The sequence below is a fragment of the Coccinella septempunctata genome, chromosome 4 (assembly GCF_907165205.1).
Source record: "Coccinella septempunctata chromosome 4, icCocSept1.1, whole genome shotgun sequence".
Lineage (NCBI taxonomy): Eukaryota > Metazoa > Arthropoda > Insecta > Coleoptera > Coccinellidae > Coccinella > Coccinella septempunctata.
In genome coordinates, this window is record NC_058192.1 from 26,646,713 (window position 1) to 26,790,891 (window position 144,179).

At 34.6% G+C, this 144,179-nt stretch overlaps 1 protein-coding gene across 4 annotated transcripts; it reads right to left on the minus strand.

Annotated features, from left to right (window-relative positions):
* Positions 1–310: 310 nt before the first annotated feature.
* On the minus strand, positions 311–91,097 carry LOC123311459. Of its 4 annotated transcripts, none has more exons than XM_044895455.1 (13): positions 90,818–91,097; positions 54,078–54,579; positions 43,590–44,596; positions 19,319–19,404; positions 17,858–18,220; positions 17,181–17,253; positions 6,968–7,056; positions 6,262–6,397; positions 2,424–2,588; positions 2,214–2,366; positions 1,985–2,137; positions 895–1,066; positions 311–660 (listed from the first exon to the last, which is right to left on the minus strand). In XM_044895455.1, exons 2-13 carry the CDS (start codon positions 54,514–54,516, stop codon positions 413–415), a joined length of 3,084 nt encoding a protein of 1,027 aa, XP_044751390.1. In that variant the 5' UTR covers positions 54,517–54,579; positions 90,818–91,097; the 3' UTR covers positions 311–412. The 4 variants fall into 4 exon arrangements, with proteins under 4 accessions (XP_044751390.1, XP_044751388.1, XP_044751387.1 ...); XM_044895453.1 differs by lacking the exon at positions 90,818–91,097 and adding an exon at positions 55,086–55,121 and having other exon boundaries at positions 43,590–44,587; XM_044895452.1 differs by lacking the exon at positions 90,818–91,097 and adding an exon at positions 55,086–55,121.
* Between the last annotated feature and the right edge of the window lie 53,082 nt (positions 91,098–144,179).

A 144,179-nucleotide genomic window follows, 5' to 3' on the forward strand; every position in this document is an offset into this window, starting at 1 on the left:
GTATGAAGGTGTTATGAAATTTATTCACGAAGACATTGGCACATCGCGAACTATTGGTACATTGATAGACACCTTTGAGTTGAGGCAACTCCTTACATGTTTGAAGAATTTCTTTTGGATTCCTGAGGATACCATTTGATCCTCGAATCTGTTTTTTGCTTCGGCAATCCTGGAGGAAAGTTGAATAGAGAACCCTTGATGAATATAATATTTTAGTTGGGATTTATTCCTCAAGTGTTGATTGCTAAACTTATTTTCAGCCATATCAACTATTATATATTGAAAAAACTTATAAAAATAAAGACGAATGGTCGTTACTAAACAATTTATTAATACGGAAAAATAATATTTTCATGTTTTATTTTCATAATATATTAAGATCTAAATATATGTCAGTCCAATAGTCCTCATTCTACGTCGGTACAACTTCCACGTATGTAGCGGGAAATATTCCAACATTCCCGTTACACTCTCCCAACCACCAGCCATCCTCCTGTTTTCTGTACACGGATAGCATATCCCCGGGATTTAATTCTAGTTCGTCAGTGAAATTTGGAGTATAATGATAGAGTGCCTTACACTGAGCTACTGGTTGAACTATGCCATCTTCTGAAGCATATTTGGCATCTCCCGAACTGCTACATTGGGAAGAGAACTCATCTGCAAAGAAAGGTTAGGAATACATACCAGAAATATAATGACACATACACCTATATGTAGTGCTTGAAAACCACTATTTATATTTTTGTTAGACTAAATTTAAAAATAATCCTTTGAATCCAACATTTCAAAAAAATGAAACAATTCAGTTTTACTTTTACAATTCGACATTTAATGGAACAGGGACTTCTTTATATTTGCCCTTTCCAAAATTCAATTGAATCAGAAGCTTACCGAAATCAGAATCGTGTTGATTAGAGTTTCCATCCGCGGCTCCTCTGTCAGACCAGTCGGCGCGATCTTCAATCTCATGTATCTGCAAATCTGATTTCGCAGAATTCAGAGACTTCTCACTGACTGGGCTCCTATTACAATCTATCAGCTCTTCTCGCAACCATTGTGGCACCTTAAAAATTATTCGACGATGTTATTAAATAGGGAAAGTATGATTATCATCCATTATGGGTTTTTATAATGCATAGTTCAATCGAGAGAAGGATCGTTACTTGTTGAGATAATATAAATGTGATGTTTGAATGAAACAGAAAAAATATGGGCTGCTATTTGAAAAAAATTAAGATTTTGATAATGGAATTTCTCTTTTGATAATGGATCTACGTTTTCGTGGACCCTGTATATAATGTGGTTATTTCCAAAGGAAATGTTTCATTCATTAACTAGACACAGTCCAAATTTGAATCAATTAAAATTATTAATAATTTTTAATCAATAGCCCATAAAATTTGATCTAAATCAGACCTTGTATTACAGAGCTATAGCTTTCGCAAATTTAGGTCAATATTCATGAATCACCCCGTATCTCCGAAACTAATAGCCTTAGGATACAAAACAAGCAAGTTTTCTGAAAGGCCTGGATGACCTGCATTCAGCATTAGGCTATGGCCAACGACTCATGAAACACCCTGTATAACTGGACTGGAACGTCACCCATCGGGCTATTTGACGAAAATTGTATAACTCAATGATCTTGAATTGAAACCATCCGAGGCTTAACCAAACAGACGAACAAAATTTCAACAAAATCGGTCCAGCTGTTTGAAAAAAGACTTAGAGCACAACGCCCACTGCGCAAATTTCTTATTTTTTTCTTTTCGTGAGAACCTGTTACAGAGTGTTAGAAAAAAATTAATGAAATGACTCAGGGAAATGTGTATTAATTTTTATATTATAACAGTTATTTGATATTTTTTCTATCACTACCCAAATGTTGCATTTTTTCGTGAAACTTTTTTTTTGATTAATACAAGTTTCTGAAATAAGTTCTAACACTTCTTACAGTCTACCTAACGATCTGTTTACTTACTTTCAACACACTCTGTTGCAATCCTGATTTATCTCTGGTAATAGTAATATGAGAAGCCAACGGATGTCCAGTTCTGGGATTACTATCTAGCTCAGCCAATGCATTCTGAACCTTATACCTAGTCGCCTCGAAGTAAATTAACATAGATTTGAACTGAAACAAATAAATTTCACTGGGTCAGTAAATGGACGACATTTTAGAATTCCACAAATTCTTCATTGGTACCCACATGATACAGCTTTTCGCTAAATGTATTCTGAGAATCTTTAGCTCCGAATGTTGGATTTTGTTTGATAGCCTTAGACATGTTTTCTACACCGTTCTTCTGTTTCCGTTCACATTCAATATCCTTTCTTATGATATTCAGCAGCTCAACAAGGGCCTGGAAATGAAGGATAGCATGAGGAGGCTTCAAGTATAGAATTGAAGTATCACTTACCTTTTTACGCCTTTCACGATTCATGGCCAACGTGATATGCTCGCAGTAAAAATCAGGCAGGAGTTGTTCCGAGACTTGTTGTGAGGTTTGCCTCAAATTCAAGAATGTGGTTAAATCTTTGGTTGGTTCACTTTGTGCTACTGGCAGCCTTAAACGCTCAGTAACCTGAAATATGACAATACAAAATGATCTTTTTATGTTTTTCTTAATACATTCACTAAATGCATAATTATTCAAAACAATCCAGACATTGAGAAAAAAAAAATAGGTAGTACCTAATAGATATTTGCTCGATGGGGCAAACAACGTAATACTGGCAATTTTGAATTATTGAGTCGAAGAGTATTGTAGTTTTTTTTTCAACACAGTGAATAGTTCAAGAAAAAATTTTACGCAAATGTATGATTCGCGTTTAAAGATGGATTGTAGTCATACACGTCCTGTTGCAGGAAAGTTCTTTAAAATTTAATACTTCTCAAATGCTTCAGAACCACCTCCTAGATATTCAAAAATGGTCCAACAAGTGGAGAATAAAAATCAATGAGACAAAATCAGTACAAGTTAGTTTCTCTCCTCGCAAGGAACAATGTCCTAGGATAAAATTCAATAATACCCAGCTTCCGGAATCCACATCTACAAAATACCTGGGCATGCATCTTGACAAACGACTCACCTGGAAAGAACATATAACCAAGAAAAGAAAACAAGTCGACTTAAAAGTCAAGGAGCTTTATTGGCTAATTGGTAAAAAATCAAAATTATCTCTGGAAAACAAACTCCTCATATACAAAACCATCATTAAACTCATTTGGACCTATGGAATTGAGCTCTGGGGATGTTCAAGTAAATCCAATGTCTCCATAATACAGAGAAGCCAATCAAAAATTCTAAGAATGTTAACAAACGCACCCTGGTACGTTACGAACCAAACGCTCCATACAGATCTAAAGATCCCATACGTGAAAGAAGTCATCCAGGACAGAAGTTGCTGACATCACGCAAAACTCGAAAGCCATCCTAACGCCCTAATCCGACCACTGACCGAACCCCCAGATACCAGTCGACTGAAGAGAAACTGGCCAGCAGATGTGAAGGATGCCTCAGGACTTATCTGGATAAGACCTCATTACGCCACTTAGGAGCCTACTGATCTGAACCAGCAAACAGAAACAGGCCCATAGAATGAATACATTCTGATTGCTTGTATACGTATCATAATAAAAAAAAATTTAATACTTCATTTTAATGCTAATACCCCATTTTTTCCATAAAAAGGGCGGTTTTAAATTCTGATGAGGCATCAAATCTTAATGGACTTTCCTGCAACTGGGCAATAGTGTGTCAATTTGGAAAGATACCACCTTTAACATCTTCGCCCCATGCCCTACGAATTTGTGTTCATAGGGGAAGATTTTATATGGTTGGTTTCAATCAATTTGTATCAACCATGTGTGATGTGTGATGACAGCAATCCCTAAAATATTAAATGGGAAGAGCGGTTGAGTTTAGAAAGCATTCGATTGCCTTTTCAAAGATTCCATATACATGATCTTTTTTGTAAGAGTAGAATAGTTACGATAGGAAGAATTGCAATGGAACATAAAATAATGAGACATTTTTTTACTCTAATAGGTTTTTAAAATGTTTTCCATTATGTATTTTATAGACAAAATAAAACCCTTTTTTCAAAAACGGCCCTTACGTTTTGAAAAACTTCCACTTGAATTTCTCGGCAAGCTGTGCCTATATTCTTACTTTCAATTCTTCTACATCTGGGGGCTGTAGACAACCGGGAAAAAAATCTGAAGGTGGCATATTCGGGGAGCTTGGTGGCCATTCAATTGGCCCTTTTCTACCAATCCATTTCTCTTGGAAATTATCAGTGAACTATTGTCACACTGGATGAAAGTAATGAGGTGGTGCACCATCTAGTTGGAAGGGAATGAGGTCTTTTTGTGAAAGCATCAAGATGGAAATACGATTTTAAATTGAGTGGGGCACAGATCATTTCCAAGAGAAATAGATCGGTATAAGTGGGCTGATTGAATGGCCACCACGCTTCCCAGACTTGACATCTTTAGATTATTTCCTCTGCAGAATTTTGAAGAAAGAAATGATTGCTTTTAATTCGGAATCTTGAAAACTTCTTTTTTATCGGCGTTTATCTTACAATATTCAGTATTTCAATGGTGAACTAATTTTTATCAAAGAATATTATAATATTACTGCTCAAGTCTTAACAGGGTCGTTCGAAGTCGGTTGTCGGTTGTATATAAAACACAGCCCCGAGATGTAGAAGAACTGGAACTAAAGGCGGCTACAGACGGCATGGCAAGCCACGGCCTTCTAAAGAAAGGGTTTCGAAGGCCGTGGGCAAGCCTTGGAAAACGTCCGCTCGTTCCACCGTTTGCGCATCGTGTGTATGCGAAACATCTGTCAAGGAAAAGCCAACGCTGGCGCTGGCCAGGGTTCGCTTAGAAGGCGGTATTTTAAACACACATCAAAGGGACTTGTCGAGACTCGCCAGTAGACTTGATCACCGTACAAGCGAGACATATTTGAAATTATAGGTGATTTAACGATTTCTATTTGGCTTGAATGGTTTGTGGTAAGTATCCCTTATTAAGGAAGTTCGTAATTTTCGGAGTTTTGTGAAGTACATAAGTCGTGTTGTCCTGCATGGCTAATACTGCAGGGGATTTAATCAAGAAGATATAGATATATCTTCTTGGATTCAATGATGTCTCTTGTTGCCAATTGTCAATTTTTATTTTTTGTTTTTAAGCAAAAATGACTGAAAACTGGAGCAATGACACCATATCATAAAGTTCCTCAATTTGTATGGAAAGTACCCCATTATTTGGGATTCACAAAACGTGAATCATTTTGGCAGATATATAGTTTGTCTCTGATTTCGGTTTCAGATGTATGGGATGCTATATGTAGTGAAATGTCCGTTACAAGTACAATTGAACCATTTAAAGAAGCACGCTTTGTTCAACGTTCGCCTTCTCACTTGCCTCGAAAAGACTGGCAAGGTAATCATGTCTTGTGAATGGTCGTCGGTGCACAAATTAAGAGAATATACCAACGTTTCTACAAACATTCGTTCAAACGCTGGCCAAGGCTTGCCGTGACGTCTGTAGCCGCCTCAAGAATACGCACAGCATGCCAAAAAATTCAAGTTTAAGTTTTTCAAAACGTCAAGGCCAATCTTGAAAATAGGTTATATTTTGTATACAAAATAATGGACAACATTTTGAAAATACCTTAGAAAAATTTTTTTTTCATTATTTTCATGTGTCATTGCAACTCTTGCTATCGTAACTATTCTACTTTTTTTTTTATTTTTCGGTGGAACTAACAGAAGAGGTCAAGCGTATGGCATTTTTGAAGAGGCCCTCGAATTATCTTTGAAACCAGGTGTCACTCAACTCTTTTCCATTTAAGATTGCAGGGGTTGATAAAAATTGATTGGAACTAACCATATGAAATGTTCCCATACGAACCAAAGTTTACTTCTTTTTGCATTTTTTCTGATTTGCTTGGGGGGAGGGGTACAACCTTTGAAATTGACGCATAGTATGATTGCTTCTTTTCACGGTTGAGAAAGTGTGCTACTGAAAAATAAATTTTTTTCCATAGGACCGTTATATCTACATATATCTGAACTTATATCCGTTAACGTTTCTTTGAACTAATGGTTTTGTTTGTGCTTTGGCTTGAGCTCCAGGAACTTTTTGATGGTGTTAGTTCATGCCAACAAATCAAAAGAATCCTCCAGGAAATCATAAAACTCAACCTCTAATGCACTTATTCGAACAAAGTGAAATCTTACTTCAGTGAGTCTTGGAGTGAGCTCAGTGCTATGGTGTATGTAAGATTCCAGAGCATTCTTTAAACAGTTCAGCCTTTCTTCTTCCAAAGATTGAAATGTGTCGACACCTCTAAGCACCGCTGATTCCCATTCAAGTCTGTAAAGAGAAAGCTATTATTATCGCACTATTATGAGAACTCTTTTTATAGAAGTAATATACAGGGTGTTTCAAAATAACGTTAGGTAAATTAGGCATCTTATTCTTCAGATGATTTATGATACAAAGATTCTATGTACTATGGGTCTCTGACGCATTGTTTCTGAGATTCAGGGTGTTAAAATTAAAAAAAACATGTAAAATCGGCAGTTAATTTCAATGTCGTAGTAAACGAACTGATTGAATAATTAAACGTCAAATATGAAGTCCGACTGAGCAGCCGTAATCTGTGTCAAAAGTTTCGGAAGTAATCATAGAATATATCGTAGCTCTCTTAGATGGAATTGCAATCAATTTTTTATCTCAAAAAGTATTTATCGCAGGTAAAAACTCAAGATACAATTCTCACTGTGAATTATATGGTTATTACGAAAATAATTTTGAATTTGGAAAAAAAAAGAATTGACGTATCATTTTTTTCACAATTTTTTTTGGACTGAAGTCTGTAAGGACGCCACTGGTCAAAATAAAGAATAATTTTCAACTTGAAAAACTGATAATTTTTCTCACCTTGTTCTCTCTGCTTTAACACATGTCTCGTAATATTCAATATCAGCTTTCTTAGTATTTTCTTCTGCTTTACGCCTTTTGAGTTCCAACTAGAAAAATAAATACCTGATTCATTAAAAGTTTAGTATAAACTTATATTGAAAAAAAGAGTTAATATTTTTTTGTTATGTATGTTAGCATCACCATACCTATTACATGGCTGAGTTCATTAATGGAACATTTATCGAAAATCACCCAAAAAACAGATCCGATGGATCAAGTTTACAACCAGTACCTACTTGGTTTTACAATAATTTTTTGAAGGTTCGTGCAAAATTTGACTAGTAATTCCACTTCATCGAATAACAACAGAGTTTGAAATGATAAATGCAGTAAAAATTAAATGAAAAACTCAAGTTTATAACTGTGAACGTGAAATTCTTGATGAAACTCATATAGCTGGAAATTTATCTAAGCATCAGAAATGCGTGCCGAAAACTTGGAAAAACCTCAGTATCCAGCTAATACTCCAGTCATTATGACGCATGAAGATATACCTACTGAAGAAGAGTATTCATAAAATATTAATATCTTGAAAAATATGTATGTTTTATTCAATATAAAAAACACTCATTGAGGAAATATTTCCTGAGAAATGTTGGGTTGGTTTGGTTTGGACTAGTGCTTATGCACTAGTCCAACTTTCTTATGAAAGTGTCCCTATTGATAACCTATAGAAATCTAGAGGTCCATAAGGGGAACCAAATCTCTAACCGACTTCTCAATTTTGCCAACAGAAAATCATTAGCAAACATCAACATGAGGCAATCATAGAGTGTTATTTGGGTCGACAAATTCTTGTGCCTTCGATTGAAAAATGTAATACCTCCTTGTCCTATTCTTGGATCTTTATTTAGAGCTCAAGCATGAACATAGAAAGTGAAATAGAAATCCGAATTAAGTCCGGATAAGATACGATTAGTTTTTCAACCATATCTACAAATTAATTTTTGTGTTATCTTTTTTTTTACAAACAATAAAAGTACGCATGATTTTCAGATACAATTCGAATTTCTTCGTCGTATAATATGTTATGAAGCCTTTTGGCTCAACGGACCGCTTCACATCCACAAGGTCGATTGCGGACCAATGGTATGGACCTGGGCGTCCAATTATAATGCAAACTGTTTATAGCCTGATCAGAAGTTTTGGTCCTACCCTTCACTCTAAGGCACCAAAGTGATCGAGTGGCTTGATGAAGAGAAGAGCAGCACTGGGACTTTGAATGGAATAACATTATCTTTAGTTCGGAATGCATGACTGCCGAGCAAATGTGAGAAGATAAGATTCTCAATTTTTGTGGAAAGGCTTGTGAACCACTCTGTAGGAATTATGGAAGTGGGGGCCCTTGTTTGTGGATGTTGGTCACCTTTGGTACTGATCAAAGGTAAGATGACCACAGTGCGTTACTTTCAGGAGATGGTGGAACTACCCGATTTGCCTTATGCCAACCTTTCCAAACAGATGCCCAACCACATGCAGACAGAATTACGTTGGCTTATTTTGAAGACAATCAAGTCGAATTATTGCCGTGGTCACCATATCTTCGATCTTTTACCTATAGAACACGTTTGGAGCATTATGGGAAGATAACTCCGTTCACAATATCCCCCACAGAGTCTAGCGGCACTTCGACATGATCTAAAAGTTGCCTGGGATGAGCTACCTCATGAGAAAATCGACCATTTCATTAAGAGTATGCCCCGACGTATTTCTGAGTTCATAATAAGACATCGTGGAGGCCCAACAAATTATTAGTTCTTCCTACGGATGTTTACGAAAATTGTTGTTGTAAATAATGGAGAGTGTAGAGAGAAGGAGAACGATCGCCCTACTAGAAATGTGTCCCCGAAAACGGGGAACGTAGGCTAGGAGTCGCCGCGATCGCTACATTTATCGATAAGCGTCAATTTTAAATGAACAGCCTTCATTTCATTTTAGGTTATGTGTCATCGTGATTTTTCTGATGATTATTCAAGTACCTTCCTCAAATCTGTATTAAATATGAGTTCTTTTCACAGGTGACGAATGAGTACACATGTTAGAAGATATTGCGGAGTTTATTTACCGTTTAAAGTGTTGAAAAGGATATTTAAAATTTCTGAAACAGACTTACATACAGTGTATAAAACGATTAAAATTCAAAATAAGAAAGGAAAGAGCTTCTTTCCAATTATTTCCGCTCCGCGGAAAATCGGATTATTAATAAATAATTTCAATTGAAAATTTCATACAACATACGACGATCTGCGATAACAACAAAAAGGAGATAAGATCGAAACGTGTTACCAGCTGGGAATTCCTCCGAAAATAAAATGAGTCAACAAAACGAAGAAGTACGTGAGAACCCACGAAATAACTACACTAGAATGTCGTCTACCAGTGACGAAGAATTTCATGGATTCAGTAGTGGCCCTAACACAAACATTGAAATTACTTGGCAGAGTATGAAGCGCACAACCAAGAAAAGGAAGATTAGTACCACAAACAATGTGGAAATACCTACAAGCAACAGATTTAGCCAATTAAATGAAGAAAACGAAGGAAGTGCTAGCCAATCACAAAACCAGACGATTAAAATCCAAAAACCTCCTCCAATCTTCGTATACGGAGTGACAAACTATAATGAAATGATGAACAATTTGAGCCGAGTATTGCAAATGAAAAATTTTACAACAAAAACTCTAGCCGACAACACCATAAAAGTAAACTGCCAAACCCCAGACGATTATCGCAAAATGGTACACCACATGAGGCAAACCAACATAATACATCACACCTACCAAGCAAAAGAAAACAGAGCTTTCAGGGTAGTTATTAAAAATCTTCATTTCTCAACAAACATAGAAGAAATAAAAGAAGAACTCACTAAACAGGGACACAAAGTGAGAAACATCCACAATGGAAAAAGCAGAGTGACAAAGGAGCCATTGAATCTATTTTTTGTAGACTTAGAGCCATCAGCTAATAATAGAGAAATATACAAAATATGTGGAATCCAGAATAGATTAGTGCAGATTGAACCGCCAAAAAAAGTCAAAGGCCTACCACAATGTATGAGATGCCAGCAATATGGGCACACGAAAACGTACTGCAACAGGCCATATGTTTGTGTAAAATGTGGAGGAGCACATAACACTGAGAACTGCAAGAAAAGCAGCAACACACCGGCTAAATGTGCCCTATGTAACGGACCTCATCCAGCGAACTATAGAGGGGATGCGAATTTTATCATGCGATACTGAAAAGACCCAACAACCAGAACAACAGACTGAACATGCAGCAGCCAGTTATAAAAACTAATATAACAAATAACAATTATCCAGTGCCTAAAAATACAACAATAGAACAACACCAAAAACCAAGCTATGCAGACACTCTAAAAGGATTGAACAATTCACAAAGCACTGATAACGATTCCTCCATCTTGACTTCCTTCTTGGCAGAGTTCAAAAATATGTTCCAGCAATTGGTCCAACAAAACAGCATGATACTAAACATGCTCACAACGCTTATCACAAAAATTCGCTAGAATGATCAGAATAGCCCAATGGAATGCCAACGGGTTACTACAGCACAAGAACGAAATCCAAACATTTTTACAATTGAACTCTATAGATATCCTTTTGATAAGCGAAACGCACTTCACGGACAGATCGTACTTCCGAATACCCCACTATATAACCTACTACACAAACCATCCAGACAACACAGCCCACGCGGGAACTGCAGTAATAATAAAAGAGACGATTACTCACTATGAATTGCCAAAATATGAACTCGACTATCTTCAAGCCACATCAGTGAATGTTAAAATGGCCACCTACGATCTAACAGTTTCGTCAGTATACTGTCCGCCCAAGCACAATATAAAGTTTGATCAATTCAAAGAATTTTTCGATACATTATTGGGATCAAGATTCATAGTAGGAGGAGACTTCAATAGCAAACACACCCTCTGGGGTTCTCGGCTAATAACGCCCAAAGGTAGAGAGCTGGCTAAACTGATACAGGACAAAAATTACACGTTCTTGTCGACTGGAAGTCCAACATATTGGCCCAGTGATCCAAAGAAAATACCAGATCTCCTAGACTTCTTCATTGTCAATGGTATATCGTCAACGTATATGGAAGTGAAATCGAGCTACGATTTGACATCTGATCATTCACCAATAATTGCATCACTAGGAACGTTTGCTCTGGTCAGAAAGACCAAGTCAAAATTACATAACAACAGAACTAATTGGGATGACTACCGAAGCAAAGTGGAGCAACAAGTAAATCTATCACTGAGCCTCAAATATCCATCTGAAGTTGAAGAAGCACTAGAAATGTTAACGAACATCCTAAAACAGGCAGCTATTGACAGCACTCCAAAAGTGAAAGAATGTGGGTCGACAGAATCAATACCTGTCGAAATTAAAAGATTGATTGCCGTGAAGAGAAAAGCAAGATCAAGATGGCAAAAAACACATGCTCCAGATGACAAAAGAATATTCAATCAGGCAAGCCAAGTTCTTAGAAATAAACTGAGGGACCTACAAGAAAAATCATTTGCTGAATATGTGGCCAGCTTGAACAGGTATGACAACACGATCTGGAAGCCAATCAAAACAAAAAATAAACCAAAAGAACAAGTCCCTCCACTAAAAATTCTCACCAATACAAACAGTAAATGGGCCAGAAGCGAGAAAGAGAAGGCAGATCTTTTTGCAGAACATCTTGCTAAAGTATTCACACCAAACGACCAAAGAACTGATCAAGAAATAGAAAAAGTTATTTCCAATAATCTTCCTGATATACCCAAAATAGAACCATTCAAAGTCAGAGAAGTTCCAAAAGAAATCAGTCATCTGAATACCCGAAAAGCTCCTGGCTTAGACATGGTAACACCAAAAATGATTAAAGAACTTCCTAAAAAAGCAGTACAATTATTAACATATATATTCAATGCAATAATAAGACTGAATTACTGGCCAAAAATGCTAAAGACAGCGGAAATAATCATGGTATTAAAACCAGGTAAAACACCAAATGAAGTTTCCTCGTACAGACCAATAAGCCTACTACCAACGATCTCAAAAGTGCTTGAAAGACTCTTACTACACAGGATTGAAACAGACATTCCCAATGACGACTGGATTCCCTCCCACCAGTTTGGATTCAGACAAGGACACTCAACGGTTCAACAAACTCACCGAATAACCAGAGTCATCAATGAAGCTTTTGAAAAAAAGCAGTACTGCACCTCAGTATTTTTAGATGTGAGTCAAGCTTTTGACAAAGTCTGGCATGCTGGGTTACTATATAAAATCAAAACTATTCTCCCTATAAAGTACTTCAGCATCTTGAAATCATATCTCACCGATCGAGAATTCAGAACAAAAGTAGGGGAGGAAACATCTAAAAATTATCCAATTGAAGCAGGGGTTCCTCAAGGAAGTGTATTGGGTCCAATCCTATATGTGCTGTACACTTCTGATCTGCCAACATGTAATAACACAACAACTGGAACTTTTGCAGACGATACAACCATAATAGCAAGCCACGAAGATCCCATAATAGCAACCAAACTTGAACAAGAACATCTGAAACTAGTAGAATCTTGGGTCAACAAATGGAAAATAAAAATAAATGAAACAAAATCAAAAAAAGTAGATTTCACCCTGAGGAGAGAACGATGTCCTCCAATCCATCTCAATGGTAAAGCAATACCACAAGCTGAAACAGTAAAGTATCTGGGATTCCACTTAGATACCAGACTTACTTGGAAAGAACATATTAAAAAGAAGAGAAAACAAGTAGATTTTAAAACCAAGGAAATCTATTGGCTAATTGGAAGAAAGTCAAAACTATCATTAGAAAATAAAATTCTTTTGTACAAAACAATTATAATTCCAATTTGGGCGTATGGACTTGAAATTTGGGGATGCGCAAGCAAGTCAAATATAGCCATCATTCAAAGATGCCAGTCCAAGATATTGCGCATGATAGCCAATGCACCATGGTATGTCACCAATCAAACACTCCATGATGATCTGAAAATACCCTTTGTCCAGGATGTCATAAAAACAAGAAGTAGAAACCACCACTCTAGATTGGAAGCACACACAAATATCCTTCTACAACCCTTAACACGTGACAACGAAGTGAGAAGACTGCAAAGGAAATGGCCAACTGACCTAATGGAATATTAAGAGATTCTCCCAATGGGGAGAACCTCTTCATGTTATGTTTTCGATGTCTATAATTGTTAAAAAATTAGCTCATAGAATTGTATTCTGATTGCTGATCAATAAATGCTTGAAAAAAAAAAAAAAAATATGAGTTCTCTGATTTATATGCAATAAAATACAAGTCATATTATAAAGGGGACTATGTTATGAGCTTTATACACTCATAATAAATGACGAAATCAATGAAATTCAAAAGAAATCACTGATCAAAAAAATTTTACCTACGTTTGTTAATCATTGTTTATTGTAAACAGGTATGTTAGTTGGTTTACTGTAATTTTCAAAATTATATAAATTCGCTGTGAGGAATAGTACACATCAAGACAACAAAAGGTATCAATCTCAAATTTAAAACTTAGGTATTAGAGTAGATTCTGTTTCCAATACTCAGCTGTGAACCGTTATGAACGATATGTTATGCCAACAAAATTCTTCAAGAATATCTACTTCTGAACCATGTAGTTTTAGTGGTTAGAAATTCTCATTCAGAAGAGTCCACTTCTCACGAGGGATGACATTTTCGATTTCTTTCATAATGAATCTATCATCGTTTTGATATCTTCATCGCAATATTCCTCTTGACACACAAATTGATTCTTGAGTTAAGGTTTTTTCCAATTTTCTCTCAAAAATGCACTCGGAAATGTATTCTCCTTTTCTTTCCGATGCCAAAACACTCTTACACTAGCGCACTCTTCAACATTTCACCATGGTTGTTCTCTTATCAAAAATTTATTTATTTATTTATTTATTCATTTATTTTTCACTGTATTAAGCAGGAATGACGGGAAACCCCCAATATTACAATAAAAAATAGAACAAATGTATAGACACTCAGAGTAACAAAAATCAGAACACACAGCCAGAGTACAGACAAGCAACTCATGACAAGGATGACACACAGAAGATCTCTCTCAACCAAGAAACAGTTTTAGTCCTGAACGACCGCAGTGAAATGGAAAAAACTCCAGATCACCGTATCCAGCGCTGATATCGAGAATGCGCGAAGGAAACAAATGTTTGCTATAATTGGTTCTATGTAGTCGGTTACGAAACAATTGAAATTTTCTAGTGGGTCTATGCGGAATCCTGAAACCAATGAGCCCGAGAACATCAGAACAGTCCACAAGCAGCCGGAACAAAAGACAAAAGTCCACCAACCACCGACGCACCTCCAGGGTATCCAAACCAAAGCAGGCCCGACCGGTTCAACATTACCATCGAAGACATCCCAAGCCTAAAATTAAGACAGCGTAAGAACTTCCTCTGAATCCTCTCAACAAATCCTATGGGTCAGACGTAAAAAGGAGACCATAAGGGCGATGCATACTCAAGGATTGGTCTTACTAGTGAAATATATAAAGTTTTCAGCGTTTGTGGAGAGAACTCTCTGGAATTCCGCAAAATGAAGCCCAGGGTACGGTATGCTTTATTGGTCATATTAATGATGTGATCTGTAAAATCGAGCCTGCGATCCAACCTCACTCCCAAATCCTCAATAACCTCAACTCTAGACAGTGGACTGCCGACAATATTATACTGATAATTGAAAGCTTTATTATTCCGGTGAAAACTAATGAATTTGCACTTGGCAATATTCAAGTATAAGCAATTACGGACAGTCCAGATCTAACTCACGCTGCAACCTTAACGCATCCAATGAACAATTGACAACAGTGTACATTTTGAGATCATCCGCGAACAACAAAAACTCCACGCTGAGAACAGTACCAAGATCGTTAACGAACACGAGAAACAAGACTGGTCCAAAGTGTGACCCCTGAGGAACGCCGGAAGAGGCAGTAAACTCTCTTAATATGAAGTCCTTGTATTTAACAGAAAAGATCTGAACCATTTCAGAAGAGAACCCGACACACCCACAGCCTCCAGCTTAGTGATCAAGATGTTATGGTTGACCCTGTCGAAGGCTTCACAAAAGTCTGTGTAAATCGCATCAACCTGAGAACCAGACTCGAAACACTCAACGATATCTTTCACATAGAGAATCAAATTCGACACCGTTGATCTGCCCCTTCGGAAGCCGCGTTGCTCATTAATTAAAATAGTGCTGAGGTTCCATGACATAAAGCTACACAACAGACTATCCAGGAGCTTGGGAATATCGGACTGAATGGAAATACCGCGATAGTTCTCAGAATTGGACTGGTTCAAGAACCAGACTCGAAACACTCAACGATATCTTTCACATAGAGAATCAAATTCGACACCGTTGATCTGCCCCTTCGGAAGCCGCGTTGCTCATTAATTAAAATAGTGCTGAGGTTCCATGACATAAAGCTACACAACAGACTATCCAGGAGCTTGGGAATATCGGACTGAATGGAAATACCGCGATAGTTCTCAGAATTGGACTTCAAACTGGACTTGTATATCGGCACCAAGAAACTCCTCTTACAGAAATCAGGGAACACGACGCGCTCAAGGGAGATATTGAACAAGGTACAGAGGGGTATCGACAGGGTATTCACGCATTTTTTCAAAACGAAGGTAGGTACCCCATCCGGGCAGCTTGAAAGTTTAGATTTTATTTTTATTATAACCTCGTATAACTCGCCAGGGGTGAAACGACAGGAACTGAAATTAACGCTATTAACAGACTCGATCTCAGGTGGAACAATTACTTCCTCACCATATACTTGAGAAAAGAAGTCTGAAAAAGATCAACCACACCATCGCCACCAGAAACCGACCTCCCGCGAAAGGTCATACGCTCAGGAAGATCAGAAGTCCCCCTTCTGGAATTCAGGTAAGACCAAAAATGAACATAACTCCTCAGATAAGAACTAAAGAGAGATCTACTGAGTGTCTTACAACAATCGCGCAGCCTGGAGAGCTCGGCATAATCACCGGGATCCCGGGATCTTAAGAATCTTCTATGGGCTCTCCTCTTCGCTCTAACCATTCTAATGAGTTCATAGTTAAACCAGGCCGGGAACTTAGTGCATCCCTTATGATTCACTGGTATGAAGCGATATAGTACATCATAAAATTTGCACACTGATCCACCAATGTCATTCACCTCAAAATCCCAATTCACAGAAGCCAAAAAACTATTCAGGCCGGCGTAGTCACCCCTGTTGAAGTCGAACCGATAGCTGTCGGCTGCAGATGCCGCACCAAGACCAGCACTCGTCGGGATTGAAAACTGCAAACCAGTATGGTGCAGACTAGCTTATTTTAATGGGTCAGAAGGCTATCAACACCTCTGTTGACAACGCGTTGGTAAAGACCAGGTCAAGATATGTTCCGCGACTATTTGGTATCTCGCATACCTGGGTCAAATCAGCAATGTTCAAGGAGTTCCACATGAGCAAATATCTGTCACTGTCAATTGAAAACAATAATATTCTAATCATATGTCACCAGGAAGACAATTCACTCAGCCAACTACAATTAGTTAAATCAAAATTTCGCCATCCCGTGATGGCCAGCGCGCCTGTTGGCAAAAGCATGAACTACCCTATTGGTACATATTTTAGTGACAAAAAATCTATGGTCTCAAAGCAGCGATCGTTCTCCTCATATATCTATTATACCATTATCTATTATTATATAATAGATATATGGTACTCCTTCTCTCTACTCTCCATATTGTAAATTCATTTTTGCTGTGCGTTCGGTTTTCTATGTCACTGCTGCTGCATGATGCACTTCTATGTTGAATGGTGATGTGTCATTTTTCAAACATTTCAAAAAGCTATTCATTTTTATTGGTTTTATTCTCCCATGAGAAGAAAGTTAGGCAAAGAGAATCAGTTAAAGGAAGAAAGAATTTTAGAACAATTTCTAACTTTCTAATTTTCGACAATTCAAGAATATCTAACAGTCATAAAATTATTGTGTAGTACTGGTTTATGATTTGTAGTTTTCAATTCAACGGAAAGAATAAAAGTAGCTTTATTCTCAGAGAACCTTACCTTTGCATTATCTCTTTCCGAAGGAATTTTTTGAATGTTTCCTAGATGAATCAAACTAGTACTTCTCGATAACCTGTAAAAATTTTAACATTTCAGTAACAAGAATTCATGATTGGAGAATTATTTGAATATCGCACATTGATTCCTTATAATTTTGTCGTCTACAATAAATGAACCTTTGAAAGCAAGAGTCATTAGATTAGCATATACTGGCTACTACAATGAAGTCATTGTAGTTGCCGATCTTAAAATGTATGACATAGAAAACAATACAGCATTAAGGTTTTTTTCAATTTGGTTCTAAAGAAATTAGTTAGCTTAACGATGATGACTTTCATCTTTTCATGTATGTAACAAGTGTAAGTAATTGTTTAGCTCGCACTATAGGTTAATTTCGTGGAAAATGATTAAGTATAATTTCTTGCCTGCTGAACGAAATATTATTTTCGCATTTTATGGGTTGAAAATCATCCTACTTGTAATTATCTTTTATAATCAGTTTGCAACTGTGAATTCGAGATTGAAAAATGTACCTTAATCTCATCGCTTTTCTTCTGCGGCTTTAATTTGATAACTTTGCATTAATCATAATGCGTATACGAAGACTTATTCGCATAATCTCATTATCACATTATTTTTTACAAATTATGAAATATCATTAGGAGAAATGTACATACCTTGTATTGTCTATTAGAGCAGCGTCTTGCAGTTTCTCATTTTCCCTCGCGCAAATATGGCTATTTTTCTTGTATTTTCCTTCGCTTTGTCTCAAATCACCCAGAGATTTCGCAGCCCTATCTACAGCACTTTCCGCTTGTTTTCTGCATTTCTGTTGGCCCTCCGACATCGATTTTAAAGGCTTTGCCGATTCCTCCAAAAGAGCCGAGCTCAAAACACGGTGGCTCTCAGCACGTGCTTCCAATTCTTGAGCAACTGCTTTCCAGCCCTCGTTTAATGTTCCAACACCATCTCGGCACACCCTTGTGAGTTTCACGCTTAATTTTGAAAGGCTCTTCGCATAAGCCGTTTCAGCTTCCGCCCTAGAAGAGTTGTATTTTCAAAACTAGCAGAGAAAATGCTGGTAATTCCATAATATTTATTTCATATTCATATTTTTGTGTTAGTCAAATAGCTTATTTACCCTCATTCAAATGCACTCAAATATTTATATCCTATCGGGGTGAGTCTTTGACTTGTAGGTACATATACTTTAACAGTAGATTCTTGAGGACAAAAGAAACACTTCTTTCCTTTATCATTCTTTTCGATTCGTTCAGAATAAAATATGATGCCATTTTTGGGTTTTCATAATGAGCGAATAATAATTTTATGTCTCTCGCTTTAATAATTGCACCACATGTTTTAAAATGTATCAGATACATATTCACACTTTCTAGACGACATTTTAACCATTTTGTGTCTATTTCAAAACAGTTGATTGTTTTGTTCATCACATAGGTGACATTTGTAGATGTTGTGAGACAGTTACAACCGTAAGTTATTTTACTAAGAATTTTAAGAAATATCATAACTGTTTAATTTTAGGCTTTTCAAAAAAATCATAAAATGAATGTTGGGACAATGAAAGAAATTTTTTTGTAGAATTTTATATCAGATTGCGTCAAGGATAAAAAATTAGGAAGCAAAACATAAAAAATCATGGATATCTAAGGTATGGGCATTAAATTACATCTATTTATGAAAAAGTTACATTTCGAAAATCATTGCAATCTCATTGCACACAATGTAAGACCCTTTGTAACTCCAATGAAAGACAAAGATTGTCATGACTATCCATCATACCTATGCGAGAAGCTTGTGAAAATTGCATGCTTATTACATGAACTATTAGGTAAAAAAGAAAAGGTTGCATGATTTACGTCAAACAAGGCTAAAAGATATATCTTGATGTTTATACAACTCCAAGTGAAAAAATGTGACTCAGAGACAAGGTACCACTCTGATTGCACAGAATATAATTATTGCATTAATTAATTGATTATTCTCGACGAGCAAAAACTTCTGTTTATGAGGTAATGCAAAACTTATCAGATAATAGTTAATGTTAAACCTTAGTAGTTTTGCACTTTGTGCTCTGATAAAATGAAGTAGCCGTTTGATGAATTTATTTCAATTACCTGTCTTGAAGTATTGTTGCCAACTCTTTGCAGAAGTCACTTCCATTTTTGACGTATCTCCGTAAATCCTCGAATCCATTTTGTCCCTGAAAATAAATTGATATTTACTTTCAAATATCTACATATAAACTTAGGAATGAGTAAATTATATTATAAGTATAATTGAATGTTAATATTTAGGGCGATTATAGTTTATGCATGATTATAAAATGAAAAAATTCATATATGGTTCGTCACAGTTGGCTTTGAAAATCTATGGTTTTGCAAAATAATAGACAACGAACGTCCTGTATATAGAAGCAAAAATCAGCATAGGAAAATCTAACCATTTCAGACGAATTTTCTGTTTCACTGGTATCAAATAATCACAGAAAAATATTTTCCATGAATAGTGTTTGAATTTCAAGTATTATGATTATGATAAACTTATCACGTATGAATTCTGATTGGACGCTTAGTATATAATAAAAAACGCTCACTATTGATGATGGTGTCCCAGCTAAACTCAATTGAAAGGTCATCGAGTTTTATATGTTAACTGAGGAGAAATTATATTCCCAGGTAGTATCTTTACTCAGAGATGCAAAGATGCATTTCAGGGATATACATACATTCGACATACTTCAACCGAACAAAATCACTCTTAAATTGTCTACCTCCACATACAACAATAGCTTAGTGAATCATTCCCGATTAGAATTATTTTCACCAAATTTGTTCACACGATGCGGCTATTAATCTCTAGACCTTTCACCTTTCATTCAACCCAATTAACCTAGAGCCATTTCGCGGATTTTCAATTGGAAAAAATTGGGCCAATTATGGAGCTTAGTACACATATAATACCCTCGGGTCAGGTATGCTGTTGAAAATATATCCGAGCTATTTCGGAAATTATGAAAAAATCTTATTTTCCTTTAGAAAATTAACTTCAAACATATAAACAGGAAGATTCGCCTTCATATAGTCTATTAAAAACGGTTAATACAAAACTAATCGCAATTTTGTGCTGAACATTTGCATGTTAGGGTTTTCGACAATGAACTTCCTTCTTAAAATATTTGCAGATCTCTTCAACATCACTGGAAACACTCTACCACTTTCCTATTTCAAATAACACACCCATTATATCTTTGCATTGTTAGATAGCTGATTTGATGGAAAAGCGAACAGTATGATACCCGACAACTGTTTGGAAATAAAATGTACACAAGGTATTTTAACTCATGATTCTCAAATCATAACCTATATTGGTTATTGTTTCAGTGGATTGACTACATAGCAAAATAGGGCGAGTTTCCTAAATATCGGGATGTATTGATATCTAGTTAGCCTAGACCAGTTCCATGCATAAAAAAAATATTGCGTTACAATAGCAACGAACAATAAGTCATTAGAAGTGTCAAGTGTCAGTGTGAAGTTTGAGGTCAAAAAAAGTAAACCAGAGTTACGCAATAAATTAAAAGAAAGGAGATGTCCACCGAAATTGTGAAAATCGAGCCATCATCGAATACATGTATTTAAAAGGGTTAAGAGGTAAGCAGATTTATGAAGATATGCTTAATACCACTGGTGATCAATGTCCTTCGTATGCGACCATGAAAAATTGAACTGCGGGCTTTAAAAGCGGCAAATTTTCCATTGAAGGTGATGACCGATCGGGAAGTTCATGACATGATTTTATCAGACCGTCGAATTGGGCTAAAACGGATATCTGAAGCACTGAATATTTCATACGAACGCATTCATAATAAAGTTCACGGACATGAGAAAATCCTCAATGTTGACCAAAAGCGTGCAAGGGTAGAAGCATCGCGTTCGATCTGTGCTCGAATTGAAAACGATGTTAAACCGAATTGTTACCATGGATAAGAGATGAGACTTGGGTACATCTACGATCCAGACAATGGTTCTCCAAGTCCTAAGAAGTTTCGTGTCCAAAAATCAGCTGGAAAAGTTCTTGCTTCAGTTTCTTGGGATTGCCATGGAGTACCTAATCATGATTGATTTTTTTGGTAAGGGTAGAACAATAACCGGAGATTACGATTCGACATTACTGACCACTCTACGAGAAAAAATTGAAGAGAAATGACGCGGAGAGCTATCCAAAGGTGTTTTGTTTCTGCAGGACAACGCCCCTGCACACAAATATCATGTTGCCATGCAAAAAATTCGTGATTTAGGGTTTGTATTACTAGAACACCCCCCTTATTCACCAGATTTGGCACCATTCGACTATGATCCCTTTCCTCAACTGAAAAAAAGTTTAAAAGGTCGTAAATTTTCTTCCATCGAGGAGGTTATAAGATCCGTGGAGGTCTGGTTTCCAGAGCAAGAAGAAACATTTTTTTGAAAGGTCTAGAGACGTTGCAGGTTTGCTGTAATAAATGTATCCAATTAAGGGGAGAATTTTTTTTTTATTAATCTCAATAATTATTAACAATCAGAATAATATTCTATAAGTTAATGTGTTAACAAGTAGTGTTTGCCAGTAAGGGTTGAAGTAAAATATTTGAGTGGTTTTCCATTCTTGCGTGGTGATGTTTGCTTCTATGCTTGATGACTTCTTCAACGTATGGTATATTTAGGTCTTCATGTCTGGTTGGATACATACCATGGGGCGTTGGCCATCATGCGAAGTATTTTCGATTGCGTTCTTTGGATCGGAGCTATGCTGGATTTGCTTGCGCATCCCCAGATTTCTATCCCGTATGTCCATATTGGGGTGATGATAGTTTTATACAACAATATTTTGTTTGTAAGTGGTAACTTGGATTTTCTTCCGATGAGCCAATTAATTTCCCTGACTTTCAGGTCAATTTTTTTCTTTTTTTGATAATATGTTCCCTCCAGGTTAGTCTAGTGTCTAGATGAAAGCCTAGGTATTTTGCTGATGTAGCTTGTGGAATTATTATGTTGTTCAATTTGATTGGAGGACAATGTTGCTTTCTCAGTGTAAAGTCTACTTGTTGTGATTTGGTTTCATTTATTTTTATTTTCCACTTTTTCATCCAGATTTGTAATTTGTCTAGGTGTTCTTGTACTAGTTTAGTCGCTGTTGCTGGGTCTTCATGTGCTGCCATTATTGTTGTGTCATCAGCAAATGTTCCTGTTGTAGTGTGAGCTGTTATTGGTAGATCCGAGGTATAAAGTAGGTAAAGGAACGGGCCCAGCACGCTTCCTTGTGGGACTCCAGCTTGAATGGGACAATAATCTGATACTTCATGCCCTACTCTAGTTCTAAACTGTCTGTTTGTAAGGTACGAATTCAGTAAATTGAAGAATTTTAGAGGAAGAATATTTCTTATCTTGAATAGGAGTCCTGAATGCCATACTTTATCGAACGCTTGACTCACATCCAGAAAGACTGAAGTACAGTATAGCTTCTTTTCAAACGCTTGGTTTATGGTTTGCGTTATTCGATGCGTTTGTTGGACAGTTGCTGAGTGACCTTGTCTGAATCCGAATTGATGTGAAGGAATCCAATGATCTATGGGAAATTCGGCGTTTATTCTCTGAAGTAATAATCTTTCCAATATTTTCGAGATTATTGGCAGAAGGCTTATGGGTCGATATGATGTCACTTCGTGTGGATTCTTGCCTGGTTTCAGTATCATGAGTACTTCTGCTGTTTTCAGTGATCTGGGCCAGTGCCCGAGTCTCAATATAGCATTAAAGATGTAGGTTACCATGACAGTCCCTTTTCTAGGCAGTTCTTTGATCATCTTTGCAGTTATTCCATCAATACCTGGTGCCTTTTTAAGGTTCAGATGAGTGATTTCTTTGTATACTTCTTTAGGTGTTAAGAACTTTATATTTTGAGTTTCTGTAGGGATGTTAGAAATATTTTCCTCAACAATTTCAGCAATGACCTGGTCATTTGGTTTGAATACCTCTGTCAGGTAATGTGCAAACAATTTCGCCTTTTCTTTTTCGCTTCTAGCCCATCTAGCATTGGTTTCAGTTGAGTTTTTCACTGGGACATTTTGTTTTGTTGGCTTTACCTTGGATTTTATAGGTCTCCATATTGAGTTGTCGTATCGGTTCAATCCGGTGATATATATATATATATTGAATGATTCTTCCTTCAATTCTCTTAGCCTATTTTTAAGTTTATTGCTTATATTATTGAATGCTGTCTTGTCTGCAGGAGCATGTGTGTTTTGCCATCTAGATCTTATTTTGCGTTTTTCAGCAATGAGCTTTTTAATTTCTAATGGTATTGGTTCTGGTTTGTTGTCATTGCAACTTCTTGGAGTACTTTGGATGGCTGCATCCTTAAGAATAGTTGTAAATGAATCAAGTGCTTCTTCGATTTCTTTTTTTTCCTTCAGTCTCAAGGAAAGAGAGACCCGCTCATGAATTAATTTGCGGTATTCAACCCAGTTGGTTTTTCGATTATGTAGTTTTGGTGGAGACTTTTTATTGATTATCAAGGTGCTCAGTGACGCTATTACTGGAGTATGATCTGATGATAGGTCATAGCTTGAACATACATCCATATATGATGAAGCTATTCCATTTGTTATAAAAAAATCTAGTAGATCAGGGGTTTTATTCGGATCACTGGGCCAGTATGTAGGACTTCCAGTAGACAAGAAGGAGTAGTTTTTTTCATGCAACAATTTGGCCAGCTCTCGTCCCTTGGTGGTGGTTAATCGTGAGCCCCAGAGAGTATTCTTACTGTTAAAATCTCCTCCGACAAAGAATTTTGTGCCTAATGTGGTAAAGAAATCTCTATAGTGGTTAATTTTCAGATTGTGTTTAGGGGGACAATAGACAGCTGATATTGTCAATTCATAGGAGAACATTCTTACTTTGACCGAAGTAGCTTGAAGGTGATCAACTTTGTATTCTGGCATTACATAGTGGCTTATTGTGTTTTTAATTAGAATTGCTGTTCCGCCGTGTGCTGTGTTGTCTGGGTGGTTGGTAGAGTAGGTGATGTAATTTGGTATGTTGAAGTATGACCTATCAGTGAAATGTGACTCACTTATGAGGAGGATGTCGATAAAGTTGTGTTGTAAAAAAGTTTCAACTTCATTCTTGTGTTGCAAGAGTCCGTTGGCATTCCATTGTGCTATTCTAATTAGTTTAATGAATTTTGTTGATCAGCGTTGAGAGCATGCTCAAGATCATGCTATTTTGTTGCATTAATTGCTGAAACATGCCTTTAAATTCTGTTAAAAAGGTACTTAGTATTGTTGAACTGTTTTCTTCATTTTGTGTTGTAGTTTTGTTATTTTTGCGTAGAGCTTCAGCATAATTCATTTTCTGCGGCTGTTGTGTTGGTAATTGATTATCCATATGTTTGTTGTTGAATGATGTTTTTTGTATGTTCAACCTATTATTATCGTTGTCAGGTTTCTTGACTAGGTCATGATAAAATTGACATCCTCTATAGTTCGCTGGATGCGGACCATTACATAATACACATTTTGCTGGGGTATTGTTGCTTTTTTTGCAATGTGCCGTATTGTGCTCCCCACCACACTTCACACATGCATATGGCCTATTGCAATAGGTTTTAGTATGTCCATATTGTTGACATCTCATGCACTGAATTAGTCCTTTCACTTTTTTTGGTGGTTCGATTGTCACTAACCTGTTCTGTATGCCATGTATCTTGTAAATTTCTTTGTTGTTCAGGGCTGGTTCAAGATCAACGAAAAATAAATTCAGAGGTTCTCTTATTATCCTACTTTTTCCATTGTGAATATTTCTTACTGTGTGTCCTTCTTTGGAGAGTTCCAGCTTGATATCCTCTACATTTGTTGTGTGATGGACATTTTTTATAACAACTCTAAATGCTCTTTCCTGCTTTGGTTGATACGTGTGGTGTATTATATTATTATTCCTCATGTGGTGAATAAGTTTTCTATAACCTTCAACAGTTAGACAATTCACTTTCACAGTATTGTCAGCTAGGCTTTTTGTGGTGAATTGATCCATTTGAAGGATTTCACTCATGATGGAGATCATCTCATTGTAATTATTAACTCCGTAAACAAAAATGGGCGGAGGGCGAGGAACCTTGGTGATTGGTTTATCTGCTTTATTACTCTCTTCTTTATCTTCATTCAGACTGCTGAATCTATTATGTGTTGGGATTTCATAATTTTTTGAATTATTAATTTTCCTTTTCTTCGTTGTACGTCCTATACTTTGCCAACTTTGTTGATTTTTGTTTGTTTGATTTATTTCACTAGCGCTGAATCCAACGAATTCTTCCTCACTTGTTGAGGACATTCTGTAGTAACTATAGTCTATCCAAATCCGAGAGGCCAGCGTAAACAAACTGACCAGCGCGTGATCTTATTTAAGGTACTCCTCTTATTGGTCAAAGCTTCAGGAACGCCATGTTTGCAGGTGGGAGTAATGCAGTACCGCATTACGTTTGATTCATTGATTGTATGCGAATTGTTGTGCAGAACTGCAGAGATCATTCATTGCTTTTTCTTTCGTAAATTGGTTTATAGTTGTAGCAAGTTATTCAAGTTACAAGCATTTAAGATAATGTCAAGTACTGATACTGCTGAGGAATCGCGTGTTGACTTAAGTCCTCCAAAAAAGAGACGTCTGAAACGACACTTCAGTGCCGAGATAAAAGATATGATTTTGAATACTTATAGAATTGAGATTATTCAAAATGCAGGAATGTGTTCAAAGGACGTAGAACTCCGAGTTGCTGAGAGACTTGGCATTGGAGCTCGAAGTGTTAGGAGAATTATTTCCGAATACATAAATTCCGGTGTTCTATCACAGCCGGCAACAAATCAAAATCGGACCACCAAATGGGAGTCCTTATCAGATTTCGATAAAAATGTAATACGGCGAAAAGTTCACGAGTTTTTCTTCAGAAATGAACACCCGACTATAGAGAAAGTATTAAAAATAGTTAATGAAGACTCGAACTTGCCAAATTTTAAGAAGAGTACCTTCTCTATAATATTGAAAAAACTTAATTTCAAATATGGACGTCGCCAACGCAACAGTTTTTTAATGAACCGTGACGACATTAAATGTTGGAGAAGAAACTATCTCACGAAAATTAGGACCTTCCGTGATGATAACAGGAAGATTTACTGCTTGGATGAAACTTGGGTAAATACCGGTCATACTAAATCCAAAGTGTGGACCGATGAAACAGTTACATCTTCTCGGCAAGCGTTACTTGCTGGATTATCTACTGGATTAAAAATCCGTCTGGGAAGGTCTTGAATTTTGAGTTTAACCCTTTGGTTTCATAAAGCTTGATCAGAGAATCAACGATCGAGTGACGGATGAACGTCAATTAGTTTTCAGTCGATAAGTTGGTCATAAGCATTCGGAATATCATTCTTTCACCAAATAATTATCTATACACGCCCATTTGATGATTCTCAACTGCTACTCCTCCAATATATTCGGGAATATGAAAGTTTCAATGATTTCCTTCGGGAAATCGAATGCCAAATCGTTGATCGAGCAATCAAAGTTTTCTGAAACTTGATGTAAGTACCTTTTTGGTGGAAAACAATTTCAACATTCTTTTTCAAATGAAGTGAATATATTTTTCCAGGCAAAGGGCAAAGAATTATAGTGTGTCATATTGGCAGTGACACTGGTTTTTTAACTGGAGGACTCTGGACTTTCCAATCCAAAAAAACTGGTGACTACCATGAAGAAATGGATGGTCAGTCCTTCGAAAAGTGGTCGAGGGTATAGTTCCTAAATTGGAGGAAAATTCTATAGTAGTTTTAGATAATGCTCCTTACCATTCAAGGAAAATGGAAAAAATTCCTAATTCACAATTCAGAAAGAGTGATATCCAACAATGGTTGAGGGAGAAAAATATTGATTTCACCCCTGACCTCATAAAAGCGCAATAGTTGCAGATAGTCAGGCAGAACAAAGAAAACTTTGAAAAATACATTGTGGATGAAACCGCAAAGGCCCAAAATATTACTGTACTTAGATTACCGCCCTACCACTGCGAACTGAACCCTATTGAATTGATTTGGGCCGATGTCAAGAATTTTGTGGCAGATAAAAACACCACATTTAAAATGGCTGACGTCCAAAATCTTTTTCAAGAGGCTCTCTCACGGGTTACTTCCGAAAGATGGAGAAAGTGCGTGAAACATGTCAAACAAAAAGTTGAGGTAGACATGTGGAAACTGGATAATATTATGGATGATATAACACCAGTCATCGTCAACTTAGAGGAAAGTTCTGCATCTTCTGACGACACTACGGGGTAGTCACTTTTAAAAAAAAAATATTGTTACACATTTATATACATAGTATTTATTAAAGTGGGAACTTTAGATTAATTGTTCATTACTCAGACTCGTAGATAAGCATACACATTTTTCACTGGAACTGGAACACTCACAAAGTTTTAAAATATAACGCTCTCGGAATTCAATTTATTAGTACACCTCTGCGTTATCACGTTCTTGACGCGTGATCACTTCATGCTGCAATGTTTACCGTTGGCCTCTTGGATTTGGATATACTATAGATGAATGTGTACCTTCCTGTATATCCATATTTATTTCAGTTGACGGGGTATTTACGGCATCTGGTGTCAAATTCATATTTTTATTTTATCTCACGCTATCTGTGGTTATCAGATCCATCCACCATCTGGACTGATAAGGAATCACTTTATTTCTCGATTTCAATTGAATTCTGGTCAACAAATTAGCGGAAATATTTAAATTGTCGAAATTATATTTCCTTTTCTGGAGCGATTTTCGAATTTTACTTAGTAATAGCTCGATCAATCCGGGTTTTTATGCCCGGAGTCGGTGGCTGATTACTAATAACACTTTTTTTGCGTAGGTATAGGATTTTATCAGCGGCTGTTGTTTACGCGACGGCTGCCTGATGTGAACTTAGAGGTGGAGAATATGTTGAGTAATCAAATATTTTGAATTTGAAATTTTGTTTGGTTCTATACTAGGCTCCTAAATGGTTTTCGGACCACGCTTACTCTTAATGATGTTGTGAACCTATCTCGTAAGATGCAGAACAGTGCTCACTGAAGAAGCTGTAGAATGTAAAAGCTGTACAGGAAAGCATTGAAGAAGATCCAAATCAATCAATTCGTCGCCAGTCTCAACAACTGGGGTTGTGTCCTTCCATTTCATGGAAGATTTTAGGAAAGGATCTTGGCTTAAAAGCTTTCAAGATTCCACTTGTGCAGCCAATGGTGCGAAAATTTTCTGGAAATTAAGACTGCGCCTTGTACACACCCAGCCTCGCGGCCACATAGCTCAAATCGTATTCAACGTCACAACATTTTCTATCTGAAAAAGCCTGTTTGATTAACATTAAATTTATAATGAGGATAAAACAATGAGGATTCATTATTAAATTTATATTTCTTTGTTCTACTTCAATGTAAACTTATGTAACTATAAAAAACACCCATAACAAGAACCGAGGGCTCCATACTATCGTAAAATTTTATTATTAGCGCGAAAAACAAAATTATCAAGAGAATATTTACTTGCCAAGATCAGTTTGGCATGATACCATATCGAAATCGAAATATCGCATTTACTTCCAAAACTCTTATTGTTACGAGGTCTGAAGACTGCGCCAATTGTTTCATTTCAGAACTTGAACCTGCACAGAAAATTATTTCCATATATCAAACGGTTGGAAACAAAAAATGAAAGCACTGTGGTTTGTTCACATCCATAACCCGACGTCACCCATTTAAATGAAAGTACTGAACTCGACCAATGTTGTTCAGATCCCAGAAATTAATTCATTTTATCAATATTTCCAAAAACGCAGATCCGATAGGTACGAAAGTAACTACTCGTACCTTACTCTTGCTCTGAAAAAATTTGTGAGTCATTCAGAGAAGAATTTCTGAGGTACAGGATTATTTAGAAGAAATGTTCTGGTTATACAAACAGTAACTTGGTGATTGGGTCATGTATACATACAAATGTTTAAAACACGTCGAATATAAAAGAGTAGGGTAAAATGTTCTGAAAAATTGCTTCAAAATCTGAAATAGGAAAATTTGTAGCATCAAACTTCATGAGAAAGCAACTTTTCCAGCTATAAATTTGGGAAAATTTGACTTCCTTCACTATGAAAACAAAAAACATGAGAACTTTGAATGTAAGTAGGTACTATAAGAATTTTTCATTGATTTCCATCGTATTACTCGCTGTCCAAACAATGAAATAGGCAATAATTGATAGATATAATAAATTGAATTTTTTCTTTATTTCTTTCGAATACTGCATAGAAATATGGAAATTGAATACTTTCTCAAGGTTTTCACCCTCCTTTCCGGAATCAACATTCTGAATTCTGATTGGAAAGTTGAAAATTAAAATCGAGTCGGTAATGTAAAAGAAGCTACCACAAAAAGTCACTAACAGCAGTCGTTGAGATTTATACAAGATAAACCAAAAAGCTTGATAAGTTAGTTAAACATAAAAAACTCTCGAAAAAAGGAAGTGGCACTACAGTGCGAAACCAGACAGACAACCTAGGATATTTATGAGTTTGAGGTTGGGTTTACGGGCTTGTTGACCGAATTGAATTTTCATTCGGTACTTTGAATTTCTACATGTTACATGTTACGTTGATTTTTGTTCTTGACCGCTACCTTGCCTATTCCCTAGCCAGGGCCCTGTCTGTATTCAAATTAAGAGATTTGAACAATTATTAGACTTCATTCCTCAACTTGTTAAAAATTTTTTGCCTGACTAAAATCTTCCCTTTAAACGCCTAGTTCAATCATTTTTTCTAAGGGACATTCAGGTTTTGAAATATTTTTCATAGACCAAACGAATCATAAATAAATAAATTATTGTATTTCAAGAAATGACTGAAATCCTTCAGCCCTACGAAACATATTATTATTTCGTTAAAAATAAGGATCGTTAGTTGGATTCAATAAGATAGTACTGCGCTGCACAAAGAATAAAATAAATTATAATCCATTCTCAGTATGTAGTACATGTGCCTGCATTGACGAATTACTGTTCAACTTCCGCATATCAGACACAAAAAATCACAAGTGACATCCGGCCATGCATCAGTAGGTACTGTTAAATCCACAATGCATTTTGTTCAAGCGGAATGACGTAAAGAAAATTAAACTTTTATATTATGAGTTCATGGATCATAATTTATTTGTAGATTCAGGTAGCTTATATCTCAATCTTTCAAATTCTGACCGTATGAATGACGTACGAATGAATGCGTTTCCTTATCCAATATAATGTCCTTTAAGAGCTTACTCTTGGTATGGAACGGTGCATACGGCCTTAAGTGATGTGACAAATACAGGGTGTGGCGTTATGAATGAATAATATGGTATCTGACAGTAGAGAATGTTATGGTGGTTCAGAAAAATATGTTTTATATCTAGTAAAATTCCCTCAGGTTTTCGATATATTCGACATTTTCTAATATTCAAAAAAAGTAAGGAAACTCTTTGCCGCTATTTCTGATGATAATAATTTTTGGCGCTCATGCATAGTTTTTCTTTAACAAAGATTCAACTCAAATTTCATGTTTTGCTAATTTTTTTTTAACCCAACGCGGTACCTGTAAAAAAGAACATGATCAGCTGGTGACAAATAGTGTCATTGGTTTGAATTTTCGAAAATCTCGAAAACAGAGGGACTTTTACCGAACATATTTTAAGATTTTCTGAATTCATATCGTACGTAGAGTTAACTTAATGAAATCTGCTTCATATTAATAATCGATGTAGGTATTGTCATGAAGACATATGATCCCAATAATTCACAAGTGACAAATATAATAATCTTATCTAAAATTTTTGTTTTATTCAGGAAAATTGCGTTTTTTTTTTCAAATACGTAAGTGAATTGAGAAAAGAGTCCGACACTTGCGAATTATTGGAAAAATTTATCTTCTATGACCATAGATTATTGATACCAAACCGATTTTATGAATTGTACTCTACGTAAGACATAAATTCAAAATATCCTAAACAACTCAGGAGTTATGCATTTTAAAGCCCGTTTGCAACAGCCGAGAATTCTCTAGAGAATTTACTCGAAAATTCATGCGCCGTGAATTCTTTACCGTTACATACGCACTTTCGGTAGAATTCACTGTTCAGTTATCGTACAAAATAATCTCTGCCGTTTTCTTACCAAAATTTGGTAGACAATTCTCCAGAGAATTCTCGGCTGTTGCAAACGGGCTTAAGATCATTGACATATTAGAACACTAGTTATCATTATTTTTCTTCGAAAATACAACGTAATGATAAAAAAATTAGGATTCTAATTTGAAAAACGAAAGTTATGGGCAAATCTTGATCCCAATTTTTGACACAACATTCGGAACACCCTGTGGCAAGTTTTTCAAAACTCAGGAAATGTACAATATTCCCCATTCTTCGACTTGAAAAATGAGGAAACGGTTTGTGCTTAAGATATTTTGAATAGAAATAACAAACATAATGGTGAATACACATAATATATCTCTTTATTTTCAGATTTTTTTCGATATTTTGAAAACCAATTGGACGAATGCAACGATTGGAACAGAAATATATTCAGAATTAAATACTCTAGTATATCAGGAACGAAAAAATAGAAAAATTTCATTTTCATTTCCTGTATAATTGAATGCTCTCAAGCTTCAAGAATATTTTAGCTCAATAGAATATGCCTAACAGTATCATAATCCCAATTTTCATTTCAAATAGGTCCAGTTCTCCAGAAACGTCTAATAGGCCCTCGAACTTGGTGTATCCTGTATTATCGCCATACCCTGTATATATGTGAGCAAAAGCTACTTTCAAATTAGACTCTCTATTCAAAAATAAGAATACGAATAAATTGTTTATGTTGATATTGTTGATAAGGAGAAATCAAGGATTTAATATATTCAGTTAGGCGCTATATATGTAGATCGACATATTGGGTTAAAAATGAAAAATGAACAACTGAATGAACTGAATCGCATCTCCTTTGCTATCTTCTCAGGAGCCATTCTAATCATGATATCACGTTCAATAGTTATATTTCGAACGAACCACCTTTTTGCATTTCACACTTTCTGGGAAAGAGATTTGGAAGTAGAACTTACGCTTATTTCTATACGGGATGATCGAAAACTAAGAGAACGTTTCACTCTGTTGGTGGCATTTTCCACTGGCAAGCAAGACATTCTTTTTTCCGGATTGAATTTCATCTAGACATCATATTATGATGTTAACACTTAAACACACAAAAGTATCAAACTGGTGCCGGGAACAAAATGAACGCTGTTATCTCATAATTGCAGCGATAATCAAGATAATTTATCAGCAAATTTCCGCGATCGGATAATTGAGTAAGTAATAGGTCATTTTCAGGCTTTGATTGCGAACAGGTGAAACGTCTTAGATTCGAAATCATTGCAACAAATCGTTCATTCAAAATGTGCTCAAAATTTGGCATACTATAGCCAGTGAAATCTGGAAGACTTTTACGTCCAGTTTCATAATCGAATTTAACGTCACTTTAAGCTTAAAGCTTCCTTTACTGTCATTTTTAGTAGGGTTAAAGGAAGCTTTAAAATTAAAGCGACTTTAGGTTTGATTATGAAACCGGCCGTTAGTCTTTTAGAAATCTTTAAGAGTTCCCTGACTATAGCTTGCGCTTCTTAAACAAACGATAATTTATATGAACTTCACAATTTTTTCCAAGAATTCTAATTTTTTGCATTACCGAGTCATTACGAAATAGTTAATTTTCTAATTTTATTATTATTATTACAAAAATGTTTAGAGTTTAGGTTAAGCCTGTATTATCTCAGAACAATGGAAAATATTCAGAATTATGCAAAACAAAACTTAAACAAGGATGAAACAGTGGAAAAGAAATAAAAACCCAGAACAAAAATCAGTTAGGTAACGTCCGTTTGTCTTCTATGTCGATCTAGTCTAAGATGTCTAAAAACATGGTGTATGCACTCGTCAATTTCCGAATGAAATGACCTTAAGCGATTTTTAGCGTCTTACCGGTTATGTTACTAGCGGTATCTTGCGGTTACCCCCCACTCTTCCGCGGGAAGAATGATTTGAAAAACCAGTATGAATCGCAAAAATAAGATCGGTTATGTAAAATGATTGATCGTACCTACATGTCAAAACAAAAATAACCTCAACTCAGTACTTGAGTTGAGTTGAGACTGTTTCTCTTATATTATGAAACGGAATCGCAACAAGTTTGCTTCATCATGGATGCTATGTCCGATATTACGATCGAATGTATTTTAAAATAACTAATAGTAAATTGAATATAAGTATAAGCCCTCATTTTGAGATACGAAAAGAATATTACAGACCATCCATTCCTAAGAACTTTGGATACAATACCATGAATCCATGATATTCTTTCAACGTTTCTGCTTAAAAGGGGAAACCTTCGTGAAATTCTGAATATTTTGGTTCTGAACGATAGATATTTGAATAATTTATTCATACTTATGTACAATGGTATTCGCACAAGTAATGTGGAAGAAAGAACTCTTCAGCACATGCATTATAATATGAACATTTTCTGGGTCGTTCTGTTATACTGGTGAAACTTGGTATAAGCTCTATTTCTGGAATGGTGTTCAAGAAAACTGCAATGGGTTCTATAGCAGCTGATGTTTTTTCTACCAAGAAACTACACTGGCGGAGATCAATATTCTTCTCTTTGATGAACGAATGGTATGTTTTGGTGGCCAACATCCAGTTCCTCCAAGAAAGCATTGCTTGCATTCTGCTGGTTAATGGTTTATTTCTTTCCACATTCCGTAAAGTCCATGGACTCGTTCTCAAAAGTATTTTACGGCAGGAATAGAACTATACAGAATAGCACTTTGAACACAATATAATAAATGAAAAATACTATTTTTTCCTCGATAACGTTTTTCATTCAATCGTGTCATACATTTGACAAATAAACAATCCCTTGTCACCGCTTATAACTCTGATCGCGAGCTGGGTTATTTGCGGTAAATACTAATGACGTAGGATATGACGTCATATCACTTCCCCTCCATAACCGGTTTTACGCTAAAATACAACGGTAACTTCAGATGACATAACCACAAGTAACCGGTAACACGCTAAAAATCGCCTCTTATTAGACTAAATCGAAAATAAGAGATTTGTTTCGTGGTGGCGCCACCATGTTCTATCCTTGTTCTATCAAAGAAAGTCTAATGATACTCTCTCATTTTATTTTGTTCTGCGTTGATATCGATCACAAATTACAGTAATCTGTGATCCCGATCGATCAACGAATCCAAAAAAAATGAACTAGACTATTTCGTCAAATGTTAAGGAATATTTGAGATTTACACTTAAGTTTTCCTTGTAAAAACGAATCTGCAGATATTTCAACACTATCGAAGGATTCGAAGGAGTACTTACCATTCTTCTTCAAGATAATTTCTGTTCGACAAATTGTATTCATGAGGAGGATAATTCAACATGATTTAAATAAAACACATGGCGAAATATCCAATATATTCAATTGACGCAAACGTAATTTTCACTATTCTCGTGAAGAATATTTGAAGAGCAGATGAATAACAATAACAATAACAATACCTTTATAGATTCAATAGATTCATGTCTTTCTGTTTCTTAATGCATGCTCACAATTCACATTAAGTATTTTCAAATACAGTTCCTTTGATAAAATATCGTTGAAGTTGCCATAAAACAAACTCTTAGCTGTATCTGTCCCGAATGTTCGTTCATCTGATTTGGTTCTGTCTCAAATTCCAACAACAAAGGGTGATAGTCCAACAACACCGAATTCTTAGCTGTAGTTCTTGATTATCCAGACAGAAAACTGAACGACATGTTGTACACCCTTTCTCGAAACTAATACATTTTCACACACCCATAATCGCTTATAAATACAACACATTCGCAAGTCGTAGGAATATATTCAAATTATTTTCAAATATCAATTGACAACTGTCAATTTCTAAATAGTGCTACCTGCAGTGGGAAAAACGAAACTTATCTCTTATTTCCAAAGATGGAAAAACAAAATCTAATCAGTGCATACTGCATACACCATGTTTTTAGACATCTTAGTCTAGTCTATATATTGATATATAAAGTGACTAGCTGACCCGGCAAACGTTGTTTTGCCATATAAATAATTTCCTAGGGTTGATCGAAGAAGGGTGAAAATTGAGGATTGTATGTATTTTTGTATGTTGTATCATAAAAAAATAGAAATTAAAAATTTTGTCTAAAAAATAAAAAAAAAACTTAGGGGTGGACTACCCCTAACATTTAGGGGGATGAAAAATAGATGTTGGCCGATTCTCATAGATACCGGATAAGCACAAAAAATTTCATCAAAATCGGTCAAGCCGTTTCGGAGGAGTATGGCAACGAAAACTGTGACACGAGAATTTTATATATTAGATGACACTTTTTAAAACTCATTGACGTTTTGAAACGTTTTACTTTTCTCAACCAGTTACGCAAAGTTAAATATTTCGCAACTGATACGAAACGATACTTGCTTTCATAGTTACGGAGTGAAAAATTGAATAATTTCCGTCACTAGACGATTTTAAAGGAATCTCCGAGAGAAGTTTTAGAGACTTTTTTGGTACTTTTGATCTGAATTCATAGCAATATCATATTCAAAATTAGAAAAAATATTGTGTGAAACACGTTGGGAAACACTATTTTTCGTATTTTGCGTTCTTTTGCGCCAACGAGCGAATCGTGCAATCAGTTGGAAAAAGCAATATTTTTCGTAATGAGCATATTTCTGCGCAACTCGCTTCACTTATTGCGCAAATGAACGCGAATCACGAAAATAGTGTTTCCCAACGTGTTTCACACAATTCTTGTTTTTCCTACTCAGTAACTATTTTTTTTCCATTTCGTTTTTGCTCGGGTGTATTCCCCACCCAGTTAGGTACTGATCTCGTCCAATACTGATGAGAATCAAGAATTTTTTTCTTCGGAATAGTACTCAGAAATGTACATCTGATCGTTGACTGTTGAATACTAGTTTTAATTGAGTTTTGAATCAATATAAACGTTATCCGAAAAATAGTTTCTTGGTTTTTTGAAATTTTTTTAGTAAGGGGATCTCTATGAAATTTTTTAAAGAGAATTTACTTTTTGTAAGATTTTAACATGTTTAACATGTGTTGGAAAGCAGTTCGACAATTAGTGTGTTGGTTAAACTAAGGTTTAACTCAACAAGAAGTTACTAACCGTCTACGGTTTTGCAAAGTGTTGTAAGTAGAGCGTGGTTAACGTAGTAGTAGAAGTGCTGCATATACTCAAGGCAGTGGAAGAGCAAGAGCTAGAACCATAACCCATATTGATAGCGTTTTTTGGCAAGCTACCGGTGGGACAATCCCGAATGGGTTTCATGGCTTTAACCTGAGGCAGAAAGATCTGCTAAGAACCCACAATCGTGACAGAGTGTAAGATCTCGTAATGTGTGGAAAATACAGAAAACACTGCTAAAAAATACTAAAAAGTGTTACTGGTTCTACCAAGGAAGAATCTTTGGTTTCACTCAGGGCTCATCCGGAGGCTTTAACAGCACCCATACTCGTCCTCCCGAACATCAGAAACGGGACCTGCGTTACTCAGATACATAGCCGTACATAAAGTGTCAACACCTCTGCTAAATAATTCGCTCAAATTCGACAATGTTTGAAAATAGATTTGCAAGCGGTTCGTATACAGCATAGACATAGAGCTATTTATAGAAAGAGAGAAATGATGGTCTGGCCAATACCTGTCTCTTTTCTGTTGACATAGGCACAGTCCATGTCTCTATGTCTATGATATACAGGATTTCAGTACAATGGTTTGCATTGCAGTAAGAGGGAAATCTGGCCAGCAAATGCTGCGTTTTGAAGAAACACCGGAATTGCTGGAAGAACTCATCTGGCTGATGTAGAAACAAGAATTTACAACAAGGAAAAGTAGAAATCTCATGCTGAATGTGTTTTTGAGTATAAGGGCCTTGGCACTAATTAATCTAAAAAAACAAAGATATAGGTTATTCATGTATTCAATCGCGCCTGTATTTCTTATAAAAATAATTGTTTAGGTTGAATACAGCAGCACACACTCAATAACATTCAGACTGTATACGAAATTCTTATATGTATTTCATTGATGTTCCCTGTTCCCTATTTAACTCGGATTATTGAACTGATGTAGGGGAGACTGGGGAGGGTTGATACGTTTTTTGGAATTTTTATTCTGGAAACTGAATTATATGAAGAAGCAGGACTTTTCTTATATTATATAATTCTTCAATTAATCGTTCAACAAAATAAATATAGAAGTCGCAAAACATAAACATCTTATTCTGTACAGAACGTTGAACACAAAAACATGCAAACTGTCTCAAGCCTCCCCACATATGGGAGGATTGATACGATGTACTGGGAGAGTAATCGAGAGGATTATTCAGCTCAGTAGGTAGGTCAGCAATGATACTGGCTTGCTTTGGTCCTATAGGTGTAGAAAAATCAGGAAATTGTCAGTTAGTCACTTCCACACAAGAAAAGTCGGCCTCGTTAAATACATGGGGATTGTACGGTTTTTAAAAATCCCTTTGATATGTTGGATGGTGAAGACGCCTTCATGTAGGCCTATCCAACTAGCTACGGAATATTTTTTGAAGATTATACATGTATCAGGCCTCCCCACGACAAATGTCTCAAACCTCCCTGAAAGCAATTTTTAAAGTGATTTATGTTTTCATCTTATACCCATATATTTTGAAAAGCGAATAAAACTGTAAATTGAGTAGTTTTATGCATATTTCCCAGTGAAATGTTTGTTTATGCCGAAGAATTAATGCATGATCATAAAACCCTTAGGTAACTTGAGTAAAAACTTACAATTTCTCACCTCGAAACACTCTTCGTTGAATATTTCACAAACAAACTACTGTTAGCCTTACATATTAACGTCACGCAATGCCCTCTGCCAAAGAATAGTGTTCACTAGTATAATACTTTTGAAAACGGCTACAGATCGCGGATATAAGCCTGTATCAAGCCTCCCCATGTATCAATGCTCCCTAGTCTCCCCTACATCGAATATCCTTTTATTCAAAATAAAAGCTAGCTTTCAGATATATCGATCTGAAGTAGAAAGTAGAAATTTATTGCACTGGTTGGCATCAGTAAATTGGGGCAGTAAATCTGTTGTTGGTGTTGTAGTGAAAAAATAGAACTTTTAGGAGAGAGGCTATAACTATACACTACTCTTAGCGCTTCCCGGAAGCATTGATTGTTGCGTTGAGTGCTACTTTGAAGCAGACTTAAAAGAAGAAGATATTCGTTTCACTAAGTGCGGGTGAGGAATTAACCGGAACTTTCTGCTAGAATAGGCTGACCAGATTATCCCCAGATCAATGACGGACGGACCTGGGGAATGTTTATATGTATATTTATATATACAGGGCGAGTCTTTGAATCGTAAAAATATTTCAACAGTAGATTCTTGAGGTCAAATGAAACACTTTTTTCCTGTACTTTTTTTTCCGATGCAGCCCTGATAAAAAGATAGTGCCATTTCAAGTTTTCATAATGAGCTGTGCCACCCCTGGAAAAGCAAAATTACCCTTATAACTAAATGAATCTGTGACACTACACATCTGTGGATCTTTTAAAAAGAGTTGCATTCGGTATCCAATTTTTCACAGATAATTTTTTATTTTTGGAAGTCAAATTACTCGACAACTATATTCCGACATTCATTGCATTCGATAAAACCGTTTGTGAGAACTAAAAATAAAAATTAAGGACCATGGTTGTCTTACCAAATTTACCTTGAAATTTGGCAAGGAATTAAAAAATGCAATAATATACAGGGTGTTCCATTTGAAATAAGAAAGTTGATACTAATAGGGAAAAAAGGAGCATCCTGCATTAAGTTGGGTTATAAAAAATTAAAGTTCAATCGATTTCAGACAAGTTTTGTATTTATCTTCTTCTTCTATTTATTTATTTATTTATTTATTTATTTATTAACGGTACATGACCTTTTAGTTAAGAAAAAAAAATACAAATCAATCCATCAAAACACAAAAGAGAGTAGACGTAGAGTAAATTCAAGTATACATACATATAAATATATACATCAAAACAGAAAGAAGACAATAGAGCAACAACTCAAATGTATCCAAAATATCACAGTCTTATCAGGTACTTCAAATCTCTCCTCAACCTCGAAATGGAATCATGAAATATATCAACTCCTAAGGAGTCCACGACATTAGCGTTTCTCATCATCCTCGAAACCGGAGAATTTAAACAATAATTAGTCCTCGACTGTGCAAGTCGAAACAAATCAAACCTTCGGATGGGTCTAGGAGGAACATACAGACTGAATTGCGATAACAAGTCAGGGGAGTACAAAAGACCTTGAAAGAGCTTAGCAATTAATATCACATCCGCATGAAACCTCCTCGTTCTCAAAGAGGACAGACCAAGACGGTCGCGCATTCGACTAGCTGAGAAAGTATAGATCGAGAAAGTACCCATTCTAACAGCAGCACACCTGAGAAACCTGTTCTGAACCCTCTCCAGCAAAGAAACATCGATCGATAAGTATGGAGACCACACGACAGATGAGAACTCCAACATAGGTCTAACTAAAGATATATAAAGATGTTGCAGAGTCTCGACGTTGAAGTCCCTAGCATTTCTAATAACGAATCCCAAAGTCCTGAGAGATGACGCAGAAATGGCCTGAATATGTGCCCTAAAAGACAATGTGCTATCATATGAAACACCCAGATCCTTGAAAACAAACACTCTATCTATATTCTTACCACCTATACAATAATCGACCATGATGGGGCGCTCCAGACGGGATATCGTCATGAACTTACATTTATCAACGTTGATAGCCAGACAATTGGCAGCACACCAATCCTCAACTGCCTTTAGGTCCGATCTCAATCTCTCAACGTCGGATAACGATTTTACTGAAAAGAAAAGCTTCAAATCCTCCGCAAAGAGCAAGAACTTAACAAATCGGATGACAAGACTTAGGTCATTGATAAAAATCAAAAATAACAAAGGGCCTAGGTGACTACCCTGGGGGACTCCCGAAGTTACCGGTATCGAAAACGATAATGTTCCGCCTACTTTAACGGTTTGGTATCTGTCTGAGACATAAGACATCAACCACCGACATAAGTTATCATGGAGACCAAACATCCTAAGCTTTCTACCAAGAATTTTATGGGACACACTATCGAACGCCTTCGCTAGATCAGTGTAAACAACCTCGACCTGTCTGTGATCCTCCAAAGCCTCAAGAACAAACTGAGTGAAAACCAGAAGATTTGTCTCAACGCTTCTACCCCGGAAAAAACCATGCTGTTCAGGAATAATTTTATCATATATTCTCGATTTTATTTGCTCATGAATTATTGATTCAAATAACTTAGGGATCACGCTGAGTATCGTTATTGGTCTATAATTGGAAACATCCTCCTTGGATCCCGATTTAAAAATAGGCTTGATGAATCCAGTCTTCCAAATATCCGGAAAAACGCCATCATTTAAGGACTTATTGAACAATATTTGAAGTGGGAGAGCAATGAATTCCTTGCACTTCTTTAAAAACAAAACCGGAATGTTATCAGGTCCGGGACCCTTGTTCACGTCAAGAGATTCGATACCTTGCAACACCTGTTCAACATGAATCATCGTGAAAGAAATGGTGTTATCGTTATCACGAAATGCATCAGTGGCGTTGCAGGAGATGATGTCGTTATGCTGCTTATAAGTAGATTGGAAAAATCTTGCGAAAGCATCAACTATCTCGCTCTCGTTACGACATTCGTCGCCCTCGTACAACATAACATTGGGTTCTAGCTCCTTTAGTTTCCACAATAAGGTATAGGGACACTTAATCTCGGAGACCCTGTACTGTTCTGTTCTCGCAGAAAAATCCGGTCAATTCATATCGAATAGAAAATAATTAAGATGATAGTTTTAATCTTTGAAAATTTTCACTTTAATGGGAAATTAACGGCATACAGACAAGAATTGAGTTCTGAAAAAAGTAGGTACTTGGAAATAATTATTTCTTTCACAAGTACAAAAAATTTCTTTGTTGTCAAACACCCAATTTCTGTACTTATACGAATGACAATATTTTTTTGGGCGTTCGAACAATTATGAGGTCTTATTTCCGAAAACAAAGAAATTTTTTGTCCAGTGAATGAAATAAATATTTCCTCATGAGTCGTTCAGTCTCAACATTAGGAAAAAAGGTGATATGAGCTTTGTTGTTGAGAATGTTAATACGAATCGAAATGCATGATAAAATATTGGGTGTTCCATTTGAAAAAATACCATTTTATGAAATATTTTGAAATAGACTTACAATTTTTTGTTTTTTTTCGGCATCGAGAAGGCCAATGCTACTAGTTAGCCCATTTATCCGAATTCGTAACATCAATAATAGTGGAGTTGGCAATGGTGCCGACTCTTACCTTTTATACTTAAATAATACACAATCATTATTCAGAGGTGTATCCTTGCACGTTTCGAAGCAGAGGGCTCAGATGTGCAGGGACAAGAAGAAGATCCATCAAAAATTCTCTTCCAGAATATCAAATGCTTTGTTATTTGAAACCTTTTGGTCTCCGAGAATAGAATAGGAGCAGAAATGGCCCTTACAATATGAACATATCGCTAAGCATTTTATGGCAGGAGCATGCTGCTGAACAACTCTTCCTGCAGGTGTAGAAAATGTTGCTCAGTAGATTTTCTGGGACTGTAAACAGGTCAGTAGTGACTGGATTGAGACCAGTTTCGATTGTACCTATACCATCTTAGTTTTTTGGATCTGATATTTTGGATTTATACATCTGCACATATAGAGAAGTAGCATCAATAATTGTTAATTAATTGTCGTATGAGCTTTATCATATTCATGTATTCATATGATATAATATACTTCAATATTGAATCTAGAAAGTAGAAAGGATTGGAGATAATAAGTGATCATCCTGCAAGAATGCCCGTAGGAAGTGCTATTCTGCAGCTGCTGCTGTGGGTGGCATACTTGCTAGGTTGAAGTTGTCTTTGGAGTTTCTGGCACGTACAAAGCCTTAGTAACTTTATCAGCTGTGACGTTGGGGTAAATCAAAATAAAGAGAGTGTTCTGGAGTTCTGAGCTTTTGTCAAATGTCAAAATAAACTTCATACTTCATTTTTACCTTCCTGAAAGAGGCCGACGAATCACTGAAGTCGGGACCGAATAATATTTGTTTTCTAGCGCTTTTGAAAACTTACAGAGTCGTTCGGCCTGTAAACAATTCTGCTTTTCTTTTCCTTGCTTCTTTTGAAATTCATTTTGAAATTGACTCGGCCATAGAACTACCATAGCGGAAAAAATATTTATTTTTCGATGAAAACAGATGACATGGTCGTGGCAAGTCATTTTTAAACTGAATAGGAAGAAATTACCAAATTTTGGCGATCGATTGTGACTGAACAACTTTTATGATTCGATCGATTTTAATCTCATTAGAAGGGCTAAGTCCTCTTTCACAATAAAAGCAAGTACAGTTTATTTGTCCGATCCACACTCCCCACTGAATGAGGGCTACCGTTTTTTTGCTCACCAGTTGGCGCCTTTGTAGAGTGAGGTCCTGAACATAGAGAAAATAATACAAGATTTGTTTGTCTACGATGATGGGGACTTGTCATTTCACAGATTATAATGTTGGAGAAATTGAATATAGAAATATTTGGTTACTAATCAATATCTTGTTCGTTATTTTTGTAAGTCCCTTTCTGACAATTATTTGGCTTCACTTCTTTTAAAGCATAAAACACGTAATATCAATAAAAGTATTAAAGATATATGGAGACCATAAACCTATGATTAATCATATAGTTGAGTCTATGGGGTGGACCTCACGCTACACTAGCGCATCTAGCGGCGAATTCACACGCGGTAGCCCTCATTGAATTGAATTGCGAAAAAACAAAAAAGGTGCGAAAATTCCCTTCTACCAGGCCAATGATTGATGTCTTTTGAAATCATTCTCAGCTTATTAGCAATTTTCAGACGGCACGGCTCTTTTTCGACCTAATTTGCTTCGGCTGATGGTTACTTTTCGCGATCAATTTAGATAAAATACTAATAATAGTTATGATAGGAATCAAGCTCGAAAGCTGAAAAAAATTCATTCTTGTGATGCTCGAGGACTAGTCACTGCTTCTTTCATTGCATCATTCTTACCTTCACTGAAACTGGGCTACATATTTTTCCAAACTTCGATCTAATCAAACCATGATCAGCTGCGCCTTCCGTTGAGGTATTAGGTTCATCGTTTTCCTTATCACTACATCGATTTTCACTATGGTCACTTGTGTTCAATTTATACTCGATATCACTAGCTTTCAGTTCTGTCCTTACCGGAGTGCACGAAATTTTTGTCAGATCCTCCACGGAATTCATCGTAGAGCTGTTTGTGGAACTCCTTCTTTTATGGAAAAATTTACCGGTGCTTTTGATCATATCTTTACACTTCATCCTGGAATTTTTTAGCACTCCGTCGAAATTAATCGTCAGTTTGGGCTTATCTTCAAAAGCTCCAACCCTCTGAAGAGCTGCTTGGTCGTTCATCATATTATTGAATCTGGTTTTCAAAACTTGCAGTCTATCGCGTGGTTTTCTTAGGAAACTCTTCAGATTTTTCCTTTTTCTATGGATGGTTTCCTCACTGGCATAACCCTTACTTGGTTCAGACGAGCACTCAGTTCGATTAGGAATGGGACATGTACGGGAGATTGAGAGGCAATCAACACTGGAAGCACTTGAAATTCTCGTCGCCAAATCATTGTCCTCGGCTTCGAAATCTTTGAGCGATTGTGACAATCTGTTCCTTTTGAGACATCTAGGGACTTTGTAAAAATTCTCCTCGTCGTCTTCGTCATCCCTAATATTCCTAAGAACGCTTGGGAAGCTCTCGCATTTCTTCAAAGAGAATTGTGGCTTGACAAGAGATTTGCTGAACTCTATTGATGTTGTGCTCACAAATTCCTGGGAGACGCTTCTTGACTTACTCTGTTCCAGTTTTTCCACTCCCTTCAGCTCCTCTACGTGACATTCTGCGGTGTCTCCTTCGCCAATATCTATATCTACGGCTGTCATTATGATCTTGACTTCGCTCCTCAAACGAGGTACTGGAGTGGATGGCTTATCTTTCGAAACTGCAGACTCATCGGCCGAAGTTACTGAAATAACTACTTTATAATGATACATTCGGAACGAAAAAAACTAAATTTAAATGACATGAGTGACGTGAAAAGTTGGCAGAAAAATTTGCAGCTGAAATCGAGCAGAATTCACTCACCATTATTTATGGCTCAAGAAATTTAATATTTCGTAAGAAAATGAGCGAGAACTGTTGAATGAGCAAATTTTGAAGAATTCCCCCTTTATTTTGCTACTACTGCTAAGCATGATTCATGAAACTTTGCCTAAGAACCGTTTAAAGAGAACGATTTCAAAAATTCGGATGCTCACGTTCTTTGATCATTTATAAGTTAGTGAATATCAGATAGTTATTCACACATTCTTGTTTTTTTTTTCACTGAAGTAAGAGAAGGCAACACTTATTGCATAGATATTGTCCTTCGAATTCCCAATATTCAAATTTCAATTTTTTGATAATGATTTCCAAGGTTTCAACCATCTTCTTCAAATATATGTTCTTATTAATGTGGCAAAGGCCCATCGAACAAGGAATGAAGATCGTAGAATTAAATCGGATTCAGCTTCAATCATATCCAAGGAAGAAATTGAGAGAAGACCAAATCTAAAAAAAAACTTTAGGACTTCATGGTGAACTACACCAGCCGTGCACAATTCGCGAACTGAGAAACGTTTAAACCTGTAATGATTTTAGTGAACCAAAGACAGTATTTTCGGTAAATACCTATACTAAGACAGGTCGATTAGTATATTTATTTTAAATTGAGCTCCTTTTGATGTGAGGAAATATTATACGGCGTGTCCCAAATGGCATCCAATTTTTTATTACCATTCTTAATGGGTCTATCAAGTCACATGTTACCAAATATCAAATTCTCCTTGACATTGAAACAATATAAACAATATTCAATAAACAAAATGGGGGAATCTGATTCAAATCAATTCAGAGAGGAACCATTCAATAGAAAGTTGTTTCTCACAAAAAGACACTTTTAAAAATTCAAAAATCTTCGTTCGATACGATGCTACACTCCTCACTTATTTTTATAATGGCCTTTCCTGACAAAAAAGATAAACAAATACATTCATTGAGTTGAATCAGATTCCTTCATTTTCGAATTACCTTGTTGATGTTTGTTAAAAATCTTTTTAACGACACGGACCAGGAATAAGAATTCGTTATTATCTACGCATGTGTCACTTTATATGGCCTTGAAGAAAAGTCGTTTACAAATCAAAATTGCCATTGAAAAAATATCGATGACGTTAAATCTTAAATTTGCCACAAGTAAAAAAATATTGAGTTAATGCAAAAAAATCGCAATTTATAAAATACTAATCTACCTATCAGGGCACTTTCCGAAGAAAAAACTATCTTTGACCAAATTTATTCATACTTAGTGAATCGCACTGTATAAAAACATATTCGAAGAAGTTGAATGAAAATCATATTTAAATATTCATCTTTCACTAGATCCAAATCAAGACAGCTCAAAATAGAAATTTACATTATCAAAACTATAGAAAGAGAAGACATTCATTGATTGATAATTAAAACTACAATGTTCACGTACATAATTTTTTCGAAGGATCGCTACCATCAACATCTAGCAAATCGACTTTCATCAATAAGCATAATTAAATCTCCAAAACTACTGATGTCTTATTCAAATACATTTTATAAGACATTGAGACAAGTCTGTAAAGGAATAAAGACCGCCTAATTAATTTGTTTGGAAGAAAAACTGGAAAAACAGCAGAGGGAAAAAAATATAATAAAAAAATAAATAATTAAAAAAAATCAGAGGGTGACACGAAAAATACAAAGTGTGTTTATTGCCAAGGCTTGCATTCTCAGTACCTAAAGGGCGGATAAATTGCCAAGGTTGTGGACGCTAGGACAATCTAGGTGCGCCATAAAAGAGATTAGCACTACCTGTCAATACATATTTCTCCATTTTGCAAAGATGATTAATACCTACGAGTAGGTAAGAATACGCTAACGATAATTTCCAACATGCTGTTGTCATATTGAGATGTTTAATTGAATCCTGATGGCTAAGAAAGTTTTATATTCATGCACATCTCAAAGAATAAGTACTGAGGAAATTCCGGATTTCTGATAAATTCAATACATTTTCACAATCTTTATTTAGTTTCTTCGAGAAAAATGTTTCACCAATAACTATCTAACCTGTGGAATACGAGGAAAATTTCGATTAACTTTGAGCTGCATCCACATTATGCGACTGTGTGCCGAGCGGCAAACAGCGGCAGAGACATACAAAAATCATGTACGTTTGATTAATCTATATTTGGATCATTCCATTTTATGAGAGTGTACATTAAGAGATTACAAGGATAAAAATATGAAAATGGAAGCTGTATTGGAAATATCAGTGAGTTAAGTGAATATTGAAGTTGAAAAAGAAAATTAAAAACCTTGTACCTATCTATGTCATTTTGCGAGGGAAGTATAGAATAAATTCATGCCGACCGAGAAGCCGATCCATATATAGATGCATCTTCTCTCGTTGACTTTTTCGATGAGATTTTGCCGATCGGCGAGGCAGCTCGGCACACAGCGGCATAATGTGGATGCAGTTTTAGTGATTACCTACTCATATACAGGGTGATTTTTTTGAGTGTTTCATTAGAAGTTTTCGAGGAAGGAATTGTAATACAGATTCAAGATTTTGGATTTTCGTTTTAGAGAACATGAACTTCAATTGCAAAATATTTTCAAGCGGAATCTTCTTCTAGTACCCGTATTTGAAAGGTTTAAGAGGTAAGTAGATTTACAACAGTGGCGGCCCGTCAGGAAATTTTGGGTCGGCAGTGCCGACCCAAAATTTCGCGAGCAGCAAAAATGTGAATTCTCACTTGTGTAAAATAATAATGTATTAGAAATTCTCCAAACATTACAAAGCTCTCAATAAATTTCATAAAAATATTAGGTATATGATATCCTCGATGATATCTGATATCAATGGAATATGGAACTCTTTGAAATACGCTGTTTCAATTTAAATCCTACTCGGTCCGTAGACAAAATACGCTCATCTCCAATCGAGCTATGAAGACAGCGCCGCAGATCTTCGCCTTCTCTAGCGACCGAGTGACCGACCGTTCGTTCTGTTCATTCTAGTACGGCATGCCGGATCTAGATTGTAAACATATCGAAGGAGCGCTAATATCAATGAGTCAAATTGCTTCAAACTTGAATAATTTTTGTTGGAATTTCATTCGGATAACAATCAAAATTAGATAAGCCTCTTATTTAATGTTTTTTCCGTCAATATCCGATAGTTTCAGTTTCACATAACAAATTACAAGAGATCGCTGTTATTTAAAACGAATTTTTAATGTATTTGTTAATTTTTATAAACGTGAGTGCTGAATATATAATACTAATGAAATTCCGACAATTTTTTAAGACCTTTTCAAAGAATAAAGACCAAAACTATGATGAAAGTTGATATTGTTGGCTCAATACTTCGCACGGTGTAGGACATATAGGTCCGGCAGGCAGCGACCCTGCCGACCCTAGAATGCCTCTCTTCGGTAACTCGAAGAATGATGGTTCGGGATATCTCGATTCTATCGTTTGCGCTCGAGGTGATGTTAATTTCTCGCAAATCTCAATTTCGTTAGAATGCACATTTGTTCGTTTTTCCAATTTTATTTTATGGATAAGCATTTTTTGAGTATTTTTATTTGTTATATATATTTTCGGTTCTTATTTTCATATTTGTTCCGAAATTATGTTTATTTTTCAAGTCGTATGCAGGGCTAAAATAGTTATTTCTCAATCATTTTTTATTTTCCGGATAATCTTCAGAGATTTGATTTAACAAAATCAAAGTTCAGGAGGTATCAAAACAATTTTCTCCGTAGTGGAAGCATTAACCCAAAACGGAATCGTGTGAAAACAGTAACAGGTAATGAAGAGCTTTGATTTTGTTAAAGGTGGTAAATGTGGGTTTCTTTCGTTGAAAGTTCTGACTGCCCTTTCTAATATTTTGTTACATTCATCGTAAATGAAGAACATATTTAATACATCACTGTTACTGTAATTCTGATTTTGTATAGTGCCTGATTAATCAAACAAGTATAAATGACAGTTCTCAAAAATGCATTATAAATGAACAGACATAGCCTTCTTGAAAATTTCTATCCTAATAAACCTATGGTTAGACTAAGAAACCTTGATTTATTCCCGAAATTCGAATTTTATTCAATTACGGCAAAATTACTGATTTTAGAGGCATGGAATGTTGGGGACACTCTAAGTAGTTTTTGACGGGCAATCGATTGGAATTACAAAATTATAGGGTTGCCATTTGAAGAAAGTGAGATTTCATAGTTTTATCGAGGCTCAGTTTGGGGCCCTTTTTCAGACACCCTGTATAATATTTCCTCATAAGTTATACAAGAAACAGTATCAGCGTACTTTCTTTTGTTCTACTTTCGCAAAAAGAAATTCTTATAATGAGGGATTTTGAAGATATGGACACTAATCTGTGACAACCTTTTTTTCAAAAAATTTGATAATCAGGTTATAATTCAAAAACCGCTTGAGTGGTTGCACATATCATACATCAAATCAGTGTAAAATTAAACGAAGAATTCGAATAGGTATGTAAAAATATACAGGGTGTTGCATTTGAAATAACGAAGTTACATTCGTTTCCGGTGAAACCGGAAGTAGATTCCGCTTGAAAATATTTTGCAATTAAAGTTCATGTTCTCTAAAACGAAAATCCAAAATCTTGAATCTTTATTACAATTCCTTCCTCGAAAAATTCTAATGAAACACTTAAAAAAATCACCCTGTATATGTTAGTAAAATTTCAGAACAAATTTGTGCTCCTCACAGCCACGTGGTCCTGCTAAATTTAAGCTTCTTATTGGGTGAAACATATATTTTGAATGAAAATTTCGCTTATAATCTTTCTAGAGAATGAAATGACTTTGGGGATTTCTGTAAATTTCAGCTGCGTGTATTTTTCCCAAAAACAATTCGGATTATGACTGTAGGCCTTAGGTTATCCTGCATGAATTTTTTTCCCAATCTTAATGCCTTTTTTCAATTCGTGAATACATATGTGCAGGATGTGCAAAATTCGTTGTCTACTGAGGGGATCTCGAAAACTATAGCAGCTAGAAGAAAACGGATGGCACATTCTTGAGTAATCAAAATCTGAAAACTGGCCTTACATTTCTAGATTTGAGTTACGAGCAAAAGTTGAAAAACTGCCAATTTCAATAACGGTGGACTAGAAGTAGATGCATAAAGCTACTCCATTAACTTTTATAAGAGCACTCAACCATAGAAATTTGACACATTCCACACTGTATAGAAGAAAATGTGAGGTTATGACGCTTGTCAAAACATTTTTGGGTTTTAAATCAGCGTTATGTTGTACGTTCTATGTGAAACTCTAAATAAATACGTGTTTTATCACAATGTGAATTTACTTGGCAAATATGTGATGAACATAATTGACGTTAATACAAACTGATTGAAGGGATTCCAAATCTAGATATTTGCATGAAAAGACAAGTAATCAGTTAAACATAATATGCAGCTGCCTGAGAAGAGTTAATGTTGGTGAACATCTTTGGCTAAAGGTTCGAGACGTTACCCCAGTTGTTGAATTTAAAAAAAATCAACCCAAAAATGAAATTCATCTGATGCAGTGGTAGGGAATGGCTATCTCTCAAAGAAATAAATGGATAATTGCAGGAAAATTGAATTCTTCAACAAAAATCATCCTGCATTAATAGAAGTCACAATAGTTGAAATGAGTTCTAAGAGAAGAGGACAAAAAATTCACTTATAAACAATTGGCAGGACAACTGGCGAACTGGCTCTTATTTATGGCTGTTGCAGGTCTTTTCTAAAAATAAAGTCCTCAAATGACATTATTTAAATTGAATATGTTCGCTGGAGTCTGATATATTTTAGATTTTAGAATGTCAGGGTTATTATTTGAATGAGCGGCGTTCAATTCTAATTAGCACTTCCTGATACTTAGTTGTGGCAAAGTCTTTATGACATCAACGAAATTTCATTAGTGCCAACTAAGATGTCTAAAAACATCTTAGTGCCAACCTTACTCCTATCTATTTTGTAACAACAAAAACTTGAGAAAATTATTTCATGGCCAACCGAGAGAATGGAGAATAGAAAAAGTGAGAGAAATTGGTAATTCCGATCACAGAGTATTGACAATTGAGTACACGAAAAATAAACGCATATTTAACAGTCACTATGGTAACGCCTATCTACTTTTTGTGTTATTATTCAATAGTGAAATAGAAAGCACAAAAAAGTTGATATTTTTTTCTCATGAACTATTTGTGTGAATATGATATGATTTTGAAATCAGCAAAAAATTTGCTGTAAGATAGAAGGATTTTGAACTTGAACTATAAGTAATTCACATTTGAAAAGTCAAAATAGAAAAATTTTGTAATGTCAAATACTCACAAAAGTGCCTTTAGAATATCATAATGGTTTTTGAGTAAGAGTTAAAACAAGCGAGTAATTCAGCATTAATGAAAAAGGCAATTTCTCAATTTTTGTTCATAACTCAAATTATAGAAAAGATAAGCCGATTCTGTTTTCAGATTTGGATCACTCTGGAGAAAATAGAGAATATGTCATCCATTTTTTTCTAGCTCTCATAGCTCTAGTAGACAACGAATTTTGCCAACCCTGTACATTATGTTTCACGTTAGCGGGTCACTGGATGTTGAGACCTATTTGTCGAGCAAGTAAACTATCAATATGACAGTATTTTTCATGGCCTCTCCAAATATGTTATCAGAAAAACTATTAAACACATGAAGGGTATTTTTTAGAGGTATACGAGTTCAAAATGAAATAAAACACCTAAAAATAAATTCAATAATCGTGGTATTGGTTTTATTTAAAATATATTTTTATGCCATTAGTGCTTGAAAATGATTTCGGGCAATAACGAGGCAAATGTTATAATGTCCAACGTCTGTGGTTTATCTGCGTAGACGTTTGACTTCACATATCTCCTAATCCTTAGGTTAGGCATTCCATCACACGCTCGTTGAGGCCAACTCAACGGGTCCATTACGCGAAATTATGAACTCTTCGAATGTTTCCCGCAATAAATTTATGGTGTCGCGCTGTGTGGCATGTTGCACCATCTTGTTGAAACCACAGCTCTTCCACATCAATACCATTCAACTGCGGGGAACAAAAAAGTCGGCAATCATGGCTCAATAGCGCTCTCCATTGACGGAAACATTCTGGCCGGTATTATCGTTAAAAAAATATGGACCAATGAGTCCACCTGCCCATAAAGCGCATAAAACTGTGGCTTTTAATGGATGTAAGAGCGTCTCAATAAAGGCTTCTGGGTTTTCTTCACTCCAAATTCGGAAATTTTGTTTATTGACTTGGCCGTTTAAACAAAGATGAACGTTTGGCACTGTAAGATTGGTGAACTGAACCATTTTTTTAAAACAAATTTGCATAATTTGCAAGCGTTGTTCTGAAATAAGTCTATACATTGTGAAACCACCACACATATACCACCATATACACCATATATACCACCAACTGTCAAATTAACAATCACTAGAAGCAGTGTTGGAAATTTAAAAACCAAACCTCTAAAAAGAACACCCTTTTACATGGAAAGTTATTGCGACGGAAACCGTTTTTCAAATTGAAAAAATGCGAATTCTGCAAATTGGACTGCTCTCTAAATAAAATGGTAGGGGAAATTTTTTTCCCATATTTTCTTAATGCTCAAGAATTCACAATTCCGCTTGCAATTTAGATTTTCCCATTTCGAGCAATTTTATCTAAAATTACATTAAGGGAATTCGAAATCGATATTGCATGGGAAAATATAACTTATGCAGCACTTCCTGTGACTTACTACTTACTCATAAGATAAACAAAGTTTTCGCACAAAATTGATAGGTATTTTGAATTATCTTCTTTCTATATTTTTACCCCACTGTCTATGATACACCACTGCTAATGAACCGAGTACCTTCAGTGAACTTGACATTGCACCTTCTACGTCATCACCTGTCCACTCGGTTCTGAACTGAATCGCACTTTGTCCGCTATATCTCCTTGGTTTGATCAATGTTGAGATCAAGTTTTCAATGAACCATAGACATATTTTCCTAATGTTGAGTGATTTCGAATAGAATTATTTGAAATAAATATACAGGGTGTTTTCAAAGGTGAGGCTTTTTTCGACAGAATGTAGAACTCATCAGAATAAGTCGTTTGACCAAAAATTGTCTCTATAAAATGTCCAAGATGGCTAAGATACAACCCCTAGAAGTTCGACAACATTTAATTGAATTTCACAGGGACTGTGGAAGGTGACTTCGGCATCGCAAAAACGAAACTAAACTTAAATATATGGCTGAACAATGAATGGTTCAGTACCAAGTTCATCAGATTAGATGCATCAGGTCACTTTTGAGGGAATCATAATTGTTGTATCGTGCAATTTAGGCTGAAAAAAAATGTTGAAAATCGAGGCAGTTTCTTGAAACTGCTTATGTTAGTTATGTTGAAAAAGTGGTATGATGTTTCTTAATTTCATCCCATTTTTACGACGATTGTTGGAATGTTCGAACATGAAGATTGTGATGCCATTTGTGAAAAAATTCGTGAATTTTATTAGTGAGATTTTGAAGTACCTATTATTCTATTTTTTACACTTGTGTCCTAAGTCTCTTCTGTCAGTTGGTATTGAAATGAGCCATTTCATAAAATCGTGTAAGTTACTAAAAAATAATGAGAACAATTCAGCAATTATTAGTTTCCATTTTCATTACCACGTAAATATCGAACGAGCCAATATCCTAAACGAAATCACACGGTCGAATCAGGAGATAAGTTTTTTTCCACTGCTTTGCGATTATTCAGCTAACGAACGGTCTTGGGTGTATTAGGATCTATTTCAGAAATCATTTTCAATTTTTCTTTCAACTTTTACATTTTTAAAGTTTTGTATAGGTGATTTTTGGTGAAACGCTTCATTTTGACCAGTTCTACCTTCTGTTGAAAAAAGCCTCACCTTCAAATAAACTTTGTTTAACTACCATCCTACTAACTTTCCGTTGGATGGTTCTTAGCGTAGCACATTTGGATAGCCGTGTAAAATAGGAACTCATTATCATTAATGAATAAATTACAAATTACAATATCCAGTGACCGCTTATATAAAAACACACTGTACCTAAGTACCTACCTACTTGCCATTATACACAAGGCATTTTCATTTATCTCGTGGGATTACTCAGGAGTACCTAATAATGAATTAGTGAAAAAGTGGTACAATAATAATAATAATGGTATTGTGTGATTGAAACTGATTGGCATAACTAATCATTTGAATTCTGCAAGTCTCACAGATTGCTTGCTTTTCGTTCAGAAAAAATCTTTTCAATCGATAATACTTAGTGTTAAACCTTACATGAATTATAATTTACCTGGAATAGGGGTAGAGTGTCTAGGATGTTCGCCTGTTTCTCCAGCAACATTTTCATAGGTATTGTCTTGATCCTGCTGCTTATGTCGCACATGTTTTTCGAAAAACTTGAAGCTTATACGAGGTACATCATATTCTGATGTTTCCATCTCAAACGGTTCATCATCCTTCTTCTTTAAATCGATATCGACGTAAACTCGATCATCGTCATCCTCACCCTCTTCAGTCACAGAGTCAACCATTGAAGTTCTAGCATCCTCAAATTTTGAGTCGTCCTCACTGAAGCTATCGTTCATGAAAACACCGTTCGGAATACTCCTGCTAATTTCATACTCTTTCTCGGCTTCCTGAACATCATAGAATCCCGATTTTCTGGGATTGTTTGGGCTCTTTTGACGCGACGTGAGTTTATTATTGATTTTTGCGTACAACTTCTTCATCACCACTCTCAACAAAACTGATAAGATTCCGAAGAAATCCACCAATACACTGTACCATGAAATCTGTGCGAGCAAAGTACAAATAAATTTTAGAAATTGAGCACAATGAAATGTAGGACCATGTGATGACTTCTGAGTATACAACTATTTTTTTTTCGTGCCATTATAATTTACTGCGTGAAATGATCGTTGTTGATTTATGAATGGTACTTTGGCTGATAAGATGCGAAAGGCTACGAAATCTGAGAAGACAGCGTGATACACAATTTTACCTACTTTTGATATTGTCATTCTTCTACCACAACGAACTATTCCATATTTGGGGAGAACAATGAAAACGGGATTTTGACTATGACGACGATCGAAAGAGCTCAATGAATCGATTGCAACTATTCGTATACCAATGTATTGGTACGCATTTTCGATAATTACCTTTTTCTGACGTTTATTTATAAAACACGTGAGTATAGAGCTTATTCCCCTCAAATTATTCCAACTAGAATGAATATGAGTGAAATAGAGTGATATGACTCTGAATAGCAGAACAGAGAGATGCTTGGATGACTTACGGATGAATTCATCTGGTCCATGTGTACGGTAGTTTTGTACCAATTTAATCTAGACATACAACAAACAGAAGGTCGATACAGAATAACGATTATGTAATGTGTAATTAGATTATCTACCTATTCACTACTGGGAGAGGAAACTCAATGATGTGAACAAGTCCTCATAAACGTGTTTTATGCCGTTTATTAATCTAAAAAAAAACTTCGGTAATTATTTTCTGAAGCTCCTTCGTCAAAGAGGTGATCTTGATATAGACGGTAACACTTTTCGAAAGATCCACTGAAATACATAACACCTCGGATAAGCCTGGATCCAAAAATTTTTTCAATGATACTGTCCTAGTTTTCAGGGAAATATTGAATTAGGAAATTTAATCTGACCTTGAAGTTTAATTACAAGGTTATTTCAGCATCGAGTAGTTTTTTGGAATCTTCTTCTTCGTGAAAAACTAGGAACCTTCTGTATTCTTCATGTTTGTCATAATATGAATCGTTGAGGAGATATGAAGTGTTTCATGCATTTTTTATGAGAATGGTTATGATGAAAATCTTCTACACACAAACTAGTGAGCATACCTAAAGGTGAATATTTATGGAAAGACGAATAAAAAAATCAAATATAAATTTCAATTAAAAAATTCAACCAAAAATTGAATAAATTTTCACCTACATTATTAAATGTTCAAAAATTTCCCCATTTTTAGAAATGCACAGTTTTTTCCCCTGTTCAAAGCCTCGGCCGGTTGATAAAAGGACATCCTTCATCAATGAAATTGGGAAAAATTTCCCAATTACGTACCAATACATCTGTCTGTAGTGGTATCAATTTCAAAATTCTGCTTGCGGTGGAAAAATTCAGAGAAAAATTTGGTTTTTACTTTTGAATATGTACATACCATACGCAATACAAAAACAAATGATTCTATGAGGAATAACTGAGTACTGTACCATGACATCTGCATGAAACACTCCATATCACCAGATAAATTCATTTAATCGAAAAAACAAAAATGACAAAATGTTTTTAATTTTTCACGAATATTGATATTCTGAGAAGAAAAATGCATATTTGCTATTCATGGTAGATTAAATGCCTGCTTTCAATGTCTCCCTGAACACTATGAAACTTTCATTTGAAATATTTTTTGATTCAGGATCTACTTATTAGGTTACAACCCTCAGAAAGGGCCAATTGATAATCGTTTTTCCAACATGACTTCCGAAAGAAGTAGATAGCATTCAAATTCACGATATTATTTGGGGGTGCTTTCTGCATATGCTATTTCCATTATTTAATTTCACTAGTTGTAGTTTTTTTTTTAATTTTCTCAGAATTTTTCAAAATATAGATACGTCTTGGAGTTATATTCTTTGAAGCTTGAATTCTCAAGGATTCAAACTTCGAAGTGTCAAGTTTCCTCTTTTTCAGTTGAATTTTTAACAATTTTACATGGTGATTTCATTATTCATTACCTTAAAGCAATTTTCTAGCTCTTAGTCATAAGTGATAATTGATAATTATTTCTCCTGGCAATACTGACAATATCAGAAGAGAATAAGGTATTTTCAGTATGAATTCCATAATTTGGATAAATATTTGTAGCGCCTTTAACCATTTAATTCGTTAATTTATTTCATGACTTAATTTCACACGAATGCACAGTATTTCTAAAAAGAATTTTTGAAATTCACAATCAAGTTCTGTAAAACTAATTTGATCATTAAAACAAAATTGAAGTAATTGTTAGAGCTCTCCATCGTGACAGAGTATCAAAATATACAACTGCCTGTCTAAAACTTTCAAGTCTCTCAGTTTTAAATTATTCAAAAAAAAAAGTCAAGGTCAAGGATATCCAAATGTATTATTCTATTACAGAATTTTATCAGGATCGTCCCCTGATTGTCAATGAAGGTTGAATAATTTGTACCATAGATTGTCCTATACACTCAGTTGTGTAAAGGATCAGTAAATTACCATTAATTATTATATAATTATTATAAAATTTCATGGCTATTTCACAAGGTATATTTGACAAGGTGCGAAGTATTTCTACAATGAATTCTGTAATTTCAACAAATTCTCGAAATTCACCATTTAGTTCTGTAAAACTACTCTGATCATCAACAAAATTATCCACAAATTTTCATATTCATTTCACGAACTAATTTTAAACAATTGCGAAGTACCTATGTATTTCTACATTGAATTCTGCGATTTCAACAAATTCTCGAAATTTGCAATCAAGTTTTGTAAAACTGCTTTGCATAATATTATTATTATTATTAAATTCATTTAACGGTCCAATTAATGCAAATTTCACTACGTATTTTCAATGAATCCTGTAATTTTTCTAACTCTTTTAATTTTGCAATGTTTCTGTAATACTCCTTTGCGTTTGTAATTTCCTAATCGAATCCAAAAAGTTCTATTGGATTTGACAATGAGTATTCACAGATTCAGTTTGTAGAAAAATCAATCGAAAAAAATATCATTTGATAACACAAGTAACTTGTAATACATGTTTGCTGTCATTTCACAAGGTTTTCCTGTGAAATTCCCATGGTTATCCTTTTGGTCACAAATAACCCAAGTTATTATCAGTAGTAATACCCCTAGGGCCTTGATAATACCGAGATAATTTTGTCATAGAGAATGCTGGTCGAGGGCTATTATCCTTAAGCAACATGCTTAAAGGATTCTCTATGACAAAATTTTGAGGATTTATCAAGGCCCGAGGGGTATTCGATGGGATAATTTTTTACTTTGTAGATTTCAAAAAATTTATTGTCAATCTGACGTTCAATATTTATTCATTTTTATTTAACAAAACTATACTCCATTCACTTTTATTTTAGCCATGGTTGGCCATGGAAATTTGACACATTTCACTCTGTATACATAGACATATAGACATGGACTGTGCCTTCCCTTTCTATCTATGCATGAAATACGGTCAAAAAAAGTGACAGAAAAACGCACGTCGGGAATGCAGTTGTCTCTTTCTAGAATTTTGATTGGTCTACACTCACCTCTATGTGAACAAAAAAGAGACAGGTAAATTCCCGACGATAGTTTCTCTCTTTCTATAAAAAAAGCCAATTTCATGCTGACATTGCTCAGTCCATGTCTCTATGTTTATGTCTGTATAATACGAAAATGTGGGGTTATGAAGCTTGTCAAAACATTTTTGGGTTTTAAATCAATGCTATGTTGCCCGTTCTACTTAAAAGTTTCTGATATTACGTATTTTATCACAATGTCGAATCTCTTCGGAAAATATGAAGTCGAAAATATGTGAAGAACATAATTGAAGTTTATACAAACTGATTGAAGGCATACCTAATCCAGTTATTTGAATGGAAAATACAAGAGATCAGTATGATATCACAATATGCACAAGCTTGAGGAGAGTTAATGTTCATTATCTTCTTTGGCTAAAGTTTGAATACGTTACATCAGTTGTAGATTTCAAAAATATTAACCCGAAGATGAAATGCATATGATGCAGTGGTTGAGAATGTGTAAAAGGAATTGAAGGAAGTTTCAAGTCAAGATGAACCTTCGAACGAAAATTTCACATGAATAAACAATTAACAGGACAACTGGCGCATATTTGTGGCTGTTCATCTTAATACATTGATATAATAATAATAATTAGGTATATATTGGTAGGGGAGAGTTCCTTTGAATTGGACAGCCCATGAACCGGACGCTACAGTTCTCTACTACACACGATAGTAATTTAACATCCTTTACGTAAATCCCATTTTCGCAACAAGGCGCGAGCCACAGGGTCAGCCATTTTCCAAGAAATCTCGATCGATATTGCGAAAATGGGATTTACGTAAAGGATGCTAAGGGTGGTATTCTGCTTTCATCTGTAAGCCAATCTGTAACTTTTCATAAGCTTACAGGAAAATTGCAATTCTGGACGGTTTTTAGTGGTCTGTAGCTTACAGGAATCCGTAACTATTTACGATAAATTGTTCAAAAGTGACACTGTCATTGAGATAGAGACTGAGGCCCGTTTGCACCAATCCCCCTTAAAAGGAGTACTTAACTAAGCCTCGTTTAAAGTTAATGGACGCTTAATTTTATTCCTAGTTGCACGACTGTGGCTTAACAGAATCTTAAGTGAGGGGCCCTTAAGTTTTTAAATCTAGTGATATTTCAGTTTTTTATTTTGGTGCAACTTGATTCTAGTCCAATAAAGCCATTTCATTGGTTGGCCGGTTGCCGATGATCGTTGTCATTTCATTAACCTAACTTTATTGTCCTGTCAGTCAGTGTCAAGGATATTATTATAATATTATCAACGAGTAACAACTTTTTGTTTTTGAATTAGCATTAATATTGATAATGATAATGATTGTCAAAAAAAGGTACCTAAGTTTATGTAAGTACAACACTTTCTTTGTAAGGTCTTGTGAGAATTTGTTTTACTAATGTTGAAGAGGAACGTGAAGAAAATGTCCTTATTGCCCTTGTTAGTACGAATACGGTGAATGATTGCCAAGCAAGTGGTGGTAATTTACGAAGGGCACTCAACTTCCCAACAGCAGAAAAGAGTTTGTTGCTAACTATAGTATGATTGAAAATTAAAAAAGACTGCATTACAATAAAGGCAAAAGAAAAGGCTTGGTATTCAGTAATGAATTCATTCCATTTTCGAAACCCGTCAAAAATAGGAAGTTCTGCAGCCAGTTCAACAAATTATTTTAGGTTAGGATCCCGCCCTTAAATACCTAAGTGGTCATTACAGGAGCGCTTAAATTTAAGGCTAGCTTTAGTCATTTAAATGTCACTTAACATTTGATGCAACGTAATTTAAGTTAAGCGTTCATTTTATGGGACACTCAACACTAAGTGCTTTTGGTGCAAACTGGTCTGAAACATTTTCAGAATTGCATTTATTTACGAATCTGCCAATCTGATATTAGTGTTCTGTGATCTGAAACTTACAGATCGATCGTACGCTAGAGATTCGTAACTTACGAATGAAAAGCAGAATACAACCATAAATTACTATCGAGTGTAGTAGAAAACTGTAGCGTCCGGTTCATGGGCTGTCCAATTCAAAGGAACTCTCCCCTACATTTACGGTGTATCTATAGGACAAGTCAAATGAAAAATAGAAAAATCAATTTTCGGGAACTTATTTTACGATGACATTAATCGAAAATCCTGTAGTAAACTTTTCGCATTAATTCACTCAAACATAAAATTCTCAGTGCCACCACTTTTTGGGTCTCGCAATAGAAGGAAATTCTTTGTCATCCTCTTTATTCACAATCTTTCTGATTGTGGAAATATCCAGCTGAAATATATGTCGTTTAGATTCAGATGAAATATTATATTAATTCTCTTACATTGAATATGTTCGCTACCATCTGATGTATTGTAGATTTTAGAATATCAGGGAATATCTATTTAAATGAGCGGACCTGAATTCTAAATAGCACTTCCTGAAACCCTGTCTCTTTTTCACTTTCGGTATTTTCGTAATACAAATTGATAATAAACCGCGCAACTTCGAAAACCGACAGAATTTTAATGGGTGCAACCGAATTGAAAATTTTTAATGGATTTAATCAAGTCATAAATTAACTAGCTAGTTAGTCACCGGCCAGTTTTCCGTTTTCTATAATAAAGCGCCGATTCCCCTACTACAATAACTGGAAATTTCATCCATGCAAGCTGACTGCTCTTGGGTCCTTTTCGCGATCGGTTGCCGAGCCCTTAGCTCCACTAAGCTCAGTTCAGCTGAGCATTGTTCAGCTTTTTTACATTATACTGCGGCCTTATAACTTCAATTGTGTCCCCGTCAGAGCTATTCTCACAACTGCGCCATCTAAAGCTCGCCCTCCAGCTTCAGAGTTGCAATGAAATCCAGTATCTGAGATAGCATCAAGGAGGCTAAGTCATTATTTCTCCTATAACTTTCTTGTTCAAGACATTCCTTTGCTCAAGCTTGCTATGGCGACGCATTCTGTAACCAGAGTAATAAGAGTTTCCGCCTCAACCCCACAGAATCTACACTATGATTTCCAACTTCATTTTGTTTAATGAATTATATTATAAAGCTCATCTATCCAGGAATACGGTCCAAAAAAAGAGAGATTTTTTTTGTGGAATTAATTCCCACAAAATGAACGAGAAGAAAATATCGATTTTTCGAGAACAATTTCTGAATTGACACCCGTTCGTTTCAGGCTTTCATATCCGATACTAAGTGGACTATAAGAGATGAAAAAACATTATCAACAACAATTTTGTTAAGCTCGAGAAGTTCTATGAAAAGTATCCGATGCCATACACATACCTACCTATCCAACGTTTTTACGCGATAATAATGTTTTTACATTGACATACATGGAAAAAAAAAACAAATTAATGAGGCTTTCAACTTGAGTCTTCATTCCTGATGAAAAATATTCCTTAAGAAATATTGTTCGACCAAATAATTCGCAAGATATGGCAGGCTTGAAGGCATGCAATATTTGAGCACTTACTACCTAGTAATATGTATAACTGTGCTCAGCTACTAAATAGCGTTAGAGACAGGGCCTCATTTAGGCCCAGTTGCATGAAAGTCCATTAAGATTTGACGAGCTATCAAAATTTAAAACTGTCATTTTTGAAGGGGAAAATGGAGGATTAAGATTTTAATGAAGTATTAAATTTTAATGGACTTTCCTGCAACTGGACGTTAGAAACACAAATCACCAATACACGCGCTACTAGATAGCAAGTACTCGAAAATAGCAAGCTTTCGTAATACTTCTGAGCATTCTGGGCATTTTTTAGTGTACTATTGAGTGATTATACACTAAATGGCTGTAGACACTTGTTCGAAAGTCTCACGTCCACTGCCATAAAAATACAATGATTTTTCCTGCTCAACAATAAGCGAGACTGTCTCACTTGCGCATAACGCTATCCCTCTTACTTGCACCTCAGGTAACATGCGTCAAAATCGAGGAACGATCGATTTTGTCGCATGCGAGTAAATATCGTACTATTCAGTAGCAAAAATCACCAATCCACGCTACTAGGTAGCAAGTACTTGAAAATAGCATGCTTTCGTGGGACTTTTGATCATGTATGTAACATTATCTTGAAAGGAGCATTTTTTTTAGTACCATTGAGTTTATTTACACTAAACGGCTGTACACACTTGCTCAAAAGTCGCACGTCCACTGCCCTAAAACTACAATGATTTTTTCCTGCTCAACAAAAAGCGAGACTGTCTCACTTGCGCATAACGCTATCTCTCTTACTTGCACCTCAGGTAACATGCGTCAAAATCGAGGGACGGTCGATTTTATCGCATGCGAGTAAATATCGTACTATTCAGTAGCAAAAATCACCAATCCACGCTACTAGGTAGCAAGTACTTGAAAATAGCATGCTTTCGTTGGACTTTTGAGCACGTATGTAACATAATCTTGAAAGGAGCATTTTTTTAGTGTACCATTGAGTTAATATACACTAAACTGCTGTACACACTTGCTCAAGAGTCGCACGTCCACTGCCCTAAAACTACAATGATTTTTGCTGCTCAACAATAAGCGAGACTGTCTCACTTGCGCATAACGCTATCTCTCTTACTTGCACCTTAGGTAACATGCGTCAAAATCGAGGGACGGTCGATTTTGTCGCATGCGAGTAAATATCGTACTATTTAGTAGAAAAATCACCAATACACGCTACTAGGAAGCAAGTAATTGAAAACAGAATGCTTTCGTGGGACTTTTGAGCATGTATGTAACATTATCTTGAAAGGAGCATATACACTAAACGGCTGTACACACTTGCTCAAAAGTTGCACGTCCACTGCCCTAAAACTACAATGATTTTTGCTGCTCAACAATAAGCGAGACTGTCTCACTTGCGCATAACGCTATCCCTCTTACTTGCACCTCAGGTAACATGCGTCAAAATCGAGGGACGGTCGATTTTGTCGCAAGCGAGTAAATATCGTACTATTCAGTAGCAAAAATCACCAATCCACGCTACTAGGTAGCAAGTACTTGAAAATAGCATGCTTTCGTGGGACTTTTGATCATGTATGTTACATTATCTTGAAAGGAGCATTTTTTTTAGTACCATTGAGTTAATTTACACTAAACGGCTGTACACACTTGCTCAAAAGTCGCACGTCCACTGCCCTAAAACTACAATGATTTTTTCCTGCTCAACAAAAAGCGAGACTGTCTCACTTGCGCATAACGCTATCTTTCTTACTTGCACCTCAGGTAACATGCGTCAAAATCGAGGGACGGTCGATTTTGTCGCATGCGAGTAAATATCGTACTATTCAGTAGCAAAAATCACCAATACACGCTACTAGGTAGCAAGTACTTGAAAATAGCATGCTTTCGTGGGACTTTTGATCATGTATGTAACATTATCTTGAAAGGAGCATTTTTTTTAGTACCATTGAGTTAATTTACACTAAACGGCTGTACACACTTGCTCAAAAGTCGCACGTCCACTGCCCTAAAACTACAATGATTTTTTCCTGCTCAACAAAAAGCGAGACTGTCTCACTTGCGCATAACGCTATCTCTCTTACTTGCACCTCAGGTAACATGCGTCAAAATCGAGGGACGGTCGATTTTGTCGCATGCGAGTAAATATCGTACTATTCAGTAGCAAAAATCACCAATCCACGCTACTAGGTAGCAAGTACTTGAAAATAGCATGCTTTCGTGGGACTTTTGATCATGTATGTAACATTATCTTGAAAGGAGCATTTTTTTTAGTACCATTGAGTTAATTTACACTAAACGGCTGTACACACTTGCTCAAAAGTCGCACGTCCACTGCCCTAAAACTACAATGATTTTTTCCTGCTCAACAAAAAGCGAGACTGTCTCACTTGCGCATAACGCTATCTCTCTTACTTGCACCTCAGGTAACATGCGTCAAAATCGAGGGACGGTCGATTTTGTCGCATGCGAGTAAATATCGTACTATTCAGTAGCAAAAATCACCAATCCACGCTACTAGGTAGCAAGTACTTGAAAATAGCATGCTTTCGTGGGACTTTTGATCATGTATGTAACATTATCTTGAAAGGAGCATTTTTTTTAGTACCATTGAGTTAATTTACACTAAACGGCTGTACACACTTGCTCAAAAGTCGCACGTCCACTGCCCTAAAACTACAATGATTTTTTCCTGCTCAACAAAAAGCGAGACTGTCTCACTTGCGCATAACGCTATCTCTCTTACTTGCACCTCAGGTAACATGCGTCAAAATCGAGGGACGGTCTATTTTGTCGCATGCGAGTAAATATCGTACTATTCAGTAGCAAAAATCACCAATACACGCTGCTAGGTAGCAAGTACTTGAAAATAGCATGCTTTCGTGGGACTTTTGAGCACGTATGTAACATAACCTTGAAAGGAGCATTTCTTAAGTGTACCATTGAGTTAATATACACTAAACTGCTGTACACACTTGCTCAAAAGTCGCACGTCCACTGCCCTAAAACTACAATGATTTTTGCTGCTCAACAATAAGCGAGACTGTCTCACTTGCGCATAACGCTATCCCTATTACTTGCACCTCAGGTAACATGCGTCAAAATCGAGGGACGGTCGATTTTGTCGCATGCGAGTAAATATCGTACTATTCAGTAGCAAAAATCACCAATACACGCTACTAGGTAGCAAGTATTTGAAAATAGCATGCTTTCGTGGGACTTTTGATCATGTATGTAACATTATCTTGAAAGGAGCATTTTTTTTAGTACCATTGAGTTAATTTACACTAAACGGCTGTACACACTTGCTCAAAAGTCGCACGTCCACTGCCCTAAAACTACAATGATTTTTTCCTGCTCAACAAAAAGCGAGACTGTCTCACTTGCGCATAACGCTATCCCTCTTACTTGCACCTCAGGTAACATGCGTCAAAATCGAGGGACGGTCGATTTTGTCGCATGCGAGTAAATATCGTACTATTTAGTAGGAAAAATCACCAATACACGCTACTAGGAAGCAAGTACTTGAAAATAGCATGCTTTCGTGGGACTTTTGAGCACGTATGTAACATAATCTTGAAAGGAGCATTTTTTTGGTGGACCATTGAGTTAATACCTATACACTTAATGGCTGTACACACTTGCTCGAAAGTCGCACGTTCACTGACCTAAAACTACAATGATTTTTTCCTGCTCAACATAAAAGCGAGACTGTCTCACTTGAGCATAACGCTATCTCTCTTACTTGCACCTCAGGTAACATGCGTCAAAATCGAGGGACGGTCGATTTTGTCGCATGCGAGTAAATATCGTACTATTCAGTAGCAAAAATCACCAATACACGCTACTAGGTAGCGAGTACTTGAAAATAGCATGCTTTCGTGGGACTTTTGAGCACGTATGTAACATAATCTTGAAAGGAGCATTTTTTTTAGTGTACCATTGAGTTAATATACACTAAACTGCTGTACACACTTGCTCAAAAGTCGCACGTCCACTGCCCTAAAACTACAATGATTTTTGCTGCTCAACAATAAGCGAGACTGTCTCACTTGCGCATAACGCTATCCCTCTTACTTGCACCTCAGGTAACATGCGTCAAAATCGAGGGACGGTCGATTTGTCGCATGCGAGTGAATATCGTACTATTTAGTAGCAAAAATCACCAATACACACTACTAGGAAGCAAGTAATTGAAAACAGAATGCTTTCGTGGGACTTTTGAGCATGTATGTAACATTATCTTGAAAGGAGCATATACACTAAACGGCTGTACACACTTGCTCAAAAGTCGCACGTCCACTGACCTAAAACTACAATGATTTTTTCCTGCTCAACATAAAGCGAGACTGTCTCACTTGCGCATAACGCTATCCTTCTTACTAGCACCTCGGGTAACATGCGTCAAAATCGAGGGACGGTTGTGTCGATTTTGTCGCATGCGAGTAAATATCGTGCTTTTTAGTAGCAAAAATCACCAATACACGCTACTAGGTAGCAAGTACTTGAAAATAGCATGCTTTCGTGGGACTTTTGAGCACGTATGTGACATAATCTTGAAAGGAGCATTTTTTTGGTGGACCATTGAGTTAATACCTATACACTTAATGGCTGTACACACTTGCTCGAAAGTCGCACGTTCACTGACCTAAAACTACAATGATTTTTTCCTGCTCAACATAAAAGCGAGACTGTCTCACTTGAGCATAACGCTATCTCTCTTACTTGCACCTCAGGTAACATGCGTCAAAATCGAGGGACGGTCGATTTTGTCGCATGCGAGTAAATATCGTACTATTAAGTAGCAAAAATCACCAATCCACGCTACTAGGAAGCAAGTTCTTGAAAATAGCATGCTTTCGTGGGACTTTTGAGCATGTATGTAACATTATCTTGAAAGGAGCATTTTTTTTAGTACCATTGAGTTAATTTACACTAAACGGCTGTACACACTTGCTCAAAAGTAGCACGCCCACTGCCCTAGAATTACAATGATTTTTTTCTGCTCAACAATAAGCGAGACTGTCTCACTTGCGCATAACGCTATCCTTCTTACTTGCACCTCAGGGGGCATACGTCAAAATCGCATGCTATTTAGTAGCAAAAATAACCAATACACGCTACTAGGTAGCAAGTACTCGAGAATAGCATGCTTCCGTGCGACTTTTGAGCAAATACGTTATGACATTTCATGAGTGCCAACCTTACTCTGTTCTAGTTACAAAAACATGGAGAACCGACTGCTAAAGTAAATGAATGAAGTATACTCCTCTTTCTTCGAGTTTTTCTCTATCTCACTCACATTACTTTGCATCGGCCGTAAAAGTCTGAAAAGAACAGGTTCATTTAAGATTTATTTCCGAAAAATCGATGTTTTTTCCATCTCTCCATTGAATAGAAATAGGTTCGTTCGTAGAGTGGTTCACAACGGTCGTGAACTGTACAGAGCAAGCGCAATTCGATTTTAGGGTAGCGAAAATCCATTTGCGCTTGATCGGTACAGTTCACAACCGTTGTGAACCACTCTACGAACAAGCCTAATGAATTCTACACGAAAACCTCCTGGAGTTTGAGTAAATTTTCTACAATCACACTATGGTGAAATCCCCATCAAAATGGAACATCTAGTTTGCGAGTTATATAGAAGAGTATTAATTCTTTGGTTATATTTGGACAAACAAAAATGAGACTTTTATATTTCTAATAGCTTCATGGAAACTTTCATCCTATCTCATTCATCTCTGGCGAATATTAGAAAATCGTATGCTGAAATCAATGAAAAGGCAATATTCAATCATATCCGAAAATAAATGTCTCCGATCAACTGAATTCAACTTCTATAACTAGACAAAATTAGGATGGGGAGAGAGAAGCAAAAAAAGTTATAATAAATAGGGTGCCCCATCTGAAATAACGAAGTTTGTATTATATATTCGTATGAGCGGCAACATCGCAACATTGAAAATAGTCAGATAGATCAGAAAAGAAACGTAAACCCTAGTAGGTACCTAAATTTTCAGAACAAGTATGATCGGTTCTCCGTAAACGTCTTATAGGCCAACCTGTATATAAAAACAATGAAAGCATATAAAAATTACAGAAATAGTATGAAAATGCGTGAAGTGAACGCATAAAATTATAATGGTGTAATAAGAAAAAGAATGAATAAAATGTTTTTTTTTCGTGATTGAAAAACAATCCTAAATGAAAATAGAACATTATTCGAAATAAAAGCTTTTTTAAGTTACTTTGAAAAAATCGCAGAAACGGAATAATCTATAATCACCGAATTAACACTAAATTATTGAATTGAAACACCCGATTTATTCACGATATCCATATATAAACCATATTTCGACTTTTCACACAATTTTCCCGCACGATTTATTGTTTTAATATCACTATTCATCACAAAGGACCTCGTTTTCGATCGATTTATTCCGTTTCGAAAATCCGAAGACGACGGAGTTCCAACCACGCGCGCTGTTTCCACTAAACTGATTTATTCACACGCCGAACGATTGGAGTGAATCATTCCCGTCGTTACATAAGAGCGTGAATCAACGATCTCGACGTGCGTTCGAATTATAAACGACCGTTTATTTTGCTATCAAATCAACTAAAATGCTCCCTTATTTTGAAAAATAATAGGAAGAGGGGTATAAGCGAATTCCAAAAAAAAGTTGTTTTATTAAAAATTCAATCTCGAGTACCTAATAGTCGTACACGTTTGTATTTTTCACCTCTTCGGATAGACATTTTCATGTGAGATGTACCGGGTTTTTCACTATAATTTGACCCCCCTTTGTCTTTGTTACCAACAGAGATACAAAAAATTGTTCTCTGCAAAAATTGAACGAAATCAACCAATTGTTTTCAAAATGATATAACCAGAGGAAAATATACAGGCTGGACACTGAATTGAAAGCCACTTCATTCTTCCAAATGGAACACCCTGTATATTTGTCTATTGTTTGATAGTTTTTTTTTAGAAATGTAATCACTTTATCTCCTGACCTCGAATATACAGGCAGTATAAGGTAATTCTTTTTTCAATAGAAGGTAGAATTAATGCGTTTTACCAAAAATCACTTATACAAAACTTTCAAAATCATAAAGATTAAAAAAAAATTGAAATGATTACTGAAATAGATCCTAATACGACCCTAGATCATTTGTTATCTGAAGTATCCCAAGTCAATGGGAAAAAACTCATCTCGTGATGACTGACTCAACTTCACGGTTACGTTTAGGATATTGGCCTGTTCGATTTTTACGTGAGAATGAAAATGGAAACAAGATTCCCGAATTTTTCTCATTATTTAGTAACAATTTTATGAAATGGTAGAAAAATACTTAAGACCAAGTGGAGAAAAATATAATATTCACCATGTAAATTCGTCTAAATTATTCACACATATATCCATAATGGTCATCATATCTAGTTCTTGTTCAAACCCTCCAACAATTGTCGTAAAAATGGGGTGAAATAGAGAAACAATAATAGCACTTTGTCAACATAAGCACTTTCAATAAACACTCAAATTTTTTACATTGTTTTCATTCCAAATCTCACGAAACAACAATTTTTGACATGATGCGAATAATCAGATAGACTAGGATATATTGAACCATTCATTGTTCAGCGAAATGTTACTATGTTTTTCCGATGCCGGGGTAAACTTCAACAGTCCCATACTTGCAATTTATTGAAATATTATCGAAATTCTATGGGTTGTAACTCAGCCATCTTGAATATTTTACAAAGACAATTTTTGGTGAAATGATTTATTTTGATAAATTCATTTCGAGCAAGTTCTTTAGTTGATACGGTTTTTATCACACCACTATACATTATTACTTTTTTGGTCATTTTTATTAGTTTTTGTTCTATTTATTGAAACTATGTTGATTGTTCGAATATAAAGAATTTTAGTATAATTTCAAATATTTTTTGTATTCTGTATTTTCATTTTGAAATTGTAAAATTATGAAACCCTGTTCTCGAAATAAAAGGGACAGACCTGTATGCGCATATACAGGGTGTATTTAAAGGTGAGGCTTTTTTTTAACAGAAGGTAGAACTGGTAAAAATAAACAGTTTCACCAAAAATCACCTATATAAAACTTTCAGAATGAGAAATTTAAGAAAATATCGAAAATGATGAGTGAAATAGAACCTGATACGACCCCAGATCATTTGGTATCTGAATTAAAACATCTCGTGATGACTGACTCAACCTTATGGTTTCGTTTCGGATATTGGCTCTTTCGATTTTTACTTGGAAATGAAAATGGAAACTTAGGATTGCAGAACATTTTTTCATTATTTAGTAACTTAAACGATCTTATGAAATGGAACATTCCGATACCAACTGACAAAAAAATACTTAGGTTCGGAGCAAGAGTAGAAAAATAGAATATTCGTTCAGAATCTCATCAATAAAATTCGTCTTCATTACTCACAATTTTTTTCACAGTGGTGATCACAATCTTCTTCTTGTTCGAACCCTCCAACAATAGCAACTAACAATAATTGCACATTGTCAAAATGAGCACTTCCAATGAATCGTCTCAATTTTCTACACTTTTTTCATCAATCTCACGATACAACAATTTTTTCAAGTATCCAGATGTGAGATGTGACTACTCAGATCGACTCGCAAGTATTGAACCATTTATTGTCCAGCCATATGTTTATGTTTTGTTTCGTTTTTCCGATGCCGGGCTACCTTCCACAGTCCCGTACTTGATATTCAATTAAATTTTGTCGAAATTCTTAGGGTTGTAGCTCAGCCATCTTGAATACTTAATATAGACAATTTTTGGTGAAATGAATTATTTTGATGACTTCTAACTTCTGTCAAAAAAAACCTTTGAAAACACCCTGTATGTTTGAGATCAAGAACTACCGAAAAATAAAAAAAATATACAGAGGGTTCCTTTTGAAAAAAGTTGCATTCAATATGTTTTCCAGCCTGTATATATTTCAAGTGGCATAATCATTTTGAAACAAAATTCATTCGATTTCGTACAAATTTTTGTTTGAAATATTCTTATGTTTAGTGAAGAACCCAGTAAACGGTGTCCCCATAAAATTCAGAAACTAGAGTAAAACGCATGTTGTTTTTCCTTTTTCGAGAAACAAAGAAAGAAACAAACTTGACCTCCTATGATGGCTAAAATTTATATTTGAGATTTTGAAATATTCTGATAACGTTTTATCTTGGAGATCTGAAACAAAAACACTCTAGAATATACAGAGTGATTTTTTTAAGTGTTTCATTAGACGTTTTCAAAGAAGGAATTGTAATACAGATTCAAGATTTTGGATTTTTGTCTTAGAGTACATGATCTTGAATTGTAATATATTTTCAAGCGGGATCTACTTCCGGTTTTACCGGAAGCGAATGTAACTTTGTTATTTCAAATGCAACACCCTGTATATTTATATATACAATTAGAATTCCTCGTTCAATTCTACATTCATTTGATATATGATATGCGCAACCACTCAGACGATTTTTGAATTTCAGCCTGATTATCAAATTTCTTGGAAAAAAGATTGTTTCAAATAAGTGTCCAAATCTTCAAAATCCCTCATTCTAAGAATTTCTTTTTGCGGAAGTGGAACTAGAGAAAGTGCGCTGATACTATTTCTTATGAGTAAATATTATACAGGGTGTCTGAAACAGGGCTCTAAAGTGAGCCTCAAGAAAATTATAATATCTCATTTTTTTCAAATGGCAACCTTATAATTTTGAAATTCCAATCGATAGCTTGGTCAAAACTAGTTAGGGGGTCCCAAACATTTCATGCCTTTAAAATCAGTAGTTTTGCCGCTGTTGAATTATTAAATAAAATTCGAATTTCTCGATCAAAGCCAGGTTTGCACAGTCAGATTCATTTGTATGCTTGTATTTTTTGAAGTAGGCTATGTTAGGAACTGTCATTCTTTTTTTTTCAAAGCACTATCATGTAAAACATGCAATGATAATTGCACTAGAATAATATATCAAAAGTATGTTCTTCATTTGTGGCAAATAAAAAGAAAATATAATTAGAACTCGAAAGAAATTCACATTTACGAACTTCAACAAAATCAAGGTTCAGGAAGTATCAAAACAATTTTCTCCATAGAGATAAGGTCCTTTCGTTTGCATAAAAAGTGTAGCACTTTTCTACACTTGTTTTGATTTACACCAGTTTAGAGAAAGTGTAGTTTATCTACACATAGTCAAAAGGAGATGTAGATAAACTACACCTCCTCTACACTAGTGTAAATTCTATCAGCAAACGAATTGCTGCACTTTTTATGCAAACGAAAGGACCTATAATGAATGATATCATTATCTGTTACTGTATTCACTCGAGTCCGTTTAGGGTTAATGCTTCCACTACGGAGAAAATTGTTAGTTTAAAACTATCACAAAAATTTTCTTAAGAACAGGAGCAAATTTTCTAAATGTTGGCCCTACCAACATACATTTATCAATTCTTCTCCTAACTCCGTACTTTTGATATATCATTCTGGTGTAATTATCAGTGCATTTTTTGCATAGTGCTTGATCAGTAAAAAAAGTGAGAATGACAGTTCCTAACATAGCCTACTTCAAAAAATACAAGCATACAAATGAATCTGACTGTGCGAAACCTGGCTTTAGTCGAGAAATTCGAATTTTATTCAATGATAGCAAAACTACTGATTTAAAAGGCATAAAATGTTTGGGACACCCCAACTATTTTTTGGAGAGCAATCGATTGGAATTATAAAATTAGAGGGATGCCATTTGAAAAAAACTAAGATATGATAGTTTTCTTGAGGCTCATCATGGAGATGGAGCCCTTTTTCAGACACCCTGTATAATATTCCCTCATAAGTTACAAGTTACCCTCTTACACTGAGGGATTCTGAAAATATGAACACTAATTTGTGATAATCTTTTTTAGAAAAATTTGATAATCAGGCTCTAATTCAAAAATCGCGAGTGGTTGCGCATATCATTCATCAAATCAGTGTTGAATTGAGCAAATAATTCGAATTTGTATAAATATACAGGGTCACAAAGTGAAGCATTTGGTATTTGACATAACGAAGTTACATTCGTGTCCGGTAAAACCGGAAGTTGATTCCGCTTGAAAATATTTTACATGTACTCTCCTCGAATACGTCTAATGAAACATTTAAAAAAATCACCCTGTATACCGACAGTGAGTCCAAATTTAACGTTCATAATTCTAGAAGTCAAAATATGAAGAAAACTTTATATCAATTTAGAACCTAAAACTGCATCCCACCTCCACATGTCTCTTCAACATGTCCTACAAAAGTGTCCGTGAACTTAGCACCCACTTTTTCGAAAATGAAAAAAATTTTTTTTGCATTCGTTAGTAACTCGTTAGTTACTATTTGTAACACCAAAATTTTCGTTTGTAACTTAAAGATACTGGTAGAAAAACACCGCATTCCGCTGGGTGCTAACTTCACGGGCACCCACTGTTCGATTTTTCGCGAAAAATAAAATACACATGGGAAGTCCATCGTTAGTAACTATTTGTAACACAAAAATTTTCGTTTGTAACCTAACCTATGATGGGAAAATGACACCCCCAAAATGCGAAGTTAGCACCCACATTTTCGAAAATGAAGATAATTATTTTTGCATTCGTTTGTAAATCGTTAGTAACTATTTGTAACACAAAAATTTTCGTTTGTAACCTAACCTATGATGGGAAAATGACACCCCCAAAATGCGAAGTTAGCTCCCACATTTTTGAAAATGAAGATAATTTTTTTTTGCATTTGTTTGTAACTCGCTAGTAACTATTTGTAACACGAAAATTTTAGTTTGTAACCTAACCTATGATGAAAAAATTACACCCCCAAAATGCGAAGTTAGCACCCACATTTTCGAAAATTAAGACAATTTTTTGCTTTCCGTAGCTCGTTAGTAACTATTTGTAACACGAAAATTTTCATTTATACCTCAAAGATAATACCAGAAAAACACCGCATTCCACTGGGTGCTTACTTATTTATTAGAATATAGTTGGAAGTGCATCATTAGTAACTATTTGTAAGAAGGTTTGTAACCTAACATATATTGGTAAAATGACACCCTCAAAATGCGAAGTTAGTGAATACACATTTTTAGGAAAATCTCCATTTGCTCTTGTACTATTGAGTGATTATACACTAAATGGCTGTACACACTTGCTCGAAAGTCGCACGTTCACTGACCTAAAACTACAATGATTTTTTCCTGCTCAACATAAAAGCGAGACTGTCTCACTTGAGCATAACGCTATCTCTCTTACTTGCACCTCAGGTAACATGCGTCAAAATCGAGGGACGGTCGATTTTGTCGCATGCGAGTAAATATCGTACTATTCAGTAGCAAAAATCACCAATACACGCTACTAGGAAGCAAGTAATTGAAAACAGAATGCTTTCGTGGGACTTTTGAGCATGTATGTAACATTATCTTGAAAGGAGCATATACACTAAACGGCTGTACACACTTGCTCAAAAGTCGCACGTCCACTGCCCTAAAACTACAATGATTTTTGCTGCTCAACAATAAGCGAGACTGTCTCACTTGCGCATAACGCTATCCCTATTACTTGCACCTCAGGTAACATGCGTCAAAATCGAGGGACGGTCGATTTTGTCGCATGCGAGTAAATATCGTACTATTCAGTAGCAAAAATCACCAATACACGCTACTAGGTAGCAAGTATTTGAAAATAGCATGCTTTCGTGGGACTTTTGATCATGTATGTAACATTATCTTGAAAGGAGCATTTTTTTTAGTACCATTGAGTTAATTTACACTAAACGGCTGTACACACTTGCTCAAAAGTCGCACGTCCACTGCCCTAAAACTACAATGATTTTTTCCTGCTCAACAAAAAGCGAGACTGTCTCACTTGCGCATAACGCTATCTCTCTTACTTGCACCTCAGGTAACATGCGTCAAAATCGAGGGACGGTCGATTTTGTCGCATGCGAGTAAATATCGTACTATTCAGTAGCAAAAATCACCAATACACGCTACTAGGTAGCAAGTACTTGAAAATAGCATGCTTTCGTTGGACTTTTGAGCACGTATGTAACATAATCTTGAAAGGAGCATTTTTTTAGTGTACCATTGAGTCAATATACACTAAACTGCTGTACACACTTGCTCAAAAGTCGCACGTCCACTGCCCTAAAACTACAATGATTTTTGCTGCTCAACAATAAGCGAGACTGTCTCACTTGCGCATAACGCTATCCCTCTTACTTGCACCTCAGGTAACATGCGTCAAAATCGAGGGACGGTCGATTTTGTCGCATGCGAGTAAATATCGTACTATTTAGTAGGAAAAATCACCAATACACGCTACTAGGAAGCAAGTACTTGAAAATAGCATGCTTTCGTGGGACTTTTGAGCACGTATGTAACATAATCTTGAAAGGAGCATTTTTTTGGTGGACCATTGAGTTAATACCTATACACTTAATGGCTGTACACACTTGCTCGAAAGTCGCACGTTCACTGACCTAAAACTACAATGATTTTTTCCTGCTCAACATAAAAGCGAGACTGTCTCACTTGAGCATAACGCTATCTCTCTTACTTGCACCTCAGGTAACATGCGTCAAAATCGAGGGACGGTCGATTTTGTCGCATGCGAGTAAATATCGTACTATTAAGTAGCAAAAATCACCAATACACGCTACTAGGAAGCAAGTTCTTGAAAATAGCATGCTTTCGTGGGACTTTTGAGCACGTATGTAACATAATCTTGAAAGGAGCATTTTTTTTAGTGTACCATTGAGTTAATATACACTAAACTGCTGTACACACTTGCTCAAAAGTCGCACGTCCACTGCCCTAAAACTACAATGATTTTTGCTGCTCAACAATAAGCGAGACTGTCTCACTTGCGCATAACGCTATCCCTCTTACTTGCACCTCAGGTAACATGCGTCAAAATCGAGGGACGGTCGATTTGTCGCATGCGAGTGAATATCGTACTATTTAGTAGCAAAAATCACCAATACACACTACTAGGAAGCAAGTAATTGAAAACAGAATGCTTTCGTGGGACTTTTGAGCATGTATGTAACATTATCTTGAAAGGAGCATATACACTAAACGGCTGTACACACTTGCTCAAAAGTCGCACGTCCACTGACCTAAAACTACAATGATTTTTTCCTGCTCAACATAAAGCGAGACTGTCTCACTTGCGCATAACGCTATCCTTCTTACTAGCACCTCGGGTAACATGCGTCAAAATCGAGGGACGGTTTTGTCGATTTTGTCGCATGCGAGTAAATATCGTGCTTTTTAGTAGCAAAAATCACCAATACACGCTACTAGGTAGCAAGTACTTGAAAATAGCATGCTTTCGTGGGACTTTTGAGCACGTATGTGACATAATCTTGAAAGGAGCATTTTTTTGGTGGACCATTGAGTTAATACCTATACACTTAATGGCTGTACACACTTGCTCGAAAGTCGCACGTTCACTGACCTAAAACTACAATGATTTTTTCCTGCTCAACATAAAAGCGAGACTGTCTCACTTGAGCATAACGCTATCTCTCTTACTTGCACCTCAGGTAACATGCGTCAAAATCGAGGGACGGTCGATTTTGTCGCATGCGAGTAAATATCGTACTATTAAGTAGCAAAAATCACCAATCCACGCTACTAGGAAGCAAGTTCTTGAAAATAGCATGCTTTCGTGGGACTTTTGAGCATGTATGTAACATTATCTTGAAAGGAGCATTTTTTTTAGTACCATTGAGTTAATTTACACTAAACGGCTGTACACACTTGCTCAAAAGTAGCACGCCCACTGCCCTAGAATTACAATGATTTTTTTCTGCTCAACAATAAGCGAGACTGTCTCACTTGCGCATAACGCTATCCTTCTTACTTGCACCTCAGGGGGCATACGTCAAAATCGCATGCTATTTAGTAGCAAAAATAACCAATACACGCTACTAGGTAGCAAGTACTCGAGAATAGCATGCTTCCGTGCGACTTTTGAGCAAATACGTTATGACATTTCATGAGTGCCAACCTTACTCTGTTCTAGTTACAAAAACATGGAGAACCGACTGCTAAAGTAAATGAATGAAGTATACTCCTCTTTCTTCGAGTTTTTCTCTATCTCACTCACATTACTTTGCATCGGCCGTAAAAGTCTGAAAAGAACAGGTTCATTTAAGATTTATTTCCGAAAAATCGATGTTTTTTCCATCTCTCCATTGAATAGAAATAGGTTCGTTCGTAGAGTGGTTCACAACGGTCGTGAACTGTACAGAGCAAGCGCAATTCGATTTTAGGGTAGCGAAAATCCATTTGCGCTTGATCGGTACAGTTCACAACCGTTGTGAACCACTCTACGAACAAGCCTAATGAATTCTACACGAAAACCTCCTGGAGTTTGAGTAAATTTTCTACAATCACACTATGGTGAAATCCCCATCAAAATGGAACATCTAGTTTGCGAGTTATATAGAAGAGTATTAATTCTTTGGTTATATTTGGACAAACAAAAATGAGACTTTTATATTTCTAATAGCTTCATGGAAACTTTCATCCTATCTCATTCATCTCTGGCGAATATTAGAAAATCGTATGCTGAAATCAATGTAAAGGCAATATTCAATCATATCCGAAAATAAATGTCTCCGATCAACTGAATTCAACTTCTATAACTAGACAAAATTAGGATGGGGAGAGAGAAGCAAAAAAAGTTATAATAAATAGGGTGCCCCATCTGAAATAACGAAGTTTGTATTATATATTCGTATGAGCGGCAACATCGCAACATTGAAAATAGTCAGATAGATCAGAAAAGAAACGTAAACCCTAGTAGGTACCTAAATTTTCAGAACAAGTATGATCGGTTCTCCGTAAACGTCTTATAGGCCAACCTGTATATAAAAACAATGAAAGCATATAAAAATTACAGAAATAGTATGAAAATGCGTGAAGTGAACGCATAAAATTATAATGGTGTAATAAGAAAAAGAATGAATAAAATGTTTTTTTTTCGTGATTGAAAAACAATCCTAAATGAAAATAGAACATTATTCGAAATAAAAGCTTTTTTAAGTTACTTTGAAAAAATCGCAGAAACGGAATAATCTATAATCACCGAATTAACACTAAATTATTGAATTGAAACACCCGATTTATTCACGATATCCATATATAAACCATATTTCGACTTTTCACACAATTTTCCCGCACGATTTATTGTTTTAATATCACTATTCATCACAAAGGACCTCGTTTTCGATCGATTTATTCCGTTTCGAAAATCCGAAGACGACAGAGTTCCAACCACGCGCGCTGTTTCCACTAAACTGATTTATTCACACGCCGAACGATTGGAGTGAATCATTCCCGTCGTTACATAAGAGCGTGAATCAACGATCTCGACGTGCGTTCGAATTATAAACGACCGTTTATTTTGCTATCAAATCAACTAAAATGCTCCCTTATTTTGAAAAATAATAGGAAGAGGGGTATAAGCGAATTCCAAAAAAAAGTTGTTTTATTAAAAATTCAATCTCGAGTACCTAATAGTCGTACACGTTTGTATTTTTCACCTCTTCGGATAGACATTTTCATGTGAGATGTACCGGGTTTTTCACTATAATTTGACCCCCCTTTGTCTTTGTTACCAACAGAGATACAAAAAATTGTTCTCTGCAAAAATTGAACGAAATCAACCAATTGTTTTCAAAATGATATAACCAGAGGAAAATATACAGGCTGGACACTGAATTGAAAGCCACTTCATTCTTCCAAATGGAACACCCTGTATATTTGTCTATTGTTTGATAGTTTTTTTTTAGAAATGTAATCACTTTATCTCCTGACCTCGAATATACAGGCAGTATAAGGTAATTCTTTTTTCAATAGAAGGTAGAATTAATGCGTTTTACCAAAAATCACTTATACAAAACTTTCAAAATCATAAAGATTAAAAAAAAATTGAAATGATTACTGAAATAGATCCTAATACGACCCTAGATCATTTGTTATCTGAAGTATCCCAAGTCAATGGGAAAAAACTCATCTCGTGATGACTGACTCAACTTCACGGTTACGTTTAGGATATTGGCCTGTTCGATTTTTACGTGAGAATGAAAATGGAAACAAGATTCCCGAATTTTTCTCATTATTTAGTAACAATTTTATGAAATGGTAGAAAAATACTTAAGACCAAGTGGAGAAAAATATAATATTCACCATGTAAATTCGTCTAAATTATTCACACATATATCCATAATGGTCATCATATCTAGTTCTTGTTCAAACCCTCCAACAATTGTCGTAAAAATGGGGTGAAATAGAGAAACAATAATAGCACTTTGTCAACATAAGCACTTTCAATAAACACTCAAATTTTTTACATTGTTTTCATTCCAAATCTCACGAAACAACAATTTTTGACATGATGCGAATAATCAGATAGACTAGGATATATTGAACCATTCATTGTTCAGCGAAATGTTACTATGTTTTTCCGATGCCGGGGTAAACTTCAACAGTCCCATACTTGCAATTTATTGAAATATTATCGAAATTCTATGGGTTGTAACTCAGCCATCTTGAATATTTTACAAAGACAATTTTTGGTGAAATGATTTATTTTGATAAATTCATTTCGAGCAAGTTCTTTAGTTGATACGGTTTTTATCACACCACTATACATTATTACTTTTTTGGTCATTTTCATTAGTTTTTGTTCTATTTATTGAAACTATGTTGATTGTTCGAATATAAAGAATTTTAGTATAATTTCAAATATTTTTTGTATTCTGTATTTTCATTTTGAAATTGTAAAATTATGAAACCCTGTTCTCGAAATAAAAGGGACAGACCTGTATGCGCATATACAGGGTGTATTTAAAGGTGAGGCTTTTTTTTAACAGAAGGTAGAACTGGTAAAAATAAACAGTTTCACCAAAAATCACCTATATAAAACTTTCAGAATGAGAAATTTAAGAAAATATCGAAAATGATGAGTGAAATAGAACCTGATACGACCCCAGATCATTTGGTATCTGAATTAAAACATCTCGTGATGACTGACTCAACCTTATGGTTTCGTTTCGGATATTGGCTCTTTCGATTTTTACTTGGAAATGAAAATGGAAACTTAGGATTGCAGAACATTTTTTCATTATTTAGTAACTTAAACGATCTTATGAAATGGAACATTCCGATACCAACTGACAAAAAAATACTTAGGTTCGGAGCAAGAGTAGAAAAATAGAATATTCGTTCAGAATCTCATCAATAAAATTCGTCTTCATTACTCACAATTTTTTTCACAGTGGTGATCACAATCTTCTTCTTGTTCGAACCCTCCAACAATAGCAACTAACAATAATTGCACATTGTCAAAATGAGCACTTCCAATGAATCGTCTCAATTTTCTACACTTTTTTCATCAATCTCACGATACAACAATTTTTTCAAGTATCCAGATGTGAGATGTGACTACTCAGATCGACTCGCAAGTATTGAACCATTTATTGTCCAGCCATATGTTTATGTTTTGTTTCGTTTTTCCGATGCCGGGCTACCTTCCACAGTCCCGTACTTGATATTCAATTAAATTTTGTCGAAATTCTTAGGGTTGTAGCTCAGCCATCTTGAATACTTAATATAGACAATTTTTGGTGAAATGAATTATTTTGATGACTTCTAACTTCTGTCAAAAAAAACCTTTGAAAACACCCTGTATGTTTGAGATCAAGAACTACCGAAAAATAAAAAAAATATACAGAGGGTTCCTTTTGAAAAAAGTTGCATTCAATATGTTTTCCAGCCTGTATATATTTCAAGTGGCATAATCATTTTGAAACAAAATTCATTCGATTTCGTACAAATTTTTGTTTGAAATATTCTTATGTTTAGTGAAGAACCCAGTAAACGGTGTCCCCATAAAATTCAGAAACTAGAGTAAAACGCATGTTGTTTTTCCTTTTTCGAGAAACAAAGAAAGAAACAAACTTGACCTCCTATGATGGCTAAAATTTATATTTGAGATTTTGAAATATTCTGATAACGTTTTATCTTGGAGATCTGAAACAAAAACACTCTAGAATATACAGAGTGATTTTTTTAAGTGTTTCATTAGACGTTTTCAAAGAAGGAATTGTAATACAGATTCAAGATTTTGGATTTTTGTCTTAGAGTACATGATCTTGAATTGTAATATATTTTCAAGCGGGATCTACTTCCGGTTTTACCGGAAGCGAATGTAACTTTGTTATTTCAAATGCAACACCCTGTATATTTATATATACAATTAGAATTCCTCGTTCAATTCTACATTCATTTGATATATGATATGCGCAACCACTCAGACGATTTTTGAATTTCAGCCTGATTATCAAATTTCTTGGAAAAAAGATTGTTTCAAATAAGTGTCCAAATCTTCAAAATCCCTCATTCTAAGAATTTCTTTTTGCGGAAGTGGAACTAGAGAAAGTGCGCTGATACTATTTCTTATGAGTAAATATTATACAGGGTGTCTGAAACAGGGCTCTAAAGTGAGCCTCAAGAAAATTATAATATCTCATTTTTTTCAAATGGCAACCTTATAATTTTGAAATTCCAATCGATAGCTTGGTCAAAACTAGTTAGGGGGTCCCAAACATTTCATGCCTTTAAAATCAGTAGTTTTGCCGCTGTTGAATTATTAAATAAAATTCGAATTTCTCGATCAAAGCCAGGTTTGCACAGTCAGATTCATTTGTATGCTTGTATTTTTTGAAGTAGGCTATGTTAGGAACTGTCATTCTTTTTTTTTCAAAGCACTATCATGTAAAACATGCAATGATAATTGCACTAGAATAATATATCAAAAGTATGTTCTTCATTTGTGGCAAATAAAAAGAAAATATAATTAGAACTCGAAAGAAATTCACATTTACGAACTTCAACAAAATCAAGGTTCAGGAAGTATCAAAACAATTTTCTCCATAGAGATAAGGTCCTTTCGTTTGCATAAAAAGTGTAGCACTTTTCTACACTTGTTTTGATTTACACCAGTTTAGAGAAAGTGTAGTTTATCTACACATAGTCAAAAGGAGATGTAGATAAACTACACCTCCTCTACACTAGTGTAAATTCTATCAGCAAACGAATTGCTGCACTTTTTATGCAAACGAAAGGACCTATAATGAATGATATCATTATCTGTTACTGTATTCACTCGAGTCCGTTTAGGGTTAATGCTTCCACTACGGAGAAAATTGTTAGTTTAAAACTATCACAAAAATTTTCTTAAGAACAGGAGCAAATTTTCTAAATGTTGGCCCTACCAACATACATTTATCAATTCTTCTCCTAACTCCGTACTTTTGATATATCATTCTGGTGTAATTATCAGTGCATTTTTTGCATAGTGCTTGATCAGTAAAAAAAGTGAGAATGACAGTTCCTAACATAGCCTACTTCAAAAAATACAAGCATACAAATGAATCTGACTGTGCGAAACCTGGCTTTAGTCGAGAAATTCGAATTTTATTCAATGATAGCAAAACTACTGATTTAAAAGGCATAAAATGTTTGGGACACCCCAACTATTTTTTGGAGAGCAATCGATTGGAATTATAAAATTAGAGGGATGCCATTTGAAAAAAACTAAGATATGATAGTTTTCTTGAGGCTCATCATGGAGATGGAGCCCTTTTTCAGACACCCTGTATAATATTCCCTCATAAGTTACAAGTTACCCTCTTACACTGAGGGATTCTGAAAATATGAACACTAATTTGTGATAATCTTTTTTAGAAAAATTTGATAATCAGGCTCTAATTCAAAAATCGCGAGTGGTTGCGCATATCATTCATCAAATCAGTGTTGAATTGAGCAAATAATTCGAATTTGTATAAATATACAGGGTCACAAAGTGAAGCATTTGGTATTTGACATAACGAAGTTACATTCGTGTCCGGTAAAACCGGAAGTTGATTCCGCTTGAAAATATTTTACATGTACTCTCCTCGAATACGTCTAATGAAACATTTAAAAAAATCACCCTGTATACCGACAGTGAGTCCAAATTTAACGTTCATAATTCTAGAAGTCAAAATATGAAGAAAACTTTATATCAATTTAGAACCTAAAACTGCATCCCACCTCCACATGTCTCTTCAACATGTCCTACAAAAGTGTCCGTGAACTTAGCACCCACTTTTTCGAAAATGAAAAAAATTTTTTTTGCATTCGTTAGTAACTCGTTAGTTACTATTTGTAACACCAAAATTTTCGTTTGTAACTTAAAGATACTGGTAGAAAAACACCGCATTCCGCTGGGTGCTAACTTCACGGGCACCCACTGTTCGATTTTTCGCGAAAAATAAAATACACATGGGAAGTCCATCGTTAGTAACTATTTGTAACACAAAAATTTTCGTTTGTAACCTAACCTATGATGGGAAAATGACACCCCCAAAATGCGAAGTTAGCACCCACATTTTCGAAAATGAAGATAATTATTTTTGCATTCGTTTGTAAATCGTTAGTAACTATTTGTAACACAAAAATTTTCGTTTGTAACCTAACCTATGATGGGAAAATGACACCCCCAAAATGCGAAGTTAGCTCCCACATTTTTGAAAATGAAGATAATTTTTTTTTGCATTTGTTTGTAACTCGCTAGTAACTATTTGTAACACGAAAATTTTAGTTTGTAACCTAACCTATGATGAAAAAATTACACCCCCAAAATGCGAAGTTAGCACCCACATTTTCGAAAATTAAGACAATTTTTTGCTTTCCGTAGCTCGTTAGTAACTATTTGTAACACGAAAATTTTCATTTATACCTCAAAGATAATACCAGAAAAACACCGCATTCCACTGGGTGCTTACTTATTTATTAGAATATAGTTGGAAGTGCATCATTAGTAACTATTTGTAAGAAGGTTTGTAACCTAACATATATTGGTAAAATGACACCCTCAAAATGCGAAGTTAGTGAATACACATTTTTAGGAAAATCTCCATTTGCTCTTTGTTTCCAATAGATGAACGTCGTTAGTAACTTTTTTTATTTGTACAATTTCGTTGGTAACCTCACCCATGATGAGATATTGACGAAATCGAAAATGAAGATAATTTTTTTTACATTCGTTAGTAACTATTTATAACAAAAAAATAGTTCGTATTATAACTCAAAGGTAGTGCTAGAAAAACAACACATTCCGCTGGGAGCGTGTTTGTAAAACAAAATTTTTTATTTGTAACCTTATATGAAATAAACAAAATAGCACCAATAAAATGCAAAGTTAGCACATACACATTTTGGAAAATACTAAACTAAATCATTTCATTCATAGGTTATATCACACATTCAGTTCCTCAAAACTTTCAGAATTTCTCAATACATATATATGTAGTTACAGAGGAAGTACTCATTTTACGGAAGAAGTACACTAATTCAGAATTCTCCAAAATGTGTATATGCTAATTTTGCACTTTAGGGCTGTTGTCAATAGAAGAGTAGGTCACTAATGAAAAATTATGTGTGTCGAACATTTAGTGACAGGGTACTAACGAGCTACAAACGAATGCAAAAAAAAATTAATAGTATCTTACTTTATTTTTCGTGAAAAATCGAACAGTGGATGGCCTTGAAGTTAGCACCCAGCGAAATGCAGAGTTTTTCTACCAGTATCTTTGAGGTACATACGGTAATTTTTTTTACAAATAGTTACTAACGAAATACGAACGAATGCAGAACGAATTTTCTTAATTTTCGAAAAAGTGGGTGTTAACTTCGCATTTTGGAGTTGTCATTTTCCCATCATAGGTTAAGTTACAAACGAAAATTTTTGTGTTACAAATAGTTACTAACGAATTACAAACGAATGCAAAAAAAATTGTCTTTATTTTCGAAAATGTGGGTGCTAACTTCGCATTTTGAGGTTGTCATTTTCCTCTTATAGGTGAGGTTACAAACAAAAATTTGTGTGTTACGAGTCGTTACTAAGGATGAACTTCCCAACTGTACTTTATTTTTCGTGAAATATCGAACAGTGGGTGCCCGTGAAGTTAGCACTCAGCGGAATACGGTGTTATTCTACCAGTATCTTTTAGGTACAAACAAAAATTTTGGTGTTACAAATAGTTACTAACGAGTTACTAACGAATGCAAAAAAAATTTTCGTCATTTTCGAAAATGTGTGTGCTAACTTCACATTTTGGGGGTGTCATTTTCCCATCATAGGTTAGGTTACAAACGAAAATTTTTGTGTTACAAATAGTTACTAACGAGTTACAAACGAATGCAAAAAAAATTATCTTCATTTTCGAAAATGTAGGTGCTAACTTCACGTTTTGGGGGTGTCATTTTCCCATAATAGGTTAGGTTACAAACGAAAATTTTTGTGTTACAAATAGTTACTAACGATGGACTTCCCAAGTGTATTTTATTTTTCGCGAAAAATCGAACAGTGCTTGCCCGTGAAGTTAGCACCTAGCGGAATGCGGTGTTTTTCTAACAGTATCTTTAAGGTACAAACGAAAATTTTGGTGTTACAAATAGTTACTAACGAGTTACTAACGAGTTACTAACGAATGCAAAAAAAATTTTTTTCCTTTTCGAAAAAGTGGGTGCTAACTTCACGGACACCCTACAAAATCCAATGAATTTGCGATAGTCGAAATTTGGCGGATTCAAATAAATCTCAGTACATGGAGGTTTTTGGGAATATTGAATAGTATGGTAATAAAACATCTAACTGATTCTCATCAGAGTGACGAAGATATAAGGAGTCTCTCATGAAATTTCTTCTGATAATTGCATGAGTGATCTAATTGAAATTTAAATCGAAGCGATAGACTTTTCGGACACCTCTACAAACAGGCACTTTTCCTCCTACTTTATCTGCTGACATATCGCGAAACAATACACTGGATTATAGTCTAGATCAGGTATGGGCAAACTTTTTGAGGGGAGGGCCAGATAAAATAAAAAATTACCTAGGCGGGCCAAAAAAAAAAATACTCATTTTTACAAGTGATTAACTTTTTTTCGATTTTTACATCAAACATGACTAACATCCTAGAAAAGTAAAAAAAAATGACAAGAATTAATTATTGTTCGGTAAGATACGGAAGAGTATGTGAAAAATGAAACTGTGATTGAGCTTCTGAGAATTGTCCATACTCTGGTAGAAATTGGCCGTGATGATGCTAAAAGCTGGTCACTAAAGGTGCCAACAGATTACTTTGACGTGACGTGGGCCCAAGTGATAATGCGCATTATTCGAAAATCTAATATAGGATTTTTTGCGGAAGCGTTAAATTAGTCAGACGTGACGTTGACACGTGTATTCCCACGTTCCCACATTGAACGCTTCCGCGCAAAATCCGAGGTTAGATTTTTGAATCATGCGCATTATGACATGGGCCCACGTCACGTTAGAGTAATCTGTAGGCACATTTATAGTCGGTTGCTTACGCTGCTATTCATAGTTTCATAGTGGAAAACACCTGTTCACATAACAATATGCAGTTCTTCCCGAGATATTATGATTATTCATTGAATATGCCCACGATACCAGATTCCGCCCGTCATATTTGGTGCTCCTCCCTCCAGTAGTAATGTTGTAAATATTAGTCAGAGGTACTTTGAAGGACGTGATTGTTTGTTTCTTGAAATTTTTGAAAAATATGTGATATTTTTGTTGCTCTCATCAATGAAAATCAAAAGGTCAAAAATACTTCGAATTACACAGACGTTGACAACGAACCAAACGAAAATTTTAATGCTTGATTCGTTACTAACCACCACGAGCATAATATCATCATCTCAGTATTCGTGCTGTTGACTGCTATAACTCGAGGTCCCAAGACTCCCAAGCAAATCCAAAATAATTTAGTTCAGAATTGAGAGAAGTAGAGCACTACACCTATGCTAAGTTGCGCGCAAACTTTGCTAAACTAAAATTAATGTTAGATCCAATAATTAATACCGTTCTTAAAGCTCAAAAATTTTCATTTAGAAGGAAACCGTTACTTAATCGATTCAAACTACGCAGAATCGAATAATTGAATGAATTTTCATGTATTAATCACACTTGAATACTGCCTTCATGTTTGGAGCTCAGCAACAAGCCGTTCGCTGCAAGTTTTGGATTCCATGCATCACTATTTGTGTTCTGTGATGCAGTCGTTGAAACGTCGAAGGAGATTTGGCGACTTTTGCTTTTTCTGGGGATTACAAGAAATAATGCCAGCCGCTGCCAGATGCACACTAAGGCTGAGCCTCGAGCACAACTCTATGCAATTTGAATAACAAATTGGTGGACTTTTATTTGAGGGGTTCAGGGCTGAAGTGAACCAAGTCCATGCAGCCTAGTTTTGAGATACATGACATGTGATGTTTATCACCAATTAATTCAAAAGTGACTTCTTTAGATTTGTGTGAATTGAATGTAAGCATAAGCTTACATTCTAACCTAAGTCATGTATCCCAAAACTAGGCTGCATAGACTTGGTTCACTTCAGCTATGAAGCCCCCATTTATCAGTCCTTCTTCCACCTAATACGTTTCCTGCTAATTTGTCGTCTTCGATGTATAATCTTCAACATTTTAAGATGATAATAAACAGTACGCAACTAACGCTTTGAGACAACTCGGCATTCAAACTTAGAAAACAAAAATACTGGTGATTATTTCAAAATCATGACGCGGGCCGGATTAGACTTTCACGTGGGCCGGACCTGGCCCGCGGGCCGTAGTTTGCCCATGCTTAGTCTAGATAGACCAGTGTTTTACCCCTGGGTAGTCGCGAGAGATCGAGAGAACTCAGTAAAAAATCGATAGAGTTCATAAATGTATACATAAAAAAAATTTCGTTCACTTTGATGCGAAGGTTGGGCTTGTTTTCGATTGATCAATTTCTCCCTTCGTACATTCGTTTATGCTATGTTGAGTATTGATTGAGCCTTCAAAGTTGAACGATTTCATTGCTTACAATAATACTAGGTGACATAAAAAAGCGAAGGGTCGGGGATTCGCGAAATATTTTTCATAACTACGGGGGTCAGGTCAGGAAAAAGGATAAATAATACTAAGATAATCTAATAATTCGCAGCAACATTGGTAAAAACCGTCTTCATATTTTGCTGATTACAACATTCCAAAACGCTTACTTGACAGTTCACCTCCATAATGGTACAGTAGAAGCTTAGACACAGAATATCAACTTTGGAGCTTGGAAATACTAAAGCCTAAAGCCTACTTGACGACGAATTTTTTGGAACTCAAGTTATGCACGTTTTTGAAGCCAAGTAAATTAGAAAAAAGTAACTGTATAGGATTTTATCCAATTCGAAGATAACAAACCCATATATAATTCTAAATCTTGAATTTTTTCCGAGAATGCCAATGAATTCTACTTAGAACAGTTATTTTAGATTCCTAGTTCAAGCATCACTGAGTTCATCTCGGGGATTTTAGAATTCTATATAATAAGATATATCCCGAGCATAACATAGATACCTTGCTTAGTTTTCGACATACGTGGAGGTTCTGGAATATTACTGTTTCAAATATTTTGCTATATTTTGGTTTTTGTTCGAGACCCTTCTCTCATGTAGAGGGTTTTTCAACAAGAACTTTGTTTTGTAAATCAAAATAAAACAATAAATTCCGATGACAATGATTCAAATTTTTATTTTATTCAGAAAAGCATGGTTTGGCAATTATGAATGGAAAATGATATCTCATAAATGTCCACCACGACGGTTACAGCGGTGTATAATCGCATGATCATGATCTAGCTAGCCCTTTAACGGCTGAATTTCGTGAAATTCTGCGATCACGAAATTTGGTTTGCAATAAATCCATTGTTTCGGTAGATGTGTGACTTGTGGCACCGTCTTGTTGAAACCACATATTTGTGATATCCATATCTTCAACAATAGGCCAATATTTAGTTGTTAACATCTCTCGATTACGTTGACCGATCTGTAAAACTTTTACAGATCCACCATTTTCATAGTGAATTTTTATTATTTTGAAACGATTTTTGAGTGAGATGGAATTCATTGTAACAATTGCCCAAGAGTCTATTATAGATATGTCAAAAACCAAATGTCAAAACTTTTATGTAGTTCCGGTGGGGCCATAGTGAAAAACAAAGTTCTTGGTGAAAAACGCTATATAAGGGAGTTGGTAACACCCCATATTTTTCAATTTTCAAACGGTTTTTTTATTGTAATTCAATATGTGGCTAATACTTGATGAAAATCCACAATTAATCAAAAAAATTTAATAACTTGATTTTCACATCCGTTATTTAGGTACCCACTACACGATGTTTACCTTCACCCACCTGAAGATGCAAATGTGATAGTGAAACTCTTGTAGTGTTTAAATAACTTATAATAGTAGTGAAAATCTTGTGAGTAATTCTGTTCTTCAGTTTTTCGTCATAGTTTTTGTTGTCAGAGTAGTCCAGTATCAGTTTTCAGAAAAGGTTTTTGTTAATATGTTTTTATATAGAGTGTTGGATTTGAATGATGATATTGACTGATTATGAAAAGTATGTGAAAATATTTGGTGTACGACAAGAAAAGCATAACATACACAGTGAAAACTAAGTCGTTTCTCACTTAGGGTAATTTATAAACCTTTCAAGATAAAAATTTCCTTCCAGCGTAAGGAATTCAATGTTTTATTTTCTGAAATATTTGCAATCTGTTTTCGAGAAAATCTGCATAATCGATTATGATGCCGATAATACAAAATTATCATAACGAGTCTCAGAAAAATGTTCAACATCATTTTTTTTTGCTCATAACTGAATGGGTTCAGAACAAAAAAATGTTCGAGTTGGATAATAATCAAAATTCGCTTGAGGGTTTCAAGAATATAGTTATCTGAAATTTTTTTTCTCAATATCTCGAAAAATACTGATCAATTGAAACTATGCAGATGACTAGTTGCAGAGTACCGAGACTTGCACAAATTTTGCAAGGGATCATCTCACTAGAAAATAAAAAGAATTCTAAAGCTAAGAATTTAAGATTTTGTAAAATTTTCTATGTTACCTTCTTAAAAATATTTCCGAAGCTCTTTGCGGATTTTCGTAGGATTGCGTTAAACAAACAATCATCATATCGTACTTTTCGTTATTTTTGTAAACTGCCATTGTGGTGGAATATTGGAAATATGGTGAATTAGAAATACCAAAACAGCAGAAATATTTCAATAATCATAAAATTTCAATAGCGCGCGATGTTTTTGATATTTTGCTTTTTGTTCCAAATTATTACATTCCACTTCCTCACTTTTATCCTTGTACAATCATGGAAATCAGGAAATCTTTAACAATAGTGATTTATAGAAATTTATCGGTATCTATAAAGGCGGAAACATAGAATCACGAGGAATAATTTTCGCATTAGTTCGAACAATATACGAGTGCAATGTGTGGCTAATAGTGATATTTTTTTTATTAATTTTTCAGGATTTCATGAAATAATTTTTGTATTGAGTTTATAGGCTTTGCCTCAACTCTTATTTCAATTAAATAATAATAATATTTGATCCAAATTTAATACTGATAAAAGATTTCCAAAATTTCATTCATTCGTTCATTCAATGTACTGTAGAATACTGAAGAAACATGTGAAATGTGGAAAATAGGAGTGCATTATTGTTGCATAATATTTTTTATAACAGAGCCATGGTGAAATATGAAATATTATTCTGTGAAAGATTAAATTGCTTCATTAATAATTCGTCTTTTCTCTAACTCTAATTCATAGTGGTTCGTCCAATGATTAGAACCCAAAATATGGGTCAACAAAAATATCGGAAACAAGGGTGTTAATTAACGAACCTTGATAATTTTCGTTCTATTGTTATAAACTTCAGAATATGAATTGTTGCCTGTTCTTTAATTTTGTTTATTGATATTCGATATAAAAATTATATTTGGAAAAGTTATTACTCAGAAATATCGAAATATACTGAATTATACTGATTATTTGATTATATTCGTACACTTGTGCGGAAAACAAATTCTGACGAACATCAATTTACATGTTTATCTGTCGAAAACAAAGCAAGGAACATCTGCCTTTGACATTCTATTGAATCACTACTAATCGAAATCATCACATCCTACTTCATTGATCCATTGCAAAAAACAATATTTTACCATAAAAAACTTATAATTACCCTCCGATATAGAAAGCAGAATCACAGGTTCAAACTGAAAACACAACAAAATGACATTCTTCGCATTCACTTCATTTAATATTTTCCAAAAAAAAAATCACAGGTCACATTTCTTAATATTGATGACAATGATTCAATCCACTAACAAACAATTAAAACATCCCGCACTGTTCTAAGAATGGTATGAGACTGACGAAGATACCAACGCAGTGTTACCTCAGCTTCATTTAATTCTCTTCCTCGCTGCTTCTAAAATTAACACATGGTGGATACGACTCTGACTTCGTTTAATATCGAACTGAGAATGCAGTGATTCAATAAAATTGCTGTATGCGAATGACATTGATAAGTATCTAGGGCTTTTCCTGAAATAGTTCCTATTTTGGTATACAGAGAAAATTGTCTGAAATTTCGGTCATATTTTTTTTGCAACATTTTTTTATACGAAATGTTATGATCAGATGAACAAAAGATGGAATTTTCTGACTGCTTAACCATTGAATATTCTTTAAGTTAGTACTCATTGCTATAATTCACGTTTTTTGAAGGGTAAATACTGGATATCATTCGAACTTCTGACACCTCCGTATTTTCGATGCTATTTTACGAACCAGTACTTATTCTAATATATTTGCTGACGGTGATTGAAAATTTAAGACGTAGGTACCAACAATCCAGAATTTTCGAATTTAATAGAATATCCTGAGCAATAGTGAAGTATTAGGCATGGATAGAATAATTTCATCTTTCATTTTTGGTTTTTTCCGTTAATATTAATGAATTGACATCCAATTTTGCAGAACACTGAAATGTTTTCGCAATTTGTATCAATGTTAGAAAAACAGTATAATTTTTCTAGAAGCTTAACTAATCAATATCTCAAAAAACTGAAGAATTTACAAAAATGTTCATTATTTGGAACTGTGACTTTTTACTGGAATGAAAAGAGAATTATGCTGAAAGTCTATGAACTGGTTTAGAAATTTTTTATAAGAATCAGCTGTTTTCGTATTCGTATCTTTTCTTGGTATTGTTGGCACCTATCAGAAAATGAATGGCAGAAATCAAACTGAACACTGAAAAACAATGCGTAAAATGATTTACTGAAAATTCCTCAGAAAATATTTCTAACTACTAAAATCATTTTAATTTGTACCGCAATATTGATTTCCACGTACATATTCCGAAACTGACAAAAATATGATAATTTCCATATGATTTTCTGTAATGTGCTTCCTCTGGTTTGAAAAAAAATTTTTTTGAATACTTGAGAGAATTTCCAATTGAATTCCAAGTCCAAAATTTTCTCTGCGTTTTTACAGAGGTAGGCATAATTCTGGTATAAAATTAATTAATATTTCGTCAACCGAACATGAAGACGCTGTAACCCGTCAATTGATTTTAAATTACCCTTATTTTCTGTCAATAAAATTGATTGTTTTTCTTCATTAACTTAGCCGCAACCCTATCCGTTTCTGAAATGAAAACATAAACGTAAAATGTGTGTGTTCCTTGAGAAGCTCGAGGAAAATGGAATCTCCTCAAAATCTTTGTTTTTTTCTTAATTTTGTGTTCGAAGAAAAGAAACAAAGAAAATCAAGAATCTCTTGAAAATTAATTAATGAGTAGGTATTTAATAATAACTGAAAACATAGTTTCTCATCCACTGACTTCTTTGAGACGCTGAAACACATTAATTGAGTTCCAATAAAATAAAACATACTTCTGCAACTCCTTAGCTGCAACCCTACGAAACGGTTCACAGAAAAAAGAATTCTACCATAGTTCCATTTTCCGACAGGTACCTACATGTTTGCACCTATTTGAAAAACAATAGATGGAACTCTGTTAAACTGTTTCAGCGTCTTAATTTTGAGTTATTGATTGAGAAACTATTAATTTGATTTTTTATCAAGAGACTTTTGTGTTTCTTCTGATAATCACATAATAAAAAAAAATGATAATGGTGGGATATCATTTACCGTGAGCTTTTCAACGAGCCAACACATGGTACATGTTTTCATTTGAAAAAAGGAAGTTGGATGGGTTTGCAGCTATGGGTTGTAGAAAAACACTAAAATTTTATTGTCACAAAATTAGGATAAATGGAAGTCAATTGATGGTTCAGGTTCATCATAAGGCCACTCTCCCCTGGTACCTTATTCAATTATTAAATGATTAATGTCTAATTTCTTCGAACTGCAGTTGCTTGAGTGAGAAATGAATAGTTGTCCTTTTTTAAATCAACCAAAAGTTATACCTATGATGAAAAACTTTAGTTTTGAAAATGATTGAAAACTTTATAACAGCACAATCGTTTCAAAATCACTCGTATTCGTATCGTATATATCGCAAATATCTTTCTGATATCTAACTTTGAATTTGAAATCATTTCAAGTTATACCGTCTGTCTTATATTTATGTTGAGTGCATGTACCTACTCGTATATTGAAAAATAACATTCTGCAAACCTTTCATCATTTCACGAAATAAAAAGCATTTTCGTTTAATTATAAAGTGTTATCGTTCGGATTTTAGGTAATGCATCATACTATTCCTGGAAATTATTACTGTGCTTTTTCTTTCGAACAAACGATCAGAAAATGCATATTCGAATTGGTTAAGTGACAGTAGCGTGATCAGCATCCATAAAGATCAAAGGATTAATCAATTTGGATGTTGTTTGGAAGAAATACTACCCATACTGAGAATAGGGAATAATTCGCAACTTCAAGTAAACACACAGAAAAAATTTACCTCAACTTCATCTCAATAAAGCAAATTTTAAAAACCGAAGTATCAATGCCGATTGAAGATATAGGTAAACGTGACTGGAGAAAATATGAGTAATGCACTTTTCGCTCTATTTATTCGAACCGACAACGAAAAGCGTAAGATTGCACCTTTTGTTTCGCACTATTTATGTGATTCTAAGATGGTTTTGTTTCGATTTTTTCCGTTATACACCGTTGCTTTATCACTCAGAAAATAACCTGTTAACTCGTCAGCGGTCAATGTAATTACTGACCCTCTATTCTTTTCAGCATGCACATTTAATAACAAATTGGATTAATTATTTACTCCGGTTCAGTGTACTATGAAGTGGTTATATCGACTGTTCGCAACGTAGGGTTCATACTGTGAAATTTTTTTCGATGCAGTGAGTAGCTCTTTGAAATGGGTTGACAGTCACACACCAGAAATATATATGGTGGGCCAACAAGACAAAATGACATTCAATTCCGTTTTTCAAATAAAAATTTTAAACTATCGCTAAAAAAATTATTTCTGTAGTGAGTGCTAACTTTGGTCGATTATTTATCAGAATTAAATGCTTAAAAATAAGACGAACCTAATAAATTGTATGTCTTTCAATAAGATCCGTATACGGACATCGGCCTTGTTTTTTACCGTCGTTATTTTTTTAACAATTAGATATTTAGCAATCAACTAGTTTATTAAATTCTTCACTAGTATCAGAAAAAACGACCATGTCGTTTTATCCATGAAAAATATAGTCACTTTGACCGATTCATACTTTTTACGATATTGAAGCATAATATCGAAACAAAAATAATATCCATCTTGAAACTTATAATCATTCCATGGGTCAAGTCTACGTCATGACCCTCAGAGAATTATAAGTAGGTATGTACTAAATTTTTTTCTTGAATGTAGCCAATAGTGGTCTTAGTGGATGTTACGTAACTCAATTTCATGAAGTAGTATTCTGTTTAGTCTCCAACCGCGTCCTCAGTCGTTTGAAAAATAAATTCTTTTCTCTATTTACCTTTTACCACAATCGTTAAACCTTTCAGAGCCGTCAATTTTTTTGTAGGAGGATCTGAGTATTCTCTTGCGCTTGTGCCCTAAAGCTTTTATTAGGAATAATCTGAAATTCGAAGACATCATTTGAATAATCTACCTATGTTGAAAATTTGCAACATATTTATGAGATTTTTTTTCCATCAATCGATAACTGAAAATAATCCATATGAATATAGTTAATATAGAGGAATTTAAAGATATTAGGATCAGATTCGAAACATATTTTACAAATTACGGTTTCCATTCAGTATGCCAAAAAATCGTTTGTAGGATATTTGAAAAATAAAGTTTTCTATTCACTCCTTCGAAGGGTAGTTACTCACATAACTCAGTTCTAGAAAAAAATGCACGAAGGGAACTACTCTTATTTTTAGAATACTGTCAGCTCTAGAAAAAAGTATACATAATTCTGGACCATCTTTTGAACAAAAAGTTCATTGTGACCAAAAAAATGCTCCTTTGAAATCTTGATACTGGATTTCGAAACACCTTGTATTATCAGCTTCAAAGATGTTGACACCTATAAGCCAGCATTTCAAGGATTCCAGTTTCCCAAGGTATCGAACAAATCGCACTCCTAATACGATTACCCTAAATCATTCATTCCCTTATTAACCTATTATTTTCACATCGACTTCGATGACATATCGTGGGTAGTTGAACTAAGTGTTGTATCAAATTTCACTCCACTTCCTTCTTCCTTTTTTCTCTCAGTTCCCATATTCCGAGACGAAACATGTCATCCTACGATGTCATATTGAATTTTATAGAATGAAACATGAGACTTATCACGTCAACCGAGTGTTCTCTCATGAACTACCAACGTGCAGTTAGAAGGCATCGTAATTTCAAGTCTCTCCTAATTGAAGAAAAGTGATATTAAATATAACAACTTCTTGAAACTGAATATTTAATTTTATGAATAGGTATCACAGGGAATGAAAGTTATGATACCCAATAAAAATTGAACAAATACTCTACCTTTCCAACTACTAATCACATTCGAATTGAGATTAAACAAATTCAAAATGAGAATAAACAACTAAAAATGGTAAACAACCGAATTGGGAATAGACACATTCAAAATGGGACTAAACAATTTCATGTTGAGAAAAACTATTTCCAGTTTTATTTCATATTTCAAGAAAATTGTTCAGAAGTACCTAATCAAGAATCCAAATGGAGAAAAAATTTATTTTGCAACTCAGAGTTGAATATAAACTTAATCCAGCGCAAATTCAATTCAATTGAAAAATTGAATTATTTGTCATTTCTCAATATGAGATTGTTTAGTCCCATTTTGAATGTGTTTATTGCCAATTCGATTGTGTTTACCATTTTGAAGTTGCTTATTGTCATTTTGCATTTGTTTAATCCCAATTTGAATGTGATTAGTCTCAATTTGAAGTTGAAAAGGTACCTACCTATAGATATGAGATGAGTCTCTAACTTTGAATAAATTCACTGAAGCAAAACTGTTTTTTGTTGTAAATACTGGGGCAGATCGATTTGTATTTTAAATTGCGTTCTTTTTGATGTAAGAAAATGTTATACAGCGTGTCCCATATTTAAGATATGACGTAATCGATAATTCTTTTAATGGCAATACTGATTTCTTTGTGACTATTCTCAAAGAGTATATCAAGTTACACGTGCGTAACAAATATTGAATTATTATTCTTAAGATTCGTTAAAAGCATATTCAGCAAACACCAACTAATTCGAAAATGTAAGGAGTCTGATTCAACTCAAAAAATAATTTCAGACAGTTCAAAAATGGAATGTCAAAAAGTATTTATTATTCATCATGAAAAAAGTTAAACAAATTAAGTATGGAGAGCAACATCATATGATCGTATCGAGCACATTATTAGTGATGATATTTATGGTACTTTATACGCTTTACGACATTGGATGTAAATCGGGATACTTTTCTATGAACAAATGAAGAATATTTTTCAATTTTTAAAAGATTGTTAATGGTCAAAACCGCATCCCTCTATCTTCTTTTGTTTTCAAGTTATAAGTGAAAACTCATTTTTCGGCTCTTCGTACTAGTGCCTCTATTTAGTAAAGTATCTGTGATATCGAAAACAAATGTTACATACTACAGACACATTTTCATGTAGTGGCGTGATCAAAGATGATATAGTGATAACTTTTATTTTTTTGAATATAAATCCTGTGTTATTCTCACACATTCTAGTCCCATATTTTTTTCTAATTCAGAATGTATAACATACGTCGTGTGTCTAATTTTTTTTCCAATAAAAAAAACTCAAAAACTCTTTCCAACTAATATCTAAATACTAGTACTACAACCTTTTCAAAACACCTTCACAAATAAGGCTGTGCCGGTACTAGTAAGTTATCTATGGTTCTAGTATAGGTTGATTGCTAAATATGAAGTAGTCATAGAAATTCTCATAATTTCCGCATTTTCCGAGCATCTTCTCGAATATCCGGAATGACAGTGATCTCCAAAATCTCTAATAACCTGACACAACATAGAAGCATAACGTTCATTATCATATTAACAATTAAAATGACCTGCCAAATTTGACCGAGTCTTTGAGTTTTTTTTATTGGAAGAACAATTAGAGATACTACTTATATTATATATTATGAATCAGAAAAAAATATGGAACTGAAATATGTAAAAATATCATAGAATTTATATTTACAAAAATGAAAGTTGTCACTACATCACTGAAGAGGCGAAAAATAAGTTATTACTTATAACTTGAAAAGAAAAGAAGATAGAGAGATGCGGTTTTGGCCATTATCCATCTCTTGAAAGTCGAGGTCGGATAAGTGTCATCCATTTTTCCCTAGCTCTTACGGTTACAGAGCTGTCATTCAACCCTATCAATTATGTCCACCCTGTTCACACGGATGCCGAAATTCTTATTGAAATTACTTTACATCAATGGAATAGAATGGATAGACAATGCATGGAGATCTCAGAGTTGTTGAAATTAGAGTCAAATAATAGAAGGAGATGATGGAATTTATATGGCCTCAATGTGAAAACAAATACCATATCTGAATTTGGTAAAAGAAAAAGTAATTGAATTATCACAAAAATATAGTTCGAAAAAATAATATTGAGTCCACAAATTTGTAATTGTCGATATAATTGAGACCGAAACGTAGGACGCAGGTAGAAATAGAATTTCAAGATCTCTTTTTGGAAACCACTATTTAACTCGGTTCCAGAAAACTCTGCTAAACTTAACAAATAATGAAGAATTATTTTGTCCTTATACCTACTCTTGAGATCATAGAAAAAGCATCCAAAGAGAATATATTGCAGAAATATAAATCGATAATTGCAGCTGGAAAATATGGTTCAGTTTTCTCTAAGAGAAATTTAATGGCATCATAATTATCATATCATCCACCAAGATTAGCGGAGAATATCGATATCTTCGTGGAAGATCAATCATGGATTCCATCAGCGACGAGTCTATATGGTTTAAGATTCTAACTATAATGGAGAATTCGTACTATATAGCTTACCCTCCGATTTCATTATGGATATAGCACAACCTTGTAGAAAAGTACTTTAGGTGGCTGTGGCTATAGGTTCCTAATATTATTATGGATGCTTCTGTAGACTCACCTGAAAGAAAACAAAAGTGAAATATAATTTAATTTCCAAAATGGCAAATATATAATTGAAAACTTTAGAGAACTCGGATGATTTTTATGAAATATTATCACTCACGTCATGTTTATATCATACATACATAATATAAATTCTTTCTTCATAAAAATGTATGAGAATTTCGGTTCGTTGAATATTATAGAAATATAATCGAACGATTTGAATTGTAAATGAACTGTCTTTTACTATACACCATGCTTCATACCATCGCAACTAATTCTAACATAATTGGTGGATGCGCTTCACTCAAAAAACTAGCATTTCCCTTCCATGCACCATATTCAACAGTGTGATTTCAACGTCTACATTATAACTTCGTCTATAGTATTTACTGAGAAGTGTAATGCGATAAAAATATTCTATTGAGGACTATTTTCATCATATCCATTCCGAAACACATTGAATTTACTATGCTCGCATCATTTTGATGGAGAATACGATTAATTTTATTCTAAAAACACGTATATTTCGGTCGTGTGAAATATTTGTTGGTGAAAAACTGCATCTTCGAAATGGAGCCGTTTTTTCATTTATCAATATCGACTTCAGAGAAAAAACTTCGTCTCTATCAAGCAGAAATTCAATACTTGACAACCTTGATAGTAGCATGATATATTGTTTGACTAATTGGATAAATGAACCCTGTAGTGTACGAAGATATCGAAAGAACTGTGACATCTCCATATGTACAGGGCTGGTTTCAGGAACTTCATAAAACAGTTCACATGGTCCCAAGAAAGAAATTGCTCTGTCGGCTATATGGCTGGGCGCCGAAAATATAGGTGCTGCAAATTTCGAATTTTACATCTTAATTTTCAAGGGTGTAGTTCTGCTGTGAGCTTTTTTTTCAGAAATAAATATCACGAAAGCTGAATATATTTATTCCACACTGTAGGGTTCTTTGTTCTTATTAATTATAATAGTTGTTTGAAAAGTTTATCTGGAGTTGAAATTCTATAATCATATTATCATCATGAATAATCCAGTTATATTTCGTTAATGATTGACATTTTGTAAAAATCCAGCAACCTAAATAGCACAACCAAGCTAGAAACTCCTCCAGAAGTTCGACTGCCAAACAATAATTGGGGGTTGAAAATATCTCTTCACTCTTTAACCCCCCGTGTTCGAACAAAAAACTCTGAAGTCATTATCATCATCATGCAGCCACGTCGTCCAAGTTTTTGTTTCTCCAAGTACAGATCAAAAAAGTGAAAAAACACTAATTTTCACTCTCGTTTTCAGTCGAACGCTCGAATGCTTATAAAATAATTTTTCAACTAATGAAATGAAAATTTTGAAATTATAAGGTAACAGTGATTATCCCAGGTTTCACAAGGCTTTATAAGGAAATCAACGCTTGATTGGCGGATAAATGTAAATTCCTTTTCAATCAATAATTCAGTCATTAGCATTCCGAACATCATTCTCGCATCAAATGTAGTACTATATTTTTGATGTATGTATTTTTAAAGACCTTATTTTAATTTGATAACTGTTGAGAGGGTCCTTGTTGGTCTGGGTTAAAGAGACTCAATTTAACAAAATGCCGACGTTTCGATTTATTCAAAATCGTCTTCAGGGCTCTACAATAGATGGTACACATTAAGACGCTATTTAAAGAAGGTAGCATAAAAAAGGTATATAGTACTACTATATACCTCCATTCAATGATTCTCAATTGGTACTTCTTCAAAATACATTCAGAAATGAAGTACCAGTGATTTTGTTTTGGAAATCGAGTGACTGTCAAATAGTTGATCGGTCAAACAAAGTTTTGTGAAACCCAAAGATTATAGAGTAGAAAAGCCCTCATACCTCTAGTACTAAAAACCGACTACATTTTGGTCAGTGAAAACACATTTGACAATGAGATGGCGCTGAAAACGTACTGTCAATACAGAAAACCTGTTTATTAAGAGTTTTCTGTTTTATAATAGAGGGGCGCGAAATTCGAATTCTATTCCTTGTTTTGAATTTCAATATCGACTTTGTTGGGACCATAAAACAAACATCCTGAGCAACAAAACAAAAGTATGGTTTTGTTTTGTGATCAGAATGATAGTTTTCATCTGAACATTGTTCGGAATCAATTGATATCAATGAAAGACGTTGTCGGATGTGCTATATTTATATTTGCAATTTATGAAAAATTCACAAAAATTTTAAATTATGGACAACGGATAGAACTTTGACTAGGACCCAAAAGTATATGGTGATCTACTATACGTCAAAGGTGTTATTTCTGTTCTATACGTTGTTTTGAATTAATAAACTTAGTTAAATGAGTACAATTCATATCAGAAATCAATATAAACAAATGTTACTTACATATTATTTACAGAATTTTCAGAACCTCAACTAAAAAAAAATCTTTACTGAGGTATACAAGACCTGTATATTAGCCCGTCAGTAGAGTTTCTTTATAATTTTTTTATGATATGGTTTCTTTATGACACAATATACGAATTGATTAATGAATGAACGAAACTATGGAGAGTAGAGAGAAGGAGAACGATCGCTGCTTTGAGACCACAGATTTTTTGTCCCCTAAAATATGTACCAATAGTGTAGTTCATGCTTTTGCCAACAGGCGCGCTGGCCATCACGAGATTGCGAAATTTTGATGCAAACAACTTGTAGTTAGCTGAGTGAACTGTTTCCCTGGTGACGGATGATAGGAATATCATTATTTTCGATTTTTGATAAGAGAACAACATAAATATGACCATGGTGAAATGTTGAAGCGTGCGCTAGTGTAAGAGTGTTTTGGCATCGGAAAGAAAAGGAGAAAAGATAAAATTTCAGAGAGCATTTTTGAGAGAAAATTGGAAAAAAAAACCTTTTCTCAAGAATCGACTCCGAATCAATTTGTGTGTCAAGAGCACTTTTGCGATGTAGATATCAAAAAGATGATGGATTCATTATAAACGAAATCGAAATTGTCATCCCTCGTGAGAAGTTGACTCTTTTGAATAAGAATATCTAACCACGGCCTTCTAAACCCCTGTCTTTAGAAGGCCGTGATCTAACCAATAAAACTACATGGTCCAGAAGTAAATATTCTTGAAGAATTTTGTTGGCATAAAATAATATATGGTTTATATCGGTTCTCAGCTGAGTATTGGAAACAGAATCTACTCTAATATTTAAGTGATAAATTTAAGATTGCTACCTTTTGTTGTCTTGATGTGTACTACTCCTCACTACAGATTTATATAATTTTGAAGATTACGGTAAACCAATTAACATAGCTGCTTTCAATAAACAATGATAAACAAAAGTAGGTACAATTTTTTTGATGAGTGATTTCTTTTGAAATTCATTGATTTCGACTTGTATTTTATTGCATATAATTCAGAGAACACATATTTAATATAGATTTGAAAAAAAGTATTTGAAAGATCATCAGGAAAACCACGATGACAAATAACCTAAAATAAAATGAAGGCTGTTCATTTCAAATTGACGCTTGAATCCCCACCCTTTATCGACACCCGCTGCAATCGCAGCGACACCTATCCTACGTTTCCCGTTTTCGGGGACACATTTTTAGTACGTCGATCGTTCTCCTTCTCTCTACTCTCCATAGAACGAAACACTCACAACAGACTTCATAGAACTTTGACTCTTCAAACAACAATTTGACAGTTCCTCGATACCCAAAACGAAATCGATAAAACCTTTGCATTTTTGAATATATTGAAGGAGTAAGGAGTATCAATTGGGAATCTTTGAATGGACGTATAAAAGTCATAATTTCTCGTAAATTGGCCCTTCTTGCAAGGTATGCTAACAATTGACGTGGATGAACAGTTAACTCAATTGACTTGAAGTAAATTGTTCATTGCACATGGTGTAGTCAGAAGTGTTTGCAGGCCTTTACGTCCTGAAAATTTTATCCACTTCGTAGCACTGAAAATAAATGTCAATGAATGACCGAGCCACAATTGTTACCAGTTTCAATAGTTATATTCCCAATATCCTTAGTGAAATACGTTTTATTTGATCCATAGTTCTTCACCATACAATAATTTTCGAACGATATTTTTAAGTTTTCGCCAAGAAATCAGACAAAAATTTCAATAATCAGCAACTAGAACGAGCTTGATAAACAAAAGGCGATACGAGAATCAAAACATTCAAAACCTGTTTGATCAAAATGGCCATCTGACATCTCACAAAATTTCATTTGTCCCTCGAATTAATATTTTAACCAGTCTAAGGACCTTAAAAACACTTTTGAAACACAGATGGCGCTCACATCACTGTATTTAGTCGCTTCATTTCCTATCTTTCTACTCTATAATCTTTGGTGAAACCCGCTGTAAGTTTTTCCAATATCTCATATTTCACTAGTTGATAAGACTATTCAGGCTTTAAATTCCTGTTGTTTTTCATTTACTGATGCTTTTCATTTGATATTTTCCATGATTTGGTGAAACCTAGAGAGGCTTTTCTGCTGAATCCGGCTCTGCTTTTGTTTTATGGAGTTATTTAGTTAATCGATCTGTATCTTCCTTGTCTACCTCGTCCTATCTGTACAGGGTGGGCAAATGTTTTAGCACTACAGCTTTTGAACCAGAGGAGATAGACAAAATCTGATACCCCATTATCTTTTTTTTTTATTTAGAAATTTCGCTTCAACCACAAGGGTTATAAGCGATGGAGTGGTACATATTAACATTATTAATTATATTTGTTTGACAATTTGTACACTGCTGAGAAAGTTTATGATATTTTCAACTTCACACTTTTCCACCAAAATGTCTTTCAGAGAACCTGCTATGAAATTTCTTGTTCTTTCTTCGTGGTATCTTGGACATTCACAAAATATATGTTTCACAGTTCTCTTTTTCTGAGAAACTTACAATAGTAGTAGTGATTTTTGGGCACTTTCTTCTGTTTTCGAGTTATAAGCGAAAATTGGAAAAATGGCGATATCGAAATAAATTTATATCTCCGCTAATACTGATAATGGAGCTCTGAAATTGAAACATTATACAGGCACTTTTTTTTACGTAGAATCCAGTGGCGTGCTCGCCTTTTTAACAGGATTTTTAATTACGAAGTTAGGAACCACAGTTATGTTTTTTTAAATGGAAACATTAGATTTCTGTGCAATTTTTTGAAATCTAAATTTTTACTGATTTCAAAAATATATAACATCATATGGTTTGTATCAATATAAATAATGAAAAATGGTCAAAAACACTTTTTCTCAATATTTCTATGGTTTCAACTTTTGACGAGCACAGAAAAATAGAGTTTCCTATAACAAAAGTAGTCTCCTTCCCGCAATGTCATTCTTTCTATGCTTTTTACCAATTTTCGCAAAATTTGAATCAAGATATATTTCATAAATTTTCATTATAATGAAAGGTCTTTAGAAGGAGACACTGGTAATCATACGATGCTATATTTTTCTATGCTCATCAAAAGTTGAAACCATAGAAATATTAAGAAACAAGGTTTTTGACCATTTTCTATTATTAATATTGATACAAACCAAATGATATTATATATTTTTGAAATCAGTGAAAATAAAGCTTTCAAAAAATTGCACAGAAAACTAGTGTTCCCATTTAAAAAAACATAACTGTGGTTCCTAACTTCGTAATCAAAAATCCTGCTAAAAAGTCGAGCACGCCACTGGATTCTACGTAAAAAAGTGCCTGTATAATGTTTCAATTTCAGAGCTCTATCATCAGTATTAGCGGAGATATAACTTTATTTCGATATCGCCATTTTTCCAATTTTTGCTTATAACTCGAAAACAAAAGAAAGTGGCCAAAAATGACTACTACTATTGTTAGTTTCTCAGAAAAAGAGAAGGAGAATAGGGTATCAGATTTTGTGTATCTCCTCTGGTTTAAAAACTGTAGTGCTAAAAATGATGCACACGCTTGATCTTCATCTCATAACAATTAACATAACAATTTTGCAATAGGGCAAATCGACACCCCTGTCAAATGTATGTCGAATATTGCATAGGTGATATAATAAGAATAATATAAAACTCTTCTACAGGGTGGGCAAAATTCGTTGTCTACTGAAGGGATCTCGAGAACTATAGCCGCTAGAAGAAAGCGGATGACACATTTCCTGATTTCCTAGCTCTTTTTTGAATAAATCAAGAATGGTGAAAATCGTAGCTACCTAAGATTCTTCGTTTTTGAGTTATCAACAAAAATAAGATTTTGACCATTTCGAAAAGTTCTCGGGACTTTTTTGTCTTTGAAGTTACAGATCTGAAACTTGAACCTTCTGCAGGCACTTTTTACGTAGAATCCACTGAACTGACGAGCTCAAAATATTTTTTCATTTCGAATCATTAGACGAACTTTCATTCAGTAGATTATACCTATAAAAATGCCAAGGAAGGTTCAAATTGCAGATCTGTGACTTCAAAAACAAAAATGTTATGAGAACTTTCCGAAATCATCAAAATCCCATTTTTGCTAATAACTCAAAAACGAAGAATTGTAGGATACGATGTTCACCATTTTTTGAAAAAAGCACGGAAATGTATCATCCGTTTTCTTCTTGCTCTTATAGTTCTAGAGATCCTATCAGTAGACAACTAATTTTACCCACCCTGTACATTTGAGGTTGTCACATGTGTATAATGGAGGAGAGTCAGTCAATAATATCATGATTCATGATTCTGACGTCTTCGTATAGGTTCTGATTTCGCAAAAATAATAAAACGTCGACTTGAAATAGCAATAATTTACACATCGTCAATCAACTTTGAGAAATTACTCCTCCTGAGTATATTTATGCTTGTTATTTAAAAAATGATGATTATTAATTTTCATTCATTAATTTCGATAAAACAGGCTCACATTTAGGAATAAGAAACAAAATTTGAATTAATCGAGATATTGATTAATTAATGATATCTAATACATATTTTCCCAATTTTTATTGATTTCATTTCGCTTATTGCTATCACACATCAGTGATATTTTCTTCATGAACGAACTGAACAACGAAATGAATCTGCTACATTTAGATTAGGTTCTGTTTTCTGGACCCACTTCTGCTTTGTGAAGATCACCATAACAGCCAATTATTATAATAAAGGTTGTAATTTATTATCATCATGCCCGACTAATCCGGATATGGCAAATATGAATGTCCCCCTTTTTCATGACATGGTTTCCATGTGGTATTTGCCGAATGTATTTTATCTCTGTTATTTCTACTTCGACCTTTCAATTTCTTCAACTCATCTTTCGGACATCAATGTAGCCAAGAAGCCGTGAGCAAAAGCTACTCATCAATTATATTCGCCATCGTCTAAGGAGATAGCAGTTACGATGTTGATTGATTACGTTGGATTTCGATAATGTGCACTTAAGGCAATTTAATACCGAATTAAAGATCATATGATGCAAATAGTATTTCGAAAATCAATTAACTGTATGGATCGATACAGACACCGTTCCCTTTAGAGTGCGTTTATAGGTAACTTTTATTAGATGCCGCCTATAGCAAGAGTTAAGGCTGATATTTTAAATTTTAGGAGATCTTTTTTATTCATTTTGTTAGGAAATGATGACGAAAAAAACAATTTTTCCATAAATGATAAACGTCGCCCTATATTTTGTTGCACTGAGATTGTGCTGATTGGATTATCAAAGCTATACTCCAATCACTTTTATAAAAGCACTCGGTTGGCCAGGAAAATTTGTCATATTCTACACTGTATAGTACAAAAATGTTAAGTTGTGACGCTTGTCAAAACATTCTTGTGTTTTACGATACAGTTCTAGGTAAAAGTATCAGTAATAACATACCTATTTCTCAAAATGTGAATATACTGATGAACATAATTAACGTATATACAAACTGATTCCTAATCTAGTTATTTCAATGGAAAGAACAAGAGATCATTTTTGAAATAAATTCATTTTTCAATGGGAGAAGATTAAACCATTACACATAATGATATATGAAGTTGCTTGAGTAGATTTAACGTTGGTTAGATATCTCTTTTGGCTAAAGGTTGAGGAAGTTACATCAGTTGTGGAATTCAAAAAAATTAACTCAAAGATGATGCAGTGGCAGGGAATGCGTTTCTTTCAAAAGAATTAATAGATAATGTTTAATTCTTCAAGAAAAATCATCCTGAATTAATGAAATTTAAAATAATTAGAGTTAGTTCTAAGGGAAGAGGAACCTCACCTTTGAACAAAAATTTACCATAAATGAACAATTGACAGAAAAGCCTGCTAATATTTATGGCTGTTTTTTTTCAATACTTCAATATGCTTAATAATACCAAAATGGCTCACTCCTATAACTTCTTTATTATTGGAGATAAAAAAACGAAATTTGGGAGTTGTATTATAGTTCAATTTACATTTTTTGACATATTCACTTGGTTTGCGGTACTTCCGGTTGTACCGGAAATGACCCCAACTTTCGATTTTCAAATAGGACATCCTATATATTTTTACTTATTTCGTTCGACAACACCTTAATTCACAATATTTGTCGAATAAAATCATTTTCATTTCCATTTTTATTTTTCGATCTAGAATGCCATGGATCCTGTAAATCGCTTCATTCTTGATCAATTAACATGGGAAAACTACAACTTCAAGGCTTATGACTTCACAGTCGTTTGAAAAATTATTTATAGAAGTCGGAAATTTTCCAGTTAACTTGATTTTTTCTAATGGAAAGGATGTGGCTCGTCGGCTTTTTGTGAAATATAATTCTCTTACGAATAATTTGATAACACACATTCCCACTATTTTTCTGAAGCCACCCCCTTTCCATTTAAAAAAATCAAGTTAACTGGAAAAATTCTTATTTGCGACTTTCAAATAATTCTTAAAACGGCTGCGAAGTCATAGGCCAAAAAGTCGTAGTTGTTGCATGTTATTGGATCAAGAATGAAGCGATTCACGATCCATGACATTCTAGATCGAAAAATAAAAATGATTTTATTTGTCAAATATTGACATATTGATTTTTGAAGTTTTAATTCCAAATTTGCCGTTGCTGGTCTTTTCTAAAAATGAAGTCCTCAAATGCCACGATCTTTTTGGGTCTCCCAACAGAACAGAAGCAAATTGTTTGTCATCATCTTCATTCACAATAATTCTAATTGTGGAAATATTCATCTGAAATATAAGTGGTTGATTAAGATGAAATATAATATAAATTTACTTATATTGCATATGTTTGATACCTTCTGAAGTTTAAATTCAGTAGATTTTAGGGTTTACTATTTGAATGAGCGGCCCTCAGTCGATACTCTGTCTTCTCCCTTTTCAATCACTCACGACATTTTTGTAATATTAATAATTAATATAAGTTGTGACAACGTTCTTCCGATATTAACGACATTTCATGAGCCAACCTTATTCCGTTCTAGTTACAAAACTTTAAGAAATTTATTCCATGGCTGACCGAGTGCTTTTATTGAAGTGAATATAGTATATGTGCTGAGTTGAATAGGTATGCGGTATTTAACTCATTTAAAAATATGTTTTTTCAGACCCATGTTTAGTGCATGTGCTGTGCATGCAATGGGTTCAGTTTACCTTTTGTTGCTGAGGAAGATTTGGTAATTGATGTGGATTTGTCATCAAACCTTCTTTATTATAAGAATAAACTGTTTAAACTCAGTGTATTCGAATTTCATGAATAATGAAGTCAATGACAAAAACTAAGAGTGTTTGATGTTTTGAAAGTGTTGTCGAAAATGTGTTTTTTGTAGGGTGGTAATTGATGAAGTTGAAAAAAGTTATCGATTACATGTTCATTTATTTTTGTAATTGTGATTTGTATCACGGATAATTCATCAATACCATACGAGAAAGACATGATTTCGATGACACTTCAAAAGCATCAATCACTCCTGAAGTTTTTGTTGTTGACCTCAAAATACATAAAAAGAGTAAAAACTCGATCTCAATAAATTCAATCATTTCATCCCTATAACAAAAAAGGTTTGTTGAAGAAACCCCTAGGGTTAGCTAGCTAGATACATATTTGCTATTCAAGGAAACTCAACTTCCTGCCCTCCACCCCTTGTAAAGGATGCATGAGTAATCCCCTAATTATAAGGAAGGGAATAATTAGTCTGGATGGATTGGAAGATTGGCCAATAAGAAAAATAAGTTAAATTTCAAATTCCATCAGATAGATGGAATGGAAAGGAGTGTACTTTCGGAACATAGATATAGATATATGGAATGGCCACAGCCTTCTTAAACTCAGGGAGATAAAGGCGGCTGTGGAATGATCATTGCAGAGCTACGAACGAATTGATGTCGTCCACACATTCGATCCTTTTCTGTCTAGCGCGACACTAAGGCAGTGGTGTTACATGGATAAATTAAAATAAAGTAAAAATAAAATAAATAATACTTTTCTATCTTTCCTCATTGAAAAAAATTATGTGACAACGAGTCAACTTTCTCAATTGTATTTGGAGACACTAAGCAGCTATCTCACTCCATTTTTTGGACAACAACAAATGTTCATTTTCCATGCCATGTTTTTATGCTCATCTACGTCATGATTATATTCCTCCTAATCATCAAACTTCATACAGATTAAAAACCACCGAAAGATATACATAGGTTGGTAAATTTTATCAGGCGTACGTAAAGATACATATGGATATTCCAATTATAAAATACTGCAATAATATGTTAATTTCAATCCTACAAATGAAAGAAGAATCCACTTCATCAAAACAATTGCAGTAGGATCTAACCGTAGGTTTGTTAACATTATGTTTCTTACATAACGTTGACTCGATCAGTGACATAATTCGAGTTATTTATGTTCATATTGAAGACATCAAATGGGCGTTTTTACCTAGAAGCCCATGGCAAGCTTAATAGTGGGCTGAGAATGAAGACAAAAATAACATATACCTACCTAGGTAGACCTATATCAGATGAAATTCATATTTAGATCAATGCCTTTTCAGTGTTTTCCAATCAATCAATGTAGTTATAAGAATGAAAATAATTCTGAAATCTTTCCATATATTAGGTTTTGAGATTAGATCGTCCAGTATTTAGAACTCTATTCTATTTAAAAATATATCGATGAAATTTAATACAAATTGAAATTCGAAAATATTTTTGGAATTGGAAACGCGTGACCATTATTCTCGAATAGTGAATTGCTGATATTTTGAAAATCCATTCACACAAAAAAAATCAACGCATGCGGTTAAGCGCCCCTTTAACAGTAAGGAACATAAATTAATAATTGTTATTAGAACCAATGTGGAATAAGAACTGAAATGAAAGTAAGCACTTATTACGCTTAAAGAATAAATAAATATTTATGTTAGAGTTAAACCTTTCGCTGTGTTACAATTTGAAAATTGACATTAAAGTTCATGGTACCTACATTTTTATCCACTCTTCCGTGACAATACTATAGAACTGGTACTATCTTAGCATTACGGCAATTACTTTTCACTTTAGCCCTCCTGAAGAAACTATTGTAATAGCGAAAAAAGTGTACCTAGCGGTAAAAACCTCATCCTTCAGTAATTGAGTTTCTTTAGTTTCATTTTTCTCGAGTCTATTTTTCTATTTTTGACCGATACTTTTATTTAATGATTTCCCATATTATATCAAATTTCATACAGAACAGTAGAATTCTGACACTGGCTGTTATATTTGAAATATAAAATTGGCATGCAACACGGCATTTTTAAATGACTCAAAAAGGCACGGATAACATATTTACTCCTCAAAGGCTGCCTCAGGAAGCACCATAGGTCTAGAATAAGCATGGGCAAAGTACGTCCCGCGGGCCAGGTCCGGCCCACGTGAAAGTCTAATCCGGCCCGCGTCAAGATTTTGAAATAATCACCAGTATTTTTGTTTTCTTAGTTTGACCGCCTGAGATAAGGGAAACCAATGTCACCTAACACCTATAGTTGTCTCAAAGCGTAAGTTGCGTCCTGTTTATAACCATCTTAAAATGTTGAAGATTATTATACATCGAAGACGACCACCAATTTGTTATTCAAATTGCATAGAGTTGTGCTCGATGTTCAGCCTTAGTACTGCGTGTGCGTCTGGCGGCAGCTGGCATTATTTCTTGTGACTGCGCAGATAATCGACTTTGATAGTATCCACAGGAAAAGCAAAAGTCGCTAAATCTCCTTCGATGTTCCAACGACTGCATCACAGAACACAAATAATGATGCATGGAATCCAAAAGTTGCAACAAACGGCTCTTGTTGCTGAGCTCCAAACATGAAGGCAATATTCAAGTGTGAATAATACACGAAAATTTATTCAATCATTCGATTCTGCGTAGTTTGAATCGATTAAGTAACGGTTTCCTTTTAAATGAAAGTTTTTGAGCTTTAAGAACTAATTATTGGATTTCCATTAATTTTAGTTTAGCAAAGTTTGCGCGCAACTTAGCATAGGTGTAGTGTTCTAGTTCTCTCAATTCTAAACTAAATTATTTTGAATAAAAAGATCTGTTACTTCCTATTTCGTTTATTGGTGACTAGTTTCACTCAAGAACATCTGAGCATCATCAGACCAGTCCCACTGAACTCTCAACCAGATTCGTCAATAATTATTAAAAAGGTACAGGTACTAATCTTAGTATAACACATCAACATAATCCAAATTATTTTGGATTTGCTTGGGAGTCTTGGGACCTCGAGTTATAGCAGTCAACAGCACGGATGATGATATTATGCTCTCGGTGGTTAGTAACGAATCAAGCATTCAAATTTTTGTTTGGTTCGTTGTCAACGTCTGTGTAATTCGAAGTATTTTTGACCTTTTGATTTTCATTGATGAGAGCAATTAAATATCACACATTTTTTTTAAATTTCAAGAAACAAACAATCACGTCCTTCAATGTACCTTTGACCAATATTTACAACATTACTACTGAACGGAGGAGCACCAAATATGACGGGCGAAATCTGGTATCGTAGGCATATTTAATGAATAATCATAATATCTCGGGAACAACTGCATATTGTTATGTGAACAGGTGTTCCCCACTATGAAACTACGAATAGCAGCGTAAGCTACCGACTATAAAGGTGCCTACAGATTACTCTAACGTGACGTGGGCCCATGTCATAATGCGCATGATTCAAAAATCTAACATAGGATTTTGCGCGAAAGCGTTCAATATGGGAATATGGAAATACTAGTGTCAACGTCACGTCTGACTAATTTAATTAACGCTTTCGCCCAAAATCCTATGTTAGATTTTTAAATCATGCGCATTATGACTTGCCCACGTCACGTCAGAGTAATCTGTTGGCACCTTTAGTGACCAGCTTTTAGCATGATCACTGCCAATTTCAACCAGAATTCTTAGAAGCTCAATCACAGCTTCATTTTTCACATAATCCTTCGTATCCTACCGAACAATAATTAATTTTCGTAATTTTTTTTCACTTTTCTAGGATGTCAGTCATGTTTGATGTAAAAATCGAAATAAAGTTAATCACTTGTAAAAATTTGTATTTTTCATTTTTTTTTGTCCCGCCTAGGTATTTTTCCATTTTATCTGGCCCTCCTCTCAAAAAGTTTGCCCGTGCCTGGTCTAGAAGAAACTGACGAGCGAGCTGATGACCCGCCACTGCTAGCCAATTTGAATGTGTTTATTCTCAATTCGATTTTGATAAGTAGTCTCAATTTGAAGTTGAAAAGGTATAAATTTTTTCCGAAACCGAATATAGCATAACAATTTTCCGAATCACATTTTTCCAATGAAGTGCTACTCATCATTATTCGATGTGAAAATAGTTTCAAGCAGCAACCGAAGTATTATTGGACGTATTATTGGACATCTCTGTATTTCTAACGATAACAAAATGTTTTTTTTTTGTTAAAATAGATAAATAACAGTCCAACGTTCAATGTATAGGTTTCCCCAAAAAGAATGCTAAGCAGAAAGTCTACCTACATAAGTTCGACTTACTAAACGATTCTGAAAGATACATCAAAGACATAGGACTCTCTGATAAAAAGGTTATCTACTCTCTCCATCTGCGAGAAGTAGAAGTTAATGACGAAATCATCTTGTTGTAGTATATTACACTTTTTCCTTATTCTTTAAAATATCACATTAATGGAAATAATTATGTTCAATGTCGTTATTAGTAATTTTTTTGCATAAGTTATTATGACAATGCTTTTAATCCGCTCTCTTCTCACTGGCTACCTCGTAAATTCACATTGTCATCGTATTTTCTTCGATATCCTCCACTTTCTTGGAACTTTCACTAGATAACTATTCAACTCCATTTCGCTAAGACACAAAAAATACGGGAGTTTATTATAACAAGATACACTTCATAATTCGTCATCCATTTGTTTTATTGTTTCGCTGCTATCTCGTAAATCACCGTTTGACGATTTACTATGCGCATACATTCATTTCAATAAGTAACCAAGTTCACAATAACTGTAACTACTCAGATATGTTGAATTGTCTCTATCCTGAAAATCGAATGTTTACACAATGGTTCAGTTATTCGCTCTACATTCCTATTTTGAAGAATATTAAATCACGTTCAGTCAATTGAGTGATAACGAGATGCTAATTATTTTTAATTCGCTTTTCCAGAAAATAAACATTTCACTTCTTGAGACTTCAATTTTTGAATCATTGTGATTTCTTCATACTTCATGAAATTTTCAGACTTTAAGGCCCGTATTAATAGTCAGATCTCAAAACGGGTCTCAAGACCTATCTCAGTTGATATTTTCTCAAGATAGTGACAGCATCTCAAGATGACGGTTCATTAATAAACTCATATCAAGTCATTATCAGTTTGATACTATCTCAAGAAACCAGACTTGAAACTCAACTTATGAATGTCTTTAGTAATGGTCTTGAGATATACTTGAGACTAAAAAACGAAAAGAGAAATTAGTTTTCTTATTTTTGCTTGATATTTTTCAATACTGTGGTTCACAATGAAGTGTAACGAAGCAGGATTCTCGATCGCGCACGAACGAAATATGTCACATATTTAATCAGCCGCCGATGCATGAGGTCCAAATGGGATCTCGGGGTAGAAATTCACTCGGAAAATTAGGTAAAAGGGATGTTGATGAAGAGATTGTTTCCGACCAGACCGCGGAATAGCATAGATTACAGAAGCAACTTTCTGTAATCTGTGGGAAGTAGTGCCATCGAGGTAGGACACTCTAGCTTTACAAACAGCAGAAGCTTGGACGTAACATCTGACTGCAGCTTTGGTCCTATAGCATGAGGCCTACAGAGGACCTTGTGAGATACCACCCACAGGACCAGAGTATCCTCAATTGATGAGTCAACGAGATGGCTTGAAACCGCGTTGAGGACGCTATAGGGGAAATTGCCACAGAGTCAATCAATGCAAATAAAAAAATACACAAAATATTATTATGAAGTTGTCTATCTCTGTTGTACCTTATTGATGGAGCGTCTTGTGGTGGAGGTGTTATAGGTGTTAGTAAAAATTGTAATGATAGGTAACCATTATCCCCAACAAGACATGTGTGTGAAGTTGGCCCAGCACTTTTCGATTTTCGAAAAAAAAATTTTTGTGCTGAATTGTGCTAGGTTTGTGCAGATTTGTGCCGTTAAAATTTTTGTTTCATTCCACACGGTTCTCAAAATATTTCACAAAATGTATAGAATGGGCTAGCCCAGCACTTATCGAAAAAATGAGTTTTTACGACTGAAACAGGTTGTGCTATGCATGTACAGTGTTGTGCTGTTCGAATTTTTGCGAAATTCCCTCTTATCTCCCGGAAAATCGAAAATGAAGAAAAAAGTTAGCCCAGCACTTTTGATTTTTCTTTCCAAAAATTGGTGGAAAAATTTGTGCTACATTTGTGCTGACTTGTGCCGTAAATATTTTTTCGAAAATTCGTCGGATTTACCGGGAAATCGCGAAATTAAGAAGAAGGTCAGCCCAGCACTTTCTTGTTTTTGCAGTTTGATTTTTTTTATTAAGTTGTGCTACATTTGTGCTGATTTGTGCCATTGAGATTTTCAGAAAAAACTTTCAACTTTTCCTTCAAATGGTGGATATCAGAAAAATCAGTAGATTGTCTGAAAATCAGTATAAATGGCAACAGGCCGAATACCGTTGAGGTTGGCAACCCTGCGTGCACAACCTACGACTTATCAAGTTTTGCATAGCGTCATAAATCATCAGAAGTGTATCACGATAATAATGTTGCCAGAATTCAGTTTTCAGGAAAGAAATCTCGTAAATTCAGCTTAATAAACACCAGCGTGGATAGCTAATGACTAAAGAAGATTACTATTGTTTATAACTTGTAGATAAGACTCTTGAAAAAATAATGTTAATGGTTGTTTACATGCTGTTAATTTTTCAGCTTAATTTCATACCAGGCCCGGATATAGGGGGGGGGGCAAGCGGGGCGCTTGCCCCGGGCGTCAGCTTAAGGGGGCGCCAAAATCAACCAGAGGTTGAAACTTTTCTTTAGTTTCTCGGAAAAAATTAATTTCCTAGAGCTAACATCGAAACTGTAGAATGGAAACATGATAAACCATCACTATGCCAAAAATCTTCAAAATCAATGAGGGATCAATTAACTGTATATGTATTATTCAGTCATCTAGGAATGACCGCCCAGGCCCGGATCTAGGGGGGGGCAAGCGGGGCGCTTGCCCCGGGCGTCAGCTTAAGGGGGCGCCAAAATCAACCAGAGGTTAAAATTTTTTTTTTAGTTTCTCGGAAAAAATTAATTTCCTAGTGCTAAAATCGAAACTGTAGAATGGAAACATGATCACTATGACAAAAATCTTCAAAATCAATGAGGGATCAATCAACTGTATATGTATTATTCAGTCATCTCTAGGAATGATCGCCAAACTTGGGTGAAATAGGTTAAAATATAGGATATGTCTACAATGTGTCGCAAGCATAGAGCCAGTAATTCCTTTATCTGGGGAATTACCGACTCATCCCCATTTCATCTGGAACTAAGGGCCAAAATTTCCGATTTTTTATGGACCATAACATAAAAACTAATCCTTTCAGCAAAATTCTGTTCGCATATTCGTAATCTACGCCCTCGATTTAGTAAATACACCAATATTGGTGGAAATGGCAGAGATCGAAAATTATTCAAATTTTCCATACTGTTTGAATTTTTTGAAAAATATTTTTGCTCTCCGATCGAAACCAAATTGGTACTGTACACTAATACGAGTGCGCAGAACACGCATATGCAAACAGATATTTTTTAAAAATTAAGTTTTCAAGTAATTGTCGATGGAAAATCGGAAATTATGGACATTCGCCGAAAAATTATATAAAATCTAATCTGTTAGCGGTAGATGAATGAAGTGTGATTTTTTCTATTCGCAAAGAACCAATCTATCACAAAAGAATCAGCAGATGACTAGTGCTTTTTTTCTGGCTGCTACACCTCCTCAAAGTTGACCAATTTCTTCGAAATTTTGCACTAAAAGTGATTTATTTCTCAGAATACTGATCCTTTGAAAAATCAAATTGCATATTCGTGATCTACGACCTCGAATTAATAAGTAAAATGACCCTGGTCGGTATATGTCGCTGAAAAAATTAATTAATTTTCGTAAAAGCGATAGATGAGCGAGGGTTACAAACGACATTCTTGTGAAAACAAACTTTTTTATTTCTCGAACGATTTCAACCCGAGTCATTTTTTCTAGTAATTCGTGGTCGAAGATTACGAATAAGCAATTAGATTTTTCCTAAGATGAGTACTTTGGGAAAAATATAACTTTCAATGGAACAATGGGAAAAAAATAATAGTGATTTTTTTCCTGAAGTACTCATTTTGGGAAAAATCTAATTGCATATTCATAATCAACGACCTCGAATTAGTGAAAAAAATAACTCGGGTTGAAATCGCGATGACGAATATGCAATGATATGTTTCCTAAGAACCTTAGGGGGAGAGGGGGGGGGGGGCGCCATCATGAATTTTTGCCCCGGTCAGAAAAAATCGTAGATCCGGGCCTGTGACCGCCACACTTGGGTGAAATAGGTTAAAAGATGGGATATGTCTACAATGTGTCGCAAGAATAGTGCCAGTAATTTCTTTGCCTGGGGAATTACTGACTCATCCCCATTTCATCTGGAACTAAGCGCCAAAATTTCCGATTTTTTATGGACCATAACTTAAAAACTAATCCTTTCAGCAAAATTCTGTTGCAGATTCATAATCTACGCCCTCGATTTAGTAAATACAACAATATTGGTGGAAATTGTAGAGATCGAAAATTTTTCAAATTTTCCATACTGTATGGATTTTTAGAAAAATATTTTTGGTCTCCGAAAATCGGAAATTTTGGACCTTCGCGGAAAAAATTATAAAATCTAAACTGTTAGCGGTAGATGAATGAAGTGTGGTTTTTTCTATTCGCAAAGAACCAATCTATCACAAAAAAATCAGCATATGACTAGTGCTTTTTTTCTGGCTGCTACACATCTTCAAAGTTGACCAATTTCTTCGAAATGTTGCACTTAAAGTGATTTATTTCTCAAAATACTGATCCTACAAAAAATCAAATTGCATATTCGTGATCTACGACCTCGAATTAATAAGTAAAATGAATCGGGTCGATATATGTCGCTGAAAAAATTAATTTTCGTTCGGAATAATTTCGTTTGTAAAGCGCGGGTAAAAACGATAGGTGAGCGAGGGTTGCAAACGACATTCCTGTAAAAACAAACTTTTTAATTTTTCGAACGATTTCAACCCGAGTCATTTTTTCTACTAATTCGTGGTCGAAAATTACGAATAAGCAATTAGATTTTTCCTAAGATGAGTACTTTGGGAAAAAAATAACTTTTAATGGAACAATGGGAAAAAATAAGAGTTATTTTTTTGCTGAAGTTCTCATTTTAGGAAAAATCTGATTGCATATTCGTAATCAACGACCTCGAATTAGTGAAAAAAATATCTCGGGTTGAAATCGTGATGACGAATATGCAATTATATGTTTCCTAAGAACCTTAGAGGGGGGGGGGCACCATAATGAATTTTTGCCCCGGTCAGAAAAAATCGTAGATCCGGGCCTGTTTCATACACGGACTGAAACGTATCTTCTATATATATAAAATTTTGAGATTTACGGTAAACTATTTTCAGAGTCACGCATCTGCATCTGTATCAAGAAAATTGAGTTATAAACAATAGTAATCTTTTACAGTCATTAGCTATCCACGCTGGAGTTCATTAAGCTCAATTTACGAGCATTAGGCCTGTTGCCATTTATACTGATTTCAGGCAATCTACTGATTTTTCTGATATCCACCATTTGAAGGAAAAGTTGAAAGCTTTTTTTGGAAATCTCAACGGCACAAATCAGCACAAATGTAGCACAATTTAATAAAAAAAATTAAACTGCAAAAACACGAAAGTGCTGGGCTGTCTTTTTTCCAAAATCTAAATTTTTTGGAAAACTAGAAGGATTTTCGTGAAAATTTCAACGGCACAAGTTAGTACACGACTAGCACAATTTTTCACATAGTTTTCATTGAGAAAAAACGAAAGTGCTGGGCTAACTTTTTTTTCAATTTCGCGATTTCCCGGAAAATCCGACTAATTTTCGAAAAAATATTTACGGCACAAGTCAGCACAAATGTAGCACAAATTTTTCCACTAATTTTTGAGAAGGAAAATCAAAAGTGCTGGGCTAACTTTTTTCTTCATTTTCGATTTTCCGGGAGATAAGAGGGAATTTCGCAAAAATTCGAACAGCACAACACTGGTCGCATTCAGCGGACGGAGCGCAAAGCGCTTCTGCTACCCATCTGTAGCGGTAGCGGTCGGGAACATGTTGAACGTCCGCTGGCAAGCCGAGATAGGATTTAAGGCAGTCCAACAAGATGTCAGGATGAGCTGATTGGTTGAGAAGTCTGTAGGAAAGACGTAAATAAACGGATTTTTTAAGTTTCGTTAACCTTGTGCTGGTTAAGTCAGTTTTTTTGTGTGAAAAATTACTTACTAGGTGTACTCTGTATCAATTGCGGTTCATCTACTTACCTACCTGTATATAAAAATGGAAAATTCAACATCCTTCTATATTTCTAACCATCAATTTCCATTTCATTTTCATCAACAAGCTCAAACTCGTACATCTTCCACACTAAATAACAACTACTCAGTGCAAATACAACTTTCGCTCCTTTTCGCTACCGCTACCTAGCACAAATCAAATCCGCTCCCAAAAATGGCGTCCGCTCCAGAACGTGTTGGGAATGTAGCGCATATTTCACCGAACGTTTCCGCTAGCGTTTGGTAACAGTTGGGCAACTGTTTCGTCCGCTGAATGCGACCACTGTACATGCATAGCACAACCTGTTTCAGTCGTCAAAACTCATTTTTTCAATAAGTGCTGGGCTAGCCCATTCTATACATTTTGTGAAATATTTTGAGAACCGTATGGAATAAAACAGAAATTTCAACGGCACAAATCAGCACAAACCTAGCACAATTCAGCACAAAATTTTTTTTTTCGAAAATCAAAAAGTGCTGGGCCAACTTCACACACATCAACAAGACGCCCATCCAGTACACGTTGTGTGTACCTCATGTGAACTCTGGACATTTGAAAGATCCTGGAGTCGTGCATGCTTCCTGCTCATCTTGCTACAATATCCAAAAATTCTGTATTAGGCCCAACAATGGCTTGGACATTAATTGAAAAGTCTGATTTTCTGTTGCGATAAACTGCATGAAATCGATTTCATGATTGACTTTAATAATGCTGATTTTTGGAAGCACAATAGACAATTAAATTACTGTGAGTTCACAAAGCAAACCAACCCAACTTTCATTTCGAGATCGTCTTGAGTCAGGGTTCGACCATACTCAAAATTTGACGTTCCCAAAACCTATCTTGAGATCATTCGAGTACTTGAGTCACATTTATTAATAAGCGCCTACTCAAGTGAGATCGCCGATTGAGACGTCATCTTGACAAAGACACAAGTCGAATTTATTAACAAACTGATGTCTCAAGACGCTACTTAAGACATTCTCAATACTTCAGATCTGACTATTAATACGGGCCTAAATGAATTTTGAAAACTATTGAGTTTAGGCCTTGAACAACAAAAAGAAAAAGTTCGTGCCATGCCATTTGTAAAAATGGACAATTTTTGAAGGTCATTTTCGAAAAATCGCATGATGATGATGATGATAAATCATACATTTATCTCGACCGGTTTTCAAGATATGATCTCTAGTTAAAACCATCATAACCATACATTTGCTGAAAAAAATGGTCAGTGGACAGTGCATTTAGAAATCAGGATCTCATGTATATTCATAATAATAGGTATGATATAAAAATTGGGTATTTTCATTTGTAAAAGCAGGATGGTATAGTATTTCACCAATTCACCAGCCTATAAAGTTAAGATATACTTGGTGAAACATCTAAGGCTGTGTGCCCCACTTCCCAAATAACAGCCAATGCAAGCCTTAAAGCAAGTTTGTCGGCGGGAATTAATTTAAACAATTGCGATAATTAAGTTATCAATATTTATAATAATTAATTTATAATTTATGTTCTTATCTCAAGGGCGGTCCTGCCGGGGGTTGCTGGTAAAGGGGATAATTACCCCCCCCAGAGTCCTTAACGAATTCGATTTTTTAAATTTTTTATATGAAAAAACTAAGAAAAAACAATATTATAATGAAATGAAAAGGAGAGATTCCTTCTAAAATTTTAAGAAAAAAAATATGGGACTGCAAATGCTACCTAGAGATACCTTCAGGCTGTTATTTAAAGTCTTAATTTGAAATTTCAATTGTTCTTTCAATAAATACCCCCCCAGAAAATCAGTCTAGGACCGCCCTTGTTTTATCTTGTATTATAATAGTTAAATAAATGGATTTTTTTGTCACTAATTGTGAATTCCATTTTAGTCCCCAGTGGAATAATATTTTACTTTGTGTAACTACTTACACAAAGTAACGTCAATCAGTTTTAAAAAGTGTCACTATATAGGTAATCAAAATTTGACAACATTTCAAAAATTTTTCATAATATGAAAAATTCTTCCTTATTTTAAAGTTTCATTGAAACTCTTGCTATTCTATTCTTTTTTTAATTTGCGGAAGTGCATACATACTAACGAAAAAGGTCAAGTGGAAGGCATTTTTTGAAGAGGCAATTAAATTATCCTTAAACCCCCTTTCAATTAAGGATTTAAGGGGTTGCTGTCATCATGCTCACAGGGTTCAATATGAATTGATAATTGAAAATGGTACTAACTGTATAAAAAGTCCTCCAACGAACCAAAGTTCCGCATTTTCTGCATTTTTTCTGATTTTGCATGGGGACCGAGATATTAAGGGTGGTACTTTTTCAAATTGACAGACTGTATGTGATGAAAGGTATTCATGAATGATTTTCTTAACGATCTCGAAATTCATTCGAAGTTCTTTCGGAACAATAATTTGCCGAAGCATTAATTATAACGAGACAAACCGACCACTGATTCATTTTCATTCCGACCTTGGCATTCGATAACCATAAGAAGTATGTACGTACTTGTTGCGGTGAGTGGTTATTAAGACATAATATATTCAAACATGATGATTGCAATGCAAAGATTCATATGAGATGCTGATTATAATTCGATTGGCAATGAGTGACTTGGATTTTACGTACGGCACTCACGTACATAATATCATAGGAGAGAAAATTTTTGGGCAATATTTTCGACTAGGAAAAAGCTTATTCTTTTGACTTCATGAGTTATTGAAAATATCAGCAAATTCAATGGAAAGAAAGCATGACAGTTTTCAGTAGGATTCAACTAAAGCATTCAGAAAGCAGAATCCTTATGGAACACTTTAGTTGGCGTTCTGAGCTTCTCACTCAGTTTTGAATAGTAATAAGGATCACCTTGTTTGAAAAAACAGAGACAGGCAGATGATCGATGCTCAATGCGAAGGATTTGATATTTTATGTTTTTTCGTGCCATTTTCCATCCCAAATTTTTTGAGGATATACAATTACAAGAAGATAAAATAAATCACCAATTCTGTATCTCAGAAAGTACTAGCATATGGCGCAGATGACTCTTCAGAATGTAATTCAAGAGCGAAGTAGTACTAGTTTTCAACTTGGTAGGAACTGTATTCATTTGTCAATAGCTCAATCTACATAGGCGAGAAAAAGAAGCTTACTGTTGAGCAAAACGAAGCAGAACGAGACCAACAATATGAGAAAGATCCGTTGAGGACTGAGGTGAACTGCTACACCAAAAGGTCACTTTGAATTATCTATATCTCGGTAACAGCAAGTAGTAGAGAAAAGAACAAAACTCCAAAAACGCGTAAAGTATATGTGCAAAATGAAAACCAATATAGCAAAGATCCGTTGAGGTGCCCTTCTAGTGTAATATTACACCAAAATAAACTGAGTGGTGAACGAAACGGTGCTTAACGAGAGCAAAATGAGGGCACAAAAATCATTTGTGATGCCCTGCTACTTTATCGCCGCTGTTTACGAGCGTAGGTAAAGTCCATTGAATTGTAGGTGTAAATGTTTTGTTTTTTCTCTATTTGCTCTTTGTAAAAATAATAAATTGTCGTGTCCTAAGATTGTAATTCTGATATGCAAAATAAACGATGATGATGATGATGATGTTTATTCAGTATTCAGATTCACACTGTTACACTGTTTTTCTAAGAAGTTACATTATTTCTCATATTTCTGCTAGGGATATAGGCTTACAATTCCACCATCAGACATAGGCGGAAATATAAATTTTTTATGAGGAGGGGGCACCCCTCAGTAAAGGTAGATTCGGAATATTTTTGAAATTTAGTTTAGACGAGAAATTATCTTTCCTGTTACTTGAACTTAAGAGAAAATCTGTAAACCTCACTGAAAAATATGTATTTTGTGAATTTAAGACATGAGGTAATACCTTCTTTACTTATGTAACATGTTGGACATATCTACTGGGTGTCCTGGATAAGATGGAGAACATTTTAATGGGAGACAAAACACACCTGGTGGATCACGAAAAACCTCTAGGAGTTCTAGATTCTGATTTGCAGGGTGTTTTTCAAATTTGAATGGAAATTAAAACCACCCTATCTCCTGAAAGATTTATCCGAAACTTGGAATGAAGATAGCTTCCATGAGGTTCCAGAAAACTGCAATCAAATATCATTTGATTCGCAGGACCATCACATAAATTTGGGCAGTTCTTGAAAGTTCGCGAAATCGCCCTTTACAATGAATTTCATGATTTCTTCCTTATCTGCACCGTGGACCGATGGGGGCACGATCCCCTCATTACTGATTATGCTACCAAGCTGTTTGAAAGATACACACGTTCAAAATAACAACCAACAACTTTATCCTTTTTCACTTGGAAAACTAGAATTTACTACCTTTTTAATGATTATTTTTTGTGTTCCTTTAAATTTCGTTCACGTGCTAATTGACTGAAACCTCCTTATAATTTCCTATGTGTATTTTCGAACCTAGCTGATGGTGATATTGTGAGCAGAAATCAATTGCTGAAATGAAAAAGAAGTGTGGCCCTCGAATGCCTCAATTAATCCAACATATATACTGATCGAGATTATTCTGGTTTGTTTGGTCTTTTGACCAAACAAACTGTGTTCAAATATTTAGAAGCCTAGAACTCTATACAACCTCATGCTCTTAACATTGATTTTCATGCATTTGGAAACGCGGAAGGGAAAATGGCAATACAGGTACTTCCTAAATACCAAATCAATACGTTATTCACAACGATTGGTATGAAAAAGGACATCATTAGAATGAACAAAAGTGTGAATCAATTCGCCAAGCATGGAATTAATTCAATCCACTTTCTTTTCCGCAATCGCTATTGCCATGCATAATTACCATTGAAGTTCTTTCTTTTAATCACATAACGCACCAATAAGGCGTGTTAAACATTCCTTGATGAACAAAAAATTATCTCATTTTCCCAAAGACTAAATTTGTATTCGAATGGCGAAATATCAAAGAGACGATTAGCGCATCTAGGTATACAGGATGTCCCTGAACTTAACGTCAAGCCGAAACGGGGTGACAGGATTGATTGTAACCATCATAAGAAAAATCAGAAAAAAAATCTATCCCATGCAATTATGGGCATTTTAAAAGAAACTAAAAATTTGGTCGAAGTGTAACCATTTTTCGGTTATTGTGAGATGATGAGAGAGATGGATAGTTGCTAAGAGCGAGTGAGACAGATAGTGACGGATATGCCCGGCTTATAAGTAAATCTTTTTTATGAAAATGTAGGGCGTGTATTGAAGCTGATGATAAACAATTTGAACATTTGTTGTAATAAAAAATGTTATTTCCCTATCTGACTTTTATTCCAGTAAACCTTAACTAAACTATGTCAAGATTTTTCATTATTTTATTAATTTTACTTACTTTTGTTGATTTTGGTAAAAATGGCGTCACTATCAGTCTCGTTCGCTCATGGCAAACATATCCACTATCCATCTTTCTCATCATTTTGCCCTAAAATTAAGAACCCACCAAGATCTTGTGCGAATAAAAAACATTTTGACTGAGTAGAATGGGTAAGCAAAAATCGGGTTACTTGAGGTTTTTATTTTTTTCTTCTTTTTTTTAGTATGAAACTAACAAGTATTGTACTATTTTACAATCCTGAATAAATGCGCCAACTTTTAATGGCATTTGCCAAGGCACTCTAGTACATTTTTTTTAAAGGAGGGCCTATCAAAGTCGACAATTTGGAACATTTTAAATTCATAATTAAACAAATAGTATTAATTCTGAGAAACTTGGGGCAATTGTGTCATTATTTTTGACTGTGATTCTAGAAATATTATTTAGGGTTACGGTTCCAAAGCTTAAATAAACAAAAATAATAAAAATTAACCACAATAACGGAAATATGGTTACACTTCGACCAAATTTTTAGTTTTTTTTTAAATGCCCATAACTTTCAAACTACATGGGATAGATTTTTTTTCTGATTTTTCTTATGATGGCTACAATCAATCCTGTCACCCCGTTTCGGCTTGACGTTGAGTTCTGGGACACCCTGTATAAGGAAATTTATGTGAATTGGATTCTGTATTATAGCCAAAGTTGCTGTAACTAGTTTCCAAAAATACATCAAAATCTGATGGTCAAAAATTAATACATGTAGGTAATTGATGTTCTCCAACAGATAGATCATAGAAACGAAATCACAAAACCCTGAGGAACTCCACTCAAAAAGGGTCTCGATGATGATACGGTCAACACGAACTGGAAACAATCTTCCAGTTAGAAATGCCACATAATCCAACAAAGTGAAGGGCAAACAATTCCGAAATGTTTCAGTTTGCGAAATAGAAAATGCTCCTGAAGAGTCTAGATAGACCACCTGACCACATCAACCAAATGAGCAATATTCAAGGATTTGTACCAGGAATTGGGGGGCCTCAAGAAGGTTGGTAATCACCTGGAAGGAAAACTTATGTCCCATTTTCCTTTATATAAAAAATGATCAATTCAATTTCTGCGAGTAGTTTGAAAACAAAAAATAAAAATCCGGAAATCCGGCTCTTTCTCGGGAATATCTAGAGATGAGTCGATGAAAGGTAAGGTATTATATGAGTAAGATTGTCCTAGACTGAAGCACTAATCCGCTATTTCGAAGGTTGAAAATAAAACAAAAACACAATCATATTCCCGAAAGAGGTGGAGCTGAACTCATGTGTCATGAAACTAGCAAAAGTAGCAAAATATATTTGCACTCAAGAATAATCAAAATTATGAGAGTTTAATACTCTTATTATAAATATATACCTAGTCTTATTTCAGGTGGCAGGTTCGAAACTGACCCAAGTTAACTTTTATAAATTATCTGGAGTAAAATTAAGAATGGAAGAAAATAAGTTGAAAAAACATTCTATAGATTGTTTTTGAACGTAGAATCATCTAACTTCAACTACTTCAAAGTTCATTTCAAATCTATCGTTTTGAAAAATCGAGTCTTAAGACATTTGTATTCGATTATTCTGTATTGAACCGTTGCTACGACCCAAAAGCCAAAGGTGTTTCAAGTGAAGTTTCGGATATCGTTCATCAGCTCAAAAACAAAAGTTTCGAAGATAGGAAGCCAGACTTGAAATCATTTAGGTATGTACATATATAATCATATTGAATAAACTTAACACTGATGACGTCATGACCATGGCTTCCAGCCAATTTCAGGACAATAAAATATACCTTTAATACGAATACCTTCAACTCAACCTACTCTTCTTTTTAAAGATCACCTGGAAATCAAGTTATTTTCAATTCTTGATAAATCGAGGATATAACTTCTGAATATTTGACGCAAATTGGTTTAATTAAGTAACACAAATTAAATGGTACATTTCGAGTTTGGCAATATTCTGAAAGGGATTGTTTCACCTTGTGTCCTCATGTTTCCTGTTGTTGCAGTAAACTTGAAACTATCATTAAAAGTGATTAGTATACAGGATGCCTGAAAGTGGAACATTTCGAATGCACCACTCATAACTACTCAAACAATTGATTTTCTACACCAGCTTTTCCTCCAGAGTGCGTAAAAAAATAACATAGCGGGATGATATTGGTTATTTTCATTTCACAGCATGTACTCATTTGAATATATGAAAGGAGGGTTGCAAGATTTACGAAGGAATTATGCAAGAACAAAACAAAAAATAATCAATTGGTCAGTAGGGCCTCGACGCTCAACTATTATTCATAGTATAGTTCATGGGCGCCGGCAGAAATTTTTCTCAGGGGGGGCAAAATATCATCTACGGTTAGTTTTACCGAAAGAAAAATTTCTCTAACGGTGACTATCGAAAAATACCCAAAGAGATGGAATCAATTAAATGATCGTCAAGACCGAACGGTTGCATCGAGCTCCATAAAATCTTCAGATTTTCAACTAGAGGAGTTGCTCTTTCAGAATATGTATCACATTTCCATCTACGGTTAGTTTTATTGAAAGAAAAATTACTCTGACAGTGACTATCGAAAAATTTCCAAGAAGATGGAATAAATTAAATAATCGTCAAGACCGAACGGCTGCATCGAGCTCCATAAAATCTTCAGATTTTCAACTAAAGGAGTTGCTCTTTCAGAATATGTATCACATTTACATTAACGGTTAGTTTTATGGAAAGAAAAACTACTTTTACGGTGACTATCGAAAAATTTCCAAAAAGATAGAATCAATCAAATGATCGTCAAGACCGAACTGCTGGAATGAGCTCCACAAAATCTTCAAATTTTCAACTAGAGGAGTTGCTCTTTCAGAATATGTATCACATTTCCAACTACGGTTAGATTTATTGAGAGAAAAATTACTCAAACGGTGACTATCGAAAAATTTTCAAAAAGATGGAATCAATTAAATGATCATCAAGACCGAACGGCTGCATCAAGCTCCATAAAATCTTTAATGTTATAAATATGGCCGATCTTAGATGCGCAAGATTCAATATCTAGTAATTTTGAATTCTTGTGCAACATATTGAACGAAGAAAAAAGCATTTCATGTTCCTTTGAGAATCTCGTTTCAAGGGCTGAAATCAGAGGATCTAAATATTGGATGAATATAGATTTTTTGAAGATGCTTCATAATTAGATATACATTTGTCTACCGCAAATTCGTGGATTTCCAATCTCTATATTTGAGACTCTGAGCAATAGATGATGCTTTGGCAAAAATTTCTGTGAAGCATGCATCATCGGAACGATATTTTCCACATATATCTATAATAAAATTTATGTGACGTGGAACATCTACAAAATTGATAAAAGCACCTTGTAGTGTATTTGCTATTGGTTCCAATATATTTGAATATTTACTTGCTACCGTTAAACAAACCACAAAATTGAAAGAGTTTATTGCAGCCCATAACTGAGCAGCTCTTTTTGTTGTTGAAGAATTCATTGAAATTTCTTTTTGAATATAGTTTCAGAGTTTTCATCGAAAACTCGCAAAGATTTATATCTAGCTGACTAATGAGTTTCACAAAACAAAGGATAATGTTGAAGGTGTTGTGCTGAAAAAAATAAAGCGATCAGAATCTCAGGGGGGGGCATGGCCCCCCTGGCCCCACCTGCGGGCGCCCATGGTATAGTTATATTGAACACAGCTTGATTGCAGAATAACTAGAACTTTATTTAACAAGGAAGTAGGCTTTATCGTTGTCCGAAATATTACTATAATTTAAGATTCGGATCAACAAATGCTTTAGGACAGTCCAGGTAGTCCTCATTTCTTTCCTTTTTTTCCCAATTTCTTCAAGGGATATGAACCGCTATATCTATGGGATATGATTTCCTAACATATAAGACTCCTGTAGCCTTCCTTCAACACCTGAAAAACTCAAGAACCATCAGAGGGAAGACTGACAATCTTGCTCAATAAGTCATATTATTATTTATTGCTTTTTTCATCTCTTCTTTCTATTTCAGATAGGATCTCGGGATTGAAAAATGGAGGAAGAGTTCTGATTCAATAAAGGAGATTACCTTCACTAAAAATAGTAGCTCATTCTGTGAACACATTCCGTAACACTATACTCTATTAAGGGAATACAAGATTTTTACTGCATTTTTTTTCCTAAGCTCTTATCATAATCCGAATTATATGCTTCCCCGTTATACTGACCTTCTAAAACTTTTTGTCTGATATTCAGGCTATATATTATTGATACATATTATTGTAATGCTTCACAGAGGTCTTTAACTAAAGTTATTTTCATCAAATTCATTTTCAGTATTTAATGAGGACTTCCTCATTATGTTAAGGAACTGAAAATATTTTTATGTTTCTTTCTATTCCGGAAGTAGGTATGAAATTTGTTTCATCAAACCGCATGTTCAATAAATGTTCACATTTTTGAGAGAATCAAAAATGGGGAACGAATTTTTTTACTATTCTGATCATATGATTTCACTGATATTCCGAAGCCTTCAGAGTTATAGTCAAAATCACATTAAAATTCATTCAAAATCACAACTAAAAATGTAATGAGTGAGCATAACATTCGAATAGCTACTTCTGGCAGTAAATACGTTTCGTGAAAATATCTTCAGAATTTTTCCGTATCAATTTGAGACAGGTAAAAAAAAGACCCTGAATATTCAGTAGCAGATTTACCTTAAGGCCAAGTAAGCCAAAGCCTAGGGCGGCCAGATATTAAAGACGATCGACCAATCATGACAAAAAATTTCCTGATGATAAAAAGAAATAACTATAAGTACCTTTATAGAGTGAGTGAAAATTATTTCACTGAATTCAACGTTCTGTTTATATTATTATAATATCGATTGCTGCTCAAAAATGTATTGTCCAAAAGAATATAATACAGGAAAATATTTCAACCGAAAAACCCTAAACTCAAACTATGAAGATTTAAACCAAATCACCTATAGAGGAAATATGCTTCCTGCCTAAATTACAGGGAATTTCATAGCGATAAAATCATTACTTTTCCAAATATTCAAGTTGAACATAAAAAAGCACAGTTATATTGATTGCAGGTGTATGTGTATTATTTATAATTTTAGGCTTTTCTGATCTTTGGATTCATAACGCAATTAAAACTCCAATCCGTTAGCAAAAAACTAGTGGTATTTAACGAAATTATTTTGGAATAAGAAATTAAACATTCGAGGAATATACCTAAAAATGATCACGAACTTTTTCCCACGAATTGAAATAACTATCTGAAAGCTTTGTTTATGCTGGACGTCAACTTGCCCTTTGAACTTTTCTCTCATAAGGTTTCTGGACAGTCGAAAAACTTTCAGATTTTAGTGTTTCAACTTTCAAAAACCTGAAGATTTCAAGTTTACTCTGAGAGTCTCTGAGAGGCCTTCAACACACTTTTTCGAAAAAAGAAAATTCCCGGACACAACTTGATATACTCAGGTTTTGGCAAAAGTCTGTAATAACTCAAAATGCAAACTCTGCAACCCGTCAATTGATTTTTTATTAGGTACTCTCTTTTTCTGGCAATAAAATTGAGCGTTTTTCTTTACCCCTTACTCGCAACCCTATCAACTTCCGTTTTTCAAAAAAGCATGTGTGTGCTCGTTGAAAAGCTCACGAAGGATGGAAACCCAGCATAATCTTTGTTTTTTTATGGTTATTATAAGAAACACATGTTTTAAACTATTCGAAAAACAAAAGTTGGATGGGGTTGCGACTAAGGGGTTAAAGAAAAAATATTCAATATCAGTAAGAATTTGTGTCCAACCCCTCCTCTACTATTTTCCTAAATAGTATAGGTATGTAGCATCATTGAGTATTCGATTAATAATTAGTTAATAATTTTTTCAACTCAATTTCTGTATTGATAAAGAAGTTTTTTCGTGAAAAAAGATTCGGCGTACGACGTGAAAGTGATGAAAAATGTGGAACTTTGCTGGAATAACTGTTTGATCAATTACAACGTGTCCCAACTCATTATGAAGAAAAAGTTTTACGTTTTACCTACTTCAGATATTTACTCGCAAAGCGCGAACAACGTACACACGCAAAGCATAATAAAATGTGAATTGAACACATTGTGTTTCTCAACCATTGTTGATGCCACACACTAATAGTAAAGTTACATGGAAGGCTCTCTGTAAATAATAATATCATTCATCGAATTGATATAGGTACCTGATCATTCTACATTCATCAAAATCCTCAACTGCACTCATATACATACAGGTTGCTTCTCCATACACAGTAGCGACCTTGGAATTCAGCTGTAAGCTGTAAACTGTAAGCATCTTTCAACATTTAATCATCACTATAGCTGAATTCCTCAAAAGCAGCAAGAACGATTCACCCTTTCAAACATCCACTCTCCTTTTGATCAAAAAACAATAATTTTTTTCGTTTAAGATACATTATGAAAAAATAAATAAATCATTTCTCCCAAAACGCTTTTAATGAATTATCTATGCGGATATCTTCTTATTGATAGATTCGGGTGACTTGGGTTGGGACAGTCCTGTAACTTGGGACAATTAGATAGATAGATAGATAGATACTTTTATTTCAATAATTGGAAACAAATACAGGTTACAAAAATGAAACAAGTCAAACTTATTTTAATTAACCACAGAATCTAAAAAATTCCCCAATATCATAAGGTTCACAATTCATTAATAGTTTATGTATCTCCCTTTTGAATAAACTATAATCCTGTATAATTTGCAATCTTCTTGGTAGCCCGTTAAAAATCTTCATTTCCATATATAATGGATGATTCTCAAAACAAGATAGAGTGTGCACCGGAAACAACCACTGATACATACGCCTTGTATTGTTCTTATTTTTGTACCTTGAGTAATATTCACTATGCTTGTGAAAGAACAGCATTAATCGATATATATATATAGACCTGGAAGTGTTAATATTTCATTCGTTTTGAAGACAGATCTACAACTCTCTCGATATTTTCTACCAGTTATCACTCTTATGGCCCATTTCTGCTTCACGAACATTCTATCCATGACTGAAGTTCCACCCCAAGATATGATGCTGTAAGTCGCCAGTGATTGAAAATTAGCATAGTAAATTGTTCTCAGTACATCATCATTAACCATCCTCTTCAAGACATTCAGCGTATAAATGACAGAATTTAACTTCTTTCCCAATTGATCCACATGTTCTCCCCATTTCAAGTTTTGGTCTACTGCAACCCCCAAGAAAGACACCACCTCCTTGACGTCAACATCACCATCTTTACATCCTAGAGCGCTCGGGAAGATCTGTGAAGATCGATCTGTAGAGAAGTAGGTGCATACAGTCTTTTGCATGTTCAAGATTAGCTTGTTCTCGCGGCACCAGCTGCATATCTCATACAGCACTGATCTGAATAAAACAAGTGAGTCTTGGAGGTTTTTACACCTTATCAAGATGTTAGCATCGTCAGCAAAGTTGACAAGTTTACAGTTCTCCGGTAGTGTTAGGTCTAGGTCATTAATATAGATTAGAAAAAGCAGGGGTCCTAATATGCTGCCTTGTGGGATGCCCATGGTTATTTCGATGTCCTCTGAGGTGAACTTCTCACTGTTTCTATTAATAAGAACTCTCTGTTTCCTGTGTCTCAAATAACTTCTAATTAAGTTCAGTTGTTTATCCCTTATACCAGATCATTCAAGTTTTTCCAACAGTAGTTGATGATCAACGCAATCGAACGCCTTAGAGAGATCAAGAAACAAGCCCAAGGCCACATTAGGTACCCTTCTTGCAGATTTCTTTGTTTCTTACCATTTATGAGTGAAGGGACCAACTTAAAAGATTATGAAGCGTCTTTTCGGTTAGTTTAACAATTAATTCCTGTTGAGTTTGCCGTGACCAGAGCGTTTGAATTGACAGGAAATCTTAACGAAGTCAGGGCAGTAAAAGGGCGTTTTTATGGCCCTTGTACTTTCTAGTGTCCTCTACATGTGTTTCGCTTTGTGCATGTGTAATTTTTTTCTGGATACATGGGATATTGGGATATAAGATATGTCATGAAACAAGGTTGTTTACAAATCAAACGGCAACACGGATCTCATTCATTTATGTATTTTGTTGTTTCATAGGGTGACTTGGGACAATGCCGAATAGATACAAGCGGCGCATTGGCAGCAGGAACTATGCCGATTTTTCGCAGAATATTATCATTTACGTTATTTCCACAAAGAAATCACCAAAGAATGAAAGAAATCAAAGTTCCCTTGTTTTGTTCAATTTTCAGGGGTCACCTATTTCATTTGAGAGTTGAGAAATCAATAGATTTCAACTTGTGTCTCAAGCCTCCCAAATCGGTGGGTGACCTGGGACCAGTATATTTTATTTTTTTTCAAAATTTATAACCGAATTCTGAAGCATGGTATACGAGGATAAATTGAAAAATTCTTAGCCTACTATAGAACCAAACAAGATTTCAATGTCAAAATATTTTATTACTCCTCTTAATTGAATACATTTATTACAGCGAACTTGCAACGTCTTTAGACCTTCCAAAAAAATGTTTCTTCTTGCTCTGCAAACCAGACCTCCACAGCTTTTGTTACCTCCTCGTTGGAAGAAAATTTACGACTTTTTAAAACTTTTTTTCAGTTGAGGAAAGAGATGATAGTCGGATGGAGCCAAATCTGGTGGGGGGTGTTCTAGTAATTCAAACCATAAATCACGAATTTTTTGCATGGCAACATGAGATTTGTGTGCAGGGGCCTTGTCCTGCAGAAACAAAATACCTTCGGATAGCTTTCCGCAAGAACTTTTCCAGCAGATTTTTGGACACGAAACTTCTTAGGTCTTGAAGAACCAGAGTGTCGCCACTCCATCGATTGTTGCTTTGTTTCTGGATAGTAGAAATGTACCAAGTCTCATCCATAGTAACAATTCGGTTTAGGAAGTCTACATCGTTTTCAAATCGTGTACAGATCGAACGCGATGCTTCTACACTTGCACGCTTTTGGTCAACATTCAAACATTTGGGGATCCATTTTGCAGCAATTTTTCTCATGTTCAAATTGACGTGAACTATCTGATGAACGCATTCGTATGAAATATTCAGTGCTTCAGATATCCGTTTTAGACCAATTCGACGGTGATAAAAATCATGTCGTGAACTTCATCGATATTTTTGGGGGACTGACACAGAAACTGGCCTACAATTTCAATGGAAAATTAGAAATCTTTGGAGGCTTGCAGGGTATGAAGCATATCTTCAAAAATCTGCTTACCCCTTAACCCTTTTAAATACAGGTAGGTACTTGATGATGGTCGATACTCCAATTTTTCGATTTTCACAATTTTGGTGGATATCTTTATTTTATTTTATTGCGTAACTCTGGTTTACTTTCTTGACCTCAAACTTCACACTGACACTTCTAATGAGTTATTGTTTGTTGCTATGATGACGAAATTTTTTTTTATGCATGGAACTGGTCTAGACTAACTTCATTACTAGATATCAATATATCCTCTTATATCCTAATCAATAGTCTGAGTTATTAAGCATATTCGAACCTCTTTTTCAGATAAAAATAGGTCACCGTTTTGAAAATATGACAAGTTGAATTAAACAGTCGTCCCAAGTAACCCGAAACTACGATAAGCAAATTACCTAATATTCTATAGAAAAAGTGAATATTCGATTTTCCGTGGAAATATTTTCACAGAAATCGAACAAAACTTTTACTTTTCTACACCGAATAGAAATCTAATTCGAAACTGTTGAAATTCTTCGTGGTATAACATTTTTGTTCCTGAAGGCTAATGTGAAAACCGAGTAAAAATAATCAATCGATTTTTTCAGCCTTCGAAAGACTCTTCCAGACATTCAAACTTTTTTTTTCAATCACTTGCAGTAGTCCTAGGAAGGACAAAATTGGCAAACAAGGCAGCAGCAATGTCCGTGATATGATTTCAATAGAATCAATTCTTTCCAGTGTTCAATTGAAATAAGTGGAATATTTTAGTTATTTAGATGTTTGAAAAAAAAAAATTTCTGAGATAATAGATGTGGCATCTGGCTATAGGTTTAGGTTTAGATCATCGACCTTTGCAAGTTCAGGAACACGCCGGTACTTTATGATGTTTAACTGTTCCACATATTATTCAAACATTTCGCGAATGCTATTGTTACAGTTAGTTAACAGCGAAGAAGGCGGAATGACTGACTCACATAAGTGCTACTTCCATCCATAATGTGCTTCTAGGAGGAGTTCATTAACACAAATTTTTCAACGCAAAACTTTTTCAAATAAAAGTATTGACCTTTTATTCTAGTATTTTTCTTGGGCGATCTCCTTGTAGAAGATAGAATTTGTTACCATATGACACTACACTTTCAATCATTTGCAAATAATCATTCTGTTATTGAAGATCTATAGGAGCTTGAAACCAAGTAAATATCTTTAAAGACAATATTTATGATTATTTGCAGACAAGAATTGTAACAACAAATTATCGTCTGTTCTCAAAAAATGGCTCTGATTGTTATTTGATGTTTCGTAGAGACAGTGCATGGTGGTTTCAGATAGGTTAGACATATGACCATAATATTCAATTCATATCATTCATAGTATTTTTAACATAAATACCATACAATGTTTTTTGAACAATTGCCCTATTATAATGATAAAATAGGCGAATTTGGAATGACATAAAAATTCGAAATGCATTTTGATATTCAAATAAAAAAATCAAAAATTTTCACTCATGGAAAAGTTGAAAAGTTTAAAAATGAGGCAGCAGATGAGAAATACTTGATGGTTAACGTTTTTGGATTATTTGAAGCCTGTCGGCATGATGAATTGTATAATTTATTAGTAGAAGATACCGAATAAATCATTGGTCATACAAATACCAAACTCAAAAATAAAAGTCAGTCGTTCTTTCTGTATTATTGGGAAGTATGTTATTATTATGTATTATTTTCGTAAGTACCTACTTTGCACTGCGCCCTTGTATCATCAAACATCGTCGTTTTTTCCGAAAATACTAAATGTATTTGGTATAAATACATTTGGAAAAATGCCCTCTATTGTTTCCGAATTCCTCAAACTGCCAGAACCAAAGTAATAAACAGGCCTCCGTTTTCGTAGATCCTCCGCTTCTTTGCTAGCAGAATCAGGAGCAAACATCACGGAAATAAAAAACATGGTGAATGGAAGTCTACGAGGTTACCGAGGGCTATGTTGATCATTCCATTGCTTATAGAAATGCCATTGCAGAAAAATTCTCCCAACCTCTAACAAGTCAGCAGATTTTGGAACATCATCATCTAATATTGTACTTCCGGTTTCTACTAGTTATTATGGGACAGAGGATTCTAATAATGTGTTGCGAAGCTCCCTAACGTGGCAAGGCATTATTTGTTAGCAATTGTTCTAGTTGTACGATTAATATGTTCAAAAGTAGGGGAGAAAGAGGCACCTTAGCACAAAGGTAGATTTGAATATGTTGATTTCTGAACGCAGCTTTATCTTGATCTATGCCATAACTCCATTTTGATATTGGCAACACTGGCTGTGACAAACTTCAAGTCACAAAATACGCGTGTTTCGTAGTCGAAAAGAGTTACCTATAACCTATCGCCATATTTGTACCGGCGAAGTAAAAATAAGAATAAATTTTGTAAGAGATTAACAATCACGTGAATAAAGATTTCTAACTAATTCTTTCACAAAATTGTTCAGTACTTGTAATCTTTTATCTTCAAAGTGATCATGGGGCAGATTGGATCAAAACAACCGGGCTGATTGGAACGGTTCGTCCAAATGTTCGCCGGTTTAAATGCAAACTTCAAATGTTTTCTGATCCATGTATTCTAAATTTAATACTTGATTACAATTAAATGCATCACTTGAAGAGAAAAAGAGATATGTTTTACTTTCCTGAAAAAGTTGAAAGATGGTCTCTTACAATTTCGGATATTGTAACAAAACTGCCAGCACCTAATAGTGCTCCTGGCACGTCCAGAACTGCAGGAAGGTTTTCTTTTAATTTTAATTTTTTTTTCCATATAAGATAGGTAGGACAGGACCTACCTCAGATGATTGCTTTAACATGGCTGTGCAACATGATTATTTTTGTTACCATCGTGAAAGTCTGACTAAATTAAAAACTATTATTAAATTTATAAGTTTCATATTGAGTTAATTTTATGTTTAATTTTGCATCCGAGACAGTATAATATAATTATAATAACAATAAACTAATACTCTTGTGCAATATGATTATTTTTGTTAACGAGGAGGCAGACAGACACAATTAAAAACTATAAGTTTTATTTTTGTTACTGAAATGAAAGATATACCATTAGAAGTTTCGTATAAGTTCATTTTTTATTTTAATAACAATAAATATCATTATAATGAAGAAGATAATTATTCTATTTGCTCTTTTTTCTGGTTTTCAACCCATTTTTCAAAAGTGCTCAATGTCGATTCAAATGTGCCCCCACGAATAGGCAGATTTCAACAAATTTAAGTTTTAGAAAAACACATTTTTCTTTTCAACGTTTTCAACAAATTCAAACATTTCATCATTCTTATACATATTAATATTAACAAAGGAGTAAGTAAGCTAAGAAAAATATGTCTTTTCAATTTCGCTTCACAGAGTTGATTTTCTATGTAATCAAATAAGGAATATGTGCTAATGTACCTATTTCTGATGATTGTTGAATATTGATAATAAAAATTTGCAATTTCTGAAATTATTATTATAATTTTATAGAAGAAAACGTAGTGATAAAAATATTTTTAACACTAGTGTTATAAATCTTTTTTAATATTTAACACTATTCAACACTAGTGTTAAAAATATTTTTAACACGTAAACAATCACTTTTAACACTGTTGGCTGTCATTAAATGTGTTACTTTAAATGGCAGTTGCTCAAAAACCTTGTTTTTTTTATTATGTTGAATATGTTAGGTTATGTAGACTTTGCGGGAAATTTTAAGTTTTAGTTTTCTGATGTAATTGAAAGAAAAGTGCATCGGAAACGCATCGAATGCTTGTGGAAGTTTATAAAGCGTTGTAATTTTTCAGGATCTAATGGTCATATGCACCGTTTCATTAAACGAGATTAATTCCTTAAACATCCTTTTTCCATAGAGATTCTATGCTTAAACGTCGTTTTAGAGCTTGAGCTTCGTTCAATCAAACAGTGCATACGGCCATAAGTGTTTTTAACGTGATATAGGATTTATTTCACCTTCAGGATTCAAATCATAAAATCATTTCTCACTACATTGAATCAAGACAAAGAAACGTATGTTTACCTTCTCATTCTAATTAGTATAAAGTCAATAATAAATTTCTTGGAATGTAAATTGATTGATTTCTCATTTTTTCTAATTATCTCCAATAACATTAGTATGAATTGAAAATACCAAGGTCTTTTGAAATTTGTTAAAAGACAGGATATCCTATTCAAATATCTAGGACATTTGAAATGAAATATCGAAGTACAGTAGTGATATGCCAAACAAAAATGTGGCATAAATATTTTCTTCTTCGTTTTAAAGATATTTACGTAGATACACTGGTTGCTTGTTGAACCTTCATAACTTAGTTATTTTGAATAATTGGCGCTATCGAACTGCTGTGGAAGTGTTGTAAAAATTACCTCTGCCAAAATAACGATAGTAAATTTTTTTTTCAAATGAGATGAAATATTTTTATTAAATAATTCAGTAAATCACTGAATATGTGTGTGCACAAGTATTTTATCAAAAAGTTTATTTTTATAAATAAACATGCTGTGGTTTTGTGAACATGATTATTTATTAATATTTCCAATTCCTAATAATATAGTAAACAACTTTCAATTTATAAATTATTTACAATCTATGGCTGAGAGTGAAACCATTTTGGCTTCGCTCCATATCATTTCGTTCCGATTTCAAATGGTTAAGAGCTAACATACAAGTGCCAAGCTACTCGAAAAGAGATACAACTCTATCAGCTGTGGCTGTGAACCTGTCCGGTCTGAATAGTAAGTCAAGGCTGCGGTCATGATGACAATCATGTGAAAGTAAACATAAAAAAAATAGGATAGCGTTTCCGATGGAATCTAACGGAAATAAAATAGTAGGAGCTGAAGGATGATTGTGGCTTCATCATTACAGATTAGCCAACTTCTCTCTCAAGAATAGCCTATCTGAGTAGTTTCAGGGATGGATGAATCTATGGAATTTGAATAAATGAATATTATTTATGTAGTCAGAAATTTAATGAGATGTTTGAATTAGCAGACGAATTCATAATTCATAATAGATAAATATTCAACTAGTTTCCACTTTCTCTGAATATTTTACGTTTTCTATTTCTTATCATTTGATGAGAACTGAAAATAAAAGTATGTATATCTGATCTGATGATAAGAAATACTGTGGATCTAAATAATAATAATCATTTTAAATAAACTTGTCAAACTGAACAGAAAAATTCATAAATTTTCTGGATATTCAATAGAATGTTTCGAAACTAGTAAACTATAAATGATCAAAATTAGATTAATGAATTCTTAAGGTGTTTAAATTCTCATTTATTTACTGTAAAATAAAATGAGATCCAAAATAAAACAAATAGGAAATGTCTATTGTGGATCTCCTAACAGAAAAATTATCGTAAACCTATTTCGAAACGCCCCATTCAAAAGATTTTAATTAATTTCAGGTAATTCTTTTCCTAAACCGCATTCAAATCACTTGAATATCTTCCAGATAAAATTTTTTAGAGAAATGATATTAGAAATTGAGCAAACCTAATTTTTAAATTTCCGAAATATAATAGGTGTCACAATGAAATAGTTCAGAACATTTCTTCATTCTTCAAGATACTTTAACATTTTCAAATTAAAAATTTGATTTAAAAGACAAATTCAGTAAAAAACTTTCTTGTATCTTCATTCTTTCCCTAAACACCTAAACTTGAAACAGAGACTTTATAATTTGTTGAAAAAATTTGAGTAGTAAGCCTATGAATGTAATTATTATGACAAATCTTCCTTATGTTCAAATTTTCGATTCGAAGGATGTCATAATTCGAATCAGTCGAAAAAACTAATGATATTTGACAAATGATGAAAACAAACTGAAATAGCATCAACAAAACAGAAACTGTCGAAAATAGAATATATAACTACGACTTGTATATTCGAGAATGGAGGAAGGGTTAAGGGTTGACAATTCTTCTAACAGTATGCATGTCCATTGACCATCAGGTAATTCAATTGTGTGATCATGAACGAAAAGGACACTAAGCCAAAAATTGATGTCGAAATCTATATTCGATAATAACACAGGCCAACCTGGCCAACACACATTTTGGTGCCTGCGATTTTTTCACTGTTCCTTGGTAATTTTTGGATGCAGAATGTAAAAAAGTTCTCAGATTTTGTCTATCAGATCTAGTTTTTGAGATTTTTAAAAAAAATTGTGTATATAATTTACGTTATAACTGGTATAATATATAATATTACTATTGACAGTTAAAAAAAACAAAGACACATGGATTTAAGTATTTATTGCAAAAACTTAATTTACATAATTACATTAGTCACTAATCACATAAAAAATTTCTTTTATACGATTTTCTAGAATGGAGTTTACTAGGGCAGTCTCGCTGAAGGCTCCAGCAGTAGTCCGCCATCATGTGGCTATCCCATCGTCCTTGATAACGATCTTCCATAGTTTTGATATCCTGATGGAATCTTTCCCCCTGTTCTTCACTATAATCACCTAAGTTTTCTGGAAAACGATCTAGGTGGCTGTGGATGTAGTGAACTTTTATACTCATGTTACAGCCGAGAATATTAAAATTTGAAAGCATAGTTTCCACTAATTCTACGTAATTCTCTGCTTCATGATTGCCAAGAAAATTTTGTACTACTTGAACAAATTAACTCCAAGCGTTAGATTCAGTCTCGTTCATTGATGTGGTGAATTGTGGATCTTTAACAAGTTGCCTTATTTGAGGACCATCAAATATACCAGCTTTTAGTTTTTCCGTGCTAATGCCAGGAAATTTACGTGACAAATACCCAAAACAATTTCCATCTCGATTTAAAGCCTTCACAAATTGCTTCATTAGGCCTAGCTTGATATGCAAGGGCGGAAGTAAGATTTTTTCTCTTGAAACCAAAGGTTCGTTGATCACGTTTTGTATTCCTTGAATCATGACATCTCTTGAAGGCCAATTTTTGTTAACCCAGTGCTCATTTTTAGCTCTGCTGTCCCAAAGGCACAAAAAACAAGGATATTTTGTATAATCACTCTGCTGTCCAAGGAGGAAGTTAATCATTTTTAAATCAACACAAATTGACCACTGATGTTCTTCGTATTTAATTTTTCTCAAAACTAATGCTATTGTTTCATATTCTTCCTTCATAGTAGAATGACCAATAGGAATTGAGCCATATTTGTTACCGTTATGTAAAAGAACACATTTGTTGTCCTTTATCAGAAAAAAATATACCATTTAACCTGTAACGTGTATCTCAGAAACTAGAGCTGATAGAAAAAATCTGGTGGCATTTTTGGAATCAGCACATTGAAAACATCTAAAATCAGATGTTAGATTTCCGGCACCAAATTTTTTTTTCATTTTGTTGGCCTGTGTATTCTATTGTTGAAGATTTTTCACAGCCCATATAGGTATATGATTATTCTGATAGATCTCACGAAAAAGTTTGCCATATAAGTAAGAAAATCCTTAATCAGGACTAATTATTCTGAACACCAATAATTGCTCATTTAACCCTCCGGAAATTTTGCCGAATCGCTTTTCTGCAGATTTTTTCATTTTTCAATGATGTTATCATTGTTATGATTATCTCATGTATTTTTTTTCTGCAATTTGTATTAGCATTATTAACTTTTATTTTTATTATAAACAAGAGGATTTTGCCCATTTTATAAGTCTGGAAAAATACTACAAAGTACGAAATGGCAAAAACACCATTGTTCTTGCAAGAAAAAGACCATTATTTATCAACCATAAATTAAAAAAATTAGTTGTTACTGAAATCCACGTGTTGGGTGACAAATTTTTAGGGTTGATCTGAATATTTTCGTAATTTTTCACTGAAAAACAAAATTTTTGCCTTTGGAATGCTTTATTATAAAACAGGTGATTACGGAGACTGATAATGCACTTATTATGAAGGGTGAGTCTTTGACTCGTACAAATATTTTAACAATAGATTTTTGGGGTCAGAAGAAAAACTTTTTTCTATGCCTTTTTTTTAAGTTTTCATGATGAGCTATGCCATCCCTGGAGAAACGAAATTCCCTTCAGAATAACAAGCTGAACCTATGACACTTCACATCTGCGGATCTTTCAAACAGAGTTGCATTCAGCCAAAGTAGGTACCCAATTTTTCGAATATCACAGATATTCTCCTCTATTTTTGAACATCAAATTAATCGAAAACGGCGCATCATACGGGAAAATATAAAGAATACTTTTATTTTACAACACAATTCAAATATTTATTAGATAGCGTCCAACTTAGTTTCAAGAGTTGTTTTCTTTGAATTTTTTATGGTAAGTAATGTAAGTAATGGTCATAATGAGATAATTGGAAGACGTGGGTGATAAATTGTTTGTTATTGATTCATCAAATAAATGAAAAACTATATGCCGAAATTCATTTTATTCGATATAACCATTTGTGAGATAGAACTAAAAATAACATGTTTTTTATGGTTTTTCAGCAGCCTGTATATTTTAAACCGAGTCGATTCGGAAAAAATGATCAGGAACCCCAAGCATCTACTGTTAAAATATTGGTACAAGCCTTTTGAAAAAATGTGGGATTGTTTCATTTTCTGATACTTTTTATTTTGTAAAATTTTGTAAACGACTAAAACATTAACGATAGTTTTAAAGGAACATGAAGATTCAAGGTTGACCTATATGAATCGGTGAAAATAAATTTTCCTTGTTTTGTTGGCTATCAGTGAAAAAAAAGAGTGAAATTGACCTCCACAAGGAAATAAGTGAAAAACAATTGTTGCCGATACTCTTTTGCAATTTAGTTTTGATTGCCTCAAAATTATGAAATTATTTGAAATTATATTCGAACCTTCATATTAACATTTTCTATTTTTGTTCATAAATAAACAATGAAAATAAAGAACCATTCAACATGATTCAACCTCAAAATGAGTTCTGAAATAAAAAAAATATATAATGCTCGATTTCCTTGATGAAATGTAAACAATAGAAGCACCTATCAGAATTCATTTCTATCTCCTCTCACTACATCATAATACTTTGCATACAATGGGTTTCAACAAATTGACCCTTTCTTTTCTTTGTCATTAGGATCTCAATTAACTTTCGCATGCTGAAAACTGGAGAACTCCTTCAGCCAAAAAAATTCTTTCCTTTATGTGCTGATGATGTCCTATATAGAATGTTGTTTTTCGACTCGTTTCTCGAGGTATAGAACTAGAAACTAGAATTATACCGGTTAGAAGTTTGTTGTAAACTAATTGTTTTATAATTAAGCCCTTCAAGCCAAAGAATTGAGATTTTTCACTCAATAGGAAGTGATTCACCTTGATATGAGTGAAATCACAAACAGATCGTATGATTTTGAAATATTTCTGTCGAAATTTCAGAGACTATTCTTCGATTGATTACATGTATTCAGTTTAGAAATTACGGTAAATAATTTTTGACAAATTCTATGAATTTTCAAATTCCACTCTGTCCATTTGCGTAGATACTATGCAGATATTGAATATTCCATGTGTTTTGTATCCAATTCACGGGCGCAGCCAGGGGGGTTTTGGGGGTGAACGTAAATCTGACTAACAAATGTTAGTGTCTATTCGTCACAAAGATACAGAGTGATTTATGTTTCTGCAGAAATTTGGTATACTCATTAATTGTTCTCAGATGAATCAACTAGATAATTATCAGTTTGAAATTCCAGGACGGATTCATAAAACTTTTTTTTCTCGTAAGAGCCGAAAACAAACACCCGTTATGTATTCCTCGGTTGCTTTTCATATATCTGTGAACTGTGAATTGAGCTTGTCATTGCCACCCAATAAGTCATCATCTTCCAAACGGCTTTAAACTGAATTGCGCCTTCTTTTTCTTATATTCTTGATTACTTCTTACGTTGAACTAGTGTATTCCCAAAAACGCTTTCTCACTCTTTGGTATTCGTTACTCTGAGCATATTTGAATAGCTCATGAAGAGTGCTCAACAAAGAATTTAATTTCTGAAGTCAAAGATGATTTGGTCCATCCATTTTCTCTGTCTTTCAGGACAGAGAGATCTCTTGAAGTTTTAATGCTACGATTGCATTAATGTTTACATAAATAGAGAGCTATCAAAAGTGGAACGATGGGATAGAAAATTTTCGATTGTAAAAATAAATAAAATACAGATTCATTGGAGGAATGATAGCTCCGCCATCTTGAATATTTTGGATATAGGTGATTTTTGGTAGAATAATGCATATTGCTGAGTTCTACCTGCTTTTGAAAAGAGAGCTCTCATGTTTCTGCATCCCTAGGGACCCTAGGTAGAGGAAGGATAGCGGAGCAACGAGCGCGATAGGAAAGAGTGTAGCTCTGGACGTGACACTCTATAATATTGAAATTGAAGGAACGAGCCCCATTTAACTAACGCAACTTCTTGTGTCCTGAAATATATGTAAACGCAGGATCGCAGGAACGCAGGATCATGGCTGCACTTCAACTCTCTATTAGAGAGTTATAACGTTATAATTGACATCTACGCATGCTCATTCGTCCGTTTTTAACGTTAACGTTAGCGTCAGCTTTACGGCCTACGTAAACCTGTGTATTTTCTCATAATGAACGAAAATTATAGGAAATCAGCAGTGATTTGAAAGTTATCAAAAGGATTAAGTTAAATTACTGTGTTATCAGATTACATTCAGTAAATAAGGAAATGGCTGAAACTACACTGCAATTCTGATGTCTCTAACACTTGAACATTTCATTGATAATAAAATATTTCCAAGCTGAAAATTCTCTTTATTAGGCATATAAATCATTAGAACATCAATATTCCAAATGTTATTCCAGCTGTCGGAGCTCAATATTAGATAAAAGAGAGTTCACGCGAAACGAAAGCAAAATCAAATTGATAGGTTATGTTTAACGCCTGACGTTTCATGATGGCAGCACTTCAACTCAAATTTCATCACAACACGTAAACGTTATAGCTGACGTTATTTATCACGTTAACGTTTACGTTCAGGCTAACGTATTGTGCACACTTCAACTCTCTATTATCTTTATGCACTTGTGTCAACGTCAGTCTAACTAATGAGT

What these genes read in the sequence shown, in the direction of transcription:
- LOC123311459 (XM_044895452.1), bottom strand. Translation starts at nt 55,106, where the DNA reads ATGGACCAGATGAATTCATCC. An exon ending in ACACTCTACCCCTATTCCAG is followed by an intron (nt 44,597 to 54,077) that starts GTAAATTATAAT and finishes ATTATAAAGTAG; the next exon opens with TTATTTCAGTAACTTCGGCC. An exon ending in TTAGCGAAAAGCTGTATCAT is followed by an intron (nt 2,138 to 2,213) that starts GTGGGTACCAAT and finishes TATTTGTTTCAG; the next exon opens with TTCAAATCTATGTTAATTTA.